The 121,896-nt window shown below is 37.1% G+C and overlaps 15 protein-coding genes and 1 long non-coding RNA gene across 25 annotated transcripts; 7 read left to right on the forward strand and 9 right to left on the reverse strand.

The window, feature by feature from the left end:
- Window positions 1-2,485: 2,485 nt before the first annotated feature.
- On the reverse strand, window positions 2,486-7,698 carry LOC145224175 (terminal uridylyltransferase 7-like). Of its 4 annotated transcripts, none has more exons than XM_080090619.1 (10): window positions 7,493-7,698; window positions 7,165-7,202; window positions 7,025-7,086; window positions 6,660-6,862; window positions 5,517-5,675; window positions 5,178-5,381; window positions 4,836-4,898; window positions 4,151-4,291; window positions 3,623-3,781; window positions 2,486-3,027 (listed from the first exon to the last, which is right to left on the reverse strand). In XM_080090619.1, the coding sequence occupies exons 1-10, from the start codon at window positions 7,580-7,582 to the stop codon at window positions 2,965-2,967; spliced, it is 1,182 nt and encodes a 393-aa protein (XP_079946745.1). In that variant the 5' UTR covers window positions 7,583-7,698; the 3' UTR covers window positions 2,486-2,964. The 4 variants fall into 4 exon arrangements, with proteins under 4 accessions (XP_079946745.1, XP_079946744.1, XP_079946743.1 ...); XM_080090618.1 differs by having other exon boundaries at window positions 7,025-7,089; XM_080090617.1 differs by having other exon boundaries at window positions 7,165-7,205.
- A 761-nt stretch (window positions 7,699-8,459) lies between these two features.
- Window positions 8,460-17,131, forward strand: LOC145224173 (afadin- and alpha-actinin-binding protein B-like). Of its 3 annotated transcripts, none has more exons than XM_080090611.1 (15): window positions 8,460-8,648; window positions 8,738-8,819; window positions 9,067-9,258; window positions 9,321-9,545; window positions 9,609-9,709; window positions 9,844-9,989; window positions 10,056-10,126; window positions 10,185-10,338; window positions 11,076-11,147; window positions 11,399-11,508; window positions 12,622-12,736; window positions 13,023-13,123; window positions 13,610-13,764; window positions 14,924-15,067; window positions 15,678-16,670. In XM_080090611.1, exons 1-15 carry the CDS (start codon window positions 8,620-8,622, stop codon window positions 15,895-15,897), a joined length of 1,917 nt encoding a protein of 638 aa, XP_079946737.1. In that variant the 5' UTR covers window positions 8,460-8,619; the 3' UTR covers window positions 15,898-16,670. The 3 variants fall into 3 exon arrangements, with proteins under 3 accessions (XP_079946737.1, XP_079946738.1, XP_079946739.1); XM_080090612.1 differs by having other exon boundaries at window positions 10,188-10,338; XM_080090613.1 differs by lacking the exon at window positions 15,678-16,670 and adding an exon at window positions 16,697-17,131 and having other exon boundaries at window positions 8,463-8,648.
- Window positions 17,132-17,498: 367 nt separating this feature from the next.
- On the forward strand, window positions 17,499-22,292 carry LOC145224176 (mannose-1-phosphate guanylyltransferase catalytic subunit beta-like). Of its 2 annotated transcripts, XM_080090621.1 has the most exons (10): window positions 17,499-17,606; window positions 18,659-18,806; window positions 18,874-18,954; window positions 19,118-19,166; window positions 19,278-19,426; window positions 19,703-19,773; window positions 19,909-19,996; window positions 20,085-20,300; window positions 20,429-20,611; window positions 21,466-22,292. In XM_080090621.1, the coding sequence occupies exons 2-10, from the start codon at window positions 18,678-18,680 to the stop codon at window positions 21,595-21,597; spliced, it is 1,098 nt and encodes a 365-aa protein (XP_079946747.1). In that variant the 5' UTR covers window positions 17,499-17,606; window positions 18,659-18,677; the 3' UTR covers window positions 21,598-22,292. The 2 variants fall into 2 exon arrangements, with proteins under 2 accessions (XP_079946747.1, XP_079946746.1); XM_080090620.1 differs by lacking the exon at window positions 17,499-17,606 and having other exon boundaries at window positions 18,281-18,806.
- Window positions 22,293-22,378: 86 nt separating this feature from the next.
- Window positions 22,379-28,171, reverse strand: LOC145224177 (tropomodulin-1-like). The gene is made up of 9 exons (XM_080090622.1): window positions 27,364-28,171; window positions 26,776-26,974; window positions 25,739-25,840; window positions 25,261-25,435; window positions 24,742-24,854; window positions 24,425-24,532; window positions 23,905-24,033; window positions 23,559-23,702; window positions 22,379-23,199 (listed from the first exon to the last, which is right to left on the reverse strand). Exons 2-9 carry the CDS (start codon window positions 26,908-26,910, stop codon window positions 23,011-23,013), a joined length of 1,095 nt encoding a protein of 364 aa, XP_079946748.1. The 5' UTR covers window positions 26,911-26,974; window positions 27,364-28,171; the 3' UTR covers window positions 22,379-23,010.
- Window positions 28,172-29,007: 836 nt separating this feature from the next.
- On the forward strand, window positions 29,008-45,180 carry LOC145223106 (UBX domain-containing protein 4-like). Its single transcript, XM_080089441.1, has 12 exons — window positions 29,008-29,237; window positions 31,221-31,323; window positions 31,463-31,491; window positions 31,610-31,728; window positions 34,354-34,423; window positions 34,542-34,599; window positions 34,664-34,772; window positions 35,092-35,219; window positions 35,461-35,644; window positions 42,687-42,923; window positions 43,685-43,878; window positions 44,525-45,180. Exons 1-12 carry the CDS (start codon window positions 29,156-29,158, stop codon window positions 44,667-44,669), a joined length of 1,458 nt encoding a protein of 485 aa, XP_079945567.1. The 5' UTR covers window positions 29,008-29,155; the 3' UTR covers window positions 44,670-45,180.
- A 3,384-nt stretch (window positions 45,181-48,564) lies between these two features.
- Window positions 48,565-51,256, reverse strand: LOC145224977 (uncharacterized). 2 transcript variants are annotated; one of them, XM_080091617.1, is made up of 2 exons: window positions 50,933-51,256; window positions 48,565-49,894 (listed from the first exon to the last, which is right to left on the reverse strand). In XM_080091617.1, exon 2 carries the CDS (start codon window positions 49,831-49,833, stop codon window positions 49,084-49,086), a length of 750 nt encoding a protein of 249 aa, XP_079947743.1. In that variant the 5' UTR covers window positions 49,834-49,894; window positions 50,933-51,256; the 3' UTR covers window positions 48,565-49,083. The 2 variants fall into 2 exon arrangements, with proteins under 2 accessions (XP_079947743.1, XP_079947744.1); XM_080091618.1 differs by having other exon boundaries at window positions 48,565-49,790; window positions 50,933-51,232.
- Window positions 51,243-52,455, reverse strand: LOC145224978 (uncharacterized). Its single transcript, XM_080091619.1, has one exon. It carries the CDS (start codon window positions 52,422-52,424, stop codon window positions 51,684-51,686), a length of 741 nt encoding a protein of 246 aa, XP_079947745.1. The 5' UTR covers window positions 52,425-52,455; the 3' UTR covers window positions 51,243-51,683.
- Window positions 52,456-53,495: 1,040 nt separating this feature from the next.
- LOC145224179 (uncharacterized) lies at window positions 53,496-56,164 on the reverse strand. Its single transcript, XR_013859581.1, has 2 exons — window positions 56,119-56,164; window positions 53,496-55,390 (listed from the first exon to the last, which is right to left on the reverse strand). It is a non-coding gene; the product is annotated as an uncharacterized LOC145224179 (long non-coding RNA).
- Window positions 54,083-56,578, forward strand: LOC145224178 (uncharacterized). The gene is made up of 2 exons (XM_080090624.1): window positions 54,083-54,143; window positions 55,066-56,578. Exons 1-2 carry the CDS (start codon window positions 54,085-54,087, stop codon window positions 55,388-55,390), a joined length of 384 nt encoding a protein of 127 aa, XP_079946750.1. The 5' UTR covers window positions 54,083-54,084; the 3' UTR covers window positions 55,391-56,578.
- Window positions 56,579-56,581: 3 nt separating this feature from the next.
- Window positions 56,582-66,229, forward strand: LOC145224174 (phosphatidylinositol 3-kinase regulatory subunit gamma-like). The gene is made up of 14 exons (XM_080090615.1): window positions 56,582-56,689; window positions 57,666-57,778; window positions 58,079-58,311; window positions 58,437-58,496; window positions 58,703-58,805; window positions 59,756-59,888; window positions 60,834-61,003; window positions 61,556-61,684; window positions 62,111-62,232; window positions 62,474-62,650; window positions 62,996-63,172; window positions 63,573-63,668; window positions 64,256-64,464; window positions 64,563-66,229. The coding sequence occupies exons 1-13, from the start codon at window positions 56,662-56,664 to the stop codon at window positions 64,443-64,445; spliced, it is 1,731 nt and encodes a 576-aa protein (XP_079946741.1). The 5' UTR covers window positions 56,582-56,661; the 3' UTR covers window positions 64,446-64,464; window positions 64,563-66,229.
- A 10-nt stretch (window positions 66,230-66,239) lies between these two features.
- On the reverse strand, window positions 66,240-74,995 carry LOC145224172 (alpha-N-acetylglucosaminidase-like). The gene is made up of 16 exons (XM_080090610.1): window positions 74,764-74,995; window positions 74,575-74,666; window positions 74,061-74,219; window positions 73,509-73,664; window positions 73,080-73,254; window positions 72,722-72,810; window positions 72,327-72,503; window positions 72,161-72,245; window positions 71,942-72,091; window positions 71,656-71,822; window positions 71,362-71,529; window positions 70,988-71,126; window positions 70,408-70,560; window positions 69,858-69,973; window positions 69,643-69,791; window positions 66,240-66,972 (listed from the first exon to the last, which is right to left on the reverse strand). The coding sequence occupies exons 1-16, from the start codon at window positions 74,971-74,973 to the stop codon at window positions 66,911-66,913; spliced, it is 2,247 nt and encodes a 748-aa protein (XP_079946736.1). The 5' UTR covers window positions 74,974-74,995; the 3' UTR covers window positions 66,240-66,910.
- A 516-nt stretch (window positions 74,996-75,511) lies between these two features.
- Window positions 75,512-97,116, forward strand: LOC145224608 (nuclear pore complex protein Nup107-like). The gene is made up of 25 exons (XM_080091143.1): window positions 75,512-75,791; window positions 76,000-76,094; window positions 76,545-76,625; window positions 76,700-76,773; window positions 76,840-76,960; window positions 77,038-77,188; window positions 77,250-77,327; window positions 77,455-77,506; window positions 77,960-78,031; window positions 78,108-78,196; window positions 78,288-78,357; window positions 78,473-78,586; window positions 79,167-79,257; window positions 92,601-92,683; window positions 93,073-93,132; window positions 93,711-93,929; window positions 94,200-94,376; window positions 94,673-94,865; window positions 95,128-95,361; window positions 95,726-95,814; window positions 95,952-96,017; window positions 96,258-96,394; window positions 96,497-96,623; window positions 96,724-96,897; window positions 96,982-97,116. Exons 1-25 carry the CDS (start codon window positions 75,754-75,756, stop codon window positions 97,048-97,050), a joined length of 2,754 nt encoding a protein of 917 aa, XP_079947269.1. The 5' UTR covers window positions 75,512-75,753; the 3' UTR covers window positions 97,051-97,116.
- On the reverse strand, window positions 79,761-89,801 carry LOC145224610 (uncharacterized). The gene is made up of 8 exons (XM_080091147.1): window positions 89,133-89,801; window positions 87,567-87,701; window positions 86,921-87,119; window positions 84,915-85,039; window positions 82,949-83,055; window positions 81,087-81,226; window positions 80,652-80,804; window positions 79,761-80,462 (listed from the first exon to the last, which is right to left on the reverse strand). The coding sequence occupies exons 1-8, from the start codon at window positions 89,730-89,732 to the stop codon at window positions 80,008-80,010; spliced, it is 1,914 nt and encodes a 637-aa protein (XP_079947273.1). The 5' UTR covers window positions 89,733-89,801; the 3' UTR covers window positions 79,761-80,007.
- A 12-nt stretch (window positions 97,117-97,128) lies between the features above and the next one.
- Window positions 97,129-98,940, reverse strand: LOC145224611 (mediator of RNA polymerase II transcription subunit 28-like). The gene is made up of 2 exons (XM_080091148.1): window positions 98,292-98,940; window positions 97,129-97,857 (listed from the first exon to the last, which is right to left on the reverse strand). Exons 1-2 carry the CDS (start codon window positions 98,364-98,366, stop codon window positions 97,462-97,464), a joined length of 471 nt encoding a protein of 156 aa, XP_079947274.1. The 5' UTR covers window positions 98,367-98,940; the 3' UTR covers window positions 97,129-97,461.
- Window positions 98,941-99,626: 686 nt separating this feature from the next.
- On the forward strand, window positions 99,627-110,338 carry LOC145224607 (phosphatidylinositol 3-kinase catalytic subunit type 3-like). Of its 2 annotated transcripts, XR_013859704.1 has the most exons (20): window positions 99,627-99,835; window positions 99,964-100,169; window positions 100,483-100,611; window positions 100,875-101,117; window positions 101,448-101,626; window positions 101,887-102,025; window positions 102,474-102,691; window positions 103,397-103,563; window positions 105,020-105,133; window positions 105,353-105,515; window positions 105,835-105,936; window positions 106,052-106,189; window positions 106,521-106,716; window positions 107,405-107,533; window positions 107,831-107,940; window positions 108,139-108,280; window positions 108,745-108,928; window positions 109,397-109,554; window positions 109,784-110,117; window positions 110,189-110,338. XR_013859704.1 is itself a non-coding variant. In XM_080091142.1 (19 exons), exons 2-19 carry the CDS (start codon window positions 100,062-100,064, stop codon window positions 109,922-109,924), a joined length of 2,760 nt encoding a protein of 919 aa, XP_079947268.1. In that variant the 5' UTR covers window positions 99,627-99,835; window positions 99,964-100,061; the 3' UTR covers window positions 109,925-110,338. The 2 variants fall into 2 exon arrangements, 1 of the variants encoding a protein (XP_079947268.1); XM_080091142.1 differs by having other exon boundaries at window positions 109,784-110,338.
- On the reverse strand, window positions 110,278-116,990 carry LOC145224609 (uncharacterized). Of its 2 annotated transcripts, XM_080091146.1 has the most exons (18): window positions 116,723-116,990; window positions 116,230-116,387; window positions 115,744-115,936; window positions 114,898-115,125; window positions 114,614-114,774; window positions 114,382-114,502; window positions 114,089-114,194; window positions 113,958-114,028; window positions 113,512-113,616; window positions 113,398-113,453; window positions 113,175-113,235; window positions 112,943-113,027; window positions 112,821-112,876; window positions 112,679-112,728; window positions 112,159-112,348; window positions 111,730-111,838; window positions 111,323-111,459; window positions 110,278-110,969 (listed from the first exon to the last, which is right to left on the reverse strand). In XM_080091146.1, the coding sequence occupies exons 1-18, from the start codon at window positions 116,819-116,821 to the stop codon at window positions 110,850-110,852; spliced, it is 2,106 nt and encodes a 701-aa protein (XP_079947272.1). In that variant the 5' UTR covers window positions 116,822-116,990; the 3' UTR covers window positions 110,278-110,849. The 2 variants fall into 2 exon arrangements, with proteins under 2 accessions (XP_079947272.1, XP_079947271.1); XM_080091145.1 differs by having other exon boundaries at window positions 113,958-114,194; window positions 116,723-116,989.
- Between the last annotated feature and the right edge of the window lie 4,906 nt (window positions 116,991-121,896).

A 121,896-nucleotide genomic window follows, 5' to 3' on the forward strand; every position in this document is an offset into this window, starting at 1 on the left:
GCCCCAGTTTGGGAACCGCTGAACTAGACCAAAACCCAACAACGCGTACAACCATTACAAAGCGAATTGACATATTAGGTCATTGCTCTTAGGCTCGCATTAATTATAGTAATTCACATTTAGGAGTCGTTAACACATGTATACAATAATCGACAACTGAACGCCTTTCTGATACAACCGACGCAGTACAGTGCTCCACGGAAGTCAACAACGAAAAGAAATAAACCACGTTGCGTTATCACAAAAAACTGGTACAACTACTAACGCTGGAACTCAGCTGACACCCGATTTGGTAGGTGGCGCAACAGAGCATATAGGCGTTTATGGTGCTGACCGTGGCGCATGGTGCTGACTCAGGAATCATTCTTACCATAAACCCAAATTGCTGAGTCAGCACATATGCTCCGTTGCGCCACCTACCACAAATTCCCAGACCGGACGCCATCCAAATTCCAGTGTTAGTAGCTGTACCAGAAAAACTGGCAGTTGATTACTACGTCACACAAAACAATAGATTGCAACACAAGTTGTATTAAGGAAAAGCGGGAATTAATACAAATCAGCAATTACTGGCAAATGGGATGTAACACGCTACCGTCCACAAACATTTACTCTTGACTTAGTTTCTTGTTACATTGAACAGCTGATTAAACCTTGTTAAATCCAGACAAACCAAGTATCGAATTTTAAAACCAGGCCGTACTTCCCATAAAAGCACCTGGTCGAATGCTCGTTAAAGTGAGCTGATCGTTTTTTTTTAATCAGTCCTGCTTGGTAACATTCTTTTAAAATGTGTTAAGTTTTTTTTCCATATTGCCGAAGCAGTGGATTTATAAATGTGACATGAAATCCAAATGTAAGGTAGTGTTCATCGTTTTGTTTATGGTAAGTATTTTTTAAAACTTAGACCAACATATCTGAAATGGATTTTGTCTATTGTTCAGATACTTGGTTTAGCTTTATATGGATTTGCAATGTGGATAAGGCTAAATCCGGCCTCATTCGGCAATGCTTTTCATTTGAAAAACGTCTCGCCGATTACAGGTTCAATACTGATCACGTTTGGAGTATTTTCTGTAACGTTGTCAATCGGTACACACTGTGAAGTTGATGAAAATGTTATGGTGTGTTTTTCGAGACTTGCGCCGGATATTTTTGGTTAATTGTGTGAAGCAACAGTGTAATTATTTTTCATTGCCATTATAACGAACCATAAACTAGTAAAAATGATTTGGTATTTTATTGAAGCTTTGTAGGCTACATGAGTAGACCTACCTGTTGTACACCTTCATACACAAATTCTTTTTTGAAATATTTGATTTTATCTAAACATCTGAACACTTTACAAATTTACAGCTTCACAAATTGTTATACCGTAGGTTTGTGTAATGTTTGATTACTATAAACATATTTTTGATGTTTTTTGCCTTTAGCCAAATGTTTTATCAAACACCATCCCCCATTAACAAAGGCGGATGCAGTTATATTCCTTCAAATTTCGTCCACTATTAACTCTTAATAGCCATTCATTGACTGCCTAGCGCGGCGAAGTTAAGTGCTTTCGTAGTGGCTTTCTGTAAATATTTTTGTATTAACAAGCAATTTGTGTTTTCTGGTTTCAACAGGACAATCATCTTTGTGAGACCCAGGCAAAGAAACCCATCGCAACGAATTTACGTAAACATCAGTGGTTAAAGTTTATATCTTACGCTGAATTATAATTGAATTATTAATATTCAATAGTGATAATTGTCACTGCTGGTGCATCGTGCGCTACATAATGGTGTTAAAAATGTTCGTATATCATATATCTATAATGAAGTCCCTAGATATACTCAATGTTTTTCTTAAAAATATTTTGTCTCAGTGCTGTTTTCATCGCTAATTGGAAATCCTACCAATGTAAACACTCCAAACAGACAAGGTTTGGCAAATACCATTGGACAGCGCCAAGAGATTTGCAAAACTTAAAACCTTTTGCCACGTATAGCCTACAGTTACGTTTCTGGTAACCGTTTTGTACACCCTTCTCTTGCTTAGTCAACTTTATTATTGGAATCGGATCTGTGTTGGCAAATACCAAACGGATCGTTAAACTATAAAAAGCGATATAACCTTTTCCATTTTTTTTCAAATTTTGGTAAAGAGTATTTTAGTTATAAATGCATGTACAACTTGCCAGGCTTTTACCTGAATTTAGTTCTACCACACACCAACACGTTATATACACTAATTATGGGTCGATCACAATTAATCGAATTAGTAAACTAACTGTAATATTTGATTCGATCCGGAAAAACGACTAAAACCTGAATATTCGATTATCCGGAATACCAGAATATTTAATAAAAAAAAAATTAGAATTCCTCAAATTATGATAATATTCGCCAATCCAAAAAACAAGCATATTTAAAAGTGGGGCAAGCATGACACCGAAGACCCACTTAGTGCGTATTGATTTAAACTAGCAAGAACTACACGATCGTAAAACAAAATTGAACAGTTTTATTGTAGCAAGTTCGAAGCGTCAGTCACAGAAATTGCCACAGTGACATACAGTTTTCATTTCAATAAACCGTCGCACAGTCGCAATGTTGCTATGTTTAGCGATGAATAAGCTGCTTATTATAAGCACCAGATGAAAGTCGAATAGTCTGGTGGGTTTCATATTGTACTAAAAAGGCCTGTACTTACGGATTCACTTAAAATCAATGCAACAATCTCGCAGCAGCTGAGATATGATAAAAGCATTTATTTTCTAAAACCTGGTAGTAATTTTTTATCAAGAGGCCACAGATATGCCGACTTGTCATTGCAATTTCACTAGTTGCATAGCAAGCATTCGAATACAGTTTTGGGGGGCGTGCAGGCACTTCCACATCTCGCAGCATTCATCGACTTGACGCCCTTTTACAGACCTCACATGGCAAGTGGTAATATGGTGGACAGAACAAAAATCTCTTCTCAGAGCGTTTCGTGACGCCAAAACCTTCGGTTGGGTCGTTTGAAAGCCAGAAAATAGTGTTTCTGTGAAATTTTATGTTTTAAGATGAGTTTTAAAGTTTCATACTCAGAGAATGTGCTAATAGTTCTTTAAAATAATAAGTTACCGTTTTAAACCAGTATATGTTAACCCATGGGGCTTTGGATATGTCTGACGATTGCAATAGTTCACAAAGCCTCTCGATAACTATGCACCGGACTTTATTGCATTTTTGTTCGATATTTCTAACCTAAAAATCGTTGCGACAATGGCAATAGAACAGGGAAATATTCCGAGAATCAATTTACCTAGAAATTCTTGTTTCAAGAAGTTGCTACTTAACAAAGCTATGTGATATTGCAACAAAAAAATGTTGATCAGAGTTTTGCTAACGATTAAGGCTTAATAATTGTGTCACTGCAAACCAAAGGTTGAAAGGGACTGTTTCAAACTGGCAAACTACGTTCGTGGTCAGTAAAACAGCTATAACAGACTTTTTTTATGGACCCCAATAACGATATACAATACAACGGTACATTACATAAAAACTTAACGTTTTGATTTAAACGAAAAAAAAATAAATTTTTTTAGCCACAATCTGATAGTGATTTGGAAAACAAAAAAAACTGAAAAACTTACGACCAACTCTGGGTTCTTCAAGTTGGGTGGTGGCGATTGACTGAAATTTTGATAAGCGGTGCGAAACACATGCTGAATATGTTGGGCGTTATTCTGTGACAACGACTGACCAAGGTTTCGAGATAATTCAAAGGGGTCGTAAATCGTCATGTGACGATGCTTTAAAAAAAAGAAAATAGTTTTGTTAAACGATTATAGCAAAACCGCAATAAGATCGACACGACAAGGCACATTTAGCGATGTTAGTATGTTAATTAAAGTTTGAGAACAAAAAAATGCACAGTAGAACTATGCTTTTTGTCATGTTTTATGAGAAAAATAACAGCCCAAACACACGTGCTTTAATATTTAAACGTTTCGGCAAATAATCATGCCATCTGCAGTAATATGAGAGACGACATCAGGTGTGTCTCTATTCACGTCTATTTGGGCCGGTATTTTCCTCATTAAACATGTGAACAGATCCGTGTATATTTTTCTATTTTGAAAAAAATTATAAAAATACATAAAAACTGATCTGAAACTTACCCGAAGCTGTTTGCGCGGCAAACCTCTAATACACACCGAATGTGAATTGTAATCAAACTCGTAAGCGTAAAAGTAGAGAAGACCAAGCCAAAGCTCACCGACACTTTGCTTATTAACTCCCATCTCAGGCCAAACACCTTCCTAAAACACCACATAGGTGAAATGTTAATAGGCTATATTGACCTCAGTTTGGGAGTTAACAATGCATAGTATGTTGTATTAGAAACTTTTTCGGGCATCTGTATTTGGACCCATACCGCCAAAGTATCGTACAGGTGCAGATACTGCAAATGGTATGGACGCCGATGATCACAAGTCACTCCCCGGTATAACTCTACGCCTGTAAGTGCAGAGTTTGGAAAACTGTTCTGTTTCCGAAACAATTTATGTTATTGTGGGACTGCATTGACGATATTGTTTGTTGTGTCATCTGTACGGTTGGGGCTACAGACGTATATTAACAGTTGGTTACGTAAAGGCCACAGGTGGCTTTTTTGGTCACAGAATACCCCACCTAAAGCCAACAATGGATTGAAACAAACAAATGGGGTCTTTAAAGTATTACTAATTTAGGTGTAATTTGGTAATCATACCACCTTACTGCATGTACACATTTTTTCAGTTAATGAGATGTACATTTTTGCGCATTAACAAAAAAAGTTTTTTTGTAATAAAGCTAAAATACCAATTCTCCATCATAGAACCAGGTTTCATGTACACCACACAGAATTGACCCACATTGTCCAATCTGCAAAAGACCAAAATGTTACCAATACACAAAAGTGATTTTCAACCAGTCCAACAAGGTCATTCACTTAAAGTTAAAACCACACACCCCCAAAACGACCCCCTGCTTTAGTGCAAAGATAGCATTTGCATTAAAAAAATTCCAAAAAGCGGTAAAAATACAAAAAAACTTCGACACATGGAACACTTTTTTTCAGCCAGAAAACAAATTGTGGCACACAGTATTCTTGACACATATTTTTCTGTGTTGAGTAAAATCATTGAACTGTAAGTTTGGTACCTTTTGCAATTGAGGTAGCACTGGGTCCTTCAGTTGCTGGAGGTAGTATATCACCATTAGGGTGTATGCGTAGGAAGATAAAAAGTTGTGTTGAGAGTTAGCGATTCCTGCCATTTTCGTTAAAAGTTTCATTGCAAACCCCAAGATCTGACATCGACAGTCAATTGCTGCATAATGGGCTAGAAGCCGAGTGTTACGAGCAACCTTTAACAAAAACAATTTTTAAAGCATTTAAATATTTAACTCAAAATTGAGTGCAAATGAAGTTTTTTAAACGTGTTTACTAAGCTTAAGTAATAATAATAACTATTAGAAAAAACACACAACTCATAAACTTACTACTCCATTATCAAATGTAATATCCAGTTCCCTTTGTGTGGAAATATGAACACAGCGAAGAATAGGAACTCGGCAATGAGGAATCCACATAATTTTGTTGAAACATGGATCTTGACGCAGTTGTTTTGCTAATCTATTTCCCATAGAAACAGCAACAGACTAAAAAAAATATAACAAAAACAACACTTTATATATCGAATATACTAGGACAGGAGTCGGCAACCTTCTAGGCAACGCATGCCAATTTACTTGTTATTTCCATGTTGTAATGGCTTCGCGTGCCAACGATTTTCTAAATAATAGTGGTTCGTGCCAGCAGATATCAATAATACAAGGAAAGCAGAGTGTTTCATGCATGTAAGGCTGACTTTTATAACAATGGCATGATAAAAACTATGAACAAGCAGTGTAACAGGTTAAAATGTTACTCCAATATAAACAGGCAAATCGGTTGGCATACTGTCAAAAAACACCTCGCGTGCCAACCTTGGCATGCGTGCCAGGGGTTGCCGACCCCTGTACTAGGATTAAGGGATCAGTTATAACAATATATACTAGAGTTGACTAAAGGTATGTCAGTATTAGAGTACTTGCACATTTACCAACTATGTTTAAAGTACATCAGGGCAATTAAGTTGATGCTATATGCATACAGAAACTGTTCCACAAAATGTAATGCCAAAATCAGGAACAGAAACCTGTGAGGTCAGTGGTCACCAACCATAATTCAAAACAGCTTTTACTTTAGGTACACAAGACACGGACTTGAATAACAGCTTTAATAAAAAGCAAATTGCCAGCGACGTAGAGTAAAACGTATTCATTTTTATTAAAACAAACGTTTCGACAAAACTATTGTCATCATCAGTGTAAAATGTAATGCACAAGTGAAACCAACGCGTTTATATACAGAAAAGTAAGGAGAAAAGTTTAATCAACTGCGTCACGCTGATAAAAGGTTGCCGACAAAATGGAGATAACGATAAAACCAGTGATAATTAGGTGTTTTCTTGTTTTCACTTGTGCATTACATTTTACACTGATGATGACAATAGTTTTGTCGAAACGTTTGTTTTAATAAAAATGAATACGTTTTACTCTACGTCGCTGGCAATTTGCTTTTTATTAAAGCTTTTACTTTACCTTTGAACCTTTTGAGGAAAGTGGTAGTTTTATGGGCTGCACAAAGTAGTCTAGGTCACTTGATTTGAAACCGAATCCATTTGCAGCTGACCCAAATAACTCCGCTTTTGCATCTTTGCCCCAGAGAAAATGGCAGTTGCGCTCGAGATGTTGTTTAACCAAATTGTGTTTTCTTAATATTTCTGCATCAGGTTTACATGCATCTGCACAATAAAATTCATCTTCCTTAGTAGTGTAAATCAAACTACACCTGAGCCATTACAAAATCATATTAAACTAGTAAGCTATTGCAAAATCATATTAAAGTATCAAAAATGGCTTTGCTACAATATCCCAGGGCAAACTTATAGTAAATCAACACATACCAAAGACATAAGAGCAAATTCTGCCTAATAAATCAAAATGCTCTTGTTGTTCCTTGTCAGACCTACTATATAAAACAGAACAAAAAACATTTTAATTTTGTATTGCATTAACTAATTACTTAATAAATTGCAGCATTTACCTTGAAACCGCATTGCTGTTCTTACATGGGGGTTCATCCTGCTAAAAAATCTCAAGTTACAAAAAAAAGTCATTATTTTGCCACTCAAATTAAAGAAAAAACATTTCTTTATTGTTTTTGTAGTTCAATTATTCACTTTGAACAGTTTTAAGCAGTTCAAGTCAAAGTTGGTTTAGTTTGGAGTTTGGACTGCTAAACTTTGGTGGACATTTTTGTTACATCTACTCACGGTACAAACACATTTTTTCATTGACGTTTAAGTTCGAATGATCACTTTGTACAGTTTCAAGCAGTTTAAGTTAAAGTTGGTTTAGTTTGGTCTGCTAACCTTGGTGGCAAACTTGGCGATCGATCTTGAGCAAGTGTATTGCAAAAATAAGCTGCTCCACATTCGTTTACCAGCTGCAACATGGCTCATCCTTTTCAAAGGATTATAGGTTTGAAAAAAGAGAAATGTAAAACCTCCTATTTAGTGTTGTATACGTTTAAATAGCCTACACTTCTTTACGCGGAACCTTCACGAAAAAACGAAAATTAGAAGCACAGGGAAGAGGGAATTAGCTTGATGTCACCAATTTAAAGTTCTATCACGTCGTTTACATAGTCCGATTGCACCACGGTCCACATTTTAATTTCCAATTCCTAAATTTAAATTCGTTCAGAATCAGAGACCAACGCGAAGCAAGCCTGTTAGAAAACGTCAAAGTATATATAAGAGAGACTTTGGATTTTGGAAAACGTGATTTTTACGGTGATTCCCCACACTGATAAAAATACTGCGATTTTTTTTTGGGAAGCAAAAAAGTATTTCTAAATCTTGATTGATATTTTTAAAAGTGTATGGCGTAGATTGTAAAACTGCATGTTTGGATTTTGGATCTGCTTTCGCGAATAATTTAAGAAAATCTTTGTCCGTAAATTTAGGTGCGGTACATTTTTACAATACCTGGCACTACCGGTATAGTAATACTTTTTTTTACAAAAACAAGGCTGTTAAAATGTAAAAGAATGCTACAGTTGTGTGTCTAGTTTCGCGGAATGTGTTTGGTAAAACTTCCAGTAGTTGCGTTTCTTCAGATATTGAGTGCAAAGTTTGCACTGCAAACTGCAAATCTGTACCACCATAGAGCAATTAAGACTATTGCTTTGCTTTATTTTGTTTTGCTCATCTTTCGACAGTCAAAAATAATTTCAAGTAGTTATTTCTGTGAAATTTAGGCAAATCCAACGTTGTCCGTTGCCGAATTTCGTAAACACTCGATGGCGCAACATTTTTAAATGCTTTTTTAAACTCACATATTTGTTGTGGTGTTAGCAGGTGGTTGTTAAACGTTCATGTGGAGGTCAGTGAGTGGCAGTGCCCTGTATATTTTAATGCAAAGCCTGCAAATCTATCCAACACATACTTAAATATAGTTGCAACTTCTAACACACCGCGCGTTTTGCAGTTTGACCATGGAAAGAGGTTCAAATCAGCAAGAGAGGTATATGAACAAATTACGTTTTTTATTCTTCAAAGCGTTAATTGTTGTCCTTGTTGATTACTTTATTTTTTGTTGTCCTTGTTGATTAGAACCTTGCCAAATGGGGTTGCAACATTTACACACTTTTGTAATGATGAAAACTTTCATGAATGTGTGAATTATCTCGATCAGGTAATCTTGCAGAATTTTTTGTTGCTGGAAAGTTAAATTCCTCTAATATAGTGTGTAAAATTTTTAGAATGATATCTTTCTTACTTTTGTAGTTATTGCATTGTGTACTTCCTTCTCTCAGAACCAAGTAAAAAATAACTTTAAGTGGTTCTTTACATGCATAAAGTCAATTCCAAATGAAATAAAATGTTTGCTTTCCTTTTCTGAGTATATTGATTTGCTTTTTAGCTTGATATTTGTATTTCAGGAGTTATCCATTTATGGACACCCATCGATAGCTACTGATTGCGGCTTGAATCAAGTTGCTCTCATCAATGTCACACATAATGTTCTGCTTTCTTACAAAAAGTCACTGGAATCACATTCAGACACAGCAGACTTGCAGAGAAATGCTGAAAGTGAAATGACCAGATTACAACATCTCCTATCATTGGCTAAGGTTTGTGCATGATATTTCAACCATTTTACCTCAGTAAACGCTTTGTTTGTTTATGTATAAAGGAGGATTTGGCAAACAAGGAGCGTGAACTTAAGTCAAAAAGCATTGAGGAATCCCACCTCAACCAAAGAATGGAATCGCTGAGGAAAAAACTGAAAGCAGATCAAGAGAAGTGTCGTCGCCTATCGGCAGAACTGGTTAGCCGGGACACTCAGTTTAAACATGAAAAGAAAAAGAAGATGCAAGAAATTGAGAAAATGCAAACCAAGCTGCACCAACTTTTACAGGTAACAACTGTGCCATGCATGTTTACCTAAAGTGCTGTTAGTAACAAAAATATGTAATTCCAGGACAAAAGACAAGATAGAATGCTGGGTATAGAAATTTTAAATTCTCTTCAAAGGGCTGATGGAAGAAGGGGAAGATGGAGTACAGATAAAACTAGGAAAAAGTGAGTTCCAAAATTGTTCACTTTTTTTTCCTGCAGTGAAATACATTGTGTTTATTTGTATTTAACGTTACTTGGTTTTATTGTGGTGTAACTGAAGTTTTTTAGTCTTATAACATTTGAAAAAAAAATTTCAGTAATGAACAAGACATGTATCGCTTAATCATCATGAACTATGAGGATTCTCAAAAGCAACTTCTCAAAGAGAATAACGACATGCGCCAATACCTCAAACAAATGCAAGATGAACTTGTCACAGCCCTCAACGAAAGAATAAATCACAGTAAAACACATTGTTGTTTTCCTTTTTCTAGATGATTATGCCTAATATTATACATTTTTCCTGCAGCTAGCCCCAACTCAAGCAAAGTGGTTGTTGCTGAGGAAAATGAAGAAATCACTGATATGTGTCCTGAGAAGGTTTGTTTAAAAGTTTTTGACGATTTTGCAATTGCGAGCTTTCTATTATTTTTAATAGCAGGATTCATCAGACCTCTCTGAAGGCATGTTTGATATGCCATATGATATGGTGAAGGAAGACATAGAGCGCAGCATAAATTCTAAATGGCGGGCGCTTAGAAAGGAAATTCACAGGGAAAGAAAAACCTCAACTGAACAAGAAATACAAAGTGGTATGTTTGAATTAGTATCACTGGACTTTGAATGTGATATAAACCAAACCTGTTTAATATTAAACAGATGTGATTTGATTTAACACCTTTGTCTTGCAGTGCTTGGCATGTAGAGCCAGTGTCTAAGGTTTTTGACACAATACTTGATGCAATTACAATCCAACATAGAACAAAAATGACAAGTTGGTTTTATGGCGCTAAGCACAATATATCACTTTTAAAGCGACTAAAAAATCGCTATTAGATTTGTGTAAACCTTTGTATGCAACATACATGCAAGGTTTAACTCATAAGTGGGTAAAGTAATCTTTCTTTGCTTGCAATTGAAATCACATCTCTAATCCCTAAGCTTAATTACAGGCTTATGCCTGGGCAGCAGTGTAATAAAACTATTGCGGATCGCCGGTAATACGTTCCACGTATTTAAACTATAGTTCATTTGCGACATGCCCTGGGTTGAATCCCACCGCCAATTATCGTTGACGCGGAAACTTAATGGATTGGAATTGCTCCACCGCCTTTTGCGCTCAAGTTCCAGTGCATTGTGCCGTCCGTGGGAGTTTGTGACGAATAATTGACAAAATGTGGGTAATGTTAGGTCACAAACGCACAATACTTAACAAGGAAAAACCTGTAAAGCCCTTTTAAGCTTCTATTTATTAACCAACTGCGTCCACAGCTGGCTTTCGTTAGGCCTACACAGTAACCTATCAATGTGTATTTTGTCTTGTTTGCAGACAAGCTGATAGAGTATCAACGTGTCATCAAAGAACAACAACAGCTGATTGACTATTTTACTGCAAGCCAAGGTATATTTACGTGCAACTAATTAGGCTTTCGTGTGCATTTTGTGCGATGTTTCGCCTTAAGCAACCATCTACCGAACCCAATGTACCTACAAAACGACATTAGTTTTTAAAACAGAAATTATTTTGGCGAAGTTCAGTTATCGTGAATTCGATCAAAGCACAAAACGCTATTAAAGTTTGATGTTAATGACTCAACAAGCAGAGTTTAAACACGGAAACTGCTATGCTGGAAATTTTATTCATGTTCTCAGGCGGCAATAAAGAAACCCACATGATGAAAGATTCATATTTTCTCGAGGAGAAAGCCGACCTAGAAAAACAAAAGTCCCAGTTTCGTCAACAACGCCTGGCATTTGAGAAGGTGGGTGACGTGGCGTAACTGGATTGGTTGCGCGAAGTTGTCTATCAACTCAAAACCATAACACCTGATACCAGGCAAAACAAACTATGATTTTTAATAACCTGCTGATTAGAACGTTCTCTATTTGCGACGAAAACTTCCTAAGCAACTAAGAACATGGGAAGCGCCTTCGTACAAATATGATGTTAAATACTTAGTTTGTTTTTCTTCGCTTTTATCCTTTATATTGGGGTTAAACTATTACAATGATCATGCGAGCTAGGTAACATTTCGAACCTTCGATTAACAATGTATTTTAGGTCCATAGGATCTTTTTTATGCTACGTTGGCCTTGCCCTTGTCGCACTTGTAACAGGTTTTGAACTGGGTTTTCTGTGTTCAATTGAACAACCCTTCTATAAACAAGCCAAGAGCAATAAAATTGTAGACAGCTTCTAATCTACATGGTAAATCATCATATTCATTACGTCTATAGTTTACAGACTTAATCATAATGGGATGGATTATTAAAAAAATCAGATGGTACTAGTTTTGATGCGGTTCTAACAAAACAAACATTGTGTCTGTATTGTGTTTTGCCCTTTACCACATAAGCTTTCAATATCATGCCTCAACGAGTAATGTCAAGTGGTCACCTGGGACACTTCACAGTAAATATCACTGTGTATTGAAAATCAATTGTACGATAATTACTCTGTGTAATGGACGGCGACGAAGCTGTGACCGTTCCTATATATGATACTGACGGCCTTTTCGACGTTATAGCGTTGTGAAGTTACGGTATAAGGCAATACCAATGTAAATTATACGGCACAGATCAAATCATTGGGTTTGTTAACAACCAGTGAGTAACTAGGGTAAAATGTTAACAAATACAATTATCTGGTGCTGTGATCGCACTTTCATTCATAAAATCTCCAGTAAAAAAACGGCTAAATTTGTACTTCGTATGTCATAACTTTGTTAAGTTACTGTCTTTCATTAAAAAAAAATTCTGTAAAAGTATATTTGAAACTGAACAAAAACAGGTTGTATATTTAACAAATTTCGTTCAACTGTTGTGGTACCAGACAAATTATCGATGTTTATGAAGTGTTTGCTTTTTGGTCCCAGGAACGAAAATATTATACGGACGCTCTTCTGCAACTTGGTCAGGATCGTCAAAACTTTGAGGAGGAAAAGCGAGTTTGGCTGCAGAAGGATTTTATGCAAATTACCCCATTGCGAGGTACATTGGTTGATAAAGTCCTTTTAACCGTGGCGTATTTATTATAGCTAGAGCACAATTGCATTATACACTGAATATGGCTTCATATTATTTAGTAAGGTACCGGTCTACCGTGTGCCAGTAATGTGAAGCTCATGTGTATAGTTTTTGACATTTACCGTAATCAATGATTCGTCGCATTTGACGTTTTACTTGTCGAAATTCTACAAATATTTACGATTTTAAACCCTGTCGTTTTATTTCGCTTCGGCCTTTTTTCCGTTGTTTACCATAAGACGTTTTACAGGACATCGCCAGACTGGGAAGAAACGGGCTTCGTCTTCTGGCAGCAGAAGCTCGATGAGAAGCAAAGGTCTGTCAGCAAGCTGGAGTGGAATCACTGCCAAGGTGGGAGATCTTGTTACGATATGTACTCTGTTACCGTTCGTGAGACGAGCAACTTAAACTGTGGCACTTGGGTAGCTTTGTTTCCGTCTTTGTCATTATTTTGTGCAACAATATCAGCGTTTTTCTTGAATCAGCTGGACTTGCGTAGGACATTATTATAAAATTTAATACTCAGGCCAAAGCAACGATGTTTATGTTGAGTTTTAAAACACCAACCATGTCAAGTCATTTATGCAAAACCCAAGTATTTGAATGTTTTGTGCAGTGGCTTTCAAACACCATGGGTTGGCGTAAAAGCACTTGTAAATGTTTTTTTAGTCAAAACGTCTTAATTTGACTTTCACATAGGGGTGCGTACACTTAAAAAAATATTAAAATAGGGTTCTATGTGCGAAAGGGTTAAGCACCTTTAAAGGTAAAGCTCACGTTTTTGAAGCATTTCAGCCTTTATTGCGATAGCGATGTATTAAACCGGTGGTGGTTTAGGATTTCATGGACACCTCAGATCAGGAATCATCCGACAATGAATCGTCTTCGTTTGCACCCGTATTTACTCCCAACAGTAAACTGGACAAAATTTACATGACACAAACGATAAATAGAAGTCCGTCTCCCGAGTCCCACCCTCTTACTACGTCCAGGTGAGTTCCTCTGCTGATAAAGCGTTTCTACTACAATATAGCAAAACAGTTTAACGCAACAGTGTTTTCCAGATACTTGTGCAGGACTGTCTTAGCAGGCATGTATTAAGGGCTTGACTCCATTGTCTTAGCTGCTTAATTTGTGTCGATTACAGACCCATAAAAAAATTTTTTTGCGCTTGTAATTTACCAATACAATGCGGATGCGGTAGTGTTGTACTGTAGTTTTCCCTGCATTTAAAATAACCATTGATCCGTTACCATCAACGAAGCCAAACATAAAACGTTGATTACACAACCAGCCGCGATCAAACATTTACAGATAACTAAGGTAACAGAAGCCTGGCCACACGTAACCAATATATATATATCTATCGGTTGCCTGGCATATGTCCGCATACGGTAAATCAGTTAGCTGAACGATACTTTCCATTAGCCGGTTGACCCTCATTTATAATTTAAACCCAGCTAAATGTTTTTTAAGCAGTCCAGGAGCAGTATGTATAATCGAAAAGTGAAATTGTTGCTCCCTTGGGCACAAAACGAAAGTGGCGCATTTTACGTCTTATAAACAAGCAATGCTTTTCTGGTATTAGGGGATATCTATTGTGGAAACAAAACACTGTAAACCACGGTTTGTTTGTCTGACAAAGGCGGCAAATACACACCCTAACAAACACTAACTCTTGTCAGTTTTGCTGTGATTGCCACATTGATTTTATTTATAACCAAACCGGTCTTTTCGAACGCAGGACAGTTGAACAGAACTGTAGGTTTTGGGTTCAGTCGACCATTAAACTTCTGATGTTTGTACTCGGTGTTCAGCCGATCACACTTGATCACAGGAAATTGACGCCGTTTTAAAACATACTATTTTGCTTTCGAATGCAATTTGTTATGTGGATTTTGCTTTTTTGTGGCACTTGTAAGAGTTGTAACCGGTGTTGCCAGCCCAAATTCTCAAAAACCGCCACTCTGCTAGTCAAAACTAGCCTAAAAAGCGCAACTGCGAATTAATTTAAAACAAGCCCAGATGAGCAACTGGATGGCGGAAAGCAGCGTAATTGTGCGGGAAAACCGCCACCCTGTCCGGCAGAAAATCAAAATAACATGTCAATTTATAATGATCCACCAGATTAAACTTTAAACGTTTCTTCAGGCCGAATTCTCGCCGCAGTACAAGTCCCTCCTCTCCTAAGTGCTCATCCCGCGCTTCCTCCCTCCATCCTCCCACTCCTTCCACATCAGACCTCTACCGCGTCCTTGGAATTCGCTTCCAAGACAAAGAAAACCAGGAGCAGAGGTAATTACGTCACTGAAATCCTGTTTGCTGTGATTTTCATCCTTTGCTAACAAAAACATCGACTTTCGCATGCATTGCCCACATTAGAAAAGCGTTTTGTTTCTTATGTTTCTTGATTTTTCTAATTTACTATAAGTTCTTTTAATAGTATAAGAGTGAAAATTGAAAAAAAAAACAGGTTTAAAGACTTTTTTGTTTTCCCCTTAGTCCAGTGGTTCTTAACCTTTTTGGTGTAGTTTCCCACTAAACTGAATCACCAAGTCTAAATTCCCCCCTATGTTATTTTTATTTTAATGTTTTGGACTTACATTATTATTATATTCTTTGTTCGATTAAAAATACTTACATTTAAGAACTTAGATATTTACGTAAAGCTTTAAACAAAAATTTAGATCATTGACTGATACAATTTCCCTCTGCATGTACATAACTTCCCACCGGGTTAAGAGCCACTGCCCTAGTCCAAAATACCATGTGTCCTAACATCTTGCATATAATTTGTAATACCCGGCCCGAATCCTCACATTTGCAATTCACAACGCACTAACATGCTTGTCCTTGCACGCTTGCATGTTGTCATTCACTAACCCGCACATGTTGTTGCAACAAGTTCCACACCAATCACCGTGTATCAGGAGCGCCACTGTGCGGAAGTTGTGCCTTCGACGGTGACCGGCAGTGCAAGTGACTCTGATTTGCTGCTAACATCTAACCCGCGGAACGAACCCACCTCTGCTAAGCCTTGTTCAAGCTTGTCGGATCACGGCCCAATCATAAAGCCGTCTTTTTCATCGTTTTTAACCGAGTGGGATGGTTTAAAGTTAGGCTAGTCTGAAGGCGCTCAATGTGAGGACAACTGTAAATTTGAGAACTCACCGAACCCGAATTTTTGTGGTCCTTTTGACTGTGGAGAGATGATGCAAGCTTGTAAAATGTTAACAATATGCAAAATAGTTTTCAGCTTCATATGCAGGATAGTAATTTTTGTAATCCCTTTTGTTTTGTGTGAGCTAGTCCAAGGCATTTAATTCTTCAGTAGGCAATGTTTGTTCAAGAGACATATTACGTGAATACTTGCTATACTAGATTTTGTTTCCGCAACCTGTGCAATAATATCCGCCATTGTTTACCTTTCTGGTACCCTTACGTAAGCCAACGTTTACCAACCATTACTGTCACTAAATATGCAAATGCTAAATAGAGATGCTTTATACTTACAAAATGAATTAGTATTATCTAGAATAATTCATTAAGCTAACCGTTTTGTTTTGTTTGGTGCCTTAGTATGTTTCCTGATTCTATTGACTTCATAGTTTCACGTTTTAACCGTATGCAAGTGCAGATATGTTGCTGTGCAGTGTTTTGCCGTGTATTGCATGTGCTGTTTTGTTATGTACCTAACCACCACGAGTGCTTTTAGTTTAACTTTTGTTTCTGACTGCTTAAGCGTTTGGCAAGCTGCATGAAAAAAGTGTGGTAAAATTTATTTTATGTTTAAGCGCTTTTCCATCTAATTTTGTGCTTTTGGGCTATGAATGCGTTTGTAGTTGCATTGCATACCTTAGGATGCATAGGCACCATTTTTTAATGTAGCCTTTTGATTCTCGACACAAAAACATTTGTTTGCAGCCCCAGCCGAATACAGGACGCCAAACTACGGACGTCAAAACGCCAAGCTGATGACTCTGTTGCGCCCACTGGCGACCGAAAGCGCAGTGGCCGCTTCGTGAAGGTCGACGATATCAAAGTGACTCTGTTTCCCAACTAAACACTTTTTTGCGCTGGATTTAGGTAGTGTTTGCTTGTGACTGTAGAAACTGTTTTAGGCTGCCTGGTTGTTATGCGGCGTTCTTGCAGTCCCGGTTAAAGTTTTAGTGAAGAAAATCATAACTTGGGTTCCGCTTGGTGTATATAGAAATCATAGAACTGTTTTACTGCTATGCATGCGTTTTTTCCTGACTGCAAAAGATGATACTATATTACTACGAACCTTGCCTGTGATTTGTGTGTTACTGCGTTTCGCCAATACTGTTCTGCTTTTATTAAATAAAAGAAATCACTCCACCCATCAGAAGTAATGCAGAGGAAAGAAAATGCAGTCACTTAGTTGAAACTCGCTAGTTCGTGATCTTTGGTCCAATCGTCCAAGTATATAAAACAAAGATTTATATAGACTTTGCTTTGGTCAGGAGTCTAGGCTACTTACAATTTGTGCTCCAACATACAAAAACCCTTGAAAATAGACTACTGTTCATTGTGGAAATCTTGACGGTATGTGTTATAATGCAATCTATTTACAAAAACCCGTTAATTTGATCAAACAACGTTTTTTTTATGACGGGGACAGGGTTACGTCACAATTTTGGTTTCTATTGTGATACACTTCGATGAATTCGCTGTAGCGAAGATTTGTCAACGCGTACGTCGTGACGTTGTTTGACTGGCATTTGTAGTAAAAAATTGGTTTTGTGTTTATTTTCTTGAAACTGTGGAGTGTGGATGCGAAATATTGAAGTTTGGTTTGAGCCCCCGCGAACAGGTGAGTGTCGTTTTTGTATTTTCATGTTGTGATTTGTAGTGTTTTGTTTGTTAACTTAGAAATATTCGCTGCACGGACACAATCTTATCTTTAACTGTAAAACAATTTATTTTTAACGCGACCCACTAGCTGCCTATGAAGATAGAATACGACATAGTTAAGAACAAGTTATAACATCATATCTAGCCAGTATGCAGTTTATCATCATTGTAATGTTATACTTGTAAAATATTGGCCACCTTTCCATTTCCATATCATGTTGTTTCTACTTTCTTGCATTTCGAACACCTTCAATTCAATATTACTTAAATCATTTTGTGACATAAATATTTTTAAACCATGTGGTACAATGTATTCTACGCTTTAAGATAGTAGTTTTCAACCTTTTACATATATGTGAGCAATTTTAGTAACCAAATGTAACTTGCGACCCCCTTTCAAAAATTTCCATATTTTTTAATGATTAGTTGATAACTAAAATAAAATCTCCTTTTGGCCAAAGAGGAGCATCTAAACTTTCTGGTCAGTTGGGTTTTCATACACAAAGTATGTTTTTCATGGCGTTGTCTGTTGGGTTTTTATGACGTTTGTTTGCCCATGCGTTGCAGTGGCACTTGTATTGAGTTATCTTCTGTATTGTGACATAATAAAGCATTTGTATTGTATTGCAATGTTCATAATTGAACACCAAAAAAGTTAAATTGTTTACACTTCCGCGCGATCAGCAACAAACTGTAGATAAGATCAAGTTGATTGGCCCTCTTGTGCTGCAGCAGTAGTAAAAGGTCATGCACTACACAGCTGACAATAAAAAAATGTTTTGTGTATTCACTGACAAAAGACCAGTAAAACTGGTAGAACTGCTAATGCTTTATCTCTAATCTTTGAGAAGCCTGAATAGCCTGGGGGCAAAAGACAATCTACTAAATCCTGGAAACAGTTCTTTTACAACTTTTCATCTGTGTATATTCTGTGCATACAGCTGCATTGTGCAAGAGGCAGAAAAATACAAAATCTACTGATATGTCACCTAATAAAAGTTTTTCGCTTAGTAATACTTCAATTGGAACAATGAAGGCTTTAATCTTGGTTGGAGGGTATGGAACTCGTCTGCGTCCCCTGACTCTTAATGTTCCCAAGCCGCTTGTGGAGTTTGGAAATAAGCCTATCATGCTTCATCAGGTGGAAGCATTAGTTGAGGTAAGTTTTGGTGTATACAGGGTAAATTAAAAACATGTTTCATAAATGTTCAAATGTCTTGCAACAGGCTGGAGTGGAGACTGTTGTTCTTGCTGTCAGTTATATGTCAGATATTTTGGAAAAGGAAATGAACCAACATGCAAAAAGGGTAAGCCACTTGTGTCAAATTTGTGCGATTCATTTTTTTACTTAAAAGTATACTTTATCGCCAATAATGTACTGTCCTCCAGTAAAAAATGGCTTGTTTCAAATTGCAGTAATGACGCCTTTTAACAAATATTACCGTGTTTAATCTTTTTAAATTGTTGCAGCTTGGAATAAAGATTGTATTTTCACAAGAAGATGAACCACTTGGCACAGGTAGGTTTGATAAATTGATTTGCTTTCAACAAGTCATTGGAAAAACTTTACTTCATCAAAAAACATGTTAAATTTGAAACCGTTTTTTGACATATTGTTTGCTCTTTGCAGCTGGGCCCATTGCACTCGCCAAAAAACATCTTTCAGATGAGAAATGCGACAAGCCTTTCTTTGTGCTCAACAGCGATGTGATAAGTGATTATCCATTCTCAAAATTACTGGAATTTCACAAAGGCCATGGGAAGGAAGGAACCATCTGTGTAAGTATTGCTCCAAATAGTTTTTATTTACTGGAAAACTAAATAGCCAACATATGTGTTGAAGCTTTTGTTTGGGTATTGATAGGTTTTAACAACCCGATAGTTGAACAAATTGGACTTATTAAACATTTAAAGTATATTAATGACATTGTCTGGTATCAGTAAATAATATGAATATTTTCACAATTCATTGCATGTGAAACATTGGTTTTATTAGAAAAGCTGGTTAAGATTTTTTATGGTAGTCTTGCATCACAATATTCCACACTTTTTTAGGTTGCAAAAGTAGAGGAGCCTTCAAAGTATGGAGTTGTAGTTTATGATGGAGATACCGGAAGAATCCACAGGTTTGTTCTAAACTTTTTATTTAACATTTAAAGAATTTTTTGTAATTTGTGATATATCCCCAATTCCTCATCATTTGTAAGCCTTACATATGGATGATGTTATTTATTGCAAATTTAATATTCCTGTTTTTGCAGGTTTGTTGAAAAACCACAAGAGTTTGTGTCGAACAAAATTAATGCAGGAATGTACATCTTCAATCCATCAATATTTAAGCGAATGAAGGTAAGCATCTCACAGTTAGCAACTTGGCATTTAAACACATAGTTTAGTAACTTGATCTGCCAAATTTTTAATCCTTGATTTTTTTTAGCCTGAACCAATGTCAATTGAAAGAGAAGTTTTCCCATATATGGCAGAAGAAAGTGAACTTTACTGTATGGAATTGAAGGACTTTTGGATGGACATCGGACAGCCAAAGGATTTCTTAAAGGGCATGTGTATGTATCTGACCTCGCTTAAGAAGAAAAGTCCAGAAAAGCTGTACAAGGAGTCCAATGGTGTAACAATCGTTGGAAATGTTTTAGTGGTAAGTTGAAATGTTGGCTTTTTTTTAATTATGACAAAAGATGCCTAATTCTTTGACTTTTAAATTGTGTATGTTCCTTAACTTGCTGAGCAACCAGGCTTCTCTAACAAAAATGATATTTTGATTAGGATGAAACAGCGAGGATTGGAAAAAACTGCAAGATTGGACCAAATGTGGTTTTAGGGCCAAATGTTGTAATTGAGGATGGTGTGAGGATAAAGCGTAGCACAGTAATGCGAGAAGCAACCATCAAATCACATTCCTGGCTTGAGTCTTGTATCATTGGTTGGGAATCAACAGTCGGCCAATGGGTAAATGCCATTTTATTCATCTTTACTGTCAAAAAAAGTTTGGTTGACTAATCCGAGTATTGCTTGTTTGTTGTCTGCATTTAAATTTAGGCATTTCATTTAAATAAGCGATAACTGTATTTCTATGCAAACATTTAACCTTTATTTAGTTACATGTGTGACTAGTAACATTAAAATTTAACATTTTGATGGTATTTGATGACAGAAAAGGAAATAAAAAAACTTCAAACAGTATTTTAGAAAATGCTAGAAAAACCTATGATATAGTGCACTTTAGGGATGTGCCAAAACTGCAAATGTTCTGTTTGGTCGAGCACGCTCGGTTCATTATGACGTCACAAAAATCCCCTTTGTACGTTTTAGCTCTACAAGGTACTTTCATCACCGGCGGTGTTTTATTAAGCTGTACAAGCCCTTTAAGTACGATGTTTTCCACTACCTAATACATATTAAAAAATCATTCGCTTTTGTTCATAGACACCCTTTAGAACACTAGTTTCGTATGTTAGCAGGGCATGAATATGCAAATTTAACGCTAGGGTCAGTTCGTGCAACTGCTCGGCCGAGCACCGAGCATTAAAAACAGCGATGCACGGTACCGAGTACTCGGGTTCTGGCTTGGCTCGGCCCATCCCACTCTGCACTGTTGTAAATGTAATACAGTAACCCTCCGTTAACTTGAACCCGTTTGGACTAAAAAAAATTGTCAGAATCAAGTAATGCCAATTAATTTAAGTCTTACCACATTACAAAACATTCCTACCTCGATTTTTTTCCAGATCACCCAATTCTGGTTTAACTTAGGTTGGCAGTAGTTTGATTTCAATTTTAAATATCATTGTTTTCTCATTTAGGCACGTGTTGAAAATGTCACTGTACTGGGCCAAGATGTCAACGTGAAGGATGAAATTTACTTGAACGGTGTTCGCATCCTACCACACAAAAGCATAAGCACTTCAGTTCCAGAGCCACAGATCATTATGTGAAGGAACATAGCTCCTAGTAGTCAAATATTTTATTCATTTTATTGCCTGCACATTGATATGGTAACAATTATCCAGCCATAGTATCAAAGTAGCTGTATCTAGCAAAAGTGCAGTATGGTTTGTACAATTGCTACACCTTTTTGTTATATGGCTCAAAAACAAAATGCAGATTGATACTGCGGTAATAAGGTTGTTCATATATACTTTACTTTTGAGATTACTTTTAAGCCATTCAGCTATTGGTAAAAATTTGAGACACAAATATTCCATCCTAATGTGTGGCTGCTGTCTTTTCATTTAAGATTGTACTTGAAAAGCCTAGTTTAGACACTTACCAAACACAATGTTTGTTTTTGTCATGTTATATATTGCCCACATTCAAAATGTCCAAGCCTCTTTAGCTAAAAGTTAGTTTTTGTTGTATAATTTATTTTTAACATTCCCTTTGACTATTTACAACTATAACTTGAAGCAAAAACACACCTATATTTACATGCCAGCATTTTATATTATGGTGCCTTTAAACTGAAGTTTTCTGCTTTAGATGATATTGTGTTTATTCATGTCTACCAATGTGCACTATTCTAGTAGACTTCCAGCTTTTTTAAAAGCAGAAGCCTTTATCTCTTAATGTTACTGTATTACCTATGTATTTTATCAACGATTTTGCTTGATAGTAAAAGTACTCAAAGTTGTCTAATTGAATTTTTCCAGAAGAATTTGTTTCAGCCTCTATATATAGATCAGTTTCTAAATACTCGAGCCATATCACAGCAAAACGTTTGTATAACATGGTGTTTAATTTAATAGACGCAAAAACACTCCAAAAATATACAGATTTTATGGCAGATAGCAAATGTTCATGTAAATGTCAAAAGACCCATTGTGGTACTTCATAGCACAAATCTGATGTACATTATATATGTCATCGCAAGCTGTGGACTGTATATAACAACACTCCTTGCTTGGAGTACTCTGTATATCCCAACAACACAATTTTGTTTCAAGATTCATACTGAATAGAGGGCAGCATATTGTAATACAAATGTCACCAAGCAGCAGAAGCTACTAGTACAAAACCAAGAGGCAGGGTTGTTGGTATGTAGATTTCAGCCAGTACATGTTGACTGCCACACATAAAAGCAACAGTCCGAAAAATGAATACAAATCGGCACAGTATCATTATATAATACAATGATCAATGCAACAAAGCATATACAGCATGCATCATGCAAGCAGGTCACAGTAGCCGCAGAGCGCTAATAAAAACCAAAGTGATACAAAAACTGCAGCTTAAACTGAAAACGTGCAGGTGCATAAGGATACCCATGCAAACTCCTGCAAAACCAAACAGCAGATTCCGGACCAATAAAAGTTGTAGTGCAAGTAGTGTAAAGTTTAGTTTCTTCCAGTCTACTTCTTTGTGTAGGTTTTAGAAACAACGCTTGAAGGGTTGTAATCGACTCGAGTACGTCGTTTCAGGTCATTGTTTCGCATGATAAAATCAGCGACGCGTGAACGGGGACCTTGCAAATTGAAATGGTAGCCCAGTTTCTTAAGGGTGGTGTTTTGCTCGAGGATTGCCGTCATCTCTTTTTCAACCTGAATATAACAGAATAATGCAAGTGATAATGTCCATTCTGCTATTCATACATGCTGTCTCATTTGATAATGTTGCCATTAAAGCTGCTCACTACCCTAAAAATGATGAATCTTTCTAGGCAATAGTACTTACCCACCCAGCCACCCTTAATTATACTGGTATACATTTTTAACATAGTGCCAATGTTGTTTTTAAATTTTAAACATTACATTATACACATCCATTTCCTGTAGCTTTACTGTAAGTTTTATATCATAAAATAGTTCATTTTTAGCTGCAAGACCAAATTTAATACAGCACATTAAACCACATGACAGACCCATATCTTGTAAACTTTAAAAGAAAACAAAAAACACACCTTGTTGCCAAACTGAGATCGTTGGTTGTCAATTCTAAGCTCCTCAAGTACATCATTTTCCACCAAGGCTTCCAGTATTGCAAGAATGCCATCACCAGTCATAAAGTTGCTTTCCATGTTTAGCACTTTAAGTGTTCGGTTAATCTGTAACCACAAAGTGCTTCAGTTACAACCTCTGTAGAATAGTTCAAAGCCTTAAGCAGTGGAATGGGTGTACAAGCATATAGGAGCAAAATATATATATTTACAACAGAAATTTACAAGTTAACTACCAAACATATTTAACCTTTTTTGTTAAATATTCCTCTCATTAACATATTTTAGCTGATAAATGTTAGCAACCAACCTTTAACATGTCAGCAATTGCAAATGCAACTGAGTCGTTTGTCCGAGTGTTGGACAGGGATAGTGTTGTAACATTTGTGTTCACTTTCATCTGCTCTGCATAATCCTTCAAGGTATGGATAGGTATGTTCTGCAATGCATTAGTCATACTTTATATCAGTATGTAATGAAAATGATAAGGGGTTTGATTAGTGATTCACTGAATCAGCTCAATTAGGTTTGGACCAAAACCGAATATTTGGTATTGAATAACTTATCTTCGGTCTGGAGTGGACAAAAGATAATAGTGTAAAAACTACAATAGTTATGCAATAAATTATTCAGTCAAAACCAATTTTTAAAATTGATGACTAGGCAAAATAAATATTCGGCACATCAAAGTACTCTGAGGCCTTTTTTTAAATACACAATAAAAAAATAAATTTATATTTGCATAAAGTTTTGCATAACTTAAAGGTAATGAAGATATTTTTAGGCATAGGAATTTGCAGACAACCACTTTTAAGTTACTGTTTTCTTACTTTAATGTTGTTTAAGTTGACTTTGGTCAAAGTAGAATCATCTTCAGAAATTCGTCGCAAAGTGTCTTCAACATCAGTAGGGTTGGGAGGCTCATTTACTTGTGTGACCTATAAAATGAAACTTCAATATATTAAACAGTCCTGAGAAGCTGATGGGCATGTAGAAACACGTCATTTAATAGCGCTAAATTGGTTATCCCCTTTCCCCCAATTGTTTTGTTGCCTTAGGCTATGCAAGTAGTTGGTCTTTCACTTTGAATAGGTCAATTTAGGACAGTTCTAAAGATAAGTATAGCATTAAAATTTCTAAAAATTACCTTAAGTTCACATTTTGTCATACTGCTGAAACCAGTTTTGTTGGCAATATCAGATCCTTCCAGTGAGCTGTAGAACTGGTCGTTGTTCATCAAAGTATGCATGCCAAGGATAGCTATTAAAAAAAAAAATTTCATGATAGATCATTGGCACTGCTGAAGACTAAAAACATACTTTCTGCTAATTTTATCCAATTAATTATTCAGTATTAAATGAATCACAATTAAAACTTTTGGAACAATAGGACAATAATTGGTAAACACTTGTTACATGATATATATAGCAGATTTATGATGCTTTCATTGATCTGGCACACTTAAGTATAATTTTGTTCAAATACAACCAAAAGCCCAAAATTCAATTGGACAAAATGTTTTGCTTGTTAACAGTCATGAACATGACTAGCTTATGTTTATTTTTAATGTGCTGTTAAATATGTTTCATGTGTGTTTTGTACATTTATGTCTATGTTAGTTTACACCCACTCTGAATAAGCAGCAAATAAACAATGCAGCACTTACCAGCTATATCGGTAAGTTCAGCTTCTGTCGCATTGTTTAAACAGTCTTCCAGTTCAGGATCAAGATTTGCAGATGGTAAAGCAGATTCAACTTTTTTCGGTGCCTCAAAAACCTTTCCTCTTTTTAAACCTGGTTTGTAAGGAACAAATTCTTCTTCATCTTCAAGCTTTTTGGCCTGAAAAAAGTATTGGTTAATATACGACAAAATAGGGTTTATTCAGTGATTAAATGCACACCTACTGTGGCATAAAGTGCTGCCAGTTTATTTGGGCCTATGGTAATCATGTAAAGGTAACTTATGAACAGCAAAAAATATTGTCATTTTTTCTATGAAAATCTTGTACAGTACCATATGTGACATTACCCTGTCTGTAATGCCAGGCTAGTACAGCTACAAGAATTTATTAGTTTTGTTGAATGGTTGAATGCCAGATATGGTAAGGCTGGATGGTTCAAAAAACAAAACATGGTAACTAACCTCGTCCTCAATGTATTCCAAAAGTTTTTCACGGTCTAATGGGCCTGTGGGATCTTTCTTTGTTTGATCTTTCTGTCTGTGACCAGCTGGCAAAAGTTGGTTCTAAAAATAACACCATTCATTATCATATGCATTCAAAAGACAATTTGGGTGTTTAAAACCATACACATACAGAAGTGTCACATTGCAGTTCTAATTGCACAGGTCAAGTCCATTTTGTTATCTGATAAGTTTTCCAGGAGCGGGAAATTAGCGCCCTAGAAACTTCAGGGTAATTGAATGACAACAACCCACTGCCAATGATGTGGGCTTGTTTCTAATAATAAAGGGCACTTAATGACACACTATTCTGATATATTGAAACCTTTAAGTACTTAAGTACATTCTGTAATTGCTGTAACACTATTTATTGGTGTTGTTCAAGTGCTGACCAAATTGATATACATCTCAATATTTTCACTTCATAATTTGTATTTATTCATTGCTGAGCATTGTATTGTAGTGTTTTATTGTGTTGCAAGACATTAAACATTTTAGTACAAAGAGATGCTCTTCTGCAATAATGTAGTTAAATTAAGGAGCTGCATTGCCATGGCTTAGGTCACTTCAAAGCAATGTCCTTAGGCTGGATATTGTATGCAAATGTTTTTTATTGCAACTTCCTAGCTATTTAATTTCTTTTCGATTCTTATTCATATAAACAGGGTTGTCATACTGTCCTTATTTCTAAGATTTGTCCTTATTTTGAAGATCATGGTCTTAAAAAATATTGTCCTTTTCTTAAGAAATGTCCTCGTTTCTGACTTTAAAAAGAACACATGAAAAAATATGGCATGGTTTGTATTAATGCAAAGATTTGTTCAAAAATGTTTGTTTCGTTTGAAAAATTAATTTTTTGGTTGTCCTTATTTTATTGTCTATGTTGATGGCAACCCTATCAATATGGTGCGAATTACCAGCTAACTAAAAAGTTCGGCCTTCATGTTACAATTTTATTGCTTTCTTTAAGTAACAAAATTAAAAATAGCAAAACCTACATCTGGATCCAAATCTTCCAAATCCAAAGTTAGTTGTTCCAACTCCTCTGCAGTTAGTTGGTTCAAAATCTCATCTTCATCTAATTTCAAATATTTATCATGCTCCTGTTGCATGGCATCAAATAAATCCGACATGTTTGATTTTTGGCACTTGGCAACGCACACAAATTCTTATCACTGGGAAACAGACCTGGTTGCTCTACAACACATTGACAATAGTTACAAATAAAGTCGCTTGAACTTGCAGTCATATGTAGATAAAATTGGGTTAATTGCACTTCCAATTTGTAAGCAATTAATCTAAGCATTTTTATTTATATTTTATGGGTGATAATTTGTTTGGGATTCAGAGTACGACAAAATAGAATTTCTGAAAACACAAATAATGATTAACTAAAAACACTTGAATTATTTCTTTAAATCGTGTTCAAATACGCTTTATTGCTTTACCAACTTTAACGTCAATGGTATGTAATTAAATTTATAGTAGTTTATCTCTTTTCAGCTATAGTAGTTTATCTCACTCTTTGTTTATGACTTACGAAAAAGAAATTCATAGTTTAAAACTCATTTAAACGCAACACGCACTTATCAATGGCACATAAGTACACACTCTTCTACCAGTTCAATGAACAGGAAACCATGATGTCGGGCATTAGAAGGTCAACAATGTTTTAGGCCACAACATGACATTTTCCTGTGGGTACACAACACATTATGTAAAGCTTTTACAGCAATACATAAACTTTTGTTTAAAATGGTTACAATAAAGGAAAACACAGTCAATCACTTAAGTTTTTGTTTATCTGGTCATAATTTAAACAACTTATCCCAATTTAACAACTGGTAAGCTTTTACACAACAAATAAACAAGTGTATATTTTACAATCTTCTACTTTCAGCTGCTTCTATATATTTTACATTTTTAAATAATAAGTGAATATAATTCCAAAGTACAGAAACATCACCACTGCATGTCAGCAAATTTATAAGATATATAGAAGAATTGCACTTTGAAAGCAATCAAAAGCTACCTTTTTACCTTCCCAGTGCAACAAACTTACAAAAACAATAAACGAAACAATTCAAAAACACACAAATCGAAAAAGTATTCACACCCCAGTCTTCACTTTCTGCCTTTTATGTATAATACGGAGTTTACGGACGCATGAAAAATGTAAATAGAATCCCAGTGCAGAGATTTTCAACAAGACTAAACTTCCGGAAAAAGAGCAAACCACAAATCATTCCGGGAAATATCACAACATCCGGTCACTCTGTGCGTTTCGCAAACAACCGAAAAACATACCATATTTGGCGCGCAGATCAAACGGCTGTTGTACCTGATAAACTTTACATAAGCTACCCCGGCGGCAAACATCGTCGAATGCGACCAAGTTGAACCCTCTTTATGTTTTTATGACGTCAGAAAGTTAACAGTGCGTATCGTGACGTCACAAGGATGATGTTTGTTTATGGTTCTGTAGTTGTTATTTTCCTCTTCATAACATGCCTGCTTTGTTTCATAATAATTTGTTAATATTCAGTAATTGTTTTTTTACCTAAAATTCCCTTTGTGTACTAAGATTTTGTTTAAAATATGTGATTATCGAGTCAGCGACCATTTCTCCTTGCAAGGCTTGCTTGTCTACGTGATAAGGACAGCCTTTAATTTCTACCCACGCACAAGTTACTCATACGCGTTTCGCAGAAAACTAAAAGCGGATATTGTTTCAATGGGACGAAAGAATAGACACATGAAACTTTTTTAATTAAACATGGTTCACTTGGTTCGTGCGCAACACAATATTTTGCTGCATTTTCAATAATACAACTAAATATTGGGTTGATATTAACTTCGCCGCAATATGACACGTACGTAACAATTTTTTGATCTTAATGTTGCCTCTTTAATACAGCAAACTTTAACTTTTATGCCGTACGTGATTAAAAACGATACCGTGACTGAGCATTTTTGTACAAAGTCATATTTACGTTGTCACAATCAAACATTTTTAAGTGTACGTAATTTATGTCTGTGCCATTGAAGAGAATAGTGAATCCTTTTGTGGAAATTGTTCTTCCAAATTCAGATTCGTTTTATAATCTAAATGTACAAAAAGCATTAGAACATTTGCAACACGATTGACGAAAAACAACAATATTGTAAGAAATTTGTTGTGCTGAAAAGTATACGTAACAAATGAATTTGGTTCAGCAATCAGCATCATCAATTTCGCGTGCTGACTTGTCTGCTGCTGACTACTGATGTGTTGAGCTTGAGGTTAACTTTTAACTATTAATTGAGATTTGTTGTCAGTGTTGTGAATTGTGAAAGGCGTTTGAATATTGTTAGTGAGTGAACCGTTTGGTTTGCAAAATGGCTTGGTTTGATGGTGGAATACCACAAGCAATCAACGCTTCGCGTGCAGATTCAAAGTTGTTTTTAGTCTACATTAACGGTAAGAATAATAATAAGACCATGTTCTTGTACCTACAGGTACTTACTAAGCAAAGGCTTAACCGTCTTTAACAACAGATGTTTGAATAAATGTTTATAAGAGACGTTGGGTGTTCAACTGTTCATGTTGATCAATGGGGTGACACTAAAACGCGGGTGACACTAAAACGCTGGGTCACACTAAAAGCAGAAAAACAAAAAAGAGGGAAAAGCAGGAAATCAGCACTAAAAGCAGAAAAGAAAGGAAAAGCAGAAAAAAGGGAAATTTGTGTTTCCTAAAACAGGGAAAAAATAATTGCAGAAAAACAGGAAGAGTACAATTTCTTGTTTCATAAGATTTTGAAATACGATAAGCAGAAAAACGGGAAATGTTTCTTTATTTGTTTTTTATACCTTTCTAATGGGCTACACTAAAATACACAATCTACGGCTATAAGGGTCAAGGTGAGGGATTGTAATACAAATAACTTTATAATTTAATTTAGATACCCTTTGGACCTAATTTTCTTAGTTTTAACATGTGGTACCATACAGTGCTTAATACCACTCTCAACACATATGAGAATATTAAGTCCAAACTGGGAATCTAAAACTAAATTATAGTGTTATTGTTATTATAAACCTTTACCCAGACCCTAAAAGCCCTAACCATCAACATTTTATAGATTGCGTATTTTGGAGGAGCCCCTTTCTAACTCGCAAAAATCATTTGAATGTGATCTATTAGCGTTCTACATCGATTGTGTGTTGTCTGTTCTGTTGTGTCCAATACTGAAAAACAAGAAATGTTTTTTATTTGTTTATTTCCCGTCTTTAGAACGCTATTAAAACACTTTCGAGTGGTTTTTACGAGCTAGAACGGCAAAAAAACAAATAAAGAAACATTTCCTGTTTTTCTGCTTTTCGTATTTCAAAATCTTATGAAACAAGAAATTTTACTCTTTTTCTGTTTTTCTGGAATTATTTTTTCCCACTTTTAGAAAACACAAATTTCCCTTGTTTCTGCTTTTCCTTTCTTTTCTGCTTTTAGTGTTGATTTCCTGCTTTTCCCGCTTTTCTGTTTTTCTGCTTTTAGTATTACCCTAAAACGCTGAATGGGCGGGACGTCGCGGAAACCGCTAAATATCGGGTAAATTGCTGACGGTTAGTGCTATTAGGGTTGATATAGGTTTCATAGTATATGAATCAAAAAATGTCCCTGCCTAAAACTTATTCAGCTGTTTCCTAACATTCAGCTAAAATGCTTGGGCGGGAAGTCTCCCTCGGCCGCTGAATGTTTCCCTCGGTCACGGAAGGTATACGGGGGACTTATTTTTAATGATTTTCTATTAGAAAAACCTTATCCCAACCTTAATAGCACTAACCGTCAGCAATTTACCCCGATATTCAGCGGTTTTCACGACGCCCCGCCATCTCCCACCCATTCACCGTTTTAGTGTCACCCCTAAAACGCTGAATGGGCGGGACGAGCGGGAGATGGGTGACGGCTGGCGGGACGTCGCGGAAACTGCTAAATATCGGGTAAATTGCTGACGGTTAGGTTTTATAATAGTATACAAATCAAAAAATGTCCCTGCCAAAAACTTATTCAGCTGTTTCCTGACATTCAGCAAAAATGCTTGGGCGGGAACCGGGAAGTCTCCCTCGGCCGCTGAATGTTTCCCTCGGTCGCGGAATGTATCCGGGGGAATTATTTTTAATGATTTTCTATTAAAAAACCTTATCCCAACCTTAATAGCACTAACCGTCAGCAATTTACCCCGATATTCAGCGGTTTTCACGACGCCCCGCCCGTCCCGCCCATTCAGTGTTTTAGTGTCACCCAATCAATGTTAAAATTAAAAATATGTGCTGGAATGCTAAAAATCCCAGAATAATCTGTCAAATTATCAGATAGCTACTAGTTTTAAAATATATGCATAGTGTGGATTAGATATATGTAATGTAACTGTTATCAATTTGTGTGATATTTGTTTATTCTTAGGCAAAGATGATGATTCCAAAGAAATGAACACTCTTTGGGAAGAAGAGGGTGTATCAGCAGTATGCAAAGAAAAATGTGTTTGTATCAAACTGGAAAATGAAAGGTAATAATAATCCTATTCGTTTGTGTTTTTAAGCATTTTGCAAAAGCATGTTTTTTCTTAATAAGTGACAATATAACTAACCTCAAAAGTTTTGCACAAGTACCAAATTAACCTCAATACAAAATCTTTTTTCTTACAGCACGGAATTCACACAGTTTGCTGAACTTTGTATCCTTTTGATTGTAAAACCTATATACATATCAAAGTTTGTCATATTTGTATGTGTTGTTTTATAACAAGTTTTTCTTCTTCTGATTTTGCCCTTAACTTAGCATACTGCTTATAGACCCTGTTGTAATAGTACCTGTAACCTTTTTAATCGGAGGTGATGGGATACCTGTAGAGATTATCGCTGGAAGTGTCAGTGCTCGTGAAATTAAAGAAAAAATCAATGCTGCATTTGAGGTAAATATAATACATTTGTGTTAGTTTAATTATGGGACACATATTGTTTTTGTCCGTATTTTTCTTGTTTTTGTCCGTATTTTTTCTTAGCGCTCAGCCTGACGTCGGACAGGCGTTTTACGAGACGTCGTTTCGGTGATTAGAAATCAGCTGTTTTACACAGCAATGCTATTTCGTTTTATTAAGTTATTACTCACAAATTTCAATTTCAAGGTTTCACACCTATGACGTGATTTAAACCTAATAAGCGTGCTTCGGTTTCGTATATGTCAAGCAAAACTTTGTTAATCAAAATAAGGATGAAAAAATAAACTTGACATTTTTGCAAGATAAATGTTTTTTTAAATGCTCGTTGTATGGTTGGCCGCCGCATGACCACGGGTTACTTAAGGTCAACTAGTAGGTATTACTAACACAGCAAGAGAATCAATTGAAATTATTTTTTTTGTTCTTTTTTAATGTTTTTGTAATTGTATGACAATAATAGTGCAAAAAGAATACGGACAAAAATTTTTATTGTTGGGTTAATGCTTTCTAAAAATTTGTCCTTAAAAATCTATAAATCACCGCAACATTTGTTTACCGTAAATCCGCACAAACACGCGTGTGGGGACCCATTCGTTTTTGTTTACAAAAACAATCATATGTGTAGATCAAATGATGTGTATAGTAAATTGGTAAATATCATATAGAATATATAAAATGGAAGTATATCAGAAAGCCACCATTCTAGTTATAGTGGAAACCTATTACCTTTCAAACAACTAAAACAGACCAATGTTGACATGCAAACACCATGCTTGAAATGAGACAAGATGGATAATAAATTAATACAGCAAAATGCAATGCCTTGCTTCAGAGATTTCTTTTTGATTGTGCTGTTTATAAGTGGCACCAAGCCAGCTCCAAAAAATATTTTTTGTGCTTATTATGGGTCCCCTTCCCTGAAGGGGACACATATTGTTTTTGTCTATATATTTTTTTTTCTTTTTTTCTTTCTAACGCAGATTTGTTCCCACGTTTTGGTCAAGAAAGAATGGTTCAAACTTTTTCAAATTTACACACATTACAGATATTGGTCTAAAGATGGTCCATGTGAATTTTGACCCCGTTTGATCCCTCGGTTCACCCACAGCCCCCCAAAACGTGAAATTTTTAGCGCGGATTTGTTCCCACGTTTTGGTCAAGAAAGAATGGTTCAAAGTTTTTCAAATTGACACACATAATAGGTATTGGTCTAAAGATGGTCCATGTGAATTTTGACCCCGTTTGATCCCTCGGTTCACCCACAGCACCCCAAAATGTGAAATTTTTAGCGCGGCTATTGTTCCCACGTTTTGGTCAAGAAAGAATGGTTCAAACTTTTTCAATTTTACACACATTACAGATATTGGTCTAAAGATGGTCCATGTGAATTTTGACCCCGTATGACCCAGAGATTCACCCACAGGCCCCCGAAACGTAAATGTGTCTAACGCTCGTTTGGTCAAGAAAGACACTGTAGGCAGAAGTACCAAGACAGTAACTCACTGGTTTACGATAGCGGGAGGGCTCAGCTTGACGTCGGACAGACGTTTTACGAGACATCATTTCAGTGATTAGAAATCAGCTGTTTTGCACAGCAATGCTATGTCGTTTTATTAAGTTATCACTCACATTTTTAGTTTTGGCGAAGGTTTTACACCTATGACGTGATTTAAGCCTAATAACCGTGCTTCGGTTTTGTAGATGTCAAGAAAAACTTTGTTAATAAAAGTTAAGATGAAAAAATTAACTTGACTTTTTTGCCAAATAAATGTTTTTTTAAATGCTCGCTGTCAGGTTGGCCGCCACATGATCACGGGTTACTTAAGGTCAACTCGTCGGTATTACAAACACAGCTCAGAACTTTCTTCATAACGTAGCGTTTTTTTAACAATCAATTTAGGAGTCAATACTCAAGGCATGTATAAATTAGGCTTAACAGTATTGTTGAACACGAATGACGGCGTGCTATTGAAAACGGTGTCGAAAGGTCAAACAGTCGTTTGGCGTGTGCACCCTGAGAGGTTACTACAGGTCAATGGTACTGATTTTGCGAAACAAAGTTATATGAAAAACAATTTGTTATGTATACACTTGTAGCAAATTGCTTTTTAATTTAAAGTGTCTGTAACACAACTGTTACAGCTTTCTAAAAAAAATTGCCCGACCTTGGAGGACTATATCTGGGTTAAAGCAAGAGATTAGATTTAAGTCTTTGTTATGTTTTTTTAATGTTTTTGTAATTACATGAATAGTGCAAAAAGAATACGAACAATTTTTTTTTATTGTTGGGTTAATGCTTTCTAAAAATTTGTCCTTAAGAATGTAAAAATCACCGCAACATTTGTTTACCGTAAATCCGCACAAACATGCGTGTGGGGACCCATTAGTTTTTGTTTACAAAAACAATCATATGTGTAGATCAAATGATGTGTATAGTAAATTGGTAAATATCGTATAGAATATATAAAATGGAAGTATATCAGAAAGCCACTCTTCTAGTTATTCCATGTATGTGCTGTGCCAAATCACAAATACCCTTTAGCTTTTCTTAAGATCAGGTGTGCTTCCTCATTGTAAAATATGCTTATGTATTAACAGAAATCGTGCAAGAAAACTACTTTAAATACACAAACACAAGCTACTACCAAGCCAGCTGCAACCAATGGGGGTAAGTGCGTACATCATTTTTTTGTTTTTTAAATTTACTGGGTTAAATAAACTGCAAGTGCCCACTTTTAACTAAAACTTAACATATCACAAATAATTCTGTTAAAACCTGTTTCTAGGTTTTTCTGATGAAGACGAACCTTTAACACAGAGTAGTTCCTCACAAGAATCTCCGAGGTAAGTTTTGTTATTTTCTGAAAACATAAAGATACATCAATTTTGCATTGCTTATTATGTACAGCACTAGTAGCAGTGGTGGCACAACAGATGTGGACAGAAAGAAACAAGCAGAGATGTTGCAGGAAAAAATAAATGAGCGTCGCCTTCAAAAAGCTAAAGAGTTTGAAGAGGTGAACTTTAATATAGCCTTTTTATTTGCAGTATTATTTGTTGAAAAACAAAGTTGCATGTTTAATGGTGAAAATTCTGGTCCGAATTGCCGTAAAAAGCGCCATGCTTTATATTTCAAACGTTTCGGCAAATGCTCATGACATCATCAGTAATATGAAGGCCACATGGCATAAACATGTGCCGAAACTTTTGAAATATAAAGCATGTCGCTTTTTATGTCTATTTAGGCCATTGTTTGCACCATTAAACTTATGAATAGATCCGTATATAGTGTTCCAAACTTTTATGTAATTTAATTCAAAAACTTTGCACTTTTAGGGTGAAAGAAAAAGGGAAATTGAACGGCGACAGATTGGAAAAGCTGTGCAGGACATGCATGACCAACAAAAAGATATCAAAATGAAGAAGGAACTTGAAGAAAGAAGGAAGGACAAGTTAAAGGAAAAGTAGGAATAAATCAAACTGCTAGGAAAAATACTGTGTAAAATCTGATGAAACTGTTCTGTGTTAATTGTAAAGGTGTTGTCACCTTACCGTAACATGGAGCAGTTTTTTTGTCTTTTTATCATTCTTACCGTTGTAGACTGAAACAAACTTTAAATCTGCACTCAAATTCCTGTTAACTATCTTAAGCCCTTACAATGGTATGTAAGTCCTTAAAAATTGGTTAAATTACCTTTTTTATAGGGAGGCCTTGCAGAAGGTGAGAGATGAAATCGCTCGTGACCGTGCTGAGCGCAATGCCAAGTTCCACAAAGAAAAACAAACAAAAAATGCTGAGGAGCAAAAAAGGAATGAAGAGCAGGAGGCATTAAAGAAGCAGAAAAGTGAAGAACAAGAAAAGGAAAGGGAGAAGATTGCAAGAATCCAAGTAGGTTAAATAATATGGTATTACTGTTCCTAAATTTGCATTGGCCAATATGTGCGCAAACATTTTTACTAGTGCATATTATGTCAAAAATCTGCACTAGTAAAAATGTTTGTACAAATTGTTGAAAATGAAGGCTAATCTGATTGGTTGTATATTTTCAATTATTGCATAAAGAAAAACCTTTTGTCTTCCTTAGTCAAGATATTGCTCCTTATGAAATACAAATGAATCAGGATAATCGGCCGTTTACTGAATCCAAAATCGTTGACTATATTTTTAGAAAATAATCTGGTCAAATGTAATCCACTTAATCTGGATTGATGATTGTTCGATGCAAAATGGTAAACAAATGAGGCAAACTCGTTATGATAAGCAAAATTACCATACAAGGAGACAAACTTTTGGCATTCTACCTCATTTTTTTTCGTCTTCGTAGCAGCCTTCTTACCAGTTTTGCTTCCCACAAACAGCCCTAGTATTGCAACGGACTGGTATAGCTGCTTGTAGACGAATTTGACAAAAGGGAGGGAATATGTTGAGTGCAAGGCTGTTACCTTTAAATTTAAGAACAATATTGCAAATTTATATGCGACGTATGTGCAACGAGTGCGTGTGTGTTGCTGATATCTTAAGAGAAACTCACGTGACCGATCTGCACCCAACCCACAACAATTTGCGGGCTTGATGTTAACGTCGCCTTCTGTGTTGTGGTGTGAGCACTGACCTAGTTATAAGGAAGTGATTTACTTTCCTGCAATATCAAACAAAGAATAAGGTTTCTTTGTTGTCGTGGATGAGCTTCAAAGCAACCTCAACTGGGGAAGTACAAACTGACAACTCTCAATGTTTGTATACAATCCGGATAATCGGGAAACCGGTTAATCAGGACAAAAGCCTGGGCAAGTTGGAGTAGCAATAAACCGGTTTTGTCTGTTTATTTTTAAACTCGTCGTTCAACTAACGGAAATGTTAATTTCAGCTATAAAGGTACACAGTCCAAAGCTTCTTTTAAACTATATCTGTAATATAGATTGTGCAGGTTTGGTTCCATGTTGTGAAATCTGTGCTTGTGATACGTTTTTTAAAACTTTTGTAACCAATTGCACTAAACCGCGATGGTTTAGAAGTGTGGCGGCACGTTCTTAAGTGTAGCACGAGCGTTGAACTAGTTTTGAAGAAGCTATATTCTCAACTACAAGAGGAAAAGAGTTTGGTTGTTTCCCATACACAGCATTTAGGTAGGAAAACTGTAAGTTAGCACATCTTTCAACAAAGTGTATCTTTATGGACGTTGTATAGATAGAGTTGGGTTAATTGGCTATGCCATTGGTTCTCAAACTTTTTTTTGTTGCGACGCCTCTGGAAAAATTTCGTTGACTTGCGACGCACCAGCAAAAAAAGTTAATGAGGAAACTTATTATTAAAGTTGTGTTTATTGATACAACAACAAAAACCACGAAACGGAACTATTCTGCGACGCCCTTGGAAAATTGAAACGACGCACAGTTTGAGAACTACTGGGCTATGCAATTAATCGGATACTTGTATGTGACATTACGTACACAAGGAAGTGTGCCATTGCTACAAGTGTCATCGTTGTTGAGGTTATTTAGCAATAAACAAATAAAAACTGTAGAGAAGAAATGCTAGGTATAAATGAAAACTAGAGCATTTACAGATGAATGTGTCATGATGGTACAATTAAACGTACCATATGTGACTGTATCAAATTCTCAGTTTTTTTCACAATTTTATTGGGAAGTAAAGCATTGGAATACAGGAATAGCAGGACACCTCCGCAACTTTGTGCATCTCCGTATAAGAGAGAAGAGCTGCGCAGTGGCAAGTCTGCTGCTGTCCTAAAAACGTGAGAGATTGAGGAAGAGAACTTATTTCCTTTTGTTCTCCAGCAGGCGCCGAGAAAAAGTATTTTTTCCGCCTCCAAGGTGGTCTGTCGTTGAGCGCCTGCACAGTCAAAGGCGTGCTGCCAGGTGGTCATACCCGGTAAGCTGGTTTAATATGAGTTGCATTTGTGACTTTGTGTAGCGTAGCAGTGACTTTAATAAGTACGTTATAGCATGTTTTGGAAAGTTCAGAGCTTTATCACACAACAGTAGTCTACATAGAATTTTTACCGTATATTCGATTAACCGAAATGTTGAGTTTAATGCGAAGCTCACTTAAATAAGGTCGGAACAGCACAGATTGAGTGAGAATGTAAGATGGAGGGTATCGCAATTCTATTTGCAGTGTAGCTACTACGCTGTATGTGTCCTAATCTTTCCTGTAACTAATTGAACACACGAAGCGTTTAAAGGGCGATGTCAGGTTTTCAGTTGTTGGTCTTAAGTGGCCTTATAGAGACGATTTGAGGAAAACAAATTTGACGATTTGAGGAAAACAAACGGTTGTGTGATTAAGGGATTTCCAAGTGGTGGGAAGGGGCCCTTTCTCTTCCTTTACTCTTTCTTCTCCGCGTTAACTGCAGACCTCTTCCTGTTTATCCTTTCTCACTAACTTTCTTCACTCTTTCGTTTTTCGCTGACCTGTAACATAAAAGAAAGTGAAGACACACTGGCATTACTTTAAATACCGTGTCCCAAATGTATGTGCAGCTTTGTAATTGTTTTATATCCGCCCCACAGTTTGAAATAGTGACGCACTAAAAGCCGCTGGCCTAGTTTTGGGCGATAACTGCTTTTTCAGCTTGCGGAAATTAAATTAAAAGCGCTTTTAATAATCGGTACTGGTTATAGACTAATCTGGTTAATCGCATAATCCGGATTACTGCAAGGGGTTGTAGATTCCAACACTCCATTGGCCATCACTTGCAAAGAGGTTACTCTGGATAATCGCATTACACAGAGTTGAAAAATCTGCCTTATGAAATATATATATTTTTTAAACCAAGTTGTTGTTATGATTAACTGTAGACACACTAGTGTAGAAAAGACCTTTTCTTTTACCCTTTTCACTCGTCTTTGCTGAAGTAAAAGACCTATCTCGCTTTTACTCTTTTCACGAGTTTGCGCGAGGTTTGCGCCCCCGGCGTGAAATAATCAAAAAGAAACAGAAGGAGAAAGAGTGGGCGCCAAGTGTATGTGCGGCGTGCGCGCGCTGCTAATCTTTTCACAAAACACGTGACCAATTGCACCACAGCGGGCCAGCCGCTTGTATTAATCGAGTTTTTTTGCTTTACTGTAAAAGTTTAAGCGATGATATAGTTCTTTGGGCGTGATTTGTTCTATTTTGCAAAAGGTGGATGCATAGGTTGTAATATCTTTTGACTGGCAGCTTTTGTGGTAGCCCAAGGCGAGATGTTGTTTTTTACAAGCATGTATTCGATTAAGCCGTGCTTCACTTATAACCTGTTAGGAAAACGCTTTTCTCGTTCCTAATGATAGCATACGTTAAATAGTTTCGCCTCACACAGCTTGTCATGAAAATGCTTCCTTAAGCAACAAACCGTAGTTTTTCCCGCCAAGTCTCACTGTAAAACAAAGAAGAATTGTGACGTCACATTCTGCATGCAAGGCTGTAAGCGTTGACCCAGTTTTGAGTGAATGATACTGTTCTATAGAGTGAAACTGGGCGTCTATGCTATCGTTTCTATGGTTTTCAGAGGAAAATTGTTTGAGCTCTATTGTCTTGTGGCAATGTCTACTTGTTGGTGCTGATTCCTGTTAATCACATAATTCTTTTAATTGCATAAAAATGTTTGGTGAAAGTGTGGTTACCTGTTTATGTGTCGAAAGTTTAATGTTTAATACAGTTGATCCATTGGCAGAAGAGAGTGGCTACTATTGTTGGTGAACTATTGTTACTTTCTGAGTTGGGCTTCAAGGTCGAAACAGCTCAGCTGGTCTTGTTATTTTGCTAGGTTTCTGTTAGTCAGCCTTACTTTGGTACGTTTGTTTAAGGTTTGGTAAAAGACATGGCCAATTCAGTGTAAAGTATTTTGACATATAAAACTAACTTGCTTCCAGACAGCAATTATAACTACATGCAGTAGTTTAGATCAGTATGGCTGTATGTATGTTTTCTGGCTTTGAGGTAAATGCAGACATGTTTTTGTTGAGGATCAAAGCTGTATACTTTGCAATCTTCTTGTGGAATAAGCATGCACATGGTACAAATAGAAAAAATGGCCAGAGCAGAACATCTTAACAATTTACTACATATGCCTGTAAGTCAACAAAATTGGTTGATGTGAGCGAGACTAGGTGGGTTTGCAGGATGCTGTTTTGACTGTTGTAAATCAGCCTGTGGATATAGTGCAGCTATATCAATCATATTTTTTCAATTTGCAGAAGTTTAAAGATTCTTGTGGCTTTAATTGAAGTCTGTGTATGTTTGTACTAAATTTTGATTTTCATCAGTTGGTTTTTGTAGTTGCTGAGTGTTAAAACATGCTTATGACTGAAAATAGTATTGTGTGGAGTTTCAAAGGATTTCGTTAATTAAAATGTTGGGTGAAATTTTTGTTATTGCATCCTATTTGGGACTGTTCTCTACGTTACATTTGTTTATAGATGGTTTGAAAATTAATCATTTTGTAAGACAATAAAGAATAAAATGAATTTACAAGTAGCAATCAAAATGCCGACAAAGAGGAAGAGACATGAGTTGACACTGAAAGACAAAGTGAAAGTCATTGAAGAAATTGACAAGGGAGCTGCTCAAGTCACGCTTGCTCAAAAGTATGATGTATCTCAATCACAGGTGTCGCGGCTTGCAAAACACAGGGACAAGCTACTTTCAGAGTATCATAACAATGTAAGTCCATGCCGAAAAAGGGCAAGAGCAATGACCCATGAGAATGTTGGAGACGCTCTGTTGGAATGGTTTCATCTAGCAAAGAGTAAAGGAATTATGGTCAACGGGCCTTTGCTGCGCAAAAAAGCGAAGGACTTTGCGTTATTATTAGGTGAAGACTTCAATCCCTCAATGAGTTGGGTAACACGCTGGAGGGAACGCCATTCGATTTTTTTGAAGCGCCAGGATGAAGTAAAACTGTACCAAGACTCTGAAGCCACTGAACAATGGATAACATCGGTTTGGCCCAGCATACAAGAGCGTTATTCAGCTTCGGAAATATACAATTGTGATGAAACCGGGATTTACTTTCGTAAACTTCCTGAAAAAAGCATGTATATTGTAAATGAGAAACTTTCAGGAGACCAAAAATGCATGGAGCGGCTGACAGTTTTGCTTGCGACAAATATGGATGGATCAGATAAACAAGAACTTTTGGTAATTGGAAAGACCATGGAGTCACAATGTTTTACTGGAATAAAAAAACTACCAATAAAGTATAGGTCTAACAGCAGTGCCTGGGTTACTCCAGCAATTTTTCAAGAATGGTTGGAAAGTTTTGATGAGCGTTTACAAGAACAGAACAAAAAAATTTGCTTGCTATTGGACAGTTGTTTTGCTCATAAAATAGAGGAGAAAGGTTTAAGGTGCGTTGAACTTGTATATTTGCCACCTAACTCTGTTCCATCTGTGCAACCACTTGATCAAGGAATAACAAAAAATATGAAACATTATTACCGACGCAGGCTGCTACAGAAAATTTTACTATCAATAGAAGCAAATGAGGCAACCACAGCGGCAGAAGTGGCATGGTCTCTATCTGTGCTTGATGCAGTAAATTTATTAAGTGCTTCATGGAACGATGTTTCTGCAGAAACAATACAGTATTGTTTTTTCCGTGGTCTCTCACATGCGGTTCCTGATGAGCACTTTGTTGGATTTTCGCCCGATGAAATCCCTCCTGGTTTTAATGAAAAAACCTATGCAGAGTATATAAACATTGATGATATGATAGATATTGGAGGTATTTCCACTGATGAAGTTGAAACATGCAGAGAAGTTGTGCAATACACACCAGCTGTTACAGCGGTTGTCACAAATCAATGCTCAGCAATTCTACCTGTTATAAATCCACCAAACAACAAAGAAGTGTTGGACTCGCTTGATGTTATCCGAAGATGGTTGCAATTGAAAGGGATGAAAATGGACACATTTACAAATTTAGAAACTGAAATTCTAGACAACATGCAAAGTAACATTAAAAAAGGAACCATTGCTAAATATTTAAAGTGACCAAATGTTAAGAAAAATGTTTTCTGTACTGTTTTTCGTGTCCTTTTACATGCCATTCATTTTCCATCATGATTTCATGATCTGTAGTGTTTTTTGCTGGTTATTACTAAATTGATCCCAACGCAAACATTCTGTTTGTTTTCATAAACAAAGTTGAAATTTAGAAAAGTAGTTCAATTATCAGCAAGCTGATATAAGCCAATCTGAGTGCAACAATTACAACGTTTCAAACATACAGAAGGGACGCAACTTTGTGCCAGCCCCGCAGAAAGAAACTGGGCTATGCGAGTTACAGCTAAGAGCAATTATTTTGCACGAAACCGAAGGATGCAAAAATATATAAAGGGGGTGGCGCGAAATTGCAGATGAAGACAAATAATCGATGTAATTAAATTTGAAAGCAATTGGGTGCAAATCCTTTTTCATTGGTGCACAGAAAAGAAAGTTGAAAAATGTTAGTAACCTCAACAGCATGCTAAAATTGGAAAGGAAATAAACTTCAGCAAAATCTACCTAGGAAACTTGGTAGAAGAGTGTGTAGTAGGCAACACGCACATCATGTGCAAGAGACATGCCCAAATAACACAAGACATGAAAACGACCTAGCTGTTGTTTAGCTGTGCATAACGACAATATTATTTTTGCTGAGAAAATTACATAGCAATTTCGTTGATAAAAGACTGAACTAATTGGCTATAGGATTGACTGGATTCTGTGTATGAAACCAAATAATAGTCGGTATATTCAACCATCAATACAACTGTTTGTGTTTTGACACAAGTGGCATACATTTTTCCCTTAAATGCTATCAAACGTATTTCGAAGCAATTGTGGTTAGTAATACTTAAATTTGTTTACCTAACCTTAAACGGTGTGCTTTGTAACGTGCAACGCCATTTTAAGTGCTAAAAAATAATTGACAGCACTTTCGTAGTTTCGTCTTCCGCATGGATCAGCATTCACTCGCCACTATCCGCGAGAAACGCTTCTGGGTGAAATGATTGCCGACCTCCGGAACCAACCGATCGAACTTCCTCGCGATTTTCGCTTGGCCCTTCGCATGCCTAGGCGGGTTTTCCAACCAGAAGAATATGGCTCGAACCTCGCCGAGCTCAACCTAACTCCCAGTGCCTCACTCGCAGTACAACCGATGCCAAGTGCTGTACAAGTGGTAGGTGCATCTTACAGTTATAAGTGGACCTGAAAATTTGTCCCGAACCTAATCAAACCCGAAGATAGTAAAAACGTGTCAAAAATGATGCCAAGTGTAAATTGCAGAGGTCCGAATTAAGCATGTATTATTGAAAATCAAAATTGAACCCAGCCCGACAACTCAGATCCCATTATGGAATAAGGTACAGTTTTTGTGTCAAATACCCGGTTTATTTGGAATTAAATGTTTGATAAATCGCAGCAGATAAAGAAAAGAATTGTAAATTCTTACATTTGTGCCAAAGAAATGTTACATACCACATATACCCTACAAACCGGCATTTGGGCCTGGTTAGATCGTTTAAACCAATATACCAGTATGTCATAATGCTGTTTATGGGGCGACCGGATGATCGGACCACGGCTAATCCAGGAAACAAAGTATAATAACAGTGCTTGGATTTGTTTTGTTTATTATTGGTCATGCAAATTGGGCATTGTTTAATTGACTCTAAAATAAGTGCCTGCAAAATGATTTAACCCAACCTATCTGCTGCTAGCGCAAACATTGTCGCAGCGTTTCTAACCTAAGTTCTGTGTTTTCCCCTCGTTAGTTTTTAAGTTTGTCGCTATGCGCTGAATACCTGGCGGCGTGTGATACTTTTTGACCGGGGTTTTGCACGTGAAGGACGGCACTGGGGATAAAATGGTTTAAACATTTCTTGCATTGTTTTTGTATGCTTGAATTATGATATATTCTATACACTCGTATTTTAACAGAAAAACGCTGAAAAGGGCATGTTGCAGTCAACTATCGATTTTCTTCTCGTGTTACTTCTCTTGCCAGTCAATATCCTCACCGGATTGTGGAAGATGATTTTTGGTTCTGGTCAAACTGAACAAACTTCCCCAGCTCCCACACAAGGCACGCCATCTGGCGGTCAAACTCCATCACCATCCGCTGGTAGATACAGGTAAGCGCATGTAATTAGGTCAATTTCTTGCCATGTGGCCACGATTTGCTAAAATAATCTAAGCGTATTGTGTGAATAAATTTGGTGAAAGATTTTGGAAATTATTATTAAATCGGGTGTCGTTGGACCGGGTTGGCGCGATACAATAGTATTTTTTATAGTTCTCGTAAGCTTGTACGTTTACAATGGAGAGAAATTGTCTTTTGTATTATTATCGTTGGGCAAATCAGCACTATAAGTCACATTAAAAGTTTAGTTAACCTAAAATTAAATTTAGGTTTGTTTGTTTTTTTTTAAAAAAAAGCTTAGGTAGCTAAAATCTGCTATTTCTAAGTTTATTTGCAGCATTCGATAAAACGCTTGTGTGTGTATCGCTGAAAGCCTTTATTTTGTTTTGGTGTACTAACAGCCAGAAAAACAATTAAAACTTAAACTGAGCAACTGCATATTTTTTTAAAACTTACTATTTTTGTTACCTCCACATCACAGTCATGTGTTTTCTCGGGTGTCGAACCCAGGACGCTCAAGGTTTTTTTAAGCCTGCATATGGGTCAGGGGCACGGGACCATACAGCGTAGTTCCTGCCCTATTTCAAAAAGACCACGCGCGCCTCTAGTGGTGTAACCTATTTGCGTTGTGTCGCCAGTGACAATACGACACGCCGACGCAACGTGCCGGGAGCTAGCAGAGAAACCAAGCAACAGGGCAACATGCACAGGCTGAGCGACGTGAAACGAAACGATGACGAAGACCCCGCAACTTGGAATGGAAATTCAACCCAGCAGATGTGATGTCACATGACTGAAAGCCCAGATCACGTGACGAATAACGAAACACCGCCAGTCGGCTGGTTTACAAATTTTAAGTCTGAAGATAATTAAATTAACGAATGTTTCAAGGTAATTATTAATTATAACGTTTTTGTAAGTTGGTTCTGCAAAGCAGTGCCTAGATACAAAGTCCTTTTGAATAAATATTGTTGGGCTGTAGATTAACAGTAATATTTACAAGAGGTGTGTGTTTTAAACATAATTCTAGTAAGCACAAAAAATGTTGAAATTTCAAATGCTACTAAACCATTAATTCCAAACATTCCCAGCAGGCATTTCTGCAAATGATGTTACACATTTTTGAGCTATTTACAAGTAACGTCTGAACTTTTCAAATCGCCCGTTTTTGAAACTGTACAAAGGCTTTTTCCATCGTTTACTGTGCAATTGCCGATGAAGACAAATCGGATGGCGCTTTTACATGTGTTATTGTTTCGTTATCGAAATGCCAATACAACGAATCTCTCGCCCAGTCAGAGTCCTAAAACACAAGAAGAACAATTGTAGAAAGCTATGCAGCACTTAAAACAAAATCCCCTTTTTATAGTAATGCAGCAAGTCTATAATAAATTCAAATATGTTGTGTTGTCTTTTTACTTTTGCTTGATCCGTCTGGGCATTCGGTCACATATGCAGTGAAATTGACGTACGTGGAATATGTCAAGGCAAGTTTCACCTTCTTGCGAAAAACAAGTTTTAAGTTGCGCAATTTCATGAGCATTGTTTGCAGTGTCGCAATTCCATGTGTTTGTGCAACACCTAGCATAGATTACCCCCATGGTGGTTCACCTGGTACGCCCGGTCTGCTTGTACACGTATCACAAAGCAATTCGTCAGATCGCTGAGGAAGTAAGTTTGTTTTTCTCTAACTGCTGATGTGGCCTTCGCGTGCTCGTTTAAGCACTGGTAGGTACTTTACCAGGGAGTATAGTTATACCGATTACAATAAGCGTTTGCTCCAAGACTAATGTTCACAACAAAGGCAATTGTCGTCACTGTTTTAATTCCGTGTCCTTGAGGTTTGTGTGATTGTGCAACACCCGACATACACCACACGTGTCACAAAGCAATTGGTCAGATCGCTGAGGAAGTAAGTTTGTTTTTCTCTAACTGCTGATGTGGCCTTCGCGTGCTCGTTTAAGCACTGGTAGGTACTTTACCAGGGAGTCTAGTTATACCGATTACAATAAGCGTTTGCTCCAAGACTAATGTTCACAACAAAGGCAATTGTCGTCACTGTTTTAATTCCGTGTCCTTGAGGTTTGTGTGATTGTGCAACACCCGACATAGACCACACGTGTCACAAAGCAATTGGTCAGATCGCTATACACAACAAAGGAAGGAAGTTTGTTTTTCTCCAACTGCTGATGTAGCCTTGAGCGCTTTCGCGTGCTCGGTTAAACACCGGTAGGTACTTTACATGATAGTGCAATTATACCGATTACAATAAACGTTTGCTCGAAGACTTGTTGACAACAAAAGCAATTGTCGCCACTGTTTCGATTCCGCATCGTTACGTGGTTTTGCAAACGTCACTGAAGGGTTACAATTATCACATGAGGCCCGTGGCTTCATTTGTGCCCAGTTCCTTTTTTAACCTTCTATAAACAACAACTTGTCGCAATTCGTTGTAGTACTTTGCATTTGACATATGTTTGTTAGGTGGAACACTTTCAAAATGTAATTTCATAAACAAACATACAATTTCAAATACGTAGCTAAGAAGCACTTTTTTATACAGTTTGAATAAACAGTTTATACTGCATACGTCACAGTGATTTACAGGAAATGCTGTAAATAACAAAATACAAAACAGTAGTACAGTAGGCCTACATATTTCAATACAGTGTTTGTATCCAGAAAACGCCAAAAAAGTGGTAGGCTATGCACGATATGTTTTTGTCACTTAAAAGTAGTGCAAAATTGTGAATAAATCACCGGCGGAACATCCTATATACTTCTTTTGCGTCTGCTTGTGCAATTCAGCATCCTCAGTTCTTGCTCGATGCAATCATTGTTTGTCTCTTCGTTGCATTTGGTACAGATTTCTTTCAGTTGATACGAGTCGTAATTGACCTCCGCGCAGATTGGTCCAAAGCAATTCCGTGTGCCTTGGTCTGGCGTATTTTTGCAGACCGCCAACATTTTGTCATGGCAATCTGTATTCTTGTTTGTAATACTGGCACTGTTACAAGAAGCTATTATCAAACAGACGGACATAACACATAACAGGGCGTTTCTAGTGTTTAGCTGTGTCATTTTGCCAACTTTCGCACACTAACATTACAACTGAAGCCCAAATTCACATTTTGTCGGTTTTATAAGAGCGATTTTCGGTACTGTCCCCATACATCCCCATACATAGGCCTACATTCGCAATCGTAATTCTTTTCACACAAAGCAATTCAATTGTTGACATGACAGTAACGAAACCTTCCGAATCTGCTGTGTATATTTCTGAGTATTGCGCAATGATGAAACTAAAGTTTCATACGTCAAAAATATTTTTGTAAGTTCAGAAATAAACGCTTTGGGCATTGTAATGGTGCGTGACAGAAAAAAAGGAATTGATTCGGAGAAAACAACGAGTCAAGGGTTTCTGTCATCAAAAACAAGCGCAAATAGTGCATGCGTATGCGAACTTTTCTACGCCGCAGTAACAATATTAGCCACCGATACTGTTTTCGCACAAATTTTTGTCTCATTTTTGCATTCTGGGAAACTAAGCTTTTTTTCGTGGAACAAAAAGCATTTGCTCTGCCAATCTTTAGAAATTAATCGAAAAAAGCCATTAACCCAGGAACATTTTCATGTCCGTTTTTTCAACCAGAAACTAATGGCCACCTTTCTGTTAAGTTTGCTTGCATTTTGTTGGACTATTGTATCGGCCGCAGCGATTACTTTCACTAATCTGATCATTGAAAACAACAGTGATCGACAGATTAATACAAAAATACTTTTTTTTTGTCGAAACATACATTTATACATGCAACGTAAAACACGGACATCCAAATATATCAAAATGTCACGTCGATCTCTAAGTAAAATAACGCATTGCTTCGTAATTCCTCAAAACATCAATCCATAATGAATCTTTTTGTGTTTTTCCCCTGTTTAATTACTCGGGTTTGCTGCTCTTTAGATTGAATGCCGCACTTCTGAAGGCAAAACCGTCGATCTTCGATGATCCTCTGACATCGATTAAAGCACTTCGTACATTTTCCAGGGCTTGCAATAAACTTAGCATCGTTACATGCTAGTTTGACATATAAAGTCAAATCGTTCATTGCTTCTTTGAGCTCGTCCAGCCGAGACGTCACCCTTTCGTATCTCTTATGCAGCTCAGGTCGTAATACAAGGCATTGACCGCATGCAAAGCACGTTAGAACAACGAAGGTCGCGATCATTGCGGAATGCAAGCAGAATGTCGTCTGAAGTATTTTTTGCGTCATATCACGGAACTCGACTCCTGTCACTGTGAAAATGGGTACATATGTCCGATAACAAGCGTTTTATGCTGTCGCTTGCCCCAGGCCTAAATAATAAGTTGGCATGAAAAAAAAACGAAACCGGCCGTGTCGAGGTTGCGCAACGGAATGTAACTTGTAACTGTACGTAACAATAAATACATTTAGTGAGTAGAAACATTTACCAGAAACGGACTTTCCACAGGGTGTTGGACAGTTTCAGCCTTTTCCGGGGACTTTTTATAGTTTCCCTTTGAACCAGGGTAACCTAGAAATCACGTGAGGCATGTGACCATAGGACTAACGCGCTTGTATCGTTCGGCATAAGTGAGCTTAGAACACGGAAGCGTTCTTTCTCGAAATTGCATTGTTTACTCTAAACAAGTCTCTTCGGTTTTGTATTTTATTGAAAGCACTAAAAGCACGCAGTAATCATGCAAAATGTTTGGTTTAAAAAGGGTGAATAAGCAGGTGAAAGATTTTTTACTTGAAAGATTTTTAGAGTTTTTTTTACACAACAGAGATCAACGAGAGAGAAAGAAAAAAGGCATCACGCTTGGTTGAGTTTGTGGTCAGTAACGTGACAAGCACCTCAAACAAAAAGTTTTACGGATTTCCCCTGCTGGTGGGGTTAGTTGCAGTTGCACCATAGCAAAGAATGTACACTGACGATTGTTCGGTTTACCACCATAAATAATATTTTTGGCACGTTTTAAAACATCGAATTGAAATTACATTTCTAAATAGGTTGCAACTGGCATTTTAGTCCTTTAATTCTAATACATTTTACCCCATTTTTTTCAAGTTGTTTTTGGAACATACGTTTCAACCATGTTTAATAAACACCTTTTAACGATTCTTATTCAATTTAGCGAAATCCAAACAAATTAAACATACAAAAAGAGAATCTAGTGATACATAGGGGTATTATTCACATTAACTGTTTTCTCGTATTTGTTATTTTGACTACCCCCTGTATCATGTATTTCGTTTGATTGGTCGACCGAGGGAGAAAAATTGTTCGGCGCAAAGGGAGCTTGGCTTTCCGACTGGGTCCTTTGTCTCGGAAAGTTTGCCACGCCAATCTCGTTGCCAACAGGATTAGCGTCGTTGTTCTTCTTTTTGGGGAGCAACTGCTTTTCGGATTCATCACTGCGGCTGGATTGTACAGTCGAAGTTGATACACTTTTGTACAGCTGCTTACCCAGTTCAACATCTTTCTTCTGTTTAGATTTGCGTGTGCGGCAGCAACACAAGTACATGGTAAAAATCAACATCAGCAACAACAGGATGGCAAAACCGATTCCTACAAACCGATATATTTGAAGCTCGTTTAGTATTGGTTCAATTTCATAAACTTTGTTGTAAACAGAGGGACAGTAATTTTGACACATGACGACATTATCTTCTCTGCAGAGTTTAATGCAGTCTTCACATCTGTCCGTAGCAGTTGAAAAATACTTGTTCAGCCCACAGTTTTGTTCCAGCGCGGCATTTTGCTTTAGTTTGTTGGTGAAAACACTTTCGGCAACTTCATACATCTTATCCATAGTCAGGTTTTTGCTTTCTGATGAATATGCTTGTAAATTCGCTAAGCTTTCACCTCCACACGCCACTGAAAGAATACTGATTACTCTGATAACACGGTTTAGGTCCATTCTTTTTTATGTTATCTGCGAGTGTAAGCGGGAGAGCGGTGATACATATTCACGGCGGTACCTGAAAAAAGTTTAGGGGCTTTCCCGTATAGGTGCTTGTGCCGCCTGTGCCACAGAGAAAGCAAACAACTATGCCGTCATAGCATCTATTTTCATCCTATTAAGTATAGGCCTTCGCCGGAACACCGCATGTAATGTAAATCATGCGCACCGTGTATTGCCATAGTAGACCCGAATATGGCGCAATCATAAAAGTAAATTTGATCGCCAGAATGTGTTAGCAGATATCGCAGCATTTCAGTGTTTACTTAAGGTTGCCATGGTGGGTTTTGACTCGAAAACAAAGTCGTAAACTCTAACCGTTTGGTAACTTACCAGGGTTTTCCCCAGGTTAATCAACATTCTTTTGCATCTTTTGCGCAATCTACACTTTGACTTGTTTTTTGTTTTGTTCACTTCATGTAAATGACGTAATCAAACCTTGTTCGTTTTTGCAAACGTTTTTTTGCTTGAACAATAAACACTAATATTGATAAATTTATCGTACACATTTCGCTTGCTTTAGTTGATATTGACAGCTTGAAATTCCTAACGCTGGCCGTTTATTCTCTAGAATTTACGTCTCGTGTTCACAATGTTATTGATTCTTACCCCGTCGACACCATTTGTATTTCCCTAGGCAAGAAACGGTGGCATTTCTCCGACGCAGAGGCAACTGTTAGGTTAAACAAGTTAACGTACATTTGATCCAACAATCCAGCTTGCGAAAAGCAACTGGACGGCGGACTTATAATGTGAATGAAGAAAATGAAAGAAGCGAACAAAATTGTCGCAATTTTTCGTGCGCATTGCGTTTGTTTTGAGTCAAACGGATGAGCGAAATGGCTGGCGAGTTTCAAAAACTTGCAGATTTGTTTCTTAGTATTTTCGTTAAAACTTGTGCAATGTTTGTTTAAAAAAGACGATCACAAGTAATACGCCAAACAAAACAATAGTTCTTGAAACAACATTATATAATGGCTAAAAGATAATCGTGTGTACAGGCACTAACGACATAAAAATACCATGGAACAATAGTTTTTAAATTGAATAAACCAACCTTGCCATTAAAAAGAAAAACTTATTTACTGTCCTTTCTCCTTTACACGAAACACCAATGAGCTGTCAATGGCAGCAAGCAAAGTCAAATCAACTCCATTGCCCTTTGCTTTGTTTTCGCCGCACATCACTAATAAGTCAATATTCAGCGTGGAAACAAGGAAGGCAGCATAAATTAGTTCATAAAGTTAATGCAACTTTAGCCCGATCTGTACGGTGAAAACAGCACTGTACTGATTATGTTTACCTGCCTAAGTAAGCGTATTGTGGTTGAAAGCCTTGCTTGCTCTAGCAAACGCTACAAACCACAGAGCAATCAAGCGAAATTTTATTTAATCAAAAACCTGTAAGAACAGGTGAAACAGTTTTGTAGTGATCGCGTAATCTGTAACAAAAGCTAATTTGCGAAAAAGCGTTTACAACAAGAGAGAAAGAAAAAGGTGCACTACGCTTGACTGAGTTTGCTTCCAGTGAAACGAGACTATAGCACCTTACACAAAAAGTTTTAGGTTTTTCCCCTTCTGGTGATGTGTCAAGCACTTGCACCATACCAAGCAATGTACACTGACGATTGTTTGCTTTAACGCCACAAAACATGTTTTTTGCCTGTTTGAAAACATTGAAAGGTACATTTTTCACAACTTTCAGTATGTTTTCGAAATATACGTTTTCCGGTTTTAGCGATTCTTATTTGTTTCTGTTAAAATCCAAACAAGTTAAAAAAACACATAAAAACTAAAAAAGTACACAAGCTAGTGACACATCGGTTTACTCAAATTAACCGTTGTGTCGTATTTATTTTTATTGCACATTTTAGCGCGTGTTTCGTTCGATTGGTCGTTTGAGGGGGGAACTTGTCTCAGAGAAGCCTCCGATTGGCGTTCGACTTGAGTTGCTTGTCCGTGAAAGTTTGCCAAGTCAATCCGGTTGTCATTAGACTGAGGATCATTGTTCTTCTGTGGGGGTAGCAACTGCGTTTGGGAGGCATCGCTACGGCTTGACCCTACAGTCGAAGTTGATCCACTGTCGTACGGCTTGCCTTTTTCAACATCTTTCATTTGCTTAGATTTGAATGAGCGGCGACACTTGCAAATGTTCCAAATCAACATCAGCAACAGCAGGATGGCGATTCCGATGCCTACAATCTGATGAATTCGAAGCTCGTTCTGTATTGGTTCAAGTTTGTAAACCTGGACGTAGACAGAGGGGCAGAAATTTTGGCACATAACGACATCTCCATTTCGGCAATATTGGAAACAGTCTTCACATCTGTCTGTGGAACTTAAATAAAACTTGTCCCGTCCACAGTTTTGTTCAGCTGCTGCGTTTTGACTCTGCACTTTTCTAAACACAGCCAAGGCCACATCTTGCATTTTTGGCATAGTTAAGTTTTTGCTTAACGGTAAATGCGTCTTTAACTTCGGAGAGCTCTCACCTCGGCTCGCAATGCAAAGTATAACGATCACTGTGATACCAATCTTTAAAACACTCATGCTTTCTGTAGTTCCGCTCCGGTTATATGCTCGAATTACAACGCAGTGAGTCATATTTCAGCCCCGTCATTCAGCACCGCGAAAAAAGTTAAAGGGGATTCCCCCGTCGGTGTACCTCGGCTCGCTTCGGCTCGTACTTCGGCTCGCCAAACAACCAGGCCAGCACTGTTGCGTCATGCTTACAAATAGTTTTCACAGGGAGTCGAACCACTTTTTGTATGGTTTAAATTCAGATCGAGTTCACTCATTATAGTTTGTAAGGGTTTGGGTTCGGTTCCGGTTTTAAACAATGTATATTCTCGGGTTTTGTTAAATTATCCGGTCCGGACCGGTTTGCGTTTTTCAAACCGGTTTAAATCCCTTTCGTTTAATTTGAATTCTACCGATCAGATGTTGATACATGTCCTTACCAAACTCCGAAAAAACTTTGACGGTACATTGCGCGTCTCCTTAAAATTCGTGATTTTTGACACGCCCTATAGCTCGCGTGTTCTTCAGTTCGGTGTTTTGAAAAACAGACAAATCACGAAATATAATAGAATTTGCATTTTTACTGGTTCGGTTCCGGTATTGGTTTATTTGGTCCAAACAATTGCATATCTACATATATGGGTTCAACTCCGGTTTGGGTTTTAGGACATCGTAATTTGCGGCTTCAGTTCAGTTCCGGTTTGACTCTACGATTTTATACAGAAAAGAGTTATTGTTTGAGTGATCATCCGCTTAAATCCAGTTGGTAATACAAAAATAATATTGCGCAACAATAAAGTAAACTTAATCGCCTTAATTGGTAAGCAGTGTCGCACCAATGCTCTATTTATTTAGTGTCGCCATGACTTCGCCTCGAAAGTAAAGTTGTAAATCTCGAACCGCTTTGGTTTTCCCCAGGGTAATACAAATTCCTTTGTGTTAGTGAAATGGCGCAATCTTGACTTTGACCTTTTTTGTTTTTCTTATCCTTGTATAAAAACTTGTACTTGTAACACATGGTTCGTTGCTGGAACAATACACCTTAATATCGAGAAATGTTTCTTACTGATTTTAACTCCTATGGTGGGTGATGGCGTAAAATTCAACAATTTCGCAGAGTTTATTTTGTACAATTTCAAAAAAGAGCTTTCACAAAAAGAAACGAATACAAATAACAGACTTTACAAAACAGTTTTGTAGAAAATTCATGCACGACAGGCATGTTTGAACCAAATTAACTACAAGTAATTACAAGAAAAAACAAATTGAACAGTGTGAAAGATAGACCGACGATAATATGCAAGTGGGGTTTTCGAATGTATTAGCATCAAAAAAGCACTTAACCACTTTCGCCCATCACACGAAACACCAATCTGCTGCCACTCGCATGAAGTAAAGTCAAATTAATCCTAATTGGCTTCTGCTCTGTTTTCACCGCACATCACTAACAAGCCAACATTCAGCGCGACACCAAAGAGAAGTACAGGGAAGCAAGGAAGGCAGCATAAATTATTTAAAGAAGTTGGTGCAACTTTAGCTCCAGGCGTTCACCAGCCAATAGCAGCACGGTGCTGTTTACGTATGCCTGTCTAAGCGAGCGTATCGACGTGTAGAGCCTTTGTTGCTGCAGCAAAGACATTGATGTTTAGAAACACCCAGTAAAGTTACGGAAAATTTTCGTACATCAACAATGGTGATGAATGGAACCAATCCCTGGCAACCTACCACTGCAACCGTCAGCTCTACCAAGTGTGTTACGAAGCGGTTTGCTTTTTTGTGCAAAAATAGGACAATATGCTAGTTACGTTGTAGCGATTCTATTTAAGTGTAAATGTAAGTTACGTACGATTAGTGACGATCAAGGAAGCATTTAGTTTATCTTTGCAATTGTAAGGTCGTTCACCACGCAATTTATTTTAGCATAAAAGAAATAAATCGAGTAAAACAAAGCTTCTTCTGAACGTAACAGCCTACATGTTGTGACGATTTTTTATAGCCAAACGAAGAGAAAATAGGATTTAAAACAACAATATTTGCTGACAATTGTACTCCTTGTGTATAAGTTACTAACTTTATTGTTAGGGAAACAGAACATTAGCCTACATCGCATGACTTAAACTAGTGCACCAAGTCGGCTAAAGTAGTTTCGGACTGAGACCTTATGCGGAAGTTTTGGCTGATGCGTTCGGTCGATTTAAACGTCAAGTCGTACGCTAAAGCTTTGGCATAACAAATGTGCCACATAAAAATGCCCGTGGTTGTCGGTCTGCAAGTCAATTACCTACTGATGGCTTGAAGGTCACAATAACTGACGCAAATTTAGTTATTAAGCATTTTAAATGATGCCATGGTATCTACTTAGGCTGAAAGGGCATGTTTTGCTCTTTCAAGTTGTGTTCATCAATAATTGGTTTTCGAGCGAGTTGCAGCAAATTGTTTGCTCGAAACCGAATCTTTGTAAAAATTGCTGGGGCCGAATAAATTGGCAAACCGAACATTCGTAATATCACTAACTTAAACCAAGTAAACCTACATCTAACATCACTACACAGATTTAAAATTTGTGATGTTTAAATGCGGTTCGGACATATGCGATATTCACCGACCAACATTTTCAACCAACCTCTTGTTGCTTTAGAAATCATAACAGTCTGTTTGTTTGTTCGAGCAGTAATGGAACAGTCAAGGCTACCAGTGAAGCAGACGACAGAGCAGCCCACACAGCGCTTATAGCGAGCGTGTCTGCAAGTGTAGTTCTGTTTATCGTCCTGGCAGCTATCATCATTGGTCTTGCCCTGTTTCAACGATACCGCACGGTTCGTCAAAGGCGGGTGATACTAGCAACTCCTGTACATAGGGGCGAAGACACAGGTCTGACGACGACACAGCTTGAAAACGGCCAGCACATTCTGCCGGATCCCTTTGAAAAAAAGTCTCCTCAAAAGAAACGACGCCGACGACGTTTGCTTCGATCCCCGAAAGGCATGATGGTGTAACTGCAAAGTAAACTTTTTTTGCGTCGATGTGTGTTATCTTTTTTGAGATTATTGATACTATTTGCCTAATAATGCCAGGTACTTCACATGTTTTTTGCATGCCTGTTCCAGTTCCATTAGTTTCTGTGTGCTTATTGTTGTTAACGCCGTAAAAGACTGGACCATTTCTCGGGGCGACGAAAGTACGAAACCACTCTGTAGTTAATTACAAATTGATTGGAAATATTTTTGACGTAAGGTGGCGACAAAGATACAAGAAAATTTGACGCCCTTTAATAAATAGCTTGCACGCAAATAATCAGCAGTTATCAGTAGTTATGCTGAACTGAGTTGGGTTGGTCTCGCTTTGGGACAACGCAAAGCGACACCATTGCACCAGAGCCACCATGGGCTTATATTGACTCTGATTGCATTAAAATAATCGCTAAACCCCAAATAGCTACGCAACAGCTGCACCGTTTTGTGCAGGGTATGTGGCGTTGGTGAGACGAGTTGAAGGAGCCCTGCTAAAAACTAACCACCCATGTTTAAAATGGGTGCATATTAAATCAATTGTAAGAAAAGTAAGGTTTGTCGTTAAACACATGCCAGTCGAAAATCAAAAAAGTTCGACCCAAATCTAAGTAGGCCACATTTTGCTTCAAATCTGGCACAACAAGTAATTTTAAACCATTCTTTGATTACAAATTGGAAAATCACTTCATGATCTGTTTCTAAGTATTACCCACCTGGCAAGCCCATAAGGAAGTTCCAAAATAAAAATCCACGCTCGAGTGTTTTAGTCTCAAAACAGTCCTTGTGTGTAATGTGTAGCTAGCTACTGCTTTGCAGAGATTGCTGCGAAACTGTAATTTTTTATGCCTGGAAGTTTATGAAGGTGCCAATTTAGTCACTTTATTAGTCGAATTAGCCGAGATGGGGCGTTAACGTTCTAAGCGACCGTTTCATTGGGGATTAAATATTAGCTGATTTTTTCTGTTTATTTTACGTCTGTCAATTGTTTGCCGATGCGTCATTGAATAAAGAACTTGGTTTTTTCTTGTTGTGGAATCTGCCTGTACTCTATCATGGATAAAATATGGGGTTAGCAAAATATTCAGGATTAGCTTGCAATAGTTTCACAGATTTGCAGAAATCGCCGACATTTCTAAGGAAAAAATATCAGTTTTTTGAAATTATTGCTCTATATTGCAGGTGGATCCTTTTTAAAGTACCAATAATGTGAGTCACTCGTTGTTAGGTTTGTAAAGCAGAAAGTACATTATTCCACAATGTATCCTCACCAGCAACAGGCATCAGGTAAGAGTTTTTTTATGTTTTTCTGAGTGCGATAATCTACTTGTGGTATTATATTTATAAATTTTATATAATGATGACCTGATCACATTTTCTGGTTCTCAGCATTTCTTGATGAGGGTTTGGGGACTTTGGGCTTTGTTGTATGACAATTTTGTTTTTAAATTGATTGCACTTGTCAATATTGCGATCTGATGCACCGAACCTGATGCAAAAGTTCCAGGTCAAACTAAATATATAGCTGTCATGCTAAAACATTTACAGAATCTGCCGAAACCTAACAAAGTTATTGGTTAAAATAATTGCAATGTTAAATGCAAGTTAAACCATCGACACTCAAAGACACCCTATATAAACTGCAAACAACTCAAAATAACTTGCAGACACTATGGCTCATTTTTTTTGAAAACATCAATTACTAAGGTGCAGACATTGCACTCTGTTTCGACCTGTTAAGGTCTTTTACTGCAGCTAGTGAAGACAATAGGTCAGTTTTGTCATGTTCATACACTCCAGGTTGCTGTGAGCAACCACTGAAAAGCTTTGCCTCACCCCATCTGTTCAATGTCATAACTGGTAATGAACCACAAAGAAACTTGTTTCACATATGGTCAAGTAACTATCTGAAAATCAAAGTTGTGTCAGCTTTGATAATAATATTATGAACAGAATAAATTTTCAGTTGGTGAGTTGTAAAAATGATTTTCTAAGTGTTTTTTGACATGAAGAAATGTTCATTTCCTGCCAAATTTTTAAGTTCTGGCTCAGACATTTGCCAAAATGACACATTTAGCTCAATTTTGGCTAACCACAAGCCTAGTGCTTCACTACTGAAATTTTAGTAGTGTTAGTAGTGTTGAATAGTGTTACTATGAGACATGATCGAAAACAAGACAGTTTTAGCCTAACAATATATGTCAGCTTTTATAAAATACTCTCTGGCAATCCCTACTTTTCAAAAATGGTTCAACATGTGCAGGTATTGAATACCGAATGATAGCCAATTATGAACCACAAGATCATGAAAGGTGTATTGGATGCCAAGTGAGGGACACCATTTTTGTCAAAAAACCATTTGTCTTCAAATTCACTGTAAGTTACTTTGTGTTTGAGAGTTTTATTGTTGCTAAACAGAATATTGTGTTTTCAATGTTTGTTTTTCTTCCCGTAAAATGCACTCTTTTTAATCAGAAATTGTTGTGGCTTTGTGATTTACTTTAGCTCCAATTTTGGTGTGTTTATTCTGGCATTATGTGTACACACAAAAGTGAAAGTGTTTAGCACATAAGTACTATGTTTCTGTTCTTGTCCGATTTTGTCCATTTGTGCAATTTACTACTGCAAACTATTTCCGCTACAGAATATTAACCTTTAAGGCGTCCTTATTTGTAGGGCACAGAACAAAGACCCGATGGTTGGCTGTATGGCACAAACCAAAGGACAAATGAGACTGGTTACATTCCTGCGGAGTTTGTAGAGTGGGTGCATACAAGAAACCCCCCTCAACGCCCCCCACCCCCACCAGCCCCAATCCCCAGTGTTTTGACCACTGTGATGGAGAATGAGAGTGACACTGAGGATGCTCCTCCAATTCCTCCAAGAGTTGTTGGAACCATTAGTCATCCGTAAGTTTGCTACTTAATTTCCCCTTTGAGCCAGAAACTCCAGATTTTTCAGTGTTATTTTGCATGTACTTTTTTGTAAAACAAATTTTTGTTTATCTGCTTGATATTGGAATGTTTTATATCAGGGGTCATCAAACTTCGGCCTACGATCCGGCCCGTGACGTGATTTCATCCGGCCCGCAAAGGTATTTGATCTAAATATATTGTAGTGATGGGACGATACCAGGTTTTGAAGTGAGTACCGATACCGAGTACGAGTACCACATGTATATACCTTCGATACCGAGTACGATTACCTCAAGTGTAGTTTTTTTTTTCCAATTTTGTGCTGTCCGAAGCAAAAAGGCGTATGTGTCAAAGTACATTTAGATAAGACATGTATTATTTGCAGGGTGCCGAGCAGTAACTACATGCCTATTACTTTAAAAAATGGAGGTACCCCATCTCCACAACCCTCCCCACACCACACAACATCAATTAGCCATTCTCTCCAGGTACGTTTAGGCGGAAACATAATCACATCAAAGTTTTTATCATTGCCTATTTGTGCTACTAAATGCAATAACCCCTGTCCAACACTTAAAAACATGAGTTGAGTAAAATATTTGTGAGAGGTACAGGTTGTCATAAGTTTGCCAGAACAAGCTAAAATGAATTTTTGGCATGGGTTTTCTCTAGTTTTGTCACAGATCATTTAGAACAGTGGTTCTCAACCGCCGGCACCGGTCCGCGTCAACTTTCCTGCCGGTCCGCCAAATGTATTACAATTTTATATCTTAATTGCAAAATGCAAGATGTTGAAGGCAGAGAAATAGTGTGGAAGTCAACGCTCTACTTCGCCTTGCAGAAACTTCATTAAAACCGTGTTTAACACGTATGATATCAAACAGGCAGCAGTAAACTTTTCATTAAATTGAATTTTCCATGCTTCTTTTGAATTGCATATTTTTCATTTTGGGTTGATTTTAAAAGTCCACCGGTCCACAAAATTTGTTTTGAAAGTTTACCGGTCCGCAAACTTAAAAGGTTGAGAACCCCTGATTTAGAACATGGGTGTTTAACTGTTTAGCATAATCAGCCACAATTTAAATTTGTTATGATGCTGAGGGTTGGTTAATAAACTGACGCTTGCATTTGGATAAAAAAATTCCCGCCTGAGGTTTGCGCTCCATGAAGGCAAAATTTTAAACCAAGTTTCTTTAAAGAGTTTCACATCAACTTTACCTCATAATACAATAAAAAAAAACAATGATGCAGTTCCTATGATTTAACAGTGAAAGTATAAAACAATGGACTTCTTATAGAAGTCAGCGCAGGCCAAAGATATAGCTGTAGTGGCCATGCTCTGGCTCGACGCCCTTATGTTGCATGCCCATGATTTAGAATTGCCATATGAACCATATGATATTAGGACTTGCATATAATACATATTTTCTTATTACAGGATCAAGAATGGTATTGGGGAAGTGTGTCTAGGGATGAAGTCAACGCAAGACTCTGTGATGAAGTGGACGGAACATTCCTGGTCCGAACATCAACAAATAATCCAGGAGAATTTACCCTCACCCTGAGAAAAGGTGCAGTTTAATGCTGGTCTTATGAAAATAAATAATTTTTTTATCAGTATGTTTGGTGCTTCGAGCATTGTCTAATACTTTTGGTCCAAATGGAGTTTTAAAACAGTGCATTTTTGTTGCTCCATGAAAATTAAGTAGGCACTGTTTTTTTCAGTTTGTAAATCTTATTAACTAGGTTTGACTACCTCACTTAACTTGACAAAATTTCTTTTCATTTTTGTTGCCATTGTGCTCAACAAAAAATGTCAAAAATTTGCTTAATTTCATTGAAATAAACTTTATTAAAATGAACAATAAAGCAAGATAAAATGATTAGTTAGTGTTCCTGCCCGGCCCCTGGTTTTTCAGTGTTAGATTTTGGTGAAAAATTGAAAAAACAACAACCTTTAATGTTTAAGTAAGCATGACCTCCTTAAATAGTTGTTGTCACATACATATTGAATTGTTGTTTTTGTTTTGTTAGTGGACAATATGTCTGTCTTCCTTTGTGGGTGTTGGATTAAATCATCACTGAATAGCATTTACATCTACTATACGAACATGAGTAATTTGTTGCATGAGTGTGACACACCAGTTTGCTTTGGATGGACACCGGCGGCCAAATTAACTACTGAACTTAAATCACCTCAAAATTGCGCTTACAGTGGACTATGTGTAGTTTTGGTGACTTATTCCTTTGCACCCTTCTCTGTAAAAAGTAAAGGGGTTCGCATTTGGCTTGCAAAGATTGTCATGTGGCAACCTAAATTTCTGTAAAAATACTTCACAGGCGTCGATTGTTTAGCATTTATGTGTATTTATATTCATAGGCTTAAATCCCCAACTGCTATTATCTTGTTTTCTATTGTGTCTTTCATCTTTGTTATAGATCATGAAAAATGTCACAAAACAAGTGTTATGTAACATTTATTGTGGGAAAATAATTAGGATTTTTGTTTATTCCAGGTGGAAGCAACAAATTAATTCGAATAGGCCATCGAAATGGAAAATATGGTTTTTCTGATCCCTACAACTTCTCTTCGGTGATCGATTTAGTAAACCATTACCGCAAGGAGTCGCTCAGGGTGTATAATCCTGAATTAGACATCACGCTTCAATTTCCAGCCAGCAAACAGGTTATTGGATACACATTATTTACATACACTGCATGCAAATAGGAAAACAAATGCCTACATTGTTTTAAAAAATATTCTGGGTAAATGTTTTACAGAGGTGTGTACAAAAATTTGTGTACATTTTTATGTGAGAACATTGTATCAAAGTGAAAGTGGCTTCCTCAATACACGTTTCATATTGTATGATAAGGAGCCTGTTACAGTAAGACCCTGCTCCTTGTGATTGGAAAGGGCTGTTCAAGTGTTAAAACAAATGTTTTTGTTTGATGTGTTTGTGGGGTTTTTACATCCTACTATTTTTGTGTATTAGTGACAAAAATATAGGGAGTGTTTAATTTGTTGTACTCGTCTTTTTTTCTCACCTTTTAATTGAAATGTTTCAAAAAACTGTTATCATTATCAATAAAGTAAGTGTCGTTTTTTTATTTAACTGGTATAATGGTTTATAGTTTTTGGATAATGGTAACTGTTTGTACAGTATTTTACCAGAAGCCTTAGTTTTTCCTGACTTTGTTGTCTTTGTGACAGAGACTTAATTCTGTTATTGTTTAGTCTGCAGATGACATCCCAGCTGACACAATGGAGGAATTGTGGCGTTCCCTTAAAGATGTAGATCAAAAGTATATTTCAACGAGTCATAAATACCATGATGTGTATCACAGTTTCACAACCCGTCAACAGGCAAGTGGAATTTAAATGACATTTTATGTAATCAAATTTCACTATTGATTGACCTTAGCGTTTTACAGTGTAGAACAGTAGAGTAATATTGTGTTTAGGTATAACAAATTGCTGTACCATATTACTCGATTTTGCACTAAATCATAGTCTTTCCACTGTATGTCCATTGGCAGAATAACATTATGAGTGTGTGTTTTTTGAGACCCTAAATCTGTCACAGTTTTGAGACCTTCAAATCTTCAGAAAAATATTTTACATGTAAAAGTTCAGATACTGCTGGTCTTGTCACGTAGACAACTTTTAAATGCAGTCACTAAACTTTTCCCTTACATACCATGCACTATAGATTAAACAGTGTGTTTTCTATGAAGTGTTTTTTAAAGAAAATCGAAGTGCCTATGAATAATGAATGTGCTTCCTTACCAGGATATTCAAATAACAAAGCGTGCTATCAGTGCTTATGATGAAACTATTAGTATGTTCAAAGAGCAGTGCACAATGCTAAACAAGTACCTTGAACAAGCAAAGGGAACCCACGATGAACATAGGTTAGGATGAAATTTTGTAATAACACTTATTATCATATGTTTTATGATTAAAATAGAAGGCCAAGTGCATGCTGTTTGCTGTGATTTTTATCATTAAACCTATTCAGAGACCTGCATATAATGTTCCAAACAAATTAGCATATTTTGTAAAGTTTTATTATAATTTCATTATACCCAATAGAATTGAATTCTCGTTTAACATTACCAACTTTAATATTTGATTGTGTGCTTTGTACTGTAGGCTAATAGAAAACTTCAGAAAAATGCAATCTCGTCTCAAGGCCATTGTTGAAGAGTGTGACTCGCTAAAATCCAAGTTAAATCAAGAAACATTTGCCAACCGTGAACTGGACAGAAATATGAACTCCTTTAAAGCTGAGATGCTGAACTTGAAGAAACTTCGAGAAGCAAAAATAGCGTATGCCAATATTTGATAACGTCTAAATTTTTGGCTGGCACTGATATTTTGGCACATAAAGGGTGTAACTAGTCACCTGCAAACAATAAACTAATTTATTGCTAGTTCATAGAAAAATTTTTTCAGGTATTTGTCTAAATTTGAAACCACTGCAAGCACAAGACCTTACATCACAAAATATACAAACAAGGATAACCAAAAAAAGCATGAACTATCTTTCACATTTAAAGCACATACTAAGGTTTTTTCCCACAGATGTGAAGTCTTGGCAAAAAAATAGTCAAAAATGTTGTTGGAGATGATAAAAATAGCTGCAATATATAATGTGCACACTGTACTTCACAGACACATGAAGTCAATACGAGTGCCTGAGGAGAGAATCAATGAGCAACTTCAGTTGAACACTGATGGTGAGGATGATGATGAAGATGAGATTTATCACATGCCTGACAACATCAACCTCGCTGAACGATATCCTGATCACTGTGTAGAAAGCAACTGGTTTTTCCCCGACTTCGACAGGTATCGTAGTCAGAACTAGTCATTTTGTGTTTTGAGAAGCTTAAAAGTGTCTAGCTTTTAATTTTTTTTAAATGCCAATTTCATTAATTTTTACACTTTTAAAGCTCAGAACATAGGTGCTCTTAAATTGTTCCAAATTGCAAAAATTAGTATGAAACTTTTTGGTAAAAGCTAATTTAGGACTTTTTTGAGGAAACTTTTCAAGGAAACTTTTTGGTAAAAGCTAAAAAAATATTACTCCAACTTTTATTGCATAAAGATAAAAAATACCCTTGCTTATATGCCTTGTAAAACACAGTGCATCCAACCACAAATTGACTTTGTTTATTTTCTGGAATGAAAATTTATTATAAATGCCTAAAATTGTATTTGTATCTTAACATGTGTTGAATTGATGCAGAACGAAAGCACAGCACGCCCTTTACAACATGCCAGATGGAACATTCCTTATTCGAAAGAGAGGGACCAGTGGTGCACCATATGCTTGTTCATTAGTGTAAGTACAATCAGAAAGCTCTAAAAATCATAAGTTTTCAATTTGCATCCGCTGAAACTATGATTGAAAATACTCATCATACCTTACTCAACACAAGTTTTACATACAACATTATTAGCTAAGATAAACATATTCATACTGGGATCAGCCCTGAAGCGTCGATGCAGACCAGCGATCATGGCATACATATCGATAAATCATAGTACGCTAGGCCTATTAAAGGCGTTGTACCGAATCAGCTTGTCTCCCAAGAATTTCCATATGACAAGGCACAGGCTAGCATTCAAACCCACAACAGGGGTGTTTCCGGGACTCGCGCTCCACCAACTGAGCTACACAGGCTCAGTGGAGAAACCGACCGAAGAAAGTCGAATCACAAGCACCATCGCCTGCCTTGGACTGTCACACGGTGGAGAATTGAAACACGATTCATGGCATTAACACTGCCGTAAGGCAAGGCACAGGCTAGAAAAATCTAGCCAGCGGTGGGATTCAAACCCATGTTTAATAGGCCTGGCGTACTATGATTTGATAACATTTTTAGTGAATAAAATTTACCACCCTTTGACGAACTACTTAAACCACAGAGCAAAGCAGGAGGTCCATCATTGTCTGATCGAACACACATCAGATGGATATGGGTTTGCTGAACCCTTCAATCTCCATGTCACTCTCACAGACTTAGTGTTACACTATGCTCACAACTCACTTATTCCACATAATGAGAGGTTGGACACAAAACTTGAGACTCCCCTTGCTGTTGCATGGAGGAGATGACCCAGGCTGAAACTTTTAGGTAAGTCAATTGAGAGGTAAAACTTACAGGTGGTATTTTGGACTCTTGTTGTGAAGTTTAGTTCAGCGGGTAATTTACAAATTGCAAATATTTTTCAGAATAGGGCAAAACTGCAATAGAGAAGTACCGAAAAGATTCAAGCTTCGAGGGTGTTTACTTTTTGATTTTAGAAAATTGTAAAACCTGCTATTTTACAAAAGATAAAGATGTTTTTGGGCAGAAAATGAAGCTACAGGTATACCTTGGCCCAAACAATACCTCTAAAACCTGTGATGTGTGGAGGTTTTGTTAAATTACCCACTTGCCAATCCAGTTCCTCATTGTGTATTCTACCATGAGCAAATCTGTCCTTGCCTAATACTTCAATGTGTCGCACTCGAAGCACACCCCCTTGTTTCGATGATTTCTGTCAAGTGACTACTAGTATGAATTTTTCCGGCAGCTTTGATTGCTCTTTGGCATCCCTTGATTGATGTCAGCCTTTTGCACTTACTTTTCATTGTGTTTTAATTGTTTAATCAAAGCTGCCTGTGTTATGTCTGTGTAAGAGCCATAGTGTGGCCTGCTGTTCATTCTTTTCTATCTACTGCTGAAATTGAAGACGTAACTTATATTAAGTCAGTGTTTCTCAGCCTATTTAGGTCTCAAAGGACTTTTGCCTCTGCACATCCATTCGTAGACTCAATGAAACTGTATAGTAATGCATCAGTATTGAAAGAAAATTTTATGTCCTATAGTGGTCGCAAACTTGTAAAAAACTGACTTGGGTATGAGAAACACTGAGTTAAATCAAAATGACCATTAACCTATTATGTCGCAAATCAATAATTTCAATCCTGAGTTATTTTGTTTTTTTGTTTGAGTCTATTGGCAATCTATTTTCAACAGTCGTAAACATGATTTTTATATTTAAGCCTACTTTCTATGTATGTGCATTTCGATATTTTACTCAAGAGTAAATGGTCCATCGAGTGGTGTTACTTCCAACGTTGAGTTTTAATTTTGCCATAATTGCACTGTAGATTTTATTGTGTGAGGTCACATGCAATTGTGGCAAGTATTTGACCCCCTGAATTTAAAAATGGCAGAAATCGAATTTAATCAAAAGTTTCTAGCATTTTAAATGAATTTACTAATTTCGTGCAAAAAAAGGTTTAAACTTAAAGGTGTTGATATGAATTTAATATTGTGCCTGGTTCTTTTACCAATAACTTGAAAGTTCATGTTTACTAAATCATGTGCAGCTTCCACCAACTTTTACTTAACTTGTGCTTCTGAAGCATAAAGTTTCTGCACTTCTGAAGTTGTCATTACCTATTAGGAAGTAAGGCATTAGGGCAACACCAAACAAACTTCAGAAAAAGGAATTTTTAGTTTACCATACCTCCTATCTCGATTCACATGAATAACTGTAATTGTAACTATGTTAAAAATGTTTCAGTGCTAGTTCAGAGCCACAACTAATTTGGATCACATTTTTTTTAAGTAGTAATTATCAAATAGCTACATTTTGATTTGTAACCCAACCTTTGATTCAGCCTTACTAGAGTATATTCAATTTTTCCAAAAACTGCTACTGCATTTTCAAAATGTCGTGCCTTTTCTGTTGACATCCAGTCGATAAACAACAGGGGTTCTAATGGTTCCCTGGTCCAGTTTTTGATATTGATCCTTCCACTGCTACTGTTTTTTGTTTTCTCTTTTTACTCTATTTGTTTGTAATCGGGTCAAGTGCAGCATGCATAATACATCAGAATGCTGTAAATTAGTTGTACTGCTTTTGACGATTTCAACTTTATTGCACAGGAAAGGATAGAGATGCACTTGTAAATGCATATAAAACAATCAACATTCATTTTGGATGACACAATTAATCAATTCACACAGACCGAAAATGTGCAAGGCCAAAAAACAGCAGTTTCACTTTTCAATTTGGAAAATACTATGTTCTGAAATATTACGAAGTTTAAATGGTTGTGATTTGTAATACTATGTTGCAAGTCCAATACATTTTGAAGGTAGAAAAGTTGAAATTAGGTATTTTGGCAACAAACTCAATGTAGTGGATAAAGTTGTTCAAGTGGCCATGTGATGATACAAACTTAAATATAACTGATATTCTAACAACGACAAGCTAATAGCATTACTTTGTTTGAAAATGAAAAAGCCAAAATGGTTTACAAGCATAATTCCACAGTAAACCGAAAATAGCTTGAGGAATCAATAATAAAATTGGATGAAGAGCACTGCACTGCACAACATTAAACAGTCTGCAAAGTAAACTTATTTGACAAAACCAGAGTATATCACTTAAAAACAAATGACTGCAAGAGAAAAATGCTTTTTGTAAAGGCACGGTTTTGTACACAAAATGAAATTTCATAAATTGCAAAATGGAATGATGAGCTTTGCTACAGTTTGACATCCTGCTAAAGTCTGAGAAGACTCACAGTGTTAGGAAAGGTCTCCATTTATGGTACAACTCCATTGCAACTTCAAGGGAATTTTCTAAAAACAGTAAAAATAAATAATTACTTTTCATACCTCATTTGTACACACTGTGGCAAACATATAAGCTTGTTAGTTGTTACTTTAAGTAACAGTTCATATTCCAACTTCAAGTAGCCTAAAGACCTAGGTACACCTTTTTTAAATTGTAAAACTGAACAATGTTCTTTGGAGCAGTATATACGGATCTGTTCATAAGTTTAACGGTGAAAATAACGGCCCACATAGACGTAAAAAGCGACATGCTTTACATCTGATATCACTGATGGCATGAGCATTCGCAGAAAACGTTTGAACAATAAAGTATGTCGCTTTTTACGTCTATTTGGGCCGTTATTTTCACCATTAGACCTATGAACAATGTTAGTTAGTACAGCTTTGTAGGCACGCCTGCCTCGATGACGACTTGTGAATGGCGGCTACAATGTAAACTATGATGTTCATTGGAAATTGTTTGGAGAGTCTGATCTTTGCATCTCAATAACAGCTGACTGATTAACAGCCACACATATGTCTCTTCTTTCTTTGTATTCTTGAATAACGTTAAAGGCGAACGTCCAAATCAGCTACACATCCTCATGGGAAAAAAAATAGAAGCCAAAATAGAAGCTTTCCCGGTGGAAAATAGAAGTCCAATAGAAGCCCCAAAATAGCAGCCACAAATACAACGACGAATAGAAGGCCGAAAATAGCCGCTTTCCCGGTAGAAATAGCAGGAACAAATAGAATCCACAAATAGAACAGAACGGCGAAAACATCAAAGTCTACGCTTATATAACAGTGCGAAACATTGGCCGGTGTACGAATTCTTTTTCTCATATTACTTATATTATTTATTTTAAGGTAGCCATGTAATTTATAGTGCCATAGCGCCTTTTGGTGAACACCATATGCTTTTTCACAGGGTGGAAACGTCGCGTTCTAATACGAATCACAACTGCGGAAACATTGCGAATACCGACGGAAATATGTGTCATAAGGGAATAAACACTATGTTTACTGTTAGATCTTTCTGGAACCCGAAAAATGGCTGAAAATAACTTATGACTACCATAGAAACGGAAATATAAACATTAGTTTATGCAGACTGAAGGTAACCATTTCCTTTTCGTGGTGTGAAACGTTATTGCGAAATAACATGCAATCGTTTTCATAAACATTGCACAATAGTGTTGCAACCGTTACAGGCCGTTATTTTCACCATTAGACCTATGAACAATGTTAGTTAGTACAGGGGTGCAAAAATTTTTTCGGAGTTTGGTAGCGCGCCATAATTTTTAGTAGCTCATGTGTTTTAGCCTTATCTACACTACACCAACAGTGTAGAGCCTAATATAACGTACATATATGTCCTTACCACGTCATATTGACAATATTGTTAGGTTGTGTGCTGGCTGTATATTTAGCATTGTTTGCACACAAATATTAACGGTTAAACCAACTCACAGCCACCAGCACATATATTTAAATGTAAATTTTCCCGGCAGGACCAGTTCATCATGAAGGCCGCACGTTGTGCACCTCTGTGCTTGCATGGCATCAGGGCAAAGCATAACATGTTGGTAAGAGTTTTTTTTCCAGAAATTTCCAACAAATTCCGTGGGTTCGAATCCCACAGTGCCTTGCTATGTGGGAATGTTTGCTGATTGGCTAAATCGGTATGCCGCCTTCAACATGCCTGGCATAAACTATTACACACCAAAGCGTCAGCGTAGACAAAAATTTCCTCTACACACGTTCATTGCGACCGAACAAAAAGTCTGCAATACGACAACAACGTATGATCTGTGTTTTCCGACGCACCATACGAGGACTGGAAAAAAGGGACTTTAGCTTGTTTGTTGTGGTATACACGATGTTCTGTTATCTTAGCATTTACTGGATAAAACACAAGTGTAAGTTAAACAAATGTAAAAACGATCAAGGCGAACCATTGTAGCTTGATACGAGAAAGGTACTTTTCACAGGTTGCCGAAAAATTGCGCTGTGAGCCACGAATCCGTAAGATATGTATGTGCGGCGTGTTTGACGTTTTGTTGAATGGATGCGCGTTGCAAGTCATTTTAAAAACACGTGACCGATTGCACCATCCCCACGGCGCTTAGCATGAGTGACGTCACATTCTGCGTCTGAGGTGTGGGAATGGATTTTATTCTGAGAGAGTAAATATTCTCGGTTATAAAAGAGAGGAAGTAAGTCACTTCTTATTACGACGGTCACTACTGTTAAGCTACGTCAATTGATGATTGCAGAATCAGCACTTTGTGCGCAGTTTGCATAGCATCGCGACATTGCCTCAAAAGTGTGGCAAATTTAAAAGTTCTACATGCGACCAACCTATTGTGGTAGCGGGCTGATCCATGCGTGTTTTTATGGAAAAGGCAATATTGGTTGATCGTTGTCGGAAACTTATTTTTTTCTCAAGTGGGGCCATTTCTTCAGTGTTTTAGTACTATCTGAGTAAATTAGTTCAAAAAATATATACCACTTTCAAGTAGGTGGCAAGAAATTACAGTCGCACATGCCGATTTTATAGTCGCGCGGCGCGACCGCGCTACCGCATTTTTGCACCCCTGAGTTAGTATTTTAACAGTCACTGGGTTTAAAAATGACAAACACTGTTGCAATGAACACACAGTTTACCACATTCTAATAGTCATACATTCTTACCTGTTGGTGTTGTAGGGTATGTTGATTTGGATATAGTAAATGGTTCTTCCACATTAGAAAACACATCATGTGCAAATCCTACTGGATCAAATGGTGTGTCAGTTATCAAGCTGTATTCCAATCTCTGGATAAACAAAGCCCACCTGGGTCTGCAAGAAAAACAATTTAACTTGTTGAAAAAGAAAAGGTAAAACTTAAAATTTCTATAACAGTACCTGTAATAGTATTTTGCCAGCGATGCCCAGTGTTTGTCACCGTAGTCTAGTATTTCCCCTTCAGGTCCCCAAAGGGTTACTTGGTTTCTTGCATTGTATTCAAACAAATCCCTATCCTTTAATGAGAACATAAAATGAAATTTTTTTATGTTTGAGTTAAGTCATTGGTTCTAAACTTTCTAGAAAAATTCCTCCCTTAACAATTGATTCAAAATATTTACATTCCTCGCTAATGTACTACATAGTAGATCCTAAACCATACAAAGATCATTTGAAATGGGGTCTTATTAACTGCACATGTCATATTCCCAGAGCCAAAGTGTCTATTTACAAACCACCATTCTTTGTGTGTTCAAGTTTACAATTGGTATTTTCTGAAATCTAAAATGCTTTTTATTTGTCATCAAATTGAATCACACAGAACCTAGGTACTTTCCAAGGTACAGTTGTCTTTTTTCACTACATTTTGTTTGGGCTTATCATGGCTGACTTAACCACCTCAAATCATAACAACTAATGTTTATGTTATTGCTCAAATTAATGCAAGTACCTTGGGATCAACAGCAGACAATCTTGCATCTCTTATCCAGCATCCCATCATGAAATGAGAGTCGGTGGCAAGAATGCGATCAAAGTCATCATATAAATCCAGGATTAATTCACCCAGCGTGAACATAGTGTTTGGGTTTTTCCACTCAAATTCCTGTGACCAAAAAAATCTTGGTTAATATATCAGAGCTTAACTGTTAAAACAGACCACATTCAGAAAGCAAAGTTAAGCAAAAACACCCTTGTTGGCTTTTTTCAGCGAAGGTAAATTGTTAAAATATTGTTTCCACCACAAACAATCTGCACAATCAGGGCTATCCATTTTCATTGAATTTACTATTTTAACTTCTTTTCTAGATTTGATAAGAAATAGCAAAAGTCTGACATTTACAGATATTAAGAGCATGGACAAAGGGTAATACAGTAGTTATCAACAAAAAAGTACTGATTATTAAAAAGTGTACAAACAATTTTACATGTGTTTGGTTTTCTTTTCATTGAAATCTGATCTTTGTTAGTCATATTAAAAGATGAAACAAAAACAAATTAGGTCTAGATTTTCACAAAGGCGCTAACATTACCTGAAGCATTGCATAGTAAAGCACTCGATGTATTGCCTGCAACATTTGTCGAGTAATATCCACAGCATCATATCTTACTGTTGGTATATCTTTTAAGTTTGGCATGGCTTTTGAGAAGTAATCCCAAACGGACTCCAGACTAAAAAACATATCTTTCATTGTTTTGTTTTTCTTGTAAAAATGTCTTAAGATTAGTTGAAATACCAAATAACATCATTTCTCATCAACACATTTAATAAACTTTTTTTGTAGGTCTATGTTGCTGAAACGTAACATGACCAATTATACCATATTCAAATAATATAAATGATGCACTTCAAGTAAACAAACAAAACATTTCAACTTTAAGGTTTTAATCAATTTCCTTTTTTTACCTTGAATACGTATACCAATATGGCAACTCTGTAATGACAGTTGATGGTCTCTTCACAATAGGGCCTCTGATTAATGATTTTGCAGGAAATCCGGTTGTTGTGTCGTTATAGATGGAGCTACCAATTTCAAGCCAAGTTGCAATCGCAAACTTGTCATCTGAATCATATCTGCAGAAAAATACTTATTTTTTAGATTGACAAAAACTGTTCTAGGTAAAAATAAATATAAAAGGCGAAAATTTGCCAGATGAGTAAATATATATGAAAGTTGAAGTAGATAAAACACATGCTTACCTTCTTCTGACATACTCCTCAATCCACAGTGATATATTGACAGGCTGTACAGTGAATCCTGCTTCCAACATCAGATCATACACAAGATAATTTTGGTTGATCCCCTCAGGTGTGATGCCTGTGCCCACCATTGTGGAGTCAACTGTCAGAAGAGTTTTGCGAGGGTTCTAAACAAAAAAAAGTTATAAAACAGATTTTTGTCCACATCTCTTTAACATGAAGAAAAAAAATAGTTTCATATTTTTTCTGAGCTAACATGGTACAAAAAGAAACACAATTGACTAACATTATTAATAGCTTCCAGTTTTCCATAAAAGCCAAGGTTTCCTCCAAAGTCGTGAAGCATGCACCAAATAAATGGTTGGCCATAATAATAGTTTGCTCTTTCAAACTGGGGGTAGGCTTCTGAAAACAGATCCAGAAGCAATAACCGTCCCTGCAAAAAACACTTTGATTAAATCTCTGCTTGATTTCTTAAAGTTTTTTTTATGAATATGTGCCATACCATAGGAACTGCAGTAACCAATGCCTTGATTTGTGGTGTTTGCCAAAACCATGGAGCATTGTGAAAAAGCCAACCCTGCATCAACCTGTGAAAAGACATTGTAAACCATACAAGTCCACTTTTTTTCTTTGCTTGTTACTTAAACTTTAAAAAAACACAAGCTTACCAAACTGCCTGTGGATCTCCTGCTGTCATTGCTTCATAAACTGCCAGGCTTGCATTTCCCAGGTAGCTTACATTGTTTGATCGCGGAATCATTTCATTAAATGTATCAGCATTGTAAATATGGTTTGTACCATTGTATTCCTTGATCTGTTCTTCAATAAACATTTTGCCAATGGTTCTGCAAGTGGGAACAAGCAAGATATAAAGAGGAACAGGCTTAGATAATATTTGACAAGTCGGTTTAGAGGTTTTTCTTTTATTTGCAAAAAATATTTTTTGTGAATATTTTGTTTCCAGAAAAACATGTAAAGTGGGGCTGAAAGTAAAACCCACTAGTTGATATGAAATTGCTATGTTCATATACCAGTGATGTAACATAAAAACATTTTTCTCTACCTAAACAGTGGATCATCGGGTTCCAGCAAAGATGAACAGGAATATGTACAGTTGAAATTTGCCCAACCTCCCAGCTGTGATATGGAAGCCTAACAAAGGAACAATAATAATAGTTTTGAGTGCTAAAACTAATCAGAAATGAAAGCTTCATACATTTCAATTTGGTGCTTTTACATATACTGCAAACTGAGCAAAACATGACATTCACCAAATGAATTTAATCTGATGTAATATTGTAATGTTACATACTAACAAGCTTGAATCAGTGTATCACTTTTACAGGCCTGTCATTAATATTTGTTACATAAAAAGGTATTGTGTCTATGAAACTAATGTTTAGTGCAAAAAATGAAATTACATTTGGATATTTCTTTGACACTGCAAGTGGGACGTGGCCAGCAAATCCAGGAAGAACAGGAATCATTCCCAACGATCTCATCCTATTAAGAATCTTGTGTTGCAAGGCTAGTTGACTTTCCTTCCACGAATCAGGCAGAGGTCCACCAAATCCCTTCAGGTTCCCCATTCTTCCCCTGAAAAACACATTATTTTTTTAACCCTAAAGATTAAAAATAAATGTTAAAATGTGTATCCCAGACTTGAGGTACCAACATTTTACAAGCTAATTCCTTCATGACATTATATATTTAAAAAAAAAACTCCCTCCAAACAGCAAATTAAAAAATAAATGTAAAATGAGTTGGTTAGATTTTTTTTAATTGAGGGAAACATTTTATATTTAAAACTTTAGTGTGCCAAGTTGTGTTGTGTAATGGTTGCAACTTACCATGCTAAGAAAGCAGGTCCAACAAAATGTTCATCAAGGTCCATTTGAGAAAGGCCTAGCTTTTTGTAAACTCTTTGCCAAATGGCCTCCTGTCCTGTGAAGGCCAATGGTAGGTTGATTCCATTTAATGCCATCCAATCAATTTCCCTCTCCCACCTAAAAATATTTCAAGTTTTTTTTTTAAGTTAATTCACTTCAACAATACTGTATGTATTAGCTGAAAAAAAGATATATATTTGGTTTTAGCCAGTTGTAGCTAGAGTGTTTGACATTTGTAAATTTACACATATTGTTTTAGATATTTTAAAAAAACGGTTGTCTTGCATAATTATTTTATATCCACGATTAAAGGTATTAATTTTTTTTAACCTAAATAATTGGCATTTAGTCCAGTTCCAGCTTTGACTAAGCATTTGCAGCAATAGCAATTGGATTGTGTTAATATTTGTTCAAATTGTTTGATTTGCATGACTTCTCTGCAAACATTACATGCAGTGCCCTAATGAAACTATGGTCACCTATAGTGCATTTGGAGTACACTGATTTTTATACCTTGTCCAATTCCACCAAACAGAAGAGTAACTGACTGTGCACACATTTTGATAATATCTGTATTTGACTCCAGCTTGTAAAAACAAACCTTCTGTTGGGATTGCTGGCAAAGGTTTTGGAATGTTGCCTATTTGATCTCCCGCCCAAGACAATTGCTTCCTGACGTACATTAAAAAGAAAACCACATTATTGCCATTAATGCAACATTTACTTTTTAAAAATAATTTCAAATACCAAGCAATGTTCAAACAAGAAACTTCCGAGCTGTGTAATTTTGAAAGTACAGTTGTTTCAAAATTTTTACATTTTTTTAAACCTGTGGGTGAACTGCTGGGTGAACTGGGGGAAAAATTCACATTACACAATTTGAGGTATAATTTTAATTAAATTTACAAAAGATTTTTAACCAAAACATGGGAATACATCTGCTTTGGGTAAAAAAGTGTAAAAAAAATAATATGTGTCCCCCTCAGGGAAGGGAAATCATAAATTTTCTTTGAAAGATAATAAATACCTGCAAAAGTATTTCAAGTAGTGGTTCAGACCATAAGCAATTCCAATTCCATTGTTCCCAGTGATGGTGAGAATACCATCATTGTATTGCAACTAAAAAGAAAAACGATAAAACACCATGATAAGTCAGTAAATAACAGTTAAGTTTAATATGAAAAATACAATAAACAGTAATACAACTTTTCCATACCAAAGCGAAATCTTGGTAGTTTGCCTCTGGGACCAATGATATCTTGATTTCATCACTTCGGTCACCCAAAACTCTTTTCACCAAATCCTGTACAGCAGCAAGTTGGTCACTTTGAGCTGTGTAGCTTTTGACAGGGTCTAATGTTTTAAATAATCGACCATTGCATGTTGAGATACACAGCAAAAATAATACCACACTAAGTTTTAACATTTTGTTCACTAGTTTAATAACAAAAACCATAAGTTTAAAAACAGATAAAACATTACAACAGTAAAACAGTAAAACACTGTTTAACATAAACTAAGATATAAAAGTTTTTTTTGAATAAAAAAAGACTAGACTTACTGTAAAAATAAGTTAATGAATTAATAACACAGTGTGTAGGCCAACAGAAAGATATTTATTATTTTATTTAAAGTGACCTAATTTGTCATATTGACTGATCGATTGATTTTGAAAAAAAACTCTGGCTCATTTATCTTACATATTTTTTAGCACAACAAAACAAAAATAGAAATGGAAAACTTGTACTGTTTAGACAAAACTGTAAGACAAATAACAACAATCATAATAATAATAAACTAATGAAAACCCGTATAACATCACAAGACTAGAGTTTGGCCCGCAACACAATGGTAATCTGAAACAAGATTTGGTGAAAAAAAACCTTCGCCATTAAAATGTTGTTACGCAACAGCTACATTTACGAATTATACGTCCCCATAAAATCCCCTGTCATGAAACTCTATGTCTGTTTGTTCGTTTATCGCGCACACTTTTATGACGTCAGTGTATTGAAGAGCGCGAAGACGTGATTCGATTTTATCCGATAAGTTCAAGTTTATTTTTGTAACGGGCAACATATGGTTAATAAACTTGACTTTAAATTGTTAAGCGATTGATGAGGCGTGTTAAACTTGTTGTGTTGGCGAAAAACGAAAGGAAATTGGAACATTGTACGCAACAAAACTTGAAACTGCAAATACGGTCATGGATCAACATGAAGGATCATTTCTGGATGGAAAACGGTTGGTCGTATATTATCAGTAAATAAATGTTTAGGTTTTTCAAACATAGTGTGTTTTAACAAACTAACCCGCTCCATATATTGCTTTTTATTTCAATTTAAAAATATTATAAAGCCACAGTTTCGAATGCTCCTAAACGTCATATTTTCGTTGTTTAAGTTATGAAGAAATTACCACAGCATTTACAATTTTGTGTTCATCTTTAAAGGAAAATGTTCAGTTCCAACAGCAGTATTGTTCATTCGCCATCACTGGTAAGAGAGAGCTACCGAAGGCCAAACCGAACTGGTGCAATTTTGAAATGTAGGTCAACATTTCTTATTGATTGACAAATTTGTAGCTCTTCCAGTAGTTTTTATTATAATATGCTGACGTTTCGATGTCCCATACAAGACACCTTTATCAGGGTAATCACATAAATTGAAAACATGAAGTTGTTATAAAGCAAAAGGGGCAATGAAACACACAAAAAATGCAGTGGTAACAAGCTCGTGCGCACCAAAGCTAGGTTTTTACCAAACGTTTGTGTACACGAGCTTGCTACCACTGTGTTTTGTGTGTGTTGATCGCCCTTGTTGCTTTATAACAACTTTGTGTTTTCAAGCGGCTTATAAACACTGCAGGAAGAGCATCAAATTGTTAATATGTTATGCCTGGCAGCAACAGCTTATTTATTCCTAACTGATAACATTCGATGAATAGGCAATTAAGAAAGTACGAGTGTTTTTAATTGATAATAATAACTTTTTATAGCGATGCAACTCATTGATGATGCCGTTGCAAACACCACTCCAATGGTTTCTACAATAACCAAGACACACACAAATCAGTTTGGTATGAATGCAGGATATAATTTTTTTCAGATTTTTTTTAAATTAATGAATTAAGTGTTTTTATTTTCTATTTAGACACTTCAAAACTTAATTTTTCCAAAAGTTTACTCACTGGGTACACTGGAATTGAAGACCACAATATGTCAAGGGTAATTTTACAATGATAATATTTAAAATATATATTGTCTACCAAATGTTTTGTCACTTTGTTTTAGCTTTCCATGCCATCTGACTTTGGTGCCATGGAAAGTCTTATGGAGCCGAAAACACCAGCAGCATTTGCTCGTAGAGACAAATCAAGTCGCTTCGAACCAGAAAGAAATCCATGTGAAACAGGTTTGTGAAATATACCATTTTACTGGTAAAGGCATGACACAGTGAAAAACCTTTGCTTTTCACACATTCATTTGCAGTTACCACAAGCTTGTTCAATGAATTCAAACAAAACTTGTGTGAATGTGAATCATCACTGGATGTGTTTTCCATGGTTGATGCGATGGAAGAATCCTGTACAGAACATGTTCAGCTCTTATCCAAATCGGCTGCATCACAGTTTACTGATAGGTGGGGTGAACATTGTTATGCATATTCGTTTGAGTATTCTCTAATGCTTTTAACTTAACAGAGATGATTCTGTCATGGATTTAAGGCAAATGTTAACAAGTGAAAAGCAGACATGGCGTTTGGTGTCCAGCCTCTTCAGGTATTTATATTTGTAAGAAAAAGGTGGTAAAAGTAAGTTCTTGTGCAGAAAAACTGTTAGTTTTATTGTTTTACAAAGCTAGTTATGAGGGTTCAGTTTTAACATGTCAAAAAAAATCTATTAACAGAGACAGACTGGCAGAGGCTGATAAAGATGAGGACATGACTGTTGACCTTAAGGTAATATTAATCCAGTGATTCATGTTCATTGTTTACGCATGATTTGCTTGCTGCAATCAACATTTTACCCCTTGACCCAGTATTTCCTAAACTGTTTTGCCTATGACCCACATATATATCCAAAGTTTATACATTATAGTCATAGACGTTTAAAACACAAATGATGTGATTTACAAAAAAGCACACAACTGCAATTAAAAAGAAAATGAAATGTACAAAACACAGTTAGTTTTCCACCAGACCTCAATCCCTTTCCATAAAAATCATTTTTAGTGGGGTTGCAGCATATAATGCTGAACACTGAGTTCAACATACGTATATTGCCCAAATAAAATATGGTTTATTCATCACTGTTTCAAAATTCTCTTCCATCATCAAAGTGTGTTAGATTAACACTAAAAAGCATCATTGTCAAACACCCAATAAGTGCTTGATCAATCTTGTGTTTTCCAGAACCAAGTGATGAGTGAGAAAGAGGCCGTTGGACGTTTCTTTGATCAAAACACGGATGTTCGTCAAGCCCAGGTAAAATGATTTTTAGTAATCAATTTGCACACTGGCCTCAAATTTCCTTTCAGGTATACATGTATTTTGTTCACAGATTGTTATTGATTGGTTGGAGCAAAATGCCAGTGACGATTTTGAAGGAGTTGTGGAGCAATCCAGACATTATACAGGGCGTGTTTGTTGGTAAATTGCTAAAGAATTAGAAAGTTATTTTTTTGCACCTGAACCTAGCACCTCAAATCTTGTGCTTCAGTCAATCCATGATGCATTTTAGGGAGAACACACTTCACACACTGAAGAAACATAGGGAACAGGGTATTGAACCAAACTGTGTGTCTGAAATGGTATGTGTACATTACTATTGCAAAAACAAATCACCTAATTTCTGTAAATCGCCCTGTATTTACTTTGCGTTAGGATTAAGTGTTGTTACTGGAATAAACAATTGTTGATTGGCAGGACCCTGATGCTCCTACGCGAACTCGCAGCCCGCTGATTGATCTTGATGTCGAAGATGAAAATTTGCTTCTGAAATGTGCGTTCAGCTGCATAAGAGCTGGAAAAATCGACAGGGTATGTATCTAATCACTCGTTTGTGCTTTTCCATTGTAGTCATATTTTGAGTCAAAGCCTAGTAGCCTATCCTGGCAAAGATCAGTGTTGCCGGCGATATACAGTTGTTTACTTCAGCATTACATAACCAGGGCCTTTAACAGGGTCACAAGTCACTTTTCAAGGGGCACAAATGCAGGTTACCCCCAGTGACATCCACCAATAAACTTTAATAACAGACACATGCAAGCTTTATCGCCTTTATCTGATTAAAAGGGCCCATTTGTTAAGCAATCGCTCCGTAGCCCATAATGCTTCGTAATGCACAAAATTAAGAATGTGGTCCAAACATCTCTTATTCTTTTAGTTTTTGGTTTCATTATGAAAAGTTGTACATTCGTTTACAACTTTACATGCTGTTATCGACCTTTTCCCACTTACCTAGAAGTTGATATTGAAACAACAGTGTGTACTGAAACTTGTATATCTAGCAGGGGGGCCATGGGTTAGCCTTTTGATGGATAACTTAAAGGCGACCTCGAACTATGAAAGGTTAAGAACCATTGGTGAAGTTCATTTAAAAACTATGTTGTTTCTTTAGGCGCAGGAACTCTGTTTGGCGCATGGACAAGCGTGGAGAGCCGCATCATTGGAGGGATGGAGGCTTTTTCACGACCCGAATTACGCAGAAAGTAAGTGGTTTGTTTCAAATTGGTATTTCTTGTGTCTTTGTGTGAGAAGTTCTTAAATTTACAACAATTAATGCATTTTGTTACTGTTGTAAACTGTAGTTTCTGTGATTCTTTGCTCATTATGGTACATAACATCTATACTTTTTTGTTCAATTTTTGATTATTAGTTCCTAAATTCAATTTCACCTAAACACACAAAGAGTTTTTTTTCGAAAAAGCAGCGCCACCTCTTCACAAAAACCGCCACTTAACTCATCTCGCTGTAGGCGCTATTGAGTAAATCATTCTTGTTTGGATCCCTTGACATACCCAATCAACGTCGGCCGTGCATTTTGCGTCGTTGTGAAAAAGCGGCCACCGATTTGCCAAAAATAAACAAACTTGCCCTTTGGTGACGTCACCTATCCTTTTCCTGTTCTGGAAAATGATTAATTTATTCGTGCCCAATGTACTTCCCCGGTTTTCCACGTGACCCCTGAAACGTGACTGATTGGACGAAGACAGAGAGTCTCTTTTTTCTGATGTTGTGAAATTATTAATAGCAGGACTGCATCAGGGCGCGCGGATTACCAACAAGATAGTGTAAGACATGAAAAAACAAACAAATGAACAAATGAAATAGTAGGACAGCAAGGCGGAATAGTAATAGTAAGTACTCGGCAATGCGATCGCGAACATAAACAATTGCTACTCGACAAAGGCGAAAAAAAAAGAATAAAACAGAATCGCACTAATTCACTTTCTGATTGGTCAGTTCAAATCGAACCTAAACTTTTTCCCGCCTCGCTCCACAAACAACGTGTTCACACTTTGTGGGACTTGGAGGCTGATCGCTTTCTCACTCTCTCCCTCTTTTTCCTCCTCCGCTGCTCCTGCTCTTTCTTCCTCCACCTCATTGGAGCGCGCCTCCTGCCAGCTCCTCCTGAGTCTCTCCATCACGTCGGAAGCGCTGATCATTGGCTGCTGGTGATGAGGATTTGTTCCTTGTTCGGAGGAGTCGTCTGAGTTAGGCTCCCCAACTTTGGTGCTAAGATTAACCGCGTTTGATTCGCTTTTCCACTTTAAGTGGCCGCTGTTAATGAGCTTTTGGGTGATTGCGTCGTAAAGAGCTTGCGAAGCGTTTGTAACGTTCGGCGTTGGTGTGCTTTGAGCGTGGCTGTTGATATTGTTGTTCTGTGCTACGATTGGGTTGCTTTGGTCAATATCTGCAAGAAAATCAAACAGTGCTGTTCAGCGGTGTTTGCAATTGACACAAGAAGCTTTTATGATTCTGCACAATTTATAAGTATTCCTAAGGTTAGAGGACTTTATAAATGATCACTGCTTTCTGATATGGTATTCGTAATCACAATTTGCTCTTTATTTGACATGAGGTTAAGCTGGTAGCCATTTACCTGCGTTCTGTGGTGACATCTGCTGGATTGTTGTGGCCTTGCCGGTTTTTCTCATGCTCGCTGGTCGGTCGGAAGAAAACAATTGCTTGAAAGTCTCGCGCAGTTTGTTGATGCCGACCGGGTTAAAACTGAACCGTGGCAGGGAGTGGTCAGCTGAAAAAACAGCAAAGTTAAATGTGGGTCATGTAATGACAGAAATCTTTGACTTGACCTAGGTTTAAGTATTGGGTTAATTCCAATGCTTTTTGCAGCAAATCATCGACCTTCGGTAGATCTAAGATGGCCAGTTTATCTAATTTACCGTTGTTTACCACATAATTTCCGTTGTTGTTTCCTATTAATTTCTTTAAAGTTTCATAAATTGTGATGTTGGGGTCTTTTAACAAAGTTTTTACTTTCATTTTGTTTCTTACTGCTACTTAAACTTTTACTTACAAGTTTGCAGTGGACGTCTGTAAAACGGTCCCATGGACGGTATTAAGTCAAGATAGGTTTTGTAGAGTTTTACTAAACACTTTGCGTCCCCGTGGTTCGCGTAGATTCTCATCACCCGCTTTGTTGACATGTTGTAATACCTGAAATAGCGCAAAAAAAACCAAATTAGAAAATGGATTTGCGTCAGTGACTTCGACAATTTTTTTTTTATATATCTGTTAGATTATTTTAGGAGGAATATCTGTCGTTAGGTGTCGTCGTTTGACAAAAAATTTAAAAAATGTTGAATTGGTTTGTGATGTGTGACTTTGTTTAAACTTTCAATAGATTGAACTTTGACTGTTCAAAATCGAGATTTTGTTGATTACGGCGTGAAACACTTATGTACATATATTATATATTTATATGCCCGCATGTCCCAACTCGACACAAAACGAGACACAGTGCCAAAAACACCTATCGAATAAATAAAGAACCACCATCTTAATTTGCAAGCTGTTGTCCATTACAAGACCAAGACACTAGAAAACTGTGAATTTGTTGTTAAAAATGTTTATGGTAACAAAAAATTCGTGAAATGTTTTTTGGTTCGTATTTCCTGTCATTTTGTCGTTCTTAAGTCACGCGGTTTCACTAAACAGTCGAATTCAAAACAAAAGGAGGAAACGTTTCGAAAGCAATTAATCTCGGCCAGAAATCCGAATGCTTTTTCTCCAGATGTTTTGTTGCCCTGGACATTGTGTTGCACAATACAGTTGCCCAAGTGTGTTGTTTTGTTATTCCTACACTTATGTTTTGTTAAAATATGTTTTGTAAATATTTATAAATCCACACCATATTTGACTAGCTTTATAAGTGAATTCCATATTATGAGTTTTATTCTTTTTCGGCATAATTTTTATAAAATTAAGGTGCTGGTTACATATTGTTTTGAAATAAAGCAATTGTGAAAAGTAAAAAAATGGGCTGCATTAAATATTTCCCGTTGTTTGGTGACCGTTTGTGGAAAATTTGTGAAAAAAATTTTGTGGAAATTTCGACAGTTTGGAAAATTTTCAAAACCCTTTCATGTGGCATAACAAATTTACCAAATCCCCTTACGTCACTGCTGTGACGTTGGTGTTTGACGTAGAAGCAAAAAAACATTACGCACAATATCAGACCTTATATTAATTGCATAAGAATTTATACCATTTTAGTTCACGAACGTTACCAGAAATGAAACTACACACAAATGCCAAGACGCTATACCCAATGCGTATAAACCTGTGGCAACGATTTTCGCGGCTTTGTACGCCACAGCCTGTCACGAAAGCTTAGGGCGTGTCAAGCGAATTCAAAATACCATCAACAAAACCACAGGGCTTAGTTGAAAACCCACAACAACGCCCTTTAAAAAAATGTGGCATTATTTGCATGCTATTGACAAAAGCGTGTTGCTTCTCTCGATCTTTTTACTTAGCTTCGCAGAAAACGAACGGCTTTCGAAGATTTGGGATTAGACTGCACTTTAATTGTTACTCGTGATTTACTAGTGCCGCTCGTTTTGCATGTTTTCACTTAACTATGCGCGCTCATTTAAGAAACGGTTTAAACTTTTGATGGAGCACTAACGATAATGGTATTTTTGTCTGGCGTGAAGGATTGCATGATGATTATAGGAAGTCTGTCTGTATTTTATATTTCTACAAAAGTTGCCGGGATTGAATTACGGCTAAAAATACGGGAATTAACATATGCGCATTAGAAAGTCGCTGTGTACGCCAGATTAAAAATCGTTTGTGTTAATGGCATTAGGTAACAACACAAAAACACAATATTTCCACATGGAAAACATTTGATCTTTCACATTTGCTACTGACCTTTGCTCTCCCCTGCAAAACTCCAGGTATTCTTCTTTCCGTTCCTTATCGTACGCGAATGTAAACTGCTCCACTTTTAACTCATGGTGTTCTTCCATACTAGTCACCTGCCAAATTACATGTTTAAAGTTATTTAAGGTGAATACATGGTGAAAATTCTTAACGTTTTTGGTCACTTACAATTTTAGACACTAAAAAATATAATTTGTAACAAAGGTCACTTTTAGCTTCTTGGAGACTTTCTGCCACATGAGGCATTGCCCACGTTTAATAACATTACCAAAACTATTTTCCATGGTATTTTTCGGCCCCTTTGCCAATTTCCTTTAATTACGCAATTGTAAGAGACTCGCGTCTGTCACTTTCTTCGTGTTACATCTTAGAGCAACGGAAACGATCAATCAGTAAAAATGACAGACTGTCGTAATTCTCTTCCCACCAGCATTGAATCACGTTTGTCAAGTTTTCGGACTGCACGTATTTTTAAGCCCCGCTTCTTAGTATAGTTCATATTAATCGAGTCGCTTTTTTACTTTGTAACGAACGTGTTATACCACGCATTGAAGAACAAAAGCGTGCGACATGTTATTCTGTAGGCTACTAAGAACTCGTTATGTGTCTTTGAGCGTTTGTTTTTGGCCACACCATAAAACTGTGTAATATTTCTTTAACATACAATTTGGACTTCGGTGTAAATAGTGACATATCTGTTACTGGGTCACTTATTTGTTTAGGTTGTGTTATGTTTTTTTAAGTTCTTTGTTCGTCTTGAGTGAAAACGCCATTTCCACAAAACACGCCATATCTAGAGCAAACAATAGATTATCGATTAACAAGGGGCTCTGTTTTGCATGCAAGTAACTTCATTTGTTCTAGTTTCGCCCCGTTTTTACTCGATTAGTTTATTGCGGAGAGAGTTTTCCCGACAATTTTAGTTTTCTTCGAGCCCAGGTTCTTACCTTTTCCGAAATAAATTTACTTTATTCAAACAAATCATTTTCTATCAAGAGGATTTTTGTTTGGCCCTAAGGTTCTCAACTGGTGGTAAATTTGCTCCTTTAAAAGAAGTCTACGCTATTCGTGACCCCTCCCCCATTTAGTGCTAATACAGTTAAACCAATAGAAGGTAAATTCTCAGTTCAAACAGAATCAGTCAGTTTAAATTAAAGGATGTATATTTCGCCTTAATGTCACCATTAGTTCCTAATTCAAAATAAATCTTTAGTTTAATCCCCGCTGTTCGTGTTTTTGTCTTATACCACCCTAGGTCTGTTTTCGTTAAATCTGTAAAAAGCGATCAATGGTGATAATAATTGCGGTGACTGGCAAAAACCAATACCGGAAGATCGAGCTCAAAGTTAGGCATTATTCCCGTCCACACGACCACTCGTTATTGCCAGAAATAAACGACGAACCAGTGCCAAGCCCCTTTGATAACGATCCTTAATTTTAGGCCGGTCGCCATTAACACCCGAGATGATCAAGCGAGTGAACATTGTTTTGTCAAAGTTGTTCGCCAATTAGACCGCTATTAGTTGAACCCGAGCTCGAGTTAGACGACTGTAGACACGGTTCAGCCCGCGAGACCCCCACAATTAGTCGCTTGTCGCTAAGCTGAATTTGCTGGGGGATTCCAACCATTTTGTTTCAGTCGCTTATACGTGCTGTAAAAAGTTTGCAGAAGATGTAAGTTTTCCTTTGGGTTCCGAAACTGTCAATTTTGCCGCACGCGTATAGGAAACAGAAGCGACAGCAACGATTGTCTCATGGAAAGTACCCAACGCGTAGCCTGCAATTTTCGTTTTGGTTTGAAAATGCTTACTTGCATAACTAGTTCCTATAACTCAAACGTTTGTTGGCAGTATAGGCTACTTGTGTAAGTAGCAGCGCGTTATAAATTAATTCCAATCCAGTTTTGCCTTTATAAACGCGAATGATATGCAAGAACGCAAAAGCGATTTCTTACCTCAAATTCGACGCAGTTATAGTAGAATACGGAGTGGAATAAACCTTTGGCCGTTGTAAGATTGAGGAAACCGGATTGCCATAATTCGTCGTCGTTCAAATTTTCTACTGAAACTTTTTTACCCGCTGGAAAAGAAAATTGAATAAATGATAGATTTAAAGGACTACCTCATCTATGTGAGAAAACATTAGCATGTACACAAAAAATTTTTTTTGAAATGATGTTGAGGCATAAACGCAAATTTTATACCTAAGAATGGCCAAGTAACTAATTACGTAGGTATTTGACTGGCAAAATTTCGTCAAAAATTCATTTGGGTCGTGGTTTAAATTTCCACCAAAACTTTTTCACTCGCTGTTAAAAAAAATTACGAAAAATCAAGGTTTAAAGGACTAAAAACGGACGGATTACATATTATGTGCTGCTATTACGGATGATTTTAATTCCGTTTTGAAACCTTTGAGATTTTGAAATGTTTTTAATCACATAACATGTCTTTCCCCAACAAATACTATTTACAAGTTCGATTTTTCTGTATGTTTATTGCTAAGAGTGCAGGTGAACCTTCACCCAATTATAAAACCAAAGAACATTTAGTGCCCGCGCCACCGTTTGTAAATCGTTACGACCTGGCTGGCCCGTTATCTTTTAGATGACGCAGATTGCATGGTTGCGACACTTTTGCAACCGGTACGGCGTGTTGTTCTAACGATATACACCTAAAAGCTTTAGGGTTTTACGGTAAATTATAACCAGTGGGTGTAAAGGTCGTATGTTGCTAAACATTCCGACAGGCACCAGTAATAATTAACTAAACGCTCTAGCTTGGGTTTTACGTTTTAGTAAACACGCAAATCACTAAACAGCGTTTTCTATAGTTAACACGCCCAGACTTATTCGCACGCACTCCTGTTTTATGACCAGTAAGAACAACCACGGTATTGGGCCACCTGTGCTTGCTTGAGCTACAAAGAGCACTTTGACCCATTTTTTTGTTCCCAGTATGACCTTGAATAACCTTGCGATCCCGTGTACAAAACGTGCTTTTGATGTTACTGTTTTCATGTTAAATGCTTCTATTACGGATACCAATACATTCACTACCGAAAAAAATATTGGTCGTTTAGTGAGCATGACTGTTGTGTTTTTATGGTCCTTCTCCATATCATTATTTTGTGACGGTAGTAAGGTTGCAATTCAAAAACGTGTCTTTAAGTTGTGCCCGATGCAAACAACAAGCCAAATTGACCATTATTTAAATTTAATTTTCTGGGAAGCAGGCGAATTTCTTGAAGTGGCCAACCCCAAATTCACGTTTAACGCGCGTTTTCTTTGTTTAAAATGTTGAACAGCAAAAAACTTACACCGGACATGAGCAGTTAACAGATGGTCGTAAAAACAGCGCGGGGTCGTATATCTAGTGTGAGCTGCTAGGATGCTAACATTAGGTTTGGCTTTGCACGCTATGGTCGTTGTAAATGTGGGTAAAGCTACAGTTGAAGTCGTGGCATTTGTGGGTAAAGCATTAAACTGTTTTACGATTACAAAAACCTTTTCCTAGAAATGAAACTACTTCGGTGGTTCTAATCTTTTTAAGCCAGGGATATTGTCCCCGGACCAGTGATTGGGTCTGGAGCCACTGCGTACGACATATAAACATACGTACAAATACCTAAAAGTATAGAATATATTCTTAAGTTTAATTTATGTCTAATTTTCATTGCCCAATATTTTAAGTCAGCGAATGGTTATGCTAAAAGAAACGCCATTTTTGCAAATTTTGTGTGTGAAATCAAGTCATATTTATAGGGCTTATCTTTCCGTCTTGCGCTTACAAACTCTTTTTCTTACCTAAACCCAAAATATGCCGATTGAATTTTATGCAATGTTACAACTTGTAACAAGTCGGAGACCAATCTCTTGGTCGTATTTTAGCTGAAGGGTTCCACTCAAAAACTGATAATCATTGCAAATACCCATAGTAGCCACCGTATCCTCCTTCTTACCTCGGTTGCAGTGATTCTCGAGGTTAAGTTCTCCCGATCGACACTTGAGGGCCTCACGAAACTCGGCAAAGGTGTTCGAATATTTGTCAAAGAAATTCACTTCGGATCTGCACGAAACTTGTCGTAGATAGCGCTGTAATCCAGACGCGATCTGCATTAGAGTGTCGGCTGGATAGGGCTTCTTGTCTTTGCGGCGGACCTGCGTAATAAACAATACATGTCAAAAATAATTCCTGGACTTTTGAAGCAATCCGTTGGGCGTGCAAGATAACGTATGCCAGCACTGTCAGTTTTAAACATTCTTGTGTTCACTGTTTAATCTTTATGGTGGTCTGCGAACGAGCTTACTACCAAAAACGTTACTATATTTTGTAGGAGACCAAAGACGTTGGGAACCCATGTTTACCATACACAAAAAATTGTGCAATTAAACGGGCGACTTGTGACGATGTGCTGTTTAATTGTTAAACATAAACCAACCACTTACGAATAGACATGAAAATTGATACATTTGCTCCCGAAAAATACCTTTTTGGTAAACTATATATCACATTATGTGCACTACACGACATGCTAAACAATTTAAAAGAGTGTATTAACAACGAAAGAAGTGAAATGAAAATTATGATCCTTTGTTGCAACTTACCTCCTTGATGAACTTCGGTAGCCAGTAGCTCATGGCGTCAATATCGGCCACTCTAATATCAACGGGCACCTCTTGGTATCTTTCTAGTTTTGTTTCAGGATTCCTATTTCTCGTCAGCGCCCAGTCTCGCCACACCTGCGAGCAGGATCACGTGATTAAATCAAGTGCGCCAGTCTTGCGCGGTAAACGGCATCAAAGTTTTAACGCCAAAAAAGCCAGACAAACCATTTGCGGCAGTCTGAATTTGGTGAAAAACGTCCAACGCCAACGTTACCTTTTCATGCATTGAACAAATTTGGGTGGGTTTAGCAAATGGATTAGCAATCAGGAGGCAATGTTTGAACGTTTTTGGTAAAACTGGTGTTTCTTTGTTTTGATGATGCGGGTGCGATAAGTCGTTCCGTGCACCCGTTCTATTTTGTTTTAGAACGTTGGTGGAAATATTAGAAGGCCAGTAACGCGCTGAAAACCTGCCTTCCGACATTCTTGGTAACGCTTTTATAACTTATTGTGATGTAATTTTGCTGTGGAAAGTGTTGTTGTTTACCCGTTGAAACTGGCTGTTATGAATTTGTCATTTTTATGTTCCATGAAGTGTTTAAATTGCGTTTTAACAAGCTCGCGTTTTTTATTAACCATGTAGAGTTTATCTACAGTAATTTGTAACACGGACTAACAGATAAAAACTTGTTCAATTACTCCCCGACCAAACAGCGTTTCAACTCTCTATATCAGATGCCAACTTGGCCTTTCATAATCGAGAAAAGATAGCGTGTCGCCGCAGACCTCGACTAGCGAGACATCTAAAGGCCTTTTCATTCATTCAAGTTTCTAGTTGCTTCATTCATTCTCAATGAAAAAGGATGTGTATAGAACCGTTGGCGACCTTCTATCTAAAAGCCTGGCGTATTTCTATTGCAGCTCGTCCCAATATTACTGTCAAGGGGCCGCTTCGATTGAAATGAATCAACGGACGCATAGACCGCGGCCAGTATGTTTTTACAAACAGAAAACACAAGCGACAGAGTCGAGGCGCTGAGCCGTAAAACTCTGTAGACGTTTCGCGTTTCGATGTGTTTATTCCCAACACAGTTAAACCGGAGACGGCTGTGAAACATCGGGTTGCTGTTTTCGTGTTTTCCTCTGTTTCCTCGACTGTCTCTAAACTGTTCCACTGTTTTCCAACTTCCTACGACACGATCTAAGATTTTGTTTTTAAACGCCGTTTGAATTTCAGTTTTGTCGTGAGTACGTATTCATGCTTTTACTGCTTTGTAAAACATATGCCAAGCATTTAGTGTTTTGGAGTATTTTTCATGCTTTTTTAAGCAGCAAACCGATTTCTGGTGGTTCTTATGTGTTAAAAATAGCTCAAACATTGGAATATTTTAATGGATCAAATTTACGAATTAAAATCCTTTGTCTATTTGTTGAAAAAATAACCAATGGTTTACATTAAAAAAAACGATTGAATTGAAACTTCCTTGATTTTCTTGTCGCCTATCTAATTGGTTTTGATCGCTTGGGAGGATATACGGTGGTCTACGAGATTTACCGCCACATTACCTTTATAGCCCAATTGTTTTGTCGCATCGTCCTTTCCGGAATCAGCCCACTCAACCCACTTCCGTTCACAGCCACGTCAGAGAAGCTTGGCGAGCTTTCACTGCTAGTGTCCATGTCGCCATTCTGCTGTTGCTGTAGCGAGGGAAAGCTGTGCCAGTTGATGAGAGCGTTGCCGGTTGCATCGGCCACGCTCGCTGACATGGACTTAGATAGCCGCTGTTTCTTGCTCGCTTTTTGCAGTGCGACCTCCAGCGGGCCGTTGGTGTCGTTGCTCTTCCGCTGCATGAAGGAGCGATAGTGCTCCAGGATGCTGCTCTCGTGCTTCTCTCGACTCTCTTCCTCATCCACGGCGAGACGCGGAGGCGAACCCGTCCCGGAAGAGTCGCTTTGATAGCCTTCCGACGATGCCATGGCTTTCTGCGGCGTCCGGCGCTTTCTCCCGTTTCGCTTTGTGAACTGTGTTAAGTTCAGAGGGCGGGATTCAATTCTGGCAATTTTTGCAACTTCCAGATTTTCGGCCTCGCAGTCGTCATTGCTGTTTGTCGCCATGACGCGGAGATCTGCGCAGTGGTCACTAAGGGGTCGCACGTCCACTGACATGTTGACATTAAACTAACGTGCGTTTTTGCAAACAAACTATACACCTGCAATACAGAGCTTTGTTATTTCTGGGTATCAAGCCCAAATATATATTACATATTACACCTTAAAGCCATTCGTGCATTTGCTAAAAACGAATCTAATGCAAAAAAACTGATTGAGATATTTCAAACGCTGTTGCATTGCTCGAGCTCAATTGACTAATGAAGCTGTATAAAATATTCACATCACAGTTTGCTGTTTTCCATTAAAACTTCGCATCTAATTTGGCAGTTGCGCCGAAAAGCCCACGATGAATTAACGTTAAATGTCGCTTACAGCGCGAGGACATCCAAATTCGCTGAAACGCGGGCCTAAAGCGAAGAAGAAAAAAACAACTAGTAACTGATTGCAAGATGAAAGGGAAAACGCGCTCGCTTAGCGGGGTTGTTGGTAGTTAATTTATCACGGACGAATTGTTAGATCAAGAAACGTGCTACCAGTTTTCACTCCAATTAAACTTATTATTACGTGCTCTCGTGACGTGTAAAGCACAGGAAACGGTGTGGAGCTTCAAGCTAATTGTTGAGCGTGATTCGGTCCTTGGGCTGAGCGCTGTTTTTTCCAAAGCAAACCTTTTTTTGTGTACAGTCGTCTGTCGCGAATCGAACACCCTGAAAGAAGTCCAAGTTGCCGCGTCTTTATAGAGCTAGTTCAACGACCGACTATTTGTTTTTTCTGTTTATTCAAGTGATTTCGTTTTAAAATGGCCCCTAACTATGTTTGTGGGCCCGACAGCGGGCTTAGTTTCTTTGCTTTTCTCTCAATAGCGCCCGTCGCCGAAATTTGCAAGTTTGTTTTACGACAGCGCCGCGCAGTACAAGAGACCTTGCGCCCATCGACGAATCAATGATCACACTGCGGCCACTGTTTTTTCTTAGAAACCGCTTTCGGTATGTCTGTTCTACGAAGCTTCCCACCTGTGCTATGCCGCAAACTGGGCCTGGCCAAGTCTTTCTGCAGCTTTGTGTATTACTAACAGGCCACAACAAATATACAAACCGTCGTTGCGCTGTTATGTTTCATCCGTCAAACTAGATGTCTCATGCCAGGCGCAGCGCCCCTAGGCTTGTTCGCAAACAACAACAACAACCACGGTAACCAAACGCGGTAAAATTGGTTCTAAACTGGTAAATAAAGAGATTCTCTTTTTCATACTGTAGAACACGCCTTCAAATATTAGACAACGGCTTTTTTTAACAATGCAAACCTGATAAATCCTCAACGGATGGTACGAAATGACATATGTTTACAAAACTGTAAACATTGTTGAAGCGCGCACAGTTTTGCATTGTCACATCGTTAATTAAGTCACAGTGCGCTGTCGATGCGCCGCATATATACACACAGTAGATACGTAAAAGCACATTTGTCATATCATCATAACAACGGCTAGTCAGAGTCGCTCACAACCGTCCGTCTTTGTGTGCTTCGACAAAAAGGCGGCCGACTGCTTTTTCTGAAAACTCCCGTCTACAACTTACTCCTTCACTGCGCATTGATTTTTGCCTTTTTCCCTCTACCAACTATAGAGTTAACCGTAGACGAATTGATCCGCCGCTGACAAAACTTGGTCCAAGCCCACAATCAAAAGCTCGTTGGCCCAGATACTTTTCGGCGTGTCTAAACATCAAGAAGCAGCGGCGACTCGCGCGGGCACACACGCACCACGAAAACAGCAAAGTTTAAGCCAGAGTTAAAAGAAAACCGGGCATATTTCTCTTAACAAGCATCCACGAGCCGAACCGTCGACTTAAATTAAATCGAAAGACGGTAATAATAACACTAAAACACAGCTTAGTAGCGATACAGTTGTACGCCTTGCGGGCTAACTCAAGCACTTGTTTTGCAACCGGTTAATCGATGAGAAGGCAGGCGCAATTTTCCTCCTGTTTTTGGTCGTGACTATATTTTTGTTTTGTGTTTTGCAAATCTATAAACGTGACTGTCGCTCGTATTTACGTTTCTGCCTTCTATGCTCGCTCTGTGCGTTTCCGGTAACATTTCAAAACCTCTTTCTCTCTTTCGCACGAAAGGAAATCGTTCTGGCACTTTGGACTACTCAAAACGTCTTGTCTACAGTTGCTCTACTGAATGAACGCCGATTTCGAACAGTTCCTTTGTTCCCTTATTGTGATGTAATAACGCGCCCGTTCTGCTATATAGAACGGAGAGCGTTGTTTTCTCTTCTCTTAGAAGGCCCTCATTGTACGCTCTGATTAACAAACACAATGATCTCGGTCGGAATACAGTTGCTTCTATTAATATTTAAGCCTAACAGTTCGTGCCTGTGTACTTTAGTCTTTCTATGTTGTTTGCCGTTCGCATGCGAAAACTTTACGCGCAAGGGCAACATAATTACGAATACTGTGTGTGCATAACATGCGACCCTTGTAGACTTTTGTTTTATTGGGCCGTTCGTTGCACATTCACAGAGCCCACGCCAACCTGGTATGATTAAAGTAAAAACATAATGTGCTGGCAGATTTACTGGCGAGCCAAGTTTACTTAACGGCCCTCTAACCGTTTCGTCCCACCATCGCTTGTCAGACATTTAAAGTTCAATTACTTTCATTATTCCTTCGCTTTTTGAAAACTACGTGTAGTAATAGCACTTAAAGTTCGTTTGTTCGCAAGCATAGAGCCTTTGTCGTATTTTATCATAGAAAACAAATGTTTTATGTGACATTTTTCCATTAGGATTTCTTTCCGTTCAACATTTACATTTTCTCCATTTTCTGGAGTTTGGCCTAACACTATAGTAAACACATCTTGTTTTGGAATTTACAAAACGCTCTTCACATATGTTTTGCTTGTTTTTTTTTGCAGATGCCACCGACACACTTACGAGCCTGGAGGGAAATCCAAACAGAAAGTTATGGAAGATCGCCGCCTGGCACATGTCAAAAAATGTAAGATTGCAATTAGTATCATGACAAAGGCATGATTATCTAAGCCTCACTTAGTCTCTGTAGTTTATGTGGCTTGAGGCGGTGGTTTCAATAGATTCACTGTTAACTTGTCATGCAGCATTGTTGCTCCATGTTTTTGGGCGTTTTCTGGTCTTCGGCTGCTGTCTGGAACGAAACAGCACGCAAAATGCGTTGTTACGAAGTATACGGCATGCAAAGGCTTTGTACCAACCTAAAATTGAAACACGCAATTTATTCCATTAATATTTTTATATTTACGATACTTTTTTAAACCAAAGTTGCGGGGCGTGTGCAATCAAACAATGCGTACTTACGTTGCTTTGTTTGTTTGAGCGGGTTTTTGAATAAACAAAACATCATTTTCGCAGAATGCCTACAATGAAATGGAAAGGGCCATTTACGGTGCACTCTGTGGGAACCTTAAGGCGGTAAGCATATTGAATTACAAGCTTCATGTTATGTTACATCATTATCAATAGTAGCGTTCCAATATGACTTTATGTACGTTCTACACGATTCTCAAATCATGTTTTATTGTGTGATCACAAAGACGAAACATTTAGACTCCAATTTTATTCAAAAAAGCATTTTTCTGATATCACTTGAAAAGATCGTTTTTATGTTTATTTTGCACGAAATAATTTTTTATGTTACTCCCATAAAATCGTATAAGTTTATATTACAGAAAATGCCATCTACTCTATTTCATTCTCTCACTCCAGACACCTGCTTGTAAATTTTATAATACTTTCAATGCCACATTAAAGTTCTAACGCTAGCAATTGATTTTTGACCAAAAATATTTAGGTTTCTCTGAAGCATATTTTCACCATCTATTTTAAATTTAATATTTTTTGTTAGTTTAATGCATTTCATTTTTTTAAATAAATAAACACAACTTGTTTGGAAAAGCAAGGCCAAAAATATGTGTAATAAATTTTCCAATTCTTACAATTAATTAGCAAAAGAGGCAAAAAATATATTGCATATTTGTTTGTGTTTTAAGATGCTGGATGTCTGTACTTCCTGGGAAGATTGTCTGTGGGCCCATTTCAAAACCATGGTTGAATTGAACGTGGAGCAACACATCCAAAATTCTCCAAATCTGCAGTTACCATGGCAACAGGTAGTGGGTGGTGCTTTGTCCATCCCTGAGGAATACTGGATGCAAAGGGTTACACAACATGAGCAGATATTTGAAAAGATGGAAGGGTCATATAATCAGGTAGAAAAACTGTTTTAGTTGAAGTTTTCGTTGTGGTTTGAAAAATGCAGTCTGGTTTAAAAACCAACAAAATGTGACACATTTCCCGAACACAATGAATAAGTTTAAGGTACAACACTTTGTTTTGTTTAACAACTGAAAAGTGAAAGATAATTACTCCTTATTATCTTTTTATATCATTGTTCTTTTGTCTCTTTTATAATGGTATTACAAAAAGCTGTTGTCGAAACAATTGTGTTAAATTTTGCACGTCTACAAATTTGTTTATAGACTGTTCAGGATGAGGGAAAAATGCCTTACCACTTTATCCAGAAATGTCTGATTCTTGGAAATGTGGATGCTCTCCTGGAGGAAGCTTTGGAGTGGTTGACCGATATTCATCCACATCTTCTTCGATTTCTTGCTCACCTGATATTGTTTCTAAAGTCTATAGGAATTGCATTTAATGTAATTACCCAACAATTTTATCAAAAATTCTTACTACTAATTTTTTGGGCACAGGCATTTTAATGTATTTAAATAACTTTTTTAATTCTTAACTTTTTGGAAAAATTTTTTTTTGAAAGCTCGTTCTGAATCGCGAAAATCGTTTTTTTTAACTTTGAAAATAAAAAATAACTTTTGTTACATCATGCATATCTTACACTATATCACTCATTGAAAGCTTGACTAAGCAGTAATCTTGTGTAAATGAAAGAATTATTGCCCTTCCTTCATCTACTTCAACTTATAACATTGTCTAGGTGGAACATGCTGATACCATTCTCAAAGCGTTTGTTAGTTTTTTGATACAAGATGAGTCTACCAGCCACATGGTGGCGATGTACACAGCCTTCCTGCCCAAAGATGAGCAACTTTCCAGTTATGCAGAGTTTTTGTCGACAGTGGAAGATCCACAATTGAGACATGAGTTTCTACAACTTGCAGAGGAGGCTGGTGAGTTTTGAACATAATTTTTCTCTGTCAAAAGTTCAAGCAATGTTAAATGCCAAATCATTTAACCTTCCCTATTCAATTAAACTATTTTTGCAACCTAATTATGTAGCCTTAAAATTGCCTGAATGTGCTTTGCCAAACAAAAACATGCAGCTTCGTCTCATCCTACACAAACAACTTAAAACTTGCATTTCAAAAATCCTAATTCATGATTTACAAATTCACTTAAATGCAGTGTAAATTTTACATTTATGTAAACTAGGTCTGGACATTCCATCTATAACCAAAAAAGTTGTTGAACAAATTCGTGCTGAGGGGGAGCCGGATCTGGTAGACATCTCAGTACTTCATGGGCATGACGAAAAGATGCCAATTGACCTGCACATATCTGCAAGTGACAGAAAAAAGATCGATGCTATAGACTGGCTGGTGTTTGACCGATCTCAGAGATGTGAAGCACTCAAGCAAAGCAACGCAGTTGTGAGAATGTTTCTCGGTAGGATTTTAAGCCAATTATTACAACTTTGTTTAACATATTTTAGTATTTTTTGAAGATTTATAATATTTTGATGTTGATTGTTTTTGTTATGCTTGCAAAAACAGAACTGCCAGAGGGTTGGTCTGAACTGAATGTGGGTTTTTGCAGACAGTTCAACAATTAATTTTGTTAAATTTAAAGCATTAAACTGACCTCAGCTACATTATATTGATGTGAAAAAATTTGGCGAGAATAAAACACTGGCAAAAAATACACAATCGCACCAATCACCTCAATTTTTTTCACATTGTGGTGAAATCCATCTTTATACTTTATTGTGAAATTTCTATGTTCATTCATTTTTTTTCAATTTCTGTTCTAGCGGGCAGAAAACTATCAGCAGCAAAGGAAGTCCTGCTAAAGATTCCCAGTGATTCGATTGATGTGGTATACACTGAGTGGGGTCATAAGGTACGTTTCTAACTAAAACTATGGTTAATTTTACTACCCTTAGCATTAATCTCAAATTGAAAAAAAACTAAAGGCATAAAAAAGTACAAATATAAAGTTGCAGTTTTATAAGTAACAATTCTTTCATTTGGTTGCAGGCGGATAGTTCAGTGCCATTGCCACCTGATAAGGACAACACAATCAAAGAACACCTCTGTTTACAGGCTAGTAAATTGTTGACATGTGCCAAATACATGACCCCAATTGTCAACCCCGACTGCTGTGCTGAATATTTATTTTGCCTTTTTCAGATTGTAAACACAGTGTTTGTTTGTTTTGTCTGTGGTTGTTCAGTTAATAGAGTTTTAACTAAACCTGCTGTTACTGTGGTTGATTTAAAATAAATAATACTTTACAGTTTTATCTGTACATGAATGTAAATTTAGGATTTGACTTTATTTTAGGCATACTTGGAAACTCAACAAGCATTCTCTGATTGGTTTAAACATTACCACAACAAACCATCAGCTTCAAATCCTGCAGAACCTACCTCTATGTACAACTCTGTAAGCATTTCGGAATTAGTTGCTGAAGAACTCAGGTAAGATGTAAAGGCCTAAACTAAAGCAACTGAATAGATATAATTTGCAAAATTTAAAAAATAATGGTTTATGTGATTTGTAATTCTGGAGACTATTTACAGGCAAAAGAAATTTGATGATGATGTGATAATGTGGAAGGATCGTCTTGAGCAGTTTTGCGACTCAGTTGCAAAGAAAATTTACAATGTCTTGCTGTTTCCACAAGGCTGGCTTGCGGATAATGCTGAAGTAAGTACTATATAACATCAGAAAAGTACCAGTATTATAAGATGCTATTTGCTTGACAGCAGCATGGTAAAAATTTAATGAGTTCTTTGTTTTGAAAAAGCAATTAGAAGATAAGGACGAATCCCGAGAACAACAGTTGGCAACATTAAGAGAACAATGCATTCCTTCCTTGTGTGATCTGCTTATTACGGTTCTTACAAGTACTGAAAATCATAACAGTGAATGTGCAAAACTGGCTGATGTGATTGCTTCAGAAGACCATAAATTGTACAAGGTTGGTTTATACCAAACAATGAGAAGTGCCATTGCTTTTTTTGGAAACACTATTATTCTTAATGTCATATTTTTTCTTTTTCAGTTGTTTTCTGACTCAGAGGGTCGGAAGCTGCTGAATCGAATCCAAGATGCCATGATTGATACTTTATAGGAATTCCAATGTGTAAAACAATTGAACACTGCCTTGCAAAAAAATAAATAAACTGCTTTTGTTCCAGTTTGTTAAATGAACACTTTTTGAAAGTGATTTTTTAAATAGAGGTTCACATGCAAATAGCATGAAATATAATGGCTTTGCATTGCCTCAGTGCTCAAAGCAATCCATAAACGTTCTCAAACACATGCACACATGTTGTAAAGAACAAAGGATGTTTCATTTGCTGAAACAAAAACTGTTCTGCAATTCAAACAGTAAATGTAAGGTTCACAAGATACAAGTACAACAAACTGTAAATTCTATCTTAGACACAAAACAAATAGAAAAGCAGAAGCAAGTTGTTTGTGTAGAGAAGTCATAAACCAACAAATGGCAGTGCATGTAAAGAGAGATAAGATAGTAACATTATTTAACTGAACTTTTTGACAGTCCACTTTCAGTGCTAACACTAAGCATTTCTTTGAGAGTCCTTTGCCATATTTGTAGTTTCTTTGAGTGATGTTGCACAATGTCTTCTTTGCGCTTCAATTCCATTTCTAGTTCCTCACATTCTTCCTGAAGAGTGAGTTCTGGGTGTCGTGTAGCTATTATTGCTCGCTGCTTTTGAAAGTACGCTTCAGTTTTTCTGGCAAGTTCAATAAATTCATTGATGGCCAATTCTACACTTGGTTTTTGCTCATCCTGAAAGGTGACACCTACAGAGGCCTCTTCGGTGACAAAGGGAGTTATGCAAGCTCGGAACGATGACTCCAACTCATCTATGGCACAACCTGGATTGTTTGTGGTGGGCGTAGCTACGAGCTGTAAACAAAACATTACGTTAAATAACATGCAAAATCGAATTTCGTGAATAGGTCTAAAGTTTGAGAAAAGTAACCAATATTAAAGAAATACTGTTGATTTAAAAATAACTGTGGCAATCAAACAAATCTGCTTAATCGCATAAACCGATTTGCAAACTTTTTGTTTAATGAGCCAGATGATTACATTAACAATTAAGAAAAACTATGCTTGGCCATGATGATCCTTATGCAATTAAACAAGTTTACATGAATGAGCAAATTTATCTATATTGCTGTTTAAATTTTATTCTTAGCATATCAGTGGTATTTTTGCATCAAACTAACAAAAACTTTGGATCATACACATCATATTGATCACAGAAAGAGTCTTTTACTATATTTTCTTTTTGGTCAAAAACAATACAGGCGAAATACATGAAATAAGTTTCCCACCTGTGAGGTTTGTTGAGCCTGCAATGATCGCATTCCAGCTAAACCAGACAAATGTGTTGGCTGCGGCTGCTGCATTGCAGATATGTTATTCACAAGAACGTAACAACTATACACAAATCGACCGTTTTTGAGCCAATTTCATTGAAAACACACTGTTAAAATCTGAACACGGCGGAAAAAACATTTGCGTTGTAATATTTTTATGTGATTTTCTTTTTCACGCCTGAGTAACTTGCGTCACGCTTCACTTGTGTTATGTTTTTGTTTTGCAGCTGAAAGTATTTTGCAAGTTAATGCCAATGTTGTATTGTATTTCCTCATATTGTGCACGACAAATTGACATTATACGTTGCAGTTTCAAGGGACAAGAAATTTGGCGAAGTTACCAAAGTGGGTCACACTAAAAGCAGAGAAACAGAAAAGAGGGAAAAGCAGGAAATCAGCACTAAAAGCAGAAAAGAAGAAAAAAGGGAAATTGGTGTTTTCTAAAACAGGGAAAAAATAATTCCAGAAAAACAGGAAATGAGTAAGATTTCTTGTTTCATTATGAAAAGCAGAAAAACGGGAAATGTTTCTTTATTTGTTTTTTATACCTTTCTAATGGGCTACTCTAAAATACGCAATCTACGGTTATAAGGGTCAAGGTGAGGGATTGTAATACAAATAACTTTATAATTTAATTTAGATACCTTTTGGACCTAATTTTCTTAGTGTTAACATGTGGTACCATACAGTGCTTAGTACCACTTTCAACACATATGAGAATATTAAGTCCAAACTGGGAATCTAAAACTAAATTATAGTGTTATTTTTGTTATAAACCTTTACCCAGACCCTAAAAGCCCTAACCATCAACATTTTATAGATTGCGTATTTTGGAGGAGCCCCTTTCTAACTCGTAAAAATCATTTGAATGTGATCTATTAGTGTTCTACATCGATTATGTGTTGTGTCCAATACTGAAAAACAAGAAATGTTTTTTATTTGTTTATTTCCCGTCTTTTCTGTATTTTGACACAATCAGTGTAGGCTATTAGAACACTTTCGAATGGTTTTTAAGAGCTAGAACGGCAAAAAAACAAATAAAGAAACATTTTCTGCTTTTCGTATTTTAAAATCTTATGAAACAAGAAATTTTACTCTTTTCCTGTTTTTCTGGAATTATTTTTTCCCTCTTTTAGAAAACACAAATTTCCCTTGTTTCTGCTTTTCCTTTCTTTTCTGCTTTTTGTGTTGATTTCCTGCTTTTCCCGCTTTTCTGTTTTTCTGCTTTTAGTGTTACCCTACCAAAGTTGAATTGATATTATAGATATGTTTTCTTTTACGTAGCGAAGTAAGTTTAACTCAATTTTGCAGACTTAAATTCGCAATAGGGTCTTTGACTCTTTAGTGTGTAATGCCATTTATAGCTGGTAGACTTGTAAAAGGCGTTGTTGTCTTGGAAGTTGCTGGTGTGATTGGAGTCCTACTTTACTACAAAAAGATTGAAAGAGATCAGCAGTATCGCCAGAAACTCTTTCACAAGGACAGTAGCATTTTGAAAGGTATAGTTTTGAAACATGTTATGTTCTTTTGTAAACCAATAAGCACCACTTTGCAGTTTTCACCTCATATTAGACAATGTTTTAAACACTTTTACCTTGCTCATACTAAATTTGGTTTATATTTTCAGTATTCTACAAAAGTAACGAGTTGGCAGGCAACTATGAAATAAGGAAAGTTGATCTTGAAAAATTTCAAACATCTTTTGTGAAAAAATAGAGAAAAATCATGTCTGACGTTCAATCACTTGCGGGCAATTCTCAGCAGAGACAACCAATTCCAGACAGATTCAATTATGTTTATAGTTGTGATTTGGATGTAAACATTACAATAAAGGTAAACCAAAAGACTTTTACACCTTTTTTATTATTCGACAGGTGAGGTTAACTGAATTTAACCGTTCAAATAGATAGGGTCAGCTACTTGCAATGGCCACTAGTGGCTGATCCATTTTCGTTTGCGTCGTTGTCATTTGAATGTACATGACTGCTTACTTACTATATGCACGTGAACGAAATAAATGAATTGAATTGAATTAAGATTTCATAGAAAAAAATTGCGACTAAACATGGTTCTTTATGTCAATGATAAAAAATGAGAACATATGTATTTATGTGTAATGTTACATTGTCAAAAATTATTTTTACAGATTTGCAGTCTTGAAGGGTCTCGACCCAAGAGAAGTTATCATGATTTATTGAATGATCCTCACTTACAATTTTCACCAGATGGTGAAGTACAAAATGAAACAGACAGTCACATGTTTACTACAGTTCAGGTATGTTCCTCTTGTTTGGAACTTCCATTATTCTAACTAAACTTTGGCCAGAAAAAGAGAATTTGGTTGCACCTTTTTATTTAATTGATCTAAAAAGAAAAAAATGCTATTTTCCAGAATTGAATGTTTCTCCAAGTTCAAGCAACTTATTTCAAGGGCTTGTGATTTGGATAACGATTTGCTTATAAACTCCTGAAAAGAAGACTTTATTGCAAGTGTCATATTGTATCATGTTATATGCCTTAACGCTGGTTAATCTGTAGATATTTGATGACAACAAACCCATATGCTTGTCTGTGCAAACTGCTTATCGCTACCACATGACAACCCCAGGACGTAGTTTACATTCATGGAATGAGTGGTTAAGACTACCAATTCGATTCAGTGATTTGCCAAGAAAAGCGTTGGTGGTAATCACTGTGTGGGATACACATGGACCAGGCAAAGCTGTACCTGTTGGCGGAACAACAGTACCCCTTTTTGGAAAATATGGAACATTCAAAAAGGTTAGCACTTTTTAATATATTTTTGGTTCTTCGCACTGTTTTTACCATTTTGCTCCCAATGGGTTCTCTATCAAGATGCCTGAACAATGTTGTTACCCTTGATCATATTGTATTTAGCGTTTTTATCTTTTATGGAACTGGTGACTTCAATTTAGTTCAATCTATCAAACTCCACTTGTTTGGAGCAATAACTTTGCTCAATGAAGCATATATAAGTGGTCAAGGCAGGATTAGAACTCACTACCCTGTGATTACAACTTAACAAGACATTAGCTGCTAACCACTTGGTCATCTTAAAGATTGTATTACATTATAAGTGTTTTGTTTCAGGGCAGACATGAACTTTGTATATGGCCGGATGTGCCTGGTGATGGCAAAAGACCAACCAGTACACCACATAAAGCTCCTGATGTAGCCAACCAACAAATGGTCCGACTTGCTAAACTGACTAAAAAGCACAGAGAAGGTCATATGACCAAAGTGGATTGGCTGGACAGGCTTACCTTTAGGTATACAGTTTTCTTATGTTGTAGTTCGTCAGGAGAATGCTATCAGTTTTAAACTATGAACTTACTGTATACACTAGTAAATATGATTTGTCAAACTTTGTCATACAATTAACCCCTTTCACTCTGTAAGGCTTTAGCATGTAACTGAATTGAGCAAAATTCTCTGCATATGCTTGACAAACCTCTGTTCTACACGATTAAGTAGCTTCTACTCACAAGTTACTTTGGTCTTCACATTCAGCATTCGTTTTACTATGTAGAGAAATTGAGTTGATCAATGAAAAGGAAAAGAAGAAACAAAACTTTATGTACCTTATGGTGGAATTTCCAAGAGTTGTTTACAAAGACCTGGACTACACAATCGTTTATTTCGAAAACAACGGAGATGACCCAGTGGAGGTATGAAGTTAATTATTTACTTTAGTCTACTATATCTTAGTCTTAGAAGCTTAGATAGTCACATGAGGTCTAGTCAGCATGAGGGCTATAGCTGATATCTAACAACAGGTTTTAAAAAAATTAAAATTGCTAAATAATTTTGTAATTTCAAAAAAAAATCAAATAAGTTAGAAAATACATTGTTTACAACTAGGTAAAAAAATATTGGTTTTACGCATTCTCAAATAAAAAATAATAATAATATGATTTGTAATAAAACAGCACTAAATTGCCTATTTGCGTTATGTTTTTAAGCCCGTATACCCTTTTCAGGGTGTTAAGACAGGTCATTACAAACGTGAATTTTGCAAGCATGCAAGTTGTTTCACATTACTTACTGTGAATATCATGCACCTGCCAAGTCCTGGTATTGTAAACATGTCTAATTTATAACACCAATTTCCTCTAGGTGAGAACTAATCCACAGTTAGTTGTTGTGCCTGATCACGAACTGATGGGAAGTAATCTCATTGAAGAAAAACATCACAAGTTGGTGAGAAGTCTGCGCGCTGGACAGCATGACTTGAAGCCCAATGCTGTTGTCCGCGATCAACTTGCATCCATCATTGCTTATCCTCTCTCTAAACATCTCTCTGAAGAAGAGGAGGACCTTATTTGGAAGTTCAGGCAAGGAAATGCTGGTATCCTATGTATATTAGGGATTTGCTTGAGTCAAATGGACTTGTCCTAAATAATAAATACATGGTTTAATGTGGTCTACAACCTTTTACCTTTGGGCGTGGAGAGGTGGGAATAGCTGAAGCAAATAAGTTAACTTGGTTTAATATTCTCTTTGTGTATATAGTGAAACAAAAAATGAAAAAAAACACTTAACATCTCTTAAAGATACGCAAGTATCCAAATTGGCGACTATCCTATTATTGGAATACCTGTTTAAAGCAGCAGTTCTTTTGCTTTTAATGATCATACCCTGTTGCAACATTCCACATGTTATTATGTAAGATAACCTGGTGGGCTTCTTTTATCCCCTTTTTAAAAAAGTAATGGACATAGAAGGGTGATGCCATGAAAACAGAAATGACAAACTAGTCACCGACTGAAAATTGCAAAATTGTAAAATCACTGGCTTAACAGTAAACATTTTTTTTAAACAAGTGCTGTGCGAAATTACAATAATATGCTTGTGAACAACTAGTGTAAAACTGTTTTAAATTTTACTGCTACTCAACAGGGTATTGTGTGTGGATAAGATCAGTACTGTTTATCTACAGGGCCATAAAGATAAATATATATATATATACTCCATCATTTTTTCTCCACAATCTAATTACCTTAATTTGTTAATTTCACAGCAAGATTTTTGTTTTTTAGATATTATTTGATGCATCAGAAGAAAGCCTTGACAAAGTTTTTGCGATGTGTAAAATGGGAAAGGGCTCCAGAAAGAACTGTGGCCCTCCAGCTTCTTGACAAATGGGAAGAAATTGATGCTGCAGATGCCCTGGAACTTCTCACACCAAGATTTCAAAGTCCTACAGGTAATCAGTTGATTTGCTATGCAGTTAATTGATGGTCCGAAATGGTATGGACATAATATGTATGACACGGAAGTGTTTGTGTGTGAATGAATACAAAAGGTGGTGCTGTACACAAAATAGAAATGACATACATAAACCAAAATCGTCACTAAACAGAATTTATTTGTTAAATTGTGTAAATAAAGAAAATGTATTGGCTATGTAAGAAAAGCAATCAAAATACTTGAATCCATTTAATCACATATTGATACATTTTTTAACCAATAGTCAGCAACCAAATTTGTCTGTATTATTATGGGTCCCCTTCCAAAGGGCTGTGACTGTTACAAAACAAAAGTTTATAAATATTTCTTTAATACGACAAATGTCATCTGTGCAATTCAAATTCTTACCTAGCATATGCATGCACCATTCATCCTGTTACGAACTCAAAATATGTGTGTGTGGGGACCCATTGGTTTTTGCTAGCAAAAACAATTATGTTATAACTAGAGATGTACCGAATATTCGGTTTGCCGAATTTATTCGGCCGAATCGATCATTTTTGCAAAGATTCGGTTTCGGCCGAATAATTTGTTGCGATTCGGCCGAAACCGAATCTTTTACGAACACAAATTTAAATCGTTAAACGTGTCTTTTCTGCTTATTATGGTCCACGCAATCTTTCAAAAGCCCAAACATAACGAAAATTGCGTCAATGTTTATCTTTTTCAACACATTATCGTTTTTCCCACGGTAGTAAAAAAATTAGTAATTCATTGGTAGGTTGCCAATCATGCTTAAGGCAGTTTTAAACCCCACAGAACTGAAATAAGGACGAAACACAACTATTTTGCACTGGTTGCCTGGTAGATGAACATTTTTTTCACGTTAAACGCGAAGCGTGCGACTTCGCGTGACGTCATAAATGATTCGGTTGATTCGGCCGAATTTATTCGGCAAAACCGCCGAATATTCGGTTTCGGCCGAATCGAAATTTAGCCGATTCGGTACATCACTAGTTATAACAGGCCACAAAAATATTTGTACCATACTGAATGTATCCATCAAATATAGCCCTTACAATTATAATGAATGGTGCATAAATATGGCACAGTTTCTGTAAAATGGAATATATAGGAAAACCACTATTCCAGTTTAACAATGATTGTGCCCTATTTTTACTGTTACCAAATCGCATGTACACATGTGTGGGGACCCATTAGATTATGCTTGCAGAAACAATTATGTTATAAAGTGCCAGGAAAAAGATAGGGACCCAATGAAATGTAGGTGCCAAATATATATCCATTATAAATATAGTAAATGGTATATGTGATACATCGTTAAATATGATGTAGTATATATACACTGGCAATATATAGGAAAACCACTATTCTAGTTAACTCAGGAAGAGTTAACTTTTCAACTGCTTTTGAAATTCATAAACAAATAAAACACATATTTGTGTTTGTAGTGCGTCGATATGCTGTAAAGATTTTGGACAGGACAACAAATGAAACTCTTGTCTTATATCTGCTACAGCTTGTACAAGCACTTAAATATGAGAACTTTGACAAGATTAAAGAAGGTATATTACACTTACTTTGACTATTTTTTGTTGTTTATGTTTTTGTTTTCGAATAAAAAAGATTTGTATTTGATATAAATAGGCATTAGTTTAAGCTAAAGTATGTATATATTATATTTTCCTGTAAAATTAGGTAATACCAGCCATTTCACTACTCACTACTTCTTTAAAATGATCTGATATTCAAAAAAAATGTCTGTATTTTTCTTTTGTTGTCAGATTTTGAGGCTATAAAGCGTAAAGACAAACAAACAATGCATACGTCACGTTCCATATCAACTGAACATGACTCAGCAGTTTCAATGACAAGTCGAGCTAGCGAGGAAACTGCTGACTCAGCGTATCCACCAAGTATTGAACGCTCAGAGAGCACAGTAAAACGGTAACTACAAACACAAATTTGTCATCAGGTATGCGCCTGGGGATCCGGTATCCCCTCTGTGACGTAATAGTGATTGAAATCAATCTTTAAGATTTTTTTCGAAACTACTCTTACAGAACCTAATGTTTTTTTCGGTCATGTGCATCTTCGTCTGCTGCTAATGTATCTAAGTTCAACTTAGATGTCAAACGTATGTTTTTTTGCCTCTAAGTTCACATACAAGGTAATAAAGCCACCTTCTTTAAAACTTAGAAAGCTTACGACATTACGTAGTTTGTCATTTCAAACAAGTGGTCGTTTGACACTCAATGTTTTGCAGGAGCGAATCAGCTTCTCCAGTACCTGCTGAAGACAAGGACCTAGCAACATTCCTCATTGAACGAGCTTGCCAGAGTTCAACACTAACCAACTATTTCTACTGGTTAGTATCGTTGGTTCGACTATACTAACCTATGTTTTTTAACCATGCTTTTTGGGATAGTGCTTTTAATTTTTTTCGTTGATGGGTTTGTAAGATCAAAATTTTACTTTTTCAGGTATCTGTTAGTTGAATGTGAGGAAATCAACAATATCACCGATGCCGAGCGAAGGAAGGTTCCAGAAATGTATGAAATCGTGCTGAGGAGATTCAGCTTAGCATTACTGCGCGGGGATCGAGAATGTAGGCTAAGAAGGTAACGTGATATTGTTTATCATGAATTAACATGAAGTTTGCATGACATTGCCGTTTTTCCATCTTAAATCAAATTTTGCTTCCCTTTACCTTCAAGTAAAAAAGACATGAAAGGAAGTACAGACGAATCCGGGTAATCGCATGTCCAATTTGGCCAACGTTTTTTATGTAATAAACTGAATTGTGCGATTAACTGGATGATTTCCTTAACAAATGGCTACGGTTAAGATTTTCCATCCTATGTAATTAAACTAAATATATGGCAAATCGGATTTTTGCAAAAGCGGTAAGTTGTTGTAAAAAACGAAACAAAAATGTCTTTGGCCAAACAGGTCTCAGTTGGCAGGCCAAGAGCAGTTCCTGGGTCGCTTGGTGCAGCTCATCAACAACATTCAGAAGGACGGATCGAATCGAAAGAAAAAGATTGAGAAGTTAAGAGCTCTTCTTTCACAAGAATCCGAGACGATGAAAGGATTCAACTTCTCAACATTCGACCCCATTCCCCTTCCCCTTGATCCCATGATTAAGGTTGTCAGAGAGGGTCTATTTATGTAGCAGCTTTTGTGCTTAAACCTAAACAATGTTGAATTTTGTTTTTAACATCCCTGAAATTAGTAATTTGTCCAGAATATTTGATAAAGCAGAATAGAAATTCTTTTATCTTTCCCCAAAAGGTGCCTAAAAGTACGTCGGTTGTTTGGTTTTTTTTTTTTTCGTTAAACAAGGAGGCAGTATAATACAGTGTATTGTTGTGACACAAGAATGAAATCAAAAATGAGTTCTAGCGTAGTTATGCAAATTAAATTTCGTCAAAAAATGTGGTCTTACTCTTTAAAAACAGAGCACCGTTACCTGCCTCGTATATTGCACATGTCAGCTCAGTAGTAGCATATCGCCGCATTGACCATTGATCACGTAATATGTACATAAATTTATAACTGGGATCAGCTTCAGGGCTGATATGTGTAGCATACGAGGTATGTAACGGTGCTTGTAATTTGGACTTTCGACGAACTCACCGCTAAGCCTGTGCAGCTCAGTTGGTAGAGCGCGATTCACGGAAAGACTCCTGTCGTGGGTTCGAATCCCACCGCACGCTAGATTTTTCTAGCCTGTGCCTTGATAATGGGAATGCTTGGTGACCTAATGATTCGGTATGACGCCTTCAATACGTACTATGGTTTACTCAACTGGCATCTTCTTTTTTCTGATTCAGGTGAAGGGAATTGTTGCTGAACAAGCTTCTTTGTACAAGAGCAACTTGATGCCGGCCAAGTTGACATTTCGCACTGTGGACAACCGATATTACACTACTATATTCAAGAATGGTGACGATTTACGTCAGGTGAGCTACAGCTTGACCTCAACAAATTATGTCGGTTGAGCTAGGCTCAGAGTTGCAAGTGGGGCCGAATGTGGTTCCCGAACCCGAAAGTATAAGCCCGAAACCCGGTTTAAACCTGAACATTTTCTACCAAGGCCTAAATTAGGTCGAAAAGTTGGTATAATTGCAGTACAAGTGAGGGGAGTGTGAAGTCTGGCCCAAAAATTAAGCCCATTTTATTCAAACTAAAATCATGGTCGACTTTTACCTTTACAATGGTTTTAGTGTTCTAACAATGCTGTTAACCTTTTTGTGTAGGATCAACTCGTACTTCAAATCATTACATTAATGGACAAACTGTTGCAAAAAGAAAACCTGGATTTGAAGTTGACGCCATACAAAGTATTGGCAACAAGCTCAAAACACGGGTAAGCACTTTCTTCTTTATTTTGCGTTGTTACAACCTCAGACCACTTACAAAAAATGTTTGGACGATTTGGGATAATCGAATATGCCTCTTTGTACCATCAAAAGCTTGGTAAATTGGATGTGCGGTTTACCAGTATATTTTACCATACGGGATATTACTTTTCACGTATGTCATCAATTTTTGCAATCTGATGTAGGTTTGTGCAGTATGTGAACGCAAAACCAGTCGCAGAAGTGTTAAACAGCGACGGTACGATCCAAAACTTCTTTCGCAAACACCAACCCCGCGAATCCGATCCTTACGGCATCGACAAGGATCTGATGGACACATATGTAAAGGTGGGAATCGACTGATTGAAAGCCAAATGCAAATTTGCCAATAACGTTTAAAATAAAAAATAAAACGTATGCATTTTATAACGTTTCGACCAAAAAAAATTGTCATCAATCAGTGATATAGTGCACAAGGGAAAACATTGGCAATTTTGTTTAGTACTCTTCAAGGTCGTGTCTTGTTTACTAACTCAAGTTATCGTTTTTTCGCTTACAAATGATGCAGGCAAAGTGTAGGATGTTTTGCTCCGAGAAAAAATGTTTCGAACCAGAACACTGCCTTTTTCTGTTGTAGGACACAAACGTATTGTTTTTACTCCATAGTTGCGCAAAAAAAAACTTTTTTGTGTGAGAAAAATTATTTGATTTCATACCATTTGCAACTTGAAATATTCCACAGTGACTTGTTATCGCAGTGTCGAAGTATCGCGCATTGTTCCTTTGCAGTAACTTAGTGTTTGTTTTTCCAGAGCTGCGCTGGTTATTGTGTGGTCACATACTTGTTGGGGGTGGGCGATCGCCACCTTGACAACTTGCTGCTTGCAAAGTCCGGAGCTTTAATCCACATTGATTTCGGATATATACTGGGACGTGATCCGAAACCGCTCCCTCCTCCGATGAAACTAAGCAAGGAAATGGTTGAGGCAATGGGAGGTAAGAGTCGCAAATTTAAACTTGAAAATTTATGTAAATCCGGTCTCGCTTTAGTGACCAAATTAAGCACTCACTTTAGGCAAAGTAGAAGGGTCTAAGCTTGCTTGCTCGTTTCGGTTTCTTACAAAAATCGCTTAACACACATGCTTCGTCTAGCAAGCAATCCTGCTTTAACCAATGTTAATACCTGCTTTGGCGTTCGTTTGCATGAGAGTTTAGAATTTAAAGTAAATTTGAAGATAGTTACTTTTTATGGCTTATAAATGTGTTTTCTGGTTTATTGCTTACATATGTTTTACGTTATCTGCTGATAAATATATATATTACTTCTTTGTTTTCAAAAACCTCCGCGATCCCATTAAAATGGCAAACGACCACTACGGGGGTCGCGACCCACAGGTTGAAAACCACTGTGTAAAAGAGGCAGGATTGTTCATTTACGATGTTGCTTTAATGCATTTTTCACAGGTACAACCAGCCCTGATTATCAGGAATTCCGCAAGCATTGTTACACAGCGTTTTTGCATCTGCGGCGTCACGCAAATCTTATACTGAATCTGTTTTCACTTATGATTGACGCCAGTGTTCCCGATATTGCATTGGAACCTGACAAAACGGTTAAAAAGGTAAACAAAGTTTATGTGAAGAATTGATTTGTTGAAAAATAAGTGTTAGAACTACGACTGCATAATAGTCTGGACTTTTCCAAATAAGGTAAGAATTGATCATGGCTTCTTTATTACATTTTCACTGTGAAACGCGAATGCCAGCGGATTTGCGTTTTTTGCGGAAGTGTAACCCATTCTATAAACAACATTTACCCAAGAAAAAAAAACAGATATGATTTTATCACAGGTGCAAGACAAATTTCTTCTAGAACTTTCTGATGAAGAAGCTGTGAGCAGTATGCAAGTCCTAATCGATGAGAGCGTCAGTGCTCTCTTTGCAGTCGTTGTGGAGCAATTCCACAGAGTGGCGCAATACATGCGCAAGTAACGTCCTGAAGCAATGTCAATACCCAATAGGGTCCCGTCACGCGGTCAATACTGTGCTGTGTTTGTGCAAAATGTGATTTGGTATTCTGCAAAACGAAGTGATCGGTTTTGACCACTGTGTAATGGTCAGTTGATCCAAAAAAAGATTATTGTATGTTGTTTCGACGTTAACGTGCAATAACCAGCTGAAAAAGGTATACGACATACAACAGAGGCTTGCATTGGACGATCGCTTAAAGGATAAAGTAGCCTTTATGTTTTTCAGGAATAATTATGATGAACCAGAAGAGAAGTGGCACTATTGCCATCTCATGTGTAAGTTTTCCGCCTTGTTTCACAGAACAGTTTTCGCCAGCAGTTGTGCAAAGTATATTGGCAAAAAAGCAAGCGATCTCTAATAAAATTTCAAACAATAGCAACATTCACAAAAAACGAGGTACATAAAAATGGATTCGTGACACGGATTGTAAACTACCGAGAAGGGCAAGGTAGCCAGGCAGTATATTGCGATGCTATCTAGTTCGACACAAAACTAATCAGAGTTGGAAGTCGGGCCGGGCTTGATACAAGATATACATGATTCGGGCCGTATTTTACTTACACTTGGCCATATGGGTGTCGAAATTTCTCTAGATCTCGGGCTTTAAAAAACAAAAATTCGAGCTTGTTCTTTGAAATTTTAGGACCGTTTACAACAACACCGACCTAAACACGAGGAATAGCTCTGTTGTTCTCTTTCGCGGTAAACCCTCAATATATTTTCTCTAACCAGTACTTTTTTTAATTCCGTTAAACCTATGGTACATCTTCATTAAACCCAGGTTAAGAACCACTGTTCTACCCATTACAACATATGGAATTCAGATCCAAGTCTTCCCAGCCGCTTGGCACTGCATTCGCCCGAGTAGGCTATACACTTGGAGGTGTCAGTATGCTGTTATGCTGCCACAATGCTGAAAGATGGATTCCTCGCAGAACTTGAGTTGCCAGATTTTTCCGGCCCACAAACTGTAGCGGACCTCGCCGAGAAGTTCGACCAGTTTGTCCTGTAAAATAATTACAAAACCGCGTTCAGTTGTTTGGTTGGTTTCTTGGTGCAGTAATATATGGGCGACTTGTTGCTTATGCTACAAGCTGAAAAAACATATGATGGATTTCTGCACTTCCCATAAAATCTTAAAGGCCACAAGTGGTAAATATAATCGGCATTAAACATTAAAAATTCCTGCTCGATGCCAGTCCAAGATATACTGAATATCGTACAACAATGAGCAAAATTTTATAACAGCGCCTAATCTGGTCCACATAATAGCTATATTATTCCTTCCTTTATAAGGACGGCTACTTGGGCCTTGAAAGTGGTACATTTATCAATGAGACAATTTTGTTTGAAACAAACCTTTAGGTTTTCTTCGTCGTTTTCCTGATCGAGAAGTTCGTAGGCGCGATGAAGTAGGGGAACTCCCAGGCCTTTAATGCAATCTTTCCTCAGCATTACAATCCTCTTCATCAGCTTGTTGGTGGAGGCAAGAGTGGCTGTGCGGACACAAGTTGCCAGTTTACGAATGAAATACAGACCATTAGTGCAACCGTTATCAAAGATTGGGCTAATACAATTGCTCTAACTAGCGAAGGGCCGTAGCAAAATTGTCTTTGCTTTGTTGCGTACTAATTACATATCTAAACAACTACCAGTAAAATTTGCAGCTCGCTTGCTAGCAATACACTGAAGTAGTGAAAATTCAATGGGGTGCAGTTTGCACACCCCTATACGCTTCAAACATAGCACACTACAGTGTTACCAACCAGGAGTGACGGCTCTGACGTTTTGTTGGATGTGAGGTGGAACTCGCAGGTCGATTGCAGTCGCTTGTGGAGTATTTTGGTTAAAACCGGGAGTTGATTTCTGGGCGTTCTGCAACAACAAGCTTGAAGTCAGCCACTTCATATACTAAAACGGGCGTTACGTTGTAGAACCAAGTTTCTGCCAAACCAGTATTTTTGTACAATTATTTTAAGACATCGTATAGCTTTCCAAAAACCAACAAAAGTACTCTTTTCTTACGTTGCACAATTGTCAAACTAAAAACTTTTGCAAAGAGAGATAAACTTAAGTCACAATTCGATGTTTAAAAAAGGCAGACTTTTTTACAGTATATCCATAATGGGAACCGAGTGGGATATAAAAAGCAGACTTATAGTTTTGGCGATGGTTCAAAATGAACTGTAGTTTACCTCCTTCGTCGAAAGCTGACTCTCAGACAGCTCCGGTACAGGCGACAATTTTCTGTCCCCGTCGACTTCGACCTGATTGGTCGGCGTTGTGGGCGGGGACTCGTCAACTTTGTCGTCAGCCAATCGGAGCGTAGTATGAAGGAGAGTGTAGAATTGGTTCAGTTCTTCCCCGCTGCTGTTTTTTCGTTGGCTATTTGGAAGAAAGTCATATTTCACGGAATTCAACACAATTTTGTGGTATTTGTCACCTTTAAAGGTGTTTCTTGTTAATCGCATGTATAATTTTCCAAGCATTAGCATGCGATTAACAAGAACATTTGTAACTAATTTTAAACTGCACTTAGAGATTACATTAGCTCGAAACAAAATGCAATATGAACGGGAACAGCCTTTATTATTGTAAAACACTTAAAAAACACAATAAAATATAATAGAAAAAAGACTGACATCAATTTACGCGTGTTTTAGAAATTGCAGTATCAATTGTTATAATTAGGAATCACAAAATTGCTTCACTTACTTTTGGTCGCTCGAAAGGCGACCAGCTGGTGAGCTCAACCGTTGTTCATCCTAAAAACAAATGGATATTAAGTTTGCTGTTTCATTTGTGTGACAAAACATCAACATCTCGTTCTGACTCAAATTCAACAATCGTATCCCACCTGTGGTCGAGGAATGGCGGGTGGTCCCATTACTGTTGGTGGCTGTAAGGATTCCCCTAAAACGCGAACAAATGCGATTAAGAACGTTTAAGTTTCGTTGGTGACTGTAAAAATTTGTTTACCGGATTTGGGTGAATCTGAAGGCCTGGATAACTGCCTTTCTCGCCTTTGTTTGGCTCTTCGCCTCTCTCTGGCAGAACTAAGGCTCTGCAAAGGCAAAAAATTGAAGAATTTTCGGCGAGAATGCGAGTTACCTTACTACCTTACGCAGACGTTAAGTAGTATGTACTTGGAGCTGATCAATTCGTGGTATTGTCCAAGATAACTACAATTGCGTTAAACAGCAAAACGTACCTTGGTTGAAGCTGTGCTAACGACGCTGGATGTCGACGATTCAAGTGCTTTTGATTCATTGCTAAAGAGAAAACAAGATGTTCAAATTACCCGCACATTCCGTAAATGTAGTGATGCAGTCTATTAAAATTGGTATGTCACAAACATTAAACTATAAATGTGTCTGTTATCTAGTAACATCCACTTGACGCAGGCAGTGATTATCCAGCAATATGTTGCATACCGGTCATGTGATGCATCATCAGGAGTGACTACTTTGGGAAGTGGACGTCGTCCCGCCTGCAGAAAAGGGATGATTAAAGTTAAATAAACTACTTTTGTCTCGTTCATAACTTACAACTTTGTCACTGGACCCAGATGAACTCGTTGACTCAGCAGATTTGACTCTTGTTTGGTCATCGTTACCATGGTGATATGGAGGTTCAGAGGGAGGTGTTGGCTTCTACAGAAACACAAATAAATAATAATCTGCGAAAGAGATTCTCTAAGTGGAGTTTGCAAGGCATTTTCTGGGTTCTAGGGTTGTAAGGCGTTCGTTAAGGATGTGATTATTTGACTGACGTTAGGGCCCCAAGTTCTCTTTGTTTATGATTAGATCAATAAGATATGTCTACAACTCTACATTGATAGATATGGGAAATTTACGACTGAAACTGTTTGAGGTGCCACAGAAACCTTTAAATAAACTTTCGTATTCACTACTTTCACATCCCATTGCATAAACGTTGTGTCAAGAATGAAAACCACTGGTTGTTTTCAACTAATTTTTAGACAAAAACCAACCCTTGGCTGTGGAACAGGTTTGTTGTCCTTTCGTTTTGCATCAACTTCATCAAATATCCGACCATTAATCGGTTCAGGATGATCATTCTTCTTCTCTTCAGTTTTCCTCCTGGTCTCTATGTCCTTTTTTTGTTTGTTGTCATCATCTTTTCGGTTTTCCTTGTTGTCACCTTTCCCTTGCTTGTCTTTGGGTGTTACTGGTGATGGTTGTTTTCTTACTGGATTTGCTACCTTGGCCTAAATGCAATAGTCATGAATAAAAAAATCGTATATTACCTATATCAAAAAAACATAATTTTATTGCCTATAACAGTATCACAACTACGAGCATCTGCATTCGTTTATCAGTTACAAGTATATCCATATATTTTCTTTGCCAATTGGAACTAAGATAAAACTAATTTGTATGGTAAGATTTAGATACCGGCTGTGGTGTTTCATGTTCAAACACAGAGTTGTTCGATTCCCGTGAGCTACATCTACTGGATGAAACAGAAGGTTTTTGTTCCGATCTAGCTCTGCTTTTCCGTCCAGATGTGGGTCGCCTTTTTAACACAAAAATATAATCCATTCAAAATCACAACAAAGCCTTTTTTTGAAATACACACAGTTTACTGTTAAACTTTTGGGATGAAAGTTAAACAGGTTGACTTTACCTTGATTTGCTGCTCTCATCTAAAAACAACTGGATGTGTTGCTTAATGAAGGCATTTCTCAATATTTTGTTCACACTTGGCCGCTTCTCTGCACTTTGATGCAACATGCTTCGAATTAGGTCACACAATTCATCACTGTACATCTCTGGCATTTTAGGCATCTGCAAAGCAATTTCAGTCATATAAAACTGCTTCAAGACACAACTTATTATACAGTTTAAGTTTATTAAAATAAATTTTAAAATCCACAACCCCACATTGAAGAGAATTTCAAAAATACTTACTTTCTTTTTAAGGATTTTGTACACAAGAGAGTTCATGTCTTTTGCATTGAAAGCATGTTTGAGTGTTGTCATCTCATACACACAACAACCCAATGCCCACACATCTGATTTGTAGTTGTAAGGCTTGTTGGAGAAGAGCTCAGGACTCATGTAGTAGGGAGTGCCAATTAATGTGGTTGCCATATCTGAAGCACCTTCTAAAACTCGAGCAATACCCAAATCTCCCACCTATGTAAGCAAATTGTGTTGAGTTAGGTTCTTGATACTAGATATTGTAGCAACATAATTGCATTAAGTTAAAGATTGTTGGTTAATGAATGTTGAAAAGCTGCAGCAACACTGATATCAAATTGTGACATGTGGTTTGACTCCTATTGTAAAATAAATGGCAACAATAGCTTTTTGGTTACTCTTCAGGTTGTAAAATTTGAAATATGCTTGTCCAAATAGTACATGAAAAATAAATAATTTCAAGCAATAGTTGACTCTGTCCTATGGAATTTTGCATTCTTGGTCTCAATTACAAAAATATATGTATTTTTACCAGCACTGGTTGGAAATTGCCTGTCAACAAACAAGTTATAAGAATTGGGGTTTTAGATTCAGCAGATTGTGAAATATGGGGAGCACCAAAATCAGGAAATACTTCAGCACTAAACAGCCTATGTAGGAAATGGTAAAATGTCATAAGGAAGTTGACCGTACAATGAATCACCAACATAGACAAACATTATCCAATTTTTGTTTTCAGTTGACCAATGTTTATATTTGAAGAACAGGCTTAGACAACCCAAAACACAGTCTTTAAGTAAAAACAATTTCTTTCCTGAAACAATAACACAGCACCTTTATCATTTTAGTCTTGGTCAGAAAAATATTTTGGGTCTTCAGATCTCTATGCAGAATGTGTTTCTGATGAAGATACTGCAAGGCCATACATATCTGTATGAACCATCGAACTATCTGCACTTCTGTCAAAAACTCATTGATATCTCTGTGTTCACGCAGTTTTGTGTACAAGTCTCCACCTTCTGCAAATCTAAATAACAAATCATAAAAATCTTTTATCCTATCTAAAGTTTTAACTAATTGACATCGGTCAATCTGAATCTTCAACTAATCGGACAAATTTTTGGTCCAAACCAGTCCAGATTAACTAAGGTTTGCTGTATTTCGTTAAATTCAAGTTATACAATAAAACCCCAAAACATTCAAATTATTTTTTTCATTATAAACATATACCCTATTTAGATCAACAGCTATACTGTTGCATACAAAACACCAACAACACTTGGAATATCTTACATAACTAAACATGTGTATGAAACATACCCCATGACAATGTACAAAAATCCATCATCACTTTCAAATGAGTCTTTGTACGATATTATGTTCGGATGTTTCAAATTTGAAAGTAGTTTTGCTTCTTGCTGTGCTGCTTTTCTTTCTCGCTTTGATGCTTTTTGCAGTACAAGCTTTTTGATGACATACTACAAATGTAAACATGCATGTTTTGCAGATCCAATCAAACAACAATCTAATAGATTGAATGCAATGAATAAAGAATTACACTTATTTATAAAAGCTATACAATAATTGTTTAATTAAACCACAAAAACATTATTATACATCGGAAAACTTTTTGCACTAACAAAAAACGTTCTACTTCTAGCAACCACAAAAATTTTATTAATTTGTGTGGCAAAACAATGTAGCAACAAAATGTGAAGTAAAATCTAGGATAGATAAACTTTTATGGAGAAAGCAGACCATAAATTTTTGATGAAGAAAGCAGACCACAAATATTGTATAAAATTCAACAAACTTGTTTCTTTTCCCGTTTGTGCTGAATCAAATGAACCTCGCCATAACTTCCTTTCCCGATTGAACGCAAGATAGAATAATCATCCAGTCCGCCGCTCATGTTGTTGTTTCGTACTTTGTTTGAATTAAAAGATGCTTGTTAAATCTGAAAGGCATGTACTCCGCGTTCTAAGTATATTCACAAGTGTAATTGTTTTTCTTTTCGTGACTCCTACACTAAAGAGAAATACACATGAAAGTTGGCTTGTTGTGAAAATTTGTAAAAATGCGGTACCAACCCCTAGTTTGTTCAAAAACAACACAAAAAACGCGACAAACTAAACGTGAAAATTTACTTTAGCATTTTCGTATCCAACACTACTTTTTATTCACAACGGTTGGTGCATTCACAATGACGTAGTATTCTTATTGAGTTCTGATTGTGACGTGAACATCTCTGGCACGTTTGCGGCTTGTCCTACGTAAAAGCACAAGTTAGCGATATGTTGTGGTTGGTGTTTTATTTTCGAGAAATATCAAATATAGGCCTTTCCTTTTGTGAAAATACATTTTGTATCAAACAAAATTAGAATTTTCATCAGCCATACTCCTAAAAATACAGGGTCACACTTAATTAACATTAATAATTTGCTTGTGAAAGGATCGTCATTCGATGCTTTTACAGCATGACCTTGCCAGAATGTTTGCCGGGGTAAGATTAAATCAAAAATCAATCCTGGCAGGTGCAACACTTGCCCTGTGCTTTCACGACGCATGCGCTAGGCTACAATTTTAAAACATTCCCATTTTTGTGCTTTCGTTGGACCAAGAACCTACATCGCATCCACGAACAATGTGTTGGTTATTGGACTGGACGCCATTGTCCCACAAAATTGGATGAAAGACGATCATTGCTAGCCAAATTGTTTGGCTTAGCACAGTTGTTCTCCTTTTTTACTCGACCCCTTTACAAACACATTAATGAAGTTTTACTCCGAGAATGTGATCATCATACATTTACTCTCAAATGTCAATAGAACAATTCGGTATTTTGTACTGCAGAAAACCCTCAAAATTGTGGTCATGGCTCACCTCACCATAAAAATGTTCACTATTTCGTGCTAAAAAAAACAAATTTATAGAAGTATTTAAAAGTACTTGGCGACGACCCCTTTGGGGGTCGCGACCCCCAGGTTGAGAAACACTGGCTTAGCCAGTCTTTATATAGGCCTGCATATGGTAGGCCAACACATTTAACAGCAGTATTTGATAGTAGGCTAAACGTGTAGCCTACACTTTGTAATGGACGCCAAATTCTCTTTTACAATTTTAATAACATCTTAAACTCCGTTTTCTGTTCAAAATGATGAAAGCAAGCACATATTTTAAGACTTCAAGTAAAAGAAACTAGCAATACTTTGGTGCTTGGTTTAAACTTATCTGGATTATTATAGTCACCAAACGGTTTTTTTATTGCGTTAATCATGCTCCCGTGTCAGTACAATTATATCTGTCGTTGACAATCAATAAATTCAGGTCAACCAGCGAAGCGTTGTAGGCCCGGACAAAAAAGGCAGGGCAAAAATTTCAACAACAACAATACACCTATTTTAAGGACGTAGTAGCCTACATTGTACAGCTAAGTCGCGTCTACCAGAAATGTGTTGTGCGATGTGATAAAACTTGTTCACGAAATAAGCCGCTGCTGAACAAAATGGAAAATGTCACCCTGCCAAGGACTGTCTGGCTCAGAAGAATTAAGCAACCAGTTTGGATTTTAGCTGAAAGTTGGAACCTATTGGCCTTGGCGACATTAACCTGGTTTTGCGTAAGTCTTGTTGTTCACGCAAAACGACGCGGAAAATTTAGGCCAAAAACCTCAACGCAACTCAACTCTGGGTCTGTATACATATCAGCTGTTCTGGCAAATTTTACCGCTTATATTTATATACTATCAGGACAATTTAGTATTAATTCTGGCTTTAAAGATTCGATGCTAGTAGAATCTTGTCAAATCGCTTTAAACATTCGCTCTTTTGGCTACATAACAGCAATGCTCTCAGTCTACACATTTATGTGGATCAGACAACGTTCTTTATATGGACACCCTTTAATGCGAAGCTCGCAGCGTAGATGGCTTACAGTTCTCAGTTGGAGCGTATTGATGTTCATGATTTTAGGAAGCATTGCAATTTGTACTGCTCTGATGGCACCGACACAATATCAAGCATCAGAACATGGATGTAAACTGACAAAAGGTAACGACATCAAAATAGTTCTGTATGTCGGAAACTCAATTCTATTGTTAAGTCAACTAACCTTACTATTCCTGCTTGTTTATCCTTTGAGACTGCAAATCAACCATTTCAGTGCCGGAAGAATAACTTCTGTTGTTAAACGATCAGCCTCGATTACTGCCATTTGCCTTTTCAGCGACTTTGTAGACATGGCCTTAATTTTGCACGCAATACCTCCGAAATATTCAATCCATTTATCCGGCGTGCTTTTGGAAATGAACTTAATCGTGAATTTGCTTGGCGTAATTGTGTCCTTCAAATCTTGGCCTAAAATTTTGATGTCGATTTGCCGCAAAGAAAACCCCATGGCGCAAGGTGGTATCTTCCAAGCCGCAGTCGAATTGACAGAGGCGCCGCACCGTAATTGATAATTCATTTTTACAGTCCACGTGATTGGATCAAATCAGTTGGAGATTATGGAATCAATTGTTTCTGTGTTTATTTTTTCATATCTTCGGTGGACGGGCAACGCCTGAATGCGTTATGCTTGCAAAGAATCCGCAGTCGAACTGCCTGTTTTATTGCGTATATGTGTTAAATCATTTTTTATTTGATTTTTTGGGTTTAGGGAGTTGGTGATTTTAATTAGTTCTGCCTATCGGGTATTACTGCGTTAGAGCAACGCAGCTCTATAGTTTCGTGCCCAGGGAAACAAGAGTGGCCGACGCAAGACTATAACCAACAACCTTGTGAACATCAGTCAATTGCGTTAAATACAAACATAAATGGTAATGTGTTTAAAATACTGTAGGCGAGAACTTTTGATACGAATGTTTTTAGTATTTAGCACCGCTATTTGCTTTTCCCATGGTTGTTGCAGTGTTTCTTTGTGTTTTTTTTTTACTCCAACAATGATTTTGCATGACTTTGGAAACTAATCCACTACTAAATTTTATTCTGAAAAAATGCCACAACCGCAAGTGGGGGTTGTGAGCAAGGCATAAGACAAGTTCTTAGTTCTCTTCTGTAGCGCGCAAATTTGAACATTTTCTATGAACATTTTGTGTTGTAGAATTTTTTTTTTTAGGCTCGAGTACATGTTAAATTTTGAGTCGAGAATTTGCACTATACGAAAGTTAATTTGGTGAAGTTGGAAACTGCCCCGGCACTACAATCTTCGGCTAATCCCACTGTTTTCTTATTGTCGCTTGGTGGCATCGGTAAGAAAAAACTGATCAAAAAGTTCGGAACGCAACTAAGCCCTGACCCATATACAGACATAAAAAACCCTGATCGGGATTCGTCCCCGGGAGAGTCCTGGGTTCGAACCCCGTGGAAAAAAAAAGAACGCAACTAAGCTGGTGCCAACATTTTTATTGTGGCATTGTCAAACGATAAGGCAAAGGTCAAATAAACTGCCATGCAATAGTATAACCGGAAATGTGAGGTGTTACACAGATTCGTTGGCGCATGATGAAGTTTGATGGTTAAGATGGAGTTGGCTACGGTTTTGGATATAATTTGACGAAATTACCTTTTTTGTTGCTTAACCTGTTGGGCACAAGTTGAAATCGTAATCTCAAAGAAACCCTGCAATACATACAAAAAGAATAGCCTACCTATGTTAAGAAAAAGCTGGATTTTTTAACCTCACTTATTGAGGATTAGGTAATATTTACATTGCAGTCAGCACGCGTCGGTTTTAGGGAAGTAACAATAACATGTTGATGTTTATTTATTTGACAAGGGGATTATGCTTCCCCAAAACTGCAAATACTTGCGCTCGGCGTGCGTCTGCACGTACTAAACTTCTGTTTACAAACAAACAAACACATCGTATTTGTTTTTCCCGTCCCCCTATTTTAGCGGCGCAAAACGAGTTTACGCGAAGTCACAATAGGTGATGATGCAACAATGACAAATTTAACAGAGTTACTTGATAGCGAGAAATAGTAATTTCGTCATTTGCCAAAAAAACATTGACGACCGTGCGAAATGAAATTACTTGTGAGACTGCTTGAAGCGTTTTGTTGATTGACGCAATCCGGTTTCTGATTGTTTGGTACAGACCGAATTTGCTTTCACTTGTCGCTGCTACACTCCAGTTGTATTGTTTTGATTGTGGGAAAGGCCTCGTTTGTGTAAATAAATCAAGCACACATTACACGTTGATCCTATGAGGGATTGAAAGAGATACAATAAAAAATAATTTTGGGAAGGTTCTGCTACGGAAATAAAATTATCAAACTGGTTTAATTACTCTATAGGCGCAAAAAGCTTACCCATGTCAACCAAACTTGGTCCGTTTGGTTAAAATCGGTTTTCAGCCCGAAAACTTTAAAGTTTTTAAGGTCACTCTATTCAACACCCGTGGTGCTAGTTGGAGGCAATTACTTTCCAAGCACATTTGCTGTCTTAATATTTGCTTTTAGTTGGCTGGCGAGATCAAACGCGAATCGCTTGGGGTGTTGGGTTACCCCTGCTGCGATGGTCCAGGGGCTCGTTAATCACGGTGATTGACAGGCGGGTGACAAAATCGAGGTCCCTCCTACTGAACCGAGACCGACTCTTTAACAAAAGTCGACGAAGTAACTCTTCGATGAACGATAGAAATCTTAAGCGTCTTAAACGATGCGATTTATCTGTCCAGAAGCGAAATCCGACCTATGAGCGCAGTGGTCAAGTTCTCAACAGTTTAGCGGGCGATTCTGCCCCGAAATGCGGCGGTTTTTGGCCACACGTATCTCTGTTTGTTTTGCTGCGGGTTTGTATCAAAATATTTGGTTAAACGAGGGCGCACGTATGGGCAAACACGCCGTGCCCCCGACACTCAAAAGTTCACTTTTGCATGGCGCTCGCTGGGGTATGGGGCAGCTCTGACAAAACCGCCAAGTCACCTCTTGAACCTATGAATTCTGGGGCAAACTTTCAACACCCCGGGCAAGCCTGTCACTGGATC

This window comes from Phallusia mammillata, chromosome 4, assembly GCF_965637545.1.
Source record: "Phallusia mammillata chromosome 4, kaPhaMamm4.hap1.1, whole genome shotgun sequence".
Classification (NCBI taxonomy): Eukaryota; Metazoa; Chordata; class Ascidiacea; order Phlebobranchia; family Ascidiidae; genus Phallusia; species Phallusia mammillata.

What these genes read in the sequence shown, in the direction of transcription:
- LOC145224607 (XM_080091142.1), top strand. Translation starts at nt 100,062, where the DNA reads ATGTCTGACGTTCAATCACTTGCGGGCAATTCTCAGCAGAGACAACCA. An exon ending in CTAACCAACTATTTCTACTG is followed by an intron (nt 105,937 to 106,051) that starts GTTAGTATCGTT and finishes TTACTTTTTCAG; the next exon opens with GTATCTGTTAGTTGAATGTG. An exon ending in CTGACAAAACGGTTAAAAAG is followed by an intron (nt 109,555 to 109,783) that starts GTAAACAAAGTT and finishes ATTTTATCACAG; the next exon opens with GTGCAAGACAAATTTCTTCT.
- LOC145224977 (XM_080091617.1), bottom strand. Translation starts at nt 49,833, where the DNA reads ATGGACCTAAACCGTGTTATCAGAGTAATCAGTATTCTTTCAGTGGCG.
- LOC145224611 (XM_080091148.1), bottom strand. Translation starts at nt 98,366, where the DNA reads ATGCAGCAGCCGCAGCCAACACATTTGTCTGGTTTAGCTGGAATGCGA. An exon ending in AGGCTCAACAAACCTCACAG is followed by an intron (nt 97,858 to 98,291) that starts GTGGGAAACTTA and finishes TTTTGTTTACAG; the next exon opens with CTCGTAGCTACGCCCACCAC.
- LOC145224174 (XM_080090615.1), top strand. Translation starts at nt 56,662, where the DNA reads ATGTATCCTCACCAGCAACAGGCATCAG. An exon ending in GGAACCCACGATGAACATAG is followed by an intron (nt 62,233 to 62,473) that starts GTTAGGATGAAA and finishes TTTGTACTGTAG; the next exon opens with GCTAATAGAAAACTTCAGAA. An exon ending in TTTTTCCCCGACTTCGACAG is followed by an intron (nt 63,173 to 63,572) that starts GTATCGTAGTCA and finishes GAATTGATGCAG; the next exon opens with AACGAAAGCACAGCACGCCC.
- LOC145224172 (XM_080090610.1), bottom strand. Translation starts at nt 74,973, where the DNA reads ATGTTAAAACTTAGTGTGGTATTATTTTTGCTGTGTATCTCAACATGC. An exon ending in GTTTGGTGGAATTGGACAAG is followed by an intron (nt 73,665 to 74,060) that starts GTATAAAAATCA and finishes AAATATTTTTAG; the next exon opens with GTGGGAGAGGGAAATTGATT. An exon ending in CTGGCAAAATACTATTACAG is followed by an intron (nt 69,792 to 69,857) that starts GTACTGTTATAG and finishes TTTTTCTTGCAG; the next exon opens with ACCCAGGTGGGCTTTGTTTA.
- LOC145224609 (XM_080091145.1), bottom strand. Translation starts at nt 116,821, where the DNA reads ATGAGCGGCGGACTGGATGATTATTCTATCTTGCGTTCAATCGGGAAA. An exon ending in ACAAAATCCTTAAAAAGAAA is followed by an intron (nt 114,775 to 114,897) that starts GTAAGTATTTTT and finishes ATTGCTTTGCAG; the next exon opens with ATGCCTAAAATGCCAGAGAT. An exon ending in CGCCTTTCGAGCGACCAAAA is followed by an intron (nt 112,349 to 112,678) that starts GTAAGTGAAGCA and finishes TCTTCCAAATAG; the next exon opens with CCAACGAAAAAACAGCAGCG.
- LOC145224177 (XM_080090622.1), bottom strand. Translation starts at nt 26,910, where the DNA reads ATGTCGGATTTATTTGATGCCATGCAACAGGAGCATGATAAATATTTG. An exon ending in TGAACTTACCGATATAGCTG is followed by an intron (nt 24,855 to 25,260) that starts GTAAGTGCTGCA and finishes TTTTTTTAATAG; the next exon opens with CTATCCTTGGCATGCATACT. An exon ending in TCAACTTAAACAACATTAAA is followed by an intron (nt 24,034 to 24,424) that starts GTAAGAAAACAG and finishes AATGCATTGCAG; the next exon opens with AACATACCTATCCATACCTT.
- LOC145224608 (XM_080091143.1), top strand. Translation starts at nt 75,754, where the DNA reads ATGGATCAACATGAAGGATCATTTCTGGATGGAAAACG. An exon ending in TCATTTCTGGATGGAAAACG is followed by an intron (nt 75,792 to 75,999) that starts GTTGGTCGTATA and finishes TCATCTTTAAAG; the next exon opens with GAAAATGTTCAGTTCCAACA. An exon ending in GAGCTGGAAAAATCGACAGG is followed by an intron (nt 78,587 to 79,166) that starts GTATGTATCTAA and finishes TTGTTTCTTTAG; the next exon opens with GCGCAGGAACTCTGTTTGGC.
- LOC145224173 (XM_080090611.1), top strand. Translation starts at nt 8,620, where the DNA reads ATGGAAAGAGGTTCAAATCAGCAAGAGAG. An exon ending in GGTTCAAATCAGCAAGAGAG is followed by an intron (nt 8,649 to 8,737) that starts GTATATGAACAA and finishes CTTGTTGATTAG; the next exon opens with AACCTTGCCAAATGGGGTTG. An exon ending in CTATTTTACTGCAAGCCAAG is followed by an intron (nt 11,148 to 11,398) that starts GTATATTTACGT and finishes TCATGTTCTCAG; the next exon opens with GCGGCAATAAAGAAACCCAC.
- LOC145224978 (XM_080091619.1), bottom strand. Translation starts at nt 52,424, where the DNA reads ATGAGTGTTTTAAAGATTGGTATCACAGTGATCGTTATACTTTGCATT.
- LOC145224175 (XM_080090616.1), bottom strand. Translation starts at nt 7,582, where the DNA reads ATGAGCCATGTTGCAGCTGGTAAACGAATGTGGAGCAGCTTATTTTTG. An exon ending in AACAGCAATGCGGTTTCAAG is followed by an intron (nt 7,090 to 7,164) that starts GTAAATGCTGCA and finishes TGTTTTATATAG; the next exon opens with TAGGTCTGACAAGGAACAAC. An exon ending in TTTCCTCAAAAGGTTCAAAG is followed by an intron (nt 5,676 to 6,659) that starts GTAAAGTAAAAG and finishes TATTTTTTTTAG; the next exon opens with TCTGTTGCTGTTTCTATGGG.
- LOC145224178 (XM_080090624.1), top strand. Translation starts at nt 54,085, where the DNA reads ATGGTGATGAATGGAACCAATCCCTGGCAACCTACCACTGCAACCGTC. An exon ending in GCAACCGTCAGCTCTACCAA is followed by an intron (nt 54,144 to 55,065) that starts GTGTGTTACGAA and finishes TTGTTCGAGCAG; the next exon opens with TAATGGAACAGTCAAGGCTA.
- LOC145223106 (XM_080089441.1), top strand. Translation starts at nt 29,156, where the DNA reads ATGGCTTGGTTTGATGGTGGAATACCACAAGCAATCAACGCTTCGCGT. An exon ending in AAGCTAAAGAGTTTGAAGAG is followed by an intron (nt 34,773 to 35,091) that starts GTGAACTTTAAT and finishes TTGCACTTTTAG; the next exon opens with GGTGAAAGAAAAAGGGAAAT. An exon ending in AGAAGATTGCAAGAATCCAA is followed by an intron (nt 35,645 to 42,686) that starts GTAGGTTAAATA and finishes GCACTTTCGTAG; the next exon opens with TTTCGTCTTCCGCATGGATC.
- LOC145224610 (XM_080091147.1), bottom strand. Translation starts at nt 89,732, where the DNA reads ATGTCAGTGGACGTGCGACCCCTTAGTGACCACTGCGCAGATCTCCGC. An exon ending in AAAACAATTGGGCTATAAAG is followed by an intron (nt 87,702 to 89,132) that starts GTAATGTGGCGG and finishes TCCTGCTCGCAG; the next exon opens with GTGTGGCGAGACTGGGCGCT. An exon ending in TTTTGCAGGGGAGAGCAAAG is followed by an intron (nt 81,227 to 82,948) that starts GTCAGTAGCAAA and finishes GCGCTATTTCAG; the next exon opens with GTATTACAACATGTCAACAA.
- LOC145224176 (XM_080090620.1), top strand. Translation starts at nt 18,630, where the DNA reads ATGTCACCTAATAAAAGTTTTTCGCTTAGTAATACTTCAATTGGAACA. An exon ending in AGGTGGAAGCATTAGTTGAG is followed by an intron (nt 18,807 to 18,873) that starts GTAAGTTTTGGT and finishes GTCTTGCAACAG; the next exon opens with GCTGGAGTGGAGACTGTTGT. An exon ending in GATACCGGAAGAATCCACAG is followed by an intron (nt 19,774 to 19,908) that starts GTTTGTTCTAAA and finishes CTGTTTTTGCAG; the next exon opens with GTTTGTTGAAAAACCACAAG.